The sequence below is a fragment of the Somniosus microcephalus genome, chromosome 6 (assembly GCF_052327205.1).
Source record: "Somniosus microcephalus isolate GS21.2 chromosome 6, FLI_Smic_1.0, whole genome shotgun sequence".
NCBI lineage: Eukaryota > Metazoa > Chordata > Chondrichthyes > Squaliformes > Somniosidae > Somniosus > Somniosus microcephalus.
Window position 1 is genome coordinate 47,665,427 of NC_140992.1, and position 144,179 is coordinate 47,809,605.

Here is a 144,179-nt window from a genome sequence, read left to right on the forward strand (position 1 = left end):
CTGTTTCTGGGGTAGATGCGACCTGTACGTCGGGTTCATCACCAGGTACGTATGGTCGAGGCATGGGGTTGACTTGTTCCTGTGACTCTAGGATCTGGTCAGCATGGCGTCTCACGATGCTCTCCCCAACGTCCACTGTGTACATTAGTGGCCCCTGCCGTGTGCATATCGTTCCTGGCTGCCATTTTTCTGTTCAGTAGTCGCGGGCCAAGACTGGTTGTCCTACATTGAAGCTCCTTGTTGGCTTCTCATGGATGTGCTGGAATTGCTTACTCTCAACATCTCTTCGTATGTTTGGTCTGAGCAAATCCAGGCGAGATCTTAACCTTCGGTTAAAGAACATCATGGCTGGGGCCTGGTTGGTGACTGCATGTGTCGCATTCCGGTAGGTGAACAGGAAATTGTCCACCTTGTGCTGCAGCGGAATGTTGTCATTGTACATAGCCTTTATTGCCTTCTTAAAGGTTTGTACAAACCTCTCAGCCAATCCATTTGTGGCTGGATGATACGGGGCGGATGTGTAATGCCTTACCCCATTCTTTTTCAAGAACCTCCGGAACTCTTCGGAGACAAACTGTGGTCCGTTGTCGGAGCAAATCTGTTCTGGCAAGCCATTCCTGGCAAAAATGGTCCGTAGGACTGCAATAGTTTTCTCCGTGGTGGTGGAGGACATTTTGATGACCTCAGGCCATTTCGAGTGCGCATCCACGGCTATTAAAAACATTGAGTCCATGAATGGACCAGCGAAATCAATATGCACCTGTTGCCATGGAGATGAGGGCCACTCCCATGGGTGTAGAGGGGCCTGTGGTGGTGCATTTTGGACTTTCTGGCATCCTGAGCAGCTCTTGGTCAGGTCCTCGATTTGTTTATCGATTCCCGGCCACCACACATAAGCCCTGGCTAGGCTTTTCATTTTTACCCCTCCCAGATGACCCTCATGAAGCTCATTAAGCACTCTATCCCTTAACTTGGGTGGAATTACCACTCGGGATCCACACATCAAGGTCCCCCGGCACACTGACAGCTGTTCTCTCCTTGTCGAGAATGTTGGCAACAGTGAGTCGCCATGTGCTGGTCATCCCTTCACCGTCAAATCATATACCCGAGACAGTGTCGGGTCATTTCGGGTTTCCTTTTCGATACAAGCGTTAGTTACCGGTAGGTATTCAACTATAGTCGAATGGAATATTTCGACAGGACCCACTGCAGGTGCTTCCTCCGCAGTAGGCAGTGGCAGGCGTGATAGCCCATCAGCATTTCCATGCTGTTTCGTGCCCTTATATTCAATCTCATAGTGGTGCACCCCTAGAAAAAGTGACCATCTTTGTAGTCGTTGCACAGTCATCACCGGAACACCCTTCTTCGGATTAAAAATGGAGACAAGAGGCTGGTGATCAGTCAGCAAGGTGAATTTCTGCCCGTGCAGATAGTGATTGAACTTTTTCACTCCCCACACTAGGCTGAGGGCCTCCCTGTCAATCTGGGCGTAGTTACGCTCGGCTGAGGTTAGTGATCGTGACGCGAAGGCTATTGGCCTCTCTGAGCCGTCCGAGACTTTGTGCGACAGCACCGCTCCAATGCCGTAGGGTGACGCATCACATGCCAACCGAATTGGTAATGCTGGGTTGTAATGGGCCAATACCTCTTTCGATGTGATTAGTGTTTTGCTCTTCTGGAAAGCTCGTCTACATTCGTCACTCCACTTCCATGGCACCCCAGTTTGCAGTAGGGTGTTCAGTGGGTGTAGTATTGTAGACAAATTTGGCAAGAACTTATGGTAGTAGTTTACCAGCCCGAGGAACGACCTCAGTTGTGACACATTTTCCAGTGCTGGAGCCTTGACTACTGCCTCAATCTTCTCTGGGGACTTATGTAACCCCTCTTTATCGATAACGTGGCCACAATACGAGATCTGTTTTCTAAAAAACTCGCATTTGGGGCAGTTAGCTCGGAGCCCATATTCCTGCAATCTAGTGAGCACCTGCTCCAGGTTGGCAAGGTGATCATTGTCATTTTCGCCCGTGACCAGGATGTCGTCCAAATAACACTGGGTCCCTGGGATCCCTTGCAGGACTTGTTCCATTGCCCTCTGCCAAATAGCCGGAGCTGATGCTACCCCGAATACCAGCCGGTTGTATTGGTAGAGACCTTTATGGGTGTTGATTGTGAGGTATTTTTTTGATGCTTCTTCTACCTCCATTTGCAGATACGCCTGGGCCAGATCAATCTTAGTGAAGCGTTTCCCTCCAGATAGCGAGGCGAAAATATCTTCAATCCGCGGAAGTGGATATTGTACGGTGTGAAGGATCGGGTTCACTGTTACCTTAAAGTCCCCACAGATCCGAACCTTCCTTGGTTCCCCAGGCGTGCTGCTCAACGACTTTTTCATCACAGGGACGATAGGTGTAGCCCACTCGCTCCAGTCTACCTTGGACAGTATACCTGAACGTTCCAGACTCTCTAGCTCCGCTTCGACGGCTGGGCGGATCTGGCCTTAAAAAATTTTGGGCTTGCGTTTTCTTCAATTTTAATTGTCACTGTCATGCCTTTTAGTGTTCCGAGTCCTTGCTGGAACACTTCTTTCGCGTCAGTTAGGATCTTTGACAGTCGCCCAGGTGTGACGTCGTCATCCTTTTTGTCAGCCACAGTCAGTGCCTGTATGGAATGCCAATCCAGTTGTATTTTCCGGATCCATTCACGTCCCAGTAATGGTGGTCCTCCATCTTGCAATACATACAGGTGTAGTTTTGGTGTTTCCTTACTGTTATATATAACGGTCACCCTTATTTTTCCTTTGGGGTAGACTTTTTGCCCCGTGTACGTCTTCAAAATAATTTTTGTGTCTCTCAAGGGTATGTGTGAGAATAGCCGCTCGTAGTCCCGTCGGTTTATGACTGTTAGGGCTGATCCTGTGTCCAATTCCATCTTTACCTGGACTCCTGCTATCTTGAGAGTGACCCAAATGGTCCGGTGATCCTCCGTTGTGATCACATTATGTAGTTTCAGACAACTCAGTTCCTTGCTTTCGGAATCGTTATCACTCTTTTGTTCGTCTGAACTATTCTCCGTTATCTTATGTACCTTCTTGTACTTTCCTTTGGTCGGTTTCTTATTGCTGGTTTTCTTTCCCGACCTGCAGACTCGTGCGATGTGTCCTACTTTTCCACACTGTCTGCACACTTTGTCTTTGAACCAGCAATCATTCTGGTCGTGTGTTGTTCTGCCGCAGCGATAGCACTTCTCTGTTCCATATGACATTTCATTTGTGCCATATTCTTGCGGTCTCTGTTGTATCTCTGTAGCGCCCCGTGCTGCTGCTTCATATGATACCGCAATGCTGAAAGCCTTTTCCAGCGTAAGGTCCTTTTCAGATAAAAGCCGTTTCTGGGTTCCTTCACTTTGAAGCCCACACACAAACTTGTCCCTTAAGGTATCTGCCAGTCCCGCTCCAAACTGGCAGTGTTTCGATAGTTTGCGCAGTTCTGTTAAATAATCAGCATTGCTTTCATCCTTATGCTGGTTCCGTTTGTGAAACTTGAATCTTTCTGCTATCAGCAGCGGTGTGGGGTTTAAATGTTCCTTTAGTATCGTTACTATGTCTTCAAAACTCTTTTCCATTGGCTTCGTTGGGGTTAGTAGTTTTCGTAATAGACCATACGTCTTTGCACCCATTAAATTTAACAATACCGACGCTTTCTTGTCATCTGACACCCCATTTGCCTTGCAGTACTCCTCTATTCGTTCGACATATGTAGTCCAATCTTCGACTTCATTGTCAAATGCGGTGGTACTGCCACTCTTCGGCATTTTGGGTGTGGTTTAAAATGGCGTCTCCCGCACTTTCCTTCCTCCCCCGCTTCTGCCGATGCCGCTCCCGGCGGTTCTCGTGGCAATGGCGGCGCCCTGTAGGTTTCGCGCGCTTCTCCTGCGCTGCTGCCAACGCCGCTCTCGGCGGTCCTCGTGGCAATGGCGGCGCCTCGCGGGTTTCTGCGCGTCTCTCCCTCTCTCTGACGCTGCTCGGCCCCTGAACACCGGCTGCACCCTGTGCGCTCTGCCCTCTCTCTCTCTCCCCCGTCAACGCTGCTCGGCCCTTTGCTGTGCCGCTCGGTCGGGCTCCAGCCCGCCACTGTCTGGGAAGGGTCTGCGCACTACCTGTTGCCAACCCGTTTCGCTGGACCACCTCGACTGGAAAGCCAAGCCTGGCTCTCGACAGCCTCCCCCGCAATTCTCGAGTCTCTGCTGGATGACTGGGCGGTTGCCCGTGGTCGACGCCCGAGTCTCTGGCCTTGACCTCCAATCCACTGATCTCCAGGAACGAATCCCCGGGAGGTGATGCAGAGTTGCAGGTAGGTTCGAACCTGCCTCGTCGCCAATGTTGCGTCCGTGTATAATAAGACACGGACTGCGGAGAACAGTACAACAGGTGTTTACTCAACGTGGCTCACACTGCAACTGAGCTGTACAGATTACTACTCAGTGTTATATACAGGTGTGGTCACTGCCGGTACTGCAGTATACATGAGCTGGAGAACATAGTTCCCCCCCTTAAAGGTATATACATTACAGAGCCCTAGTAAAACTGAAGTCAATGGGAATCGGGGAAAACGCTCCACTGGCTGGAGTCATACCTAGCACAAAGGAAGATGGTTGTGGTGATTGATGGTCAATCATCACAGCCCCAGGACATCACTGCAGGAGTTCCTCAGGGCAGTGTCTAGACCCAACCATCTTCAGCTGCTTAATCAATGACCTTCCCTCCAACATAAGGTCAGAAATGGGGATGTTCGTTGATGACTGCACAGTGTTCAGTGCCATTCACAACTCTTCAGATAATGAAGCAGTCCAGGCCCGCATGCAACAAGACCTGGCCGACGTTCAGGCTTGGGCTGATAAGTGGCAGGTAACATTCGCGCCACAGAAGTGCCAGGCAATGACTATCTCCAACAAGCGAGAGTCTAACCACCTCCCCTTGACATTCAACGGCATTACCATCGCCGAATCCCCCACCATTAACATCCTGGGGGGCCACCATTGACCAGAAACTTAACTGGACCAGCCACGTAAATACTGTGGCAACAAGAGCAGGTCAGAGCCTAGGTATTCTGCAGCGAGTGTCTCACCTCCTGACTCCCCAAAGCTTTTCCACCATCTCTCCGCTTGCCTGGATGAGTGCAGCTGCAACAACACTCAAGAAGCTCAACACCATCCAGGACAAAGCAGCCCGTTTGGCACCCCATCCACCATCTTAAACATTCTCTCCCTCCACCACCAGCGTACTGTGGCTGCAGTGTGTACCATCTACAAGATGAATTGCTGCAACTCACCAAGGCTTCTTCGGCAGCACCTCCCAAACCCGCGACCTCTTCCACCTAGAAGGACAAGGGCAGCAGGCGCATGGGAACACCACCACCTCCAAGTTCCCCTCCAAGTCACACCCCATTCTGACTTAGAAGTATATCGTCGATCCTTCATCGTCACTGGGTCAAAATCATGGAACATCCTCCCTAACAGCACTGTGGGAGTACCTTCACTACACAGACTGCAGCGGTTCAAGAAGGTGGCTCACCACCACCTTCTCAAGGGTAACTAGGGATGGGCAATAAATGCTGGCCCCTGCCAGCAACGCCCACGTCCCATAAATGAATTTTAAAAAATCCAATCATGAAGATACCATGTTTGTAGCGTCCTGGTTTACGCAGGCTTTTAGTCTTATGACACTCTTACATCATCTGTTTTTGATCATCAAGCCTTATATCTTGGGTAGTTATGGCAATACAAAAGGAATATGTCTCCATAGGTTGAGATACGGCTGCTGTTTTTATAATTCACTGCGGGTGTTATAACATTCCAGCACAATGGTAACTGCAGTTAGCCTTGGTTCCCAGGCTAGCTGTACTCTATGTCTCATCCTTACTGTTGGCTAATATCCAACTTTCACCCACAGCCTCACTATTCGACTATAGCAATCCTCTTTCTCACCCCAGGCTGTCTGGTTACAGCTTACTCACAGGCTTTTAATTATAAGCAAAAGGGTTACATTTATACATAATTCAGGTTACCATTGTGTACAATTGATGATTACAAACTTCTACATTTAATCCTTACAGACGATTATCGATCTATTACTGATGATTGTAAGATATTATGGCCTAGAAATTGGGTTGTTTGCGCCAGCGGTTAGCGCCTTAAGAGACCGAGAATTGGGGCGTTGCCTAATGTTGGGGCGGGCGCAATGAAGATAGCGACAACTCCCATATTGACTATACATTTAACGCCTGCGCTAGGTGTTTGCGCGCGCCCGCGAGTGCAAGCACATAATGACGTCATTTCATTGTGCAACGCCTTTTAGGGGCGCCTGAGCGGATATTGGGTGGCGCCCGGAGCCTTAACGCCTAGCGCTATTAGTGACAGTTCGAGGGAGCGTTAGCAGGCCCTTCTCGGAGTCGGGGGGCGCTATTTAAAGGGGACAGCTCTAGTATAGAAGCTTCAGCCACTTGGCCTGTTCATTGCGATCGTTGGTGGAGAGATTTGGGGAGCTACTGTGGAGCAGAGTTTTTGGATTTTAGCATTAGAGTAATTGGGACCCTCAAACCTGTCCGGAGCAGTTGGAGCAGTAGACCTAACAGCCTTCTGACCAACTGGCATCGGAATGGGAGATGCTTTGGAGGGCGACGGGCTCCTGGCCGAACACTATGAAGGGGCAGAAAGATGGCGGGAGAGAGGGCCGGGATTGGCCAGAAGGAGGAAGGGCAATGGAGGTTGCCCAATCCGAGGGTATGCTGCGAGGGTCTTTAGGGGTCATACCTTGACATGTCGGAGGAGCAGTGTGTGCGAAGGCTCCGAATCGGGATGGACGTTGTTACTGAGCTGTGCCACCTGCTTACTGAGGATCTGCAGCCGCGTCAACGGTGCATGACCTCTCTGTCGGTGGCCGCTAAACTGACTGTTGGCCTCAATTTTTATGGCAACGGATCCTTTCAGTGAGCCATTGGGGACATCGCGAATATCTCTCAGGCTGCAGTCCATTGCTGCATCCGGCAAGTTACAGCTGCCCTTTATAGGAGAAGGCGTCAATTCATCACCTTCCCTCTGACCCTGGAGAAGCAGGCGGAGGAGGAGGGGCATGCGGACGAGGAGGAGGAGGAGCAGGAGGAGGAAGATGGAAGGGCTCCTGAAAGTGGAAGGGACATCCGTCACTGGCTCATGAGGAGTCGTCTCGAGGCCCCTCTGGCGGAATGATGAGTGTCTTAACTGCTGCGCACTTTGGATGTTTGAAAGCATCTGAAGGCCAGCATCACTGTAATTATTCACGTACACCTTAGCACATTTAAACTTCTCTTTATTGTCACAAAAGTCTTTCCTTACAGCAAAACAACGTCATGTCAACAGAAACCATAACAAACAAAATAACAATAAACTCTTCGGCAAAGCCGCCAAACTGAACAAACTTTTTCCAACAATTCCAACAGGTGAGGGTCTCCTTGAGTTTGGCCAAAGAAACGTCTCAGGACCTCCCTCTACTGCTGGCCCCTTGATGGAGAACGACTTCTCTTTCGCGCTCGGCCCCTTCCCTCCCTGCTGCTCCTACGTAATTGAACCCCAGTGGCGGGGTGAAGGCTGGGGGACGCCTGCTGACTGTCTGGAAGCGCAGAAGCCCCTGATGGACGGCCTGGACGACCTCTGGGCTTGGAGGGTGCGGAGGCTGGCTGCTTGATCTGGCCATGGCTGGAAGCAGTGTGAACTGCAGGTGGTGGCAGCTGGACTGCAGACATTCCAGCGGTGGCATGAGCAATGGTCACCTGCCGAGAGAGGACACCTGCACCATGGTCGGACGACACACTGGCTGTCGGAGGGGACCGGCTCGGCTCCACCACCACAAGCGACTGCTCCACTGATTCCTGGCCTCGTCTGGTACTGGAAGGGCCCGGGATGATCCTAGCTGAGGCAGTGAGAGTTCGCGTTGCCTCAATCTGGGTGTGGATGAGGCCGGCAAGTGACTGCGTGGCAGCAGTGAGGACCTGTGAGCCAGGTGCCAGTGCTTCGGAGAAGCCCTGGACAGTTCTTTCCATTGCTTCAGACAAGGCCGGTGCTGACCGCTCCACTGCCTCGGACAAGCCCTGGACAGACCTTTCCAGGGATTGTCCGAAGCCCTGAACAGTCCTTTCCATAGCGGCCTCGAAGCCCTGGACAGTCCTCTCCATTGTTGGTGCAAAGCCCTGGACAGACCTCTCCATTGTTGTGCCGAAGCCCTCGACAGACCTCTCCATTGTTGCCCCGAAGCCCTGGAGAGTCCTGTCCATTGTTGCCCCGAAGCCCTGGAGAGTCCTGTCCATTGTTGCCCCGAAGCCCTGGAGAGTCCTCTCCATTGTTGCCCCGAAGTCCAACACACTCTTTGCTAGTGAATCTATTGACTGAGGCATCCTCCCCACTGCAGCCATCAGCTCAGTGTGCCTGAGCCGGGCCTGGGTGCTCATTTCAGCCAGGCAACGCACCTCCTCTGCACTCTGTGCAGCAGTCATCACTACCTGCCTTGCCCTCCAGGGAGACGGTGGCCGAACTTGCCTACCCCCCTTGCGTTGCTGCATGCCGCTTGGTCCGGCAACTGCCTGATCATCAGAGCACCCCCCCCCCTCCCCTCCAGGGAACTACTATCCCCAGTCTGTACATGTGTATGCTCCTCTGAGATTGGAGCGGATGGGCTGGCTTCCTCCTGATCCTCAACTCTGGAGGCACTGGCAATGGCAGCTTCAGGGCGTGGATCCCCAGTTGGTGATGCATCATCTGAAAGCAGGGAGGTGGAAGAGTGGCTTTAGCAAAAGGATAGGTTGGCGGAAAGGCATGGCAGATTGCGGCAAGGCTCTGACATGGCTGCACACTGAGGAAGCATGCTGGCGGGGGGACCAAGTGGAAGGAAACAGCTGAAAAAGGAGAGAGCCTTACCCTCGCTGTCGGAAATGGGGTCGGCAGCTGCACTGATAACAGGACCAGACAGACGTCCTCCAAGAATCTGGTGCACTCTCTCCTCGAGATCCGTCAGAGTGACGACTTGTGGAGGTCCGCCACCGGTTCAACGCTGCTCCCTCCGCATCATCGCCAGCTTGGACTGCAGGGGAAAGAAGGGGAAGTTCTGTAACATGATGCCTTGAGAGATCATCTCATGCCCCCCATGGTGCAACAGCCCTTACATGATGCCTTGAGAGATGGTCTCATGCCCCCCATGGTGCAACAGCCCTTACATGATGCCTTGAGAGATCATCTCATGCCCCCCATGGTGCAACAGCCCTTACATGATGACTTGAGAGATGATCTCATGCCCCCCATGGTGCAACAGCCCTTACATGATGCCTTGAGAGATCATCTCATGCCCCCCATGGTGCAACAGCCCTTACATGATGCTTTGAGAGATCATCTCATGCCCCCCATGGTGCAAGGGCCCTTACATGTGGCCTTGAGAGATCATCTCATGCCCCCCATGGTGCATGATGCCTTGAGAGAAATGTCCATGTGTGTGCCCAGAAAGGGCCATGGGTGCTTGCTGACAGATGGCCATTGGGGCATCATGGCAACAGGGTCCTCGAAGTTAGGTGCAGATGGAGGGAATCAGAAGTTTGCATAACCAACACTCACCCTAACGACCCGAGTGTGGTCGTTGAATTTCTTCCTGCACTGAACAGGGGTCCTGGTCGCCAAGCTGTTGGAGTTGACCCTCTGAGAAACCTCCCTCCAAGATCGCCGGTAAGCCTTTTGATTCGGCCTCTTGCCATTGTCAGGATACAGAACATCTCGACGGCGCTCAACTGCAGACACCAAGTGGTCCAGGGCCTCAGTGCTGAAGCGCTCTGCTCTCTGTCTCACCTTCTCCATCCTCACCAAGCTTGTTGTGCCAGAGAGGGGCGAGCGCCGATTCTGAGGCCTACAGGGCGTTGAGTGTAGCAGCTCAGGCTGACTGACCCACCCCTTTAAGAGCCGGCCGGCGCCTGGAAGTCTCGTGGTTTCCGGTAATTGAGATCACCTGCGCTGCGCCCGTCCGCGACGATATTGGGTAGCGCCTGAACCTTTGCGCTTTAGGAGCCCCGTGCAACGTCTGAGTTAGCGCCTCAATCCCCTTTGGGGGCGATGCAACCCAATATCTCGCCAGGCAGCGAGAAGTTTCGTCTGGCTATAAACTTTGCGCAGCGCCAGTTCTAACGCCTCAAGCGGGGCTATACCCAATTTCTAGGCCCAATGGTTATAAGATATCAAAACAAGTATTAAAAAAAAACAACTATTCCATGATAATCTTACAATGCGTTCAAGTCCTGAAGTAGGAGCTTGAACCTACATCCTTCTGATGCAGAGGCAAGAGCACCACCACTGGCCCAAGCTGATACTAGGTTTTAAGTAGGCAGTTCTCTACAATTTTAAATATCTTCTGGAGGGCATCCTTTAATATCTTTTCCATTATCATTGACATTCATTGAAAATTTGTGATTAATTACAGTAACACAGAAGGCACTGGTGTACCTATGTAAATATTCTGTATTGATCAGGCCTTTTTGTTGCATTCTTTTCCTGGCAAACATGGATTTTTTTTTTGCAGGTGGAAATCTATGCTGTCTTCTTTTTCTGTACAGTCATGAGTTTCTAAGAGTGTTTGTGTGTGTGTGGGGGGGGGGGGGGGTAGCAGGGGTGGGGTGGGGGGAGCTCAGGATAAAAAGCTAATATCAGTCATGGTGACCATGAAACTACCGGATTGTTGCAAAGACCCAACTGGTTCGCTAATGTCCTTTGGGGAAGGAAACCTGCCGCCCTTACCTGGTCTGGCCTATATGTGACTCCAGACCCACAGCAATGTGGTTGACTCTTAACTGCCCTCTGAAATAGCCTAGCAAGCCACTCAGTTGTATCAAACCACTACAAAGAAGTATAATAAGAATAAAACCAGACGGATCACGCGGCTTCAACCTCGGCATTGGATTCGGATACGAAAAAGGCACATCCAGCCCAGTTGACCCTGCAACGGTCTCCTCACTAACATCTGGGGACTTGTACCAAAATTGGGAGAGCTGTCCCACAGACTAGTCAAGCAACAGCCTGACCTAGTCATACTCTAAGGGCTGAATTTTGCCAGCGCTCAGAGTGCAGGTTTGGAAGCAGGTCCGCTGTCAAAATAGCAAAGATTGACAACGGGTAGGAAACCCGCTGTCAGCCCGCCTCCACGTGAGTCTCCGAGGTGTCGGGTCTGTCAGCGCAGAACTGACCCAACACCAAGCGGCGGGGGAGACAATTTAGATCATTATCGACCATGGTGCAGCTGTTCAGTTTGTAAGACATATCAAGATATCTTTAGCTTTAAAATGTTTAGAGCCAACTCTATATCCAGTGGCACCTCATTGGAACAACTTCCCTCACCATTGACAGATCGCTTCTGTCATCCCACCTACAGCTGCCAGCTATTGCAGCAACATTGGTGCTCTTGAAAAAATCAGACCTTGGTCCTCTGAATCCCTCCATGATCAGCCCCAACACCAACATCACCAGCAACAACACCAACCTTCTGCACCATCACCTGATGCTGCACAGGACACAGGGCATCAGCACCTAACAACATTGCTGCCCGAGAGGCCAGCGATGGTATCACCATAGCCAGATTTACTTCATTTGATGCTGCACACCCTGGCTGCCACATGATGCGCCAGGTTGATACCATCCCACACCAGCACCATAAAGCATCCTTACAATGTCCAAGCCATTCCTTTCACACTCATCACAATAAGGGGGGGGGGGGGGGGTGTGGAGTTACGTCTCAACATTCACTGGAACACATTAAGAAACTTCTCAAGTTGAGCACAGATCTGCCCAATAAGGTGAATTGTTGAAAATATAGATTTCAATGTTTGACAACACATTAACAGAAGCTTCTCATGGACATTGGCTAAACCTCTCAAGTGCCCACCCTTGTGTGTTGTTAGTTGGTATGTTTGCAGTAGGATGAGGGTGGCTAGTGAGATGGCGAAGTGATCATGTCGATAGAGAGGGATGGGTGGAGGTGCAAGGTAAGTTGATGTGAGTAAAGATGTGCAGGAGTAGGGTAGGGAAGACAGAGTGATGGGAATGTGATAAGTGGCACAGCAAGGTGAGTTTGAGTATGGCTTAGCAGTAACATTTCATGATCTACAGAGTTCATTGAAAGGTTTGCGTCACTGCAGCCTGGTCCTCCTGACAACATCCCTGCTTGTGTCCTCCTGTGCAATGTGCAACCAGACTGTGTTGATCTCCTGGGGAGGCCTCTTCTGCCCATGGGAATGGAAGAGAATCTCCCTGTGTGCTGTGACACCCTCCATAAGCATATGGCAGGAGTCATGCTCGAGCCTGGGTGCAGACGTGCACCTTTGTGCAGTGCTTGTCAGTGTTTGCAGCACCTCAATGCGTCATCAAATTATGTCATCAGACCTGCTTCCTGTTAATTGGCCAGGAACCCCACAGGGCGGGCTTAACAAGGCCAATCTACGGAAAATCATTTTCACAGAGCAGCTGCAGAGGGGAGCGGGACCGGAATCCGCCAATCAGCTCTCCCGCCGCCTGATGCGCTATCAATTACTCATAAAAGACTGAGTTAAGAGAGTAACTAAAGGCTTTTATTAACAAAAGAATGAAGGTCTGCCTCGAGTGGTCGACCGGTCCAGAAATACAAAGGGGCTGGGGAGCAGTCACCTTTATACTAGGACTTGTGGGAGGAGTCAGCCGAGGCATGTCCAGGCATGTACACAGTGGAATACAAACAGTGGTTTACCACATTCACCCCTTGTTTAAAATTGAGTCCGGCGGGGTGAAGTGTATTAAAAGTTAGTGTATTGGAGTCTCTCCGGAGGTCTTGTCTGCCGCTGTGATCGGCGTGGCGACGGCAGGGGTAGTGGAGCTTCCGGCGTCGAGTCCCGCGTAGGCTGTGGCACAGGCGTGTCGTCCTCGTAAATGTCAAGCGGGTCGCTGGGCCCAGGCCTGCCGTCTGCTGGGGCTGGATATCGGATCGTGGGGGGGGGTGGTAGTGAGTAGTGGGTTACTGCGGCCCCCGAGGGTGCACTGGTCATGTCCGGGCAGGGGATGGCGAACGGGAAACGGGAGTACTCATCAATAATATTGAGGAAGTACACATTGCGGTCGGAGGAGGGGAGAGGCCCTTTAAAATCAACGCTCAGGCGCTCGAAGGGGCGAGTGGCTTTTATCAGGTGGGCCCTGTCTGGTCTATAAAAGTGCGGTTTGCACTCAGCGCAGACTTGGCAGTTCCTGGTCATGGTCCTGACCTCCTCAATAGAGTAAGGCAGGTTGCGGGCCTTGATGAAGTGGAAGAACCTGGTGACCCCCGGGTGGCAGAGGTCATTGTGGAGGGCCCGCAGTCTATCGATCTGCGCGCTGGCGCAGGTGCCACGCGATAGCGCATCCGGGGGTTCATTGAGCTTCCCAGGCCGATACAAGATCTCGTAATTGTAGGTGGAAAGTTCGATTCTCCACCTCAAGATCTTGTCATTTTTGATTTTGCCCCTCTGCTTGTTGTTAAACATGAAAGCAACTGAACGTTGGTCAGTGAGCAGGGTAAATCGTTTTCCGGCCAGGTAGTGCCTCCAATGACGCACAGCCTCCACAATCGCCTGGGTCTCCTTCTCAACAGCGGAGTGTCTGGTCTCCGGGCCTTGGAGGGTTCGTGAAAAGAAGGCCACGGGTCTCCCCGCCTGATTGAGGGTAGCGGCCAGGGCAAAGTCGGACGCGTCGCTTTCCACCTGGAAGGGGATGGATTCGTCCACTGCGTGCATGGTGGCTTTGGCAATGTCTTCCTTGATACGGTGGAAGGCTAAGCGGGCCTCTGCCGTCAAGGGAAAAGAGGTGGACTTGATCAGCGGATGGGCCTTGTCCGCATAGTAGGGGACCCACTGGGCATAATAGGAGAAAAACCCTAGGCACCTCTTCAGGGCCTTGAGGCAGTGGGAGTTCCATAAGGGGACGCATCCGGTCGGGGTCGGGGCCGATGACTCCGTGTTCCACAACACAGCCAAGGATGGCGAGGCGGTTTGTGCGGAATATGCACTTCTCCTTGTTATATGTCAGGTTCAGGAGTTGGGCGGTGCGGAGGAATTTTTCGAGGTTTGCGTCATGCTCCTGCAAGTCACGGCCGCAGATGGTCACATTGTCCAGATATGGGAAAGTGGCCTGCAACGCATTTTGATCGACCATCCGGTCCATCTCCCTTTGGAAGACGGAGACCCCGTTGGTGACGCCAAAGGGAACCCTAAGGAAGTGATAGAGGCGGCCGTTTGCCTCGAAGGCAGTATGCTGGCGGTCCTCAGGGCGGATAGGGAGCTGGTGGTACGCTGATTTCAGGTCAATGGTCGAGAAGACGCGGTACTGCGTGATCTGGTTGACCATATCAGCTATGCGGGGGAGTGGGTAGGCGTCCAGCAGGGTGTAGCAATTTATTGTCTGGCTGTAGTCGATGACCAGGCGCTGCTTCTCGCCGGTCTTAACGACCACAACCTGGGCTCGCCAGGGACTGGTGCTGCCCTCAATAATCCCTTCCTTCAGGAGCCGCTCCACTTCGGTTTTAATGAAAACCCTGTCCCCGGCACTGTATCGCCTGCTCTTTGTGGCGATGGGCTTACAGTCGGGGGTGAGGTTAGCAAACAGTGGGGGGGGGGGGTGACTCTGAGTGTGGAGAGGTTGCACCTGGTGCGCGGCGGGCAATTTGGGAGCTGCTGGCTGCGGACTGTGAGTGGGGGTAGGGGTCCACCGTACGCCATCGTAACACTTTTAAGGTGGCACTGAAAATCTAACCCCAGCAGGACGGCAGCGCAGAGGTCGGGCAGGACCAGAAGTTTAAAATGATCGTACACAGTCCCGTCTACTACGAGTGTCACCACGCAGTAGCCGCCGATGTCCGCCGACTGGGACTCGGAGGCCATAGAAATCCGCTGGTGCGCAGGCAGGACTGGGAGAGAGCAACGCCGCACCGTGTCGGGGTGGATGAAGCTCTCCGTGCTCCCAGAGTCAAAAAGGCAGATTGTATCGTGACCATTTACCTTAATGTCCATTGTGGAACTGGCCAGCTGGTGCGGTCTCGCTTGGTCCAGTGTAATGGATGCCAGCGTAGGGGTCGGTGTGTCGCTGCAGGTATCAGATGAGGCGGTGTTGGGGGCCTGCTGCGTTCCGGCTGTCGTCCAAGATGGCGGCGTCCATGATCCCCATGTGGCTGGAGGCGTCCAAAATGGCTGCTGTACCGGTGGTTCGCACATGGCCGGGGAGGCCCAAGATGGCAGCCCGCATGGCCCACACGCGGCGCTGCTGGGGTTCGGGGTGGCTTTGGCCCTGCAGACGCTAGCGTAGTGTCCCTTCTTCCCGCAGCCCGAGCAGATCGCGTTTTTCGCCGGGCAGCGCGCTCTGGGGTGTTTTGCCTGGCCACAGAAGTAGCATTTCTGGCCTTGGGGCACTGCTGTCTGGCCTTGGGACACTGCTGCGGTAGTTGGGCCGTTGCTGGGGTGTGGCTGGGGTGGCACGGCGCTATGAGGCGGTCCTACCGTGTCCCAGGCTGTCATTCCCCGCGGCGTCCACGGTGCAGAGGAGTAGGCATCCATGCCCCGGTAGGCTGCATCCAATGATAGTGCGAGTTCAGAGGCCTTGTTGAGGTCGAGGTCACTCTGCTCCAACAGTCGCTGTCGGGTGTAATTGGATCTGTGGCCCGCTACAAAAGCGTCCCGGATAAGTTCCTCTGTGTACACGGCGGCCTTTACATCCTTACAACCACAGGCCCGGCCAAGCACAGACAGTGCCTGAAGGTATTCCACGGTCAATTCCCCAGGTTGTTGTTTACGACTCCCCAGAAGGTGCCTGGCGTACACTTCGTTCACTGGGCGCGTGTACTGGTCCTTGAGGAGCTTGATAGCGTCCGCGTACGAGGTCGCGTCTTGGATGACCGAGTACACTCGGTGGTTCACTTTGGAGGTCAGGACATCCAGTTTGTCCTCGTCCGATTTGATTGCTGCGGAGGCGGTCAGGAATTTTTCGAAACACTTAAGCCAGTGAGTAAACTTGGTGGATGAGTCCGCCTCCCGATGATCTAAGTCCAGGCATGCTGGTGTGAGGATCTTCTCCATTATAAAAATTTTGTTAATAAAATTGATGCGCTATCAATTACTCATAAAAGACTGAGGCCTAGAAATTCGGTAGGCTTAGCGCCGCATTTGAGGCGCTAGAGGGCCTAGCGCCGGAGTTATGGCCAGTTGAGAAATTCCCTGGGGCCCTAAATCGGCGTAGCACCGGTAGCGCTGCGCCGGCACCGATGACGTCATCGGTGTGCGCAGCGTCCCGGTTGCCGTGGTAACCCGGCCCCAAGCCGAAATTCAGTTGCGCCCGCCTCGCCCGTGGCAGGCGCAACTAAGACTCTGGCAACAGAGTCTTCCCCCAGTGTGCGCCGGCGCATAAAGGTGGAGCGGCGGCCGGCCGCGTTCCCGGCGGCCGCCTGCCCGCACCTCCCTTCCCGGACTCCTGCATTCCCCCCCCGCGGCCCTGATCAGTGTCTGATGCGAGCCCGGCACTTCCCCGAGGTGCCGGGCTCAGATGTCGGGTCAATCCGCCGGACAGTTGTCGGCTGCAGGCAGCTCCTCCTTAACAGGAGGAGGAGGCCTGCAGTTCCCCCGCCTGCCGCACCGCATCGGGTGCCGCAGCGGGGGATTAGCGCCGGGAAACCCAAGTTCACGCTCGTTTTGAGGCGCTAAAGGAGGGTTTTAGCGCCCGCCGCCCCCGAATTTTCGTCGCGCGCTGCCGCATTACCGCTGGCGCAAACTTTCTGGCGCTACAGCCCTGGCAAGACCAGAACCCAATTTCTAGGCCTGAGAGTTAAGAGAGTAACTAAAGGCTTTTATTAACAAAAGAATGAAGGTTTGCCTCGAGTGGTCGACCGGTCCAGAAATACAAAGGGGCTGGGGAGCAGTCACCTTTATACTAGGACTTGTGGGAGCAGTCAGCCGAGGCATGTCCAGGCATGTACACAGTGGAATACAAACAGTGGTTTACCACACCGCCATCCCGCCTCTGCAGGGAAAATCATGCCCATAGAATCACACCTACCAGCCAATATCCCAGACACCTTCATCACCATCCCTGGGTATCTCCTGTTCCACCAGAGGTGGCGGCAAAGTGGTATACTGTTGAGAGGGAGTGGCCCTGGGAGTCTTCAACTTTGACTCCAGACCCCTTAAGTCACATGGCATCAGGTCAAACATGGGCAAGGAAACCTCCTGCTGATTACCACCTACTGCCCTCCCTCAGCCGATGAATTATTACTCCTCCATGTTCAACATCACTTGGAAGAAGCACTGAGGGTAGCAAGGGCACAGAATGTACTCTCAGTGGGGGACTTCAATGTCCACCACCAAGAGTAGCTTGGTAGCACCACTACTGATGAAGCTGACCGACTCCTGAAGGACACAGCTGCGAGAATGGGCTTGCGGCAGGTGGTGAGAACCAACACGAGGGAAAAACCTACTTGACCTCGTCCTTACCAATCTACTTGTCGCAGTTACATCTGTCCGTGACAGTATTGGTAGAAGTGACCACTGAACATTCCTTGTGGAGACAAAATCCTGTCTTCACACTGAAGACACTCTCCATCATGTTGTGTGGCACTACCACTGTACAGAAAGGGATAGATTAAGAACAGATCTAGCAACTCAAAACTGGGCATCCATGAAGCGCTGTGGGCCATCAGCAGTAGCAGAACTGTATTCCACCACAATCTGTAACATTGTTGTGTATGTGCCTTTAAGAGAAGAACTGATTCTATACTGCAGTACCGGCAGTGACCACCCCTGTATATAAAGCCATAGCAGGCTTCTGTATTTCAGTCTTGAATTACTCTCTGTTCAGTAAATACCTGTTTTATTGTTCTCCTGCAGTCTGAGTATTATTGATCCTCGGACACTACACTGGCGACGGGCAGGTTTGAACTCACCTGCAGTACTGCATCACCTCACGGGGATCTTTTCCCTGAAGAGAAGCTTCTTGGAGGTCGAAGTCAGAACGGCGGGCGTTGACCGCGGGCAACCGCCCAGGGATCCATCGGAGAGTTGCAGGGGAGGCTGTGGAGAGCTGGGCCTGGCTCCCCAGTCGAGGTGTTCCAGCAAGTCGTGCTGGTAGCAGGTAGTGCGCTGACCCTTCCGGACTGCGGCAGGCTCGGGCTCGATCGAGCGGCTCTGCAAAGGGGCCGTGCAGCGTCGTCGGGAGGAAGAGAGGGTGGAGCGCACAGGGCACGGTCGGTGCTCAAGAACAGGGCAGCGTGGAGAGGATAGAACGCGGGGAAGGAAAAGTGAGACGCGCCGAAGCCACGGGTCGCTGCCATTACCCTGTAGAACGCTAGGAGCAGCGTGGCAGCAAGGGGAAGAAGGAAAAGCGCGGGAGGCGCCATTTTATTCCATTGGGGAAGAAGAAAAAGCGCGGGAGGCGCCATTTTAAACCACCCAAGATGCCGAAGAGTGGCAGTATCACTGCTTTCGACAACAAGGTAGAAGACTGGACCACGTATGTGGAAAGAATTGAAGTGTACTGCAATGCCAATGAGGTGGCCAATGGAAAGAAGGCGTCGGTATTATTAAATTTGATGGGCGCGAGAACGTACGGCCTATTGCGGAATTTAATTACCCCAGCTAAACCAATGGAGAAAAGTTTTGAAGAGATTGTTAATATCTTACAGGAACACCTAAACCCTACACCGCTGCTGATAGCAGAAAGATTCAAGTTCCATAAAAGAAACCAGCACAAAGATGAGAACAATGCTGACTATCTTAAGGAACTACGCAAGTTATCGAAGCACTGCCAGTTCGGAGCAGGACTGGCAGACACCTTGCGGGATAAGTTTGTCTGCGGGCTCCAGAGTGAAGGAACCCAGAAACGACTACTTTCGGAAAAGGACCTGACGCTAGAACAGGCTTTCAGCATGGCAGTATCCTACGAAGCAGCAGCACGGGGAGCTGCGGAAATACAATAGAAACCACAGGAATACAGCGCTAACGAAATGGCGTATGGAGCAGAAAAGTGCTATCGCTGCGGCAGAACAACCCATGATCAGAAGGACTGCTGGGTTAAGGACAAAGTATGCAGGCAATGTGGGAAAATGGGACACATAGCAAGAGTCTGCAGGTCGGGAAAGAAAACCAACACTACAAGAACTGCTAAGGAAAAGTACAAGAAAGTAAAGAAATTGACAGACAGTAGTTCGGAAAATCAGGAGAGTGATAAGGACTCCGGGAGCAGGAGACTAAGTTGTCTAAAGTTACACAACGTGATCGCAAAGGAGGATCACCGAACCATTTGGGTCACTCTCATGATAGCAGGGTCCCCAGTAAAGATGGAATTGGACACAGGATCAGCTCTAACTGTCATGAATCGACGAGACTATGAGCGGCTATTCTCACACATACCCTTGAAGGACATGTCCATTGTATTGAAGACATACACGGGGCAAAAAGTCTACCCCAGAGGAAAAATAAGGGTGCCAGTTGAATACAACGGCAAGGAAACACAGAAACTGTATCTATATATACTACCAGATGGAGGACCACCATTATTGGGACGTGAATGGATCCGAAAAATACAATTGGATTGGCATTCCATTCAGGCGCTAACTGTGACTGATAAAAATGATGACGTCACACCTGGACGACTGTCAAAAATTCTAACTGACGCGAAAGAGGTGTTCCAACAAGGACTTGGGACTCTAAAAGGAGTAACGGCAACGATAAAAATCGAAGATAACGCAAACCCAAAATTTTTTAAGGCCAAACCCATACCACGAGCAGGTGCACCTGGTAATCAACCCGAAGTACAGATTGCGTCTACCTCAGAAGCAGTGGCATTGGAAGCTGATGAACCAACCAATGGCAATGAGCCAGAATCAACTCCGCTGCAAGAACAGGATACTCGAGAAAGGCGCTATCCAGTCAGGATCAGGAAGCCTCCTCAAAGACTGAACTTATAAATGATTATTTCAGTTGATGTATATAGTACAGAGAAAATTGTAATTGTAATTAGTTGTTAAATGAATGTTATGTACTGTTTATCTAAAAGGGGAGGAATTGTTGTGTATGTGCCTTTAAGAGAAGAACTGATTCTATACTGCAGTACCGGCAGTGACCACCCCTGTATATAAAGCCATAGCAGGCTTCTGTATTTCAGTCTTGAATTACTCTCTGTTCAGTAAATACCTGTTCTATTGTTCTCCTGCAGTCTGAGTATTATTGATCCTCGGACACTACACTCATGGCCCGGCATATCTCTCACTCTACCATTACAATCAAGCCAGGTGACCAACCCTGGTTCAATGAGGTGTAGAAGAGCATGCCAGGGGCAACACCAGGCTTACCTAAAAATGAGGTGGCAACCTGGTGAAGCTACAACACAGGACTACATACATGCTAAACAGCAGAAGCAGCATGCTATAGTCAGAGCTAAGTGATCCCACAACCAACAGATCAGATCAAAGCTCTGCAGTCCTGCCACATCCAGTCGTGAATGGTGGTGGACAATTATACAACTAACAGGAGGAGGAGGCTCCATAAATATCCCCATCCTAAACGATGGCGGAACCCAGCATGTGAGTGCAAAAGATAAAGCTGAAGCATTCGCAACCACCTTCAGCCAGAAGTGCCGAGTAGATGATCCATCTCGGCCTCCTCCTGAAGTCCCCACCATCACAGATGCCAGTCTTCAGCCAATTCGATTCACTCCACGTGATATCAAGAAACAACTGAGCGCATGCCTAAAGCTATGGGCCCCGACAACATCCTGGCAATAGTGCTGAAGACCTGTACTCCAGAATTAGCTGTGCCTCCAGCCAAGCTGTTCCAATACATATACAACACTGCCATCTACCCGACAATGGAAAATTACCCAGGTATCTCCTGTCCACAAAAAGAACAGATTCAATCCGGCCAATTATCACCCCATCAGCCAAATCTTAATCATCAGCAAAGTGATGGAAGGTGTCGTTGACAATGCTATCCAGCGCCACTTACGCATCAATAACTGCTCGCGATGCACAGTTTGGGTTCCACCAGGACCATTCGGCTCCAGATCTCATTACAGCCTTGGTCTAATCATGGACAAACGAGCTGAATTCCAATGGTGAGGTGAGAGTGACAGCCCTTGACATCAAGGCAACATTCGACCGAGTGTGGCACCAAGGAGCTCGGCTAAAACTGAAGTCAATGAGGATCAGGGGGAAAACTCTCCACTGTTTGGAGTTATACCTAGCACAAAGGAAGATGGTTGTGATTGTTGGAGGCCAATCATCTCAGCCCCAGGACATTGCTTCAAAGTTCCTCAGGACAGTGTCCTAGGCCCCATCCATCTTCAGCTGCTTCATCAGTGACCTTCCCTCCATCATAACGTCAAAAATGGAGCTGAAGATGGCACAGTGTTCAGTTCAATTCGCAATTCCTCAGATAATGAAGCAGTCTGTGCCCGCATGCAGCAAGACCTGGACAACATCCAGGCTTGGGCTGATAAGTGGCAAGTAACATTCGTACCACAGAAGTGACAGCCAACAACCATCTCCAACAAAAGTTTAACCGCCTCCCTTTGATATTCAATGGCATTACCATCGTCGAATTCCCCACCATCAACATCCTGGGGATCACCATTGATCAGAAACTTAATTGGACCAACCACATAAACACTATGGCTACAAGAGCAGGTCAGAGGATGGGTATTCTGTGGTGAGTGACTCACCTCCTGCCTTCCCAAAGCCTTTCCACCACCTACAAGGCACAAGTCAGGAGTGTGATGGAATACTCTCCCTTGCCTGGATGAGTGCAGCTCCAACAACACTCAAGAAGCTCAACATCATCCAGGACAAAGCAATCAGCTTGATCGGTACCCCCGTTCACCACCTTAAACATTCACTCCCTCCACCACCGGTGCAATGTGGCTGCAGTGTGTACCATCCACAAGATGCAGTGCAGCACCTCCCAAACCTGCGACCTCTAACACCTAAAAGGACAGACAGCAGGTGCATGGGAACACCACCCCATCCAAGTTCCCCACCAAGTCACACATCATCCTGACTTGGACATATATCGGTGTTCCTTCATCGTCGCTGAGTCAAACTCCCTCCCTAATAGCACTTTGGATCTGCACCACATGGACTGCAGACAAGGCGGCGGCTCATCACCACCTACGCAAGGGCAGCTATGGATGGGCAATCAATGCTGGCCTTGCCAGCGATGTCCACATCCTGAGAATAAATATTTTAAAAACCATGGGACTGGATAAGAGTAAGATGATCTTTGCCTTCATCTAATGTCAAAGGCCCCCAGATCCCTAAATCCAGCCTGGTTAGAAAGTGAGGTGGGTAACCAAGATTCTCAATGTGGTGAGTCTTTGATCTCAGCATTGCAGTCAGGAAAGCCAGAGACCAGAGGTGAAATGGAAAGCAGATCAACCCAGATCGCTGTTACACATATCCAAGTGCCTAATTGCTCTGCATCATTGATAGAATAATGAACTACCTACCATCACATACGTGTGGTTGAGCAAAATAACAAAAATAAGAATTGTGTTAGATGTGGTAGGTGCATCTTGAGTACGTAGTAGGAGTCATTCAATCTTTTTTGCTTAGTTTGAAAATATAGCTTTTTGTTAATCAAAGGAATTAAGGGATATGGGCCAAAGGCGGGTATATGGAGTTAGATCACATATCAGCCATGATTTCATTGAATGGCAGAACAGGCTTGAGAGGCTGAATGGCCTACTCCTGTTCCTATGTAATTTTACTGAGGCATTAATACAGATTCAGTATTTTTGCCAATCAGCCACTAACAACCTGAATCTCTGCAAACACTTGCTGCCATTCAAATGGAACAAGGCATCGCTAATATTTACTGTGTTCTTCAGGTGATTTTTTTGGTAGTTCTGGCTTGGTGCACATGATAATAACGTCAAAGTTTCAACTTTGCATGCCTGAACAACAGGTACATAAAGCTCTGAGGACAGGTTAATTACAGGGAGGCAACCAAATCAGCAGCACCACTGGCTTTACACTAGGAATCATCCCAGTATTTCCTGTGACGCCACTTAAAAAAACATCTACTAAGTAAGGAAGCTAAAAGAAAGAAAAGCAGAGAGAGAAGTAGAGAACATGTGTGTTCGGCACGTAGTTGAAGACAAAGATACAAATATGAGTGAGAAAAAGTGAGCATTAGAGAGAAAGTAAGAAGCTAGAAAGAGGGGACGGAAAACAAAAAGCATAAGAGACAGGAAGAACTAGATTGGAAAGAAGCAAAGACAATTCCAGTTAGACAGGAACTTTCACTGAATGTTTTGACCATAAGCAATGGCAAGGAAAATCAACTTCTTAATTATTTTTTTCAGGCAACACTTCTTCACTGATCTGGTCACTGGATCCAGTTTCCTACTTAAATAATGGTGTTTTAGTTATCAGCAAAGGGCATATGTGGTAGTAACAGGCATCAGCTCAAATTATTAGGCAGAAGACTCCTGCATTTTGAACATCCTCAAATGTACATTTTTAGATGAGTCACCAATTGCAGTTTTCTAAAATGCTAGTGCACGAGGTAGCAATAATCCCTCACAACATCCACATCATTCTTCACATCTTTGCCAATGGTTTTAATTTTATTTCCCTAAAAGTGAATCAATCATGTTCACATGGGTGGCTGCTATTACCAAATGAATAGTGGCATAGTAATTATTTCATCAAACCAGCCAAACCTATGCTATTAGGTGATCTTAGTTTGAAGCTCACACAATAAAAATTCATTGTTCTGGAAAGGCTCACAGGCATGACAGCTAAATGTCAACAAATCAATATTATTACTGTAAACTGCATATCTTGGACTTAGTTTTGTCTGTTTTATTTGTTATGTATAGTGATGCAAACATTGTTGAGCACTCTTACAAATTAAAAGAGTGAACTAATTCACATTCCAGCTGTGTATTTAAGCAGGATACTTTATTTAGATGGAGATCCTGATAAATCAGGTTTAACGCAGTCCTACTTATAATCCAATATTTTTCTGGGATCGCCTCGATGACAAAAATAACCTTTTTTGTTGGTACAGTAACCATTAATTTTTAATTAAAACAAAATATTCATGGCACAAAGGGAATCCTGTCACATCCCAATGGGACTGCAGTCTGAAAATGTGACCACCATTGTTCTTACAGTTCATACAAACATAAAACACCAAAAAGAACAGCCCAAGACTTACCCATGTTGTGGATTATCATTGCTCCCTGATGCTGCAGCAAAAAATATGGTCATATTTATGGTTTTCCAAATGAAATTAGCAGTATTAAAGCAAGTAAAATAAGTTTGTGTGAAGTTAAAAATTAGCCAAATAGTGCATCTGTGAATATAAATTGAGCCCATTGTAATCATAGTGTTGACAAAGTGTGAGGGATAACCCTTTATTGAAAAAGAGAAAGTATCAGAAACAATAATACAATTTACTAGTATGTTTGGAGGACATCAAATCTTTGCAATATACATTGATTAAACATGTTATACAAATTAGAGATATGAAAATGGTATTGCTTCCTTACAATCCCAGAATAGACCACACAATTATTCACACAAAGTACATTTTTGTAACAAGGAAAAAATAGAAAGTCATAGAAAAGGTTCACAGATTAAATCAGAGCAGCAAAAATCAATTAGAATCTATGTTTATCAAAAGCATTTCTAAACTTTGTATAAATTGAGTTTAATGGGCGCTGCTTGTAATGCTGGGAAGCAAACCTGCTTGAGTAAGTAGTGATAGCTTACTCTCTTCAGTAGATACACTTGCTTACACAGCCTGATTTGTTTCCTACAATTGCTGGTAACCACCAGGCAAGAATATTCAAACAACTACACATTGTTCTAGTGGTGTGTAGTCCAGAAAATGACAACTTCTGGGCATTCAGAGTATGGCTGTAGGCCCAGAACAGGTCAAGTTTGGAGGGGGGGGCGGGAAGAAACAAGTAAATGTCTTTGATGCAACTTCACCAGGCTGTGGTTTCAATTCTCTGCTGGAGATCCACCTCACTGAGGACTGGATTCTATTCAGGTTGAAGTGCATCAAGTACTTGTGCGGGAAATCATGGTTCAAAAAAAGGTTTCACACAGTTCTTCTCTTATCCCAAACAGAAACTGTTTGCTGAAAACACTTTCTTGTAGATTGCAGCCCTTTAAAAAGCAACGTGTCATCATCTTTCCCTAATTATCCAACCATGCTGCTTCTTTCAGCAGTAGCCCACATCATTTCAGCTGGCAGAAGCAGATACCATTAAGCAAAAACATCTCAAAATACCTTAATTTCTTGCATTCTTCAGTAGACTCAGGATCTTTAACTGCTGGAAATGTGTCTTCACAATCACCCTGTTTCACATATTTATGGTACAAGATTTGAATTATAAACACAGTGACATTATTTGCCACAATTGCAACCAATAAAAATGGTAGCGCAATTTGTTGACCTTTATAAATACCAGATAACATTATGGCATATTACTTTGCCTCAATGAGTTAGCAATGAATGGTTTTCCATTTCTAAAAAAATTCTGAGCAATTAAAAATAACCAAAATAGATGATTTCAGATGTTTAGTTATACCATTTATAATTTTAGTTACTGAAAGCAGTGAAGACACATTAACCACAGAGGAACATTTAACGTTAATTCCACAACTTAAACTAAAGAAATAATTCCATAAAACAAGTAAAAACCAGCAATTTTAAAATTCCTAAACCAAACAACAGATTGAATACAGTAACATAACCTACAGTAACCAATTTTAAGACTTAGTGAAATTATTACTTAGTGAATTAATTATTAATGCTTTCCCCATCTTTTGACAGCTTGTGGAATTCAATGTTTGTGCAGTGCTTTAGAAAAATACATTTTGAATGAAACCAAATATGTACTTTGAAACTGATACAGAACAGAATTACAGTATCAGTCACTGTACTTTTATTTTGCTTTCAGATAATAAATCAAGGAACATTTTCAAAATGCATTTTTTCCACAAAATAGGTTTCAAAATGAGAAGCACTAAGTCTCTACGAAAGGATGCTGTACTTTTCCAAAAGCATTAAACTACATGGTTTTAATGCAATAATTTTTCAATAAAGGAATGCACAAAAAAAAGTACTAAAGTACAATCTGATTGAACATCACAGCTTGAAATGGGGATCTAATCCTCCACTAGTATTCCAATATGCACATTTCAATCACAAAGCCAGTCTTTGAGGAAGTTGAATGGGGGGAAATCAGCAGAGCTTGGTTCAGCCCAGATGAACACCTTCAACAGGAATGAGAAGTTAAGACAAAGTAAACCAACAAGCAAGCATCTTCTGACCACAACCTGGTCTCTTTCCTCAGATTCGCTGATAGCCCGCAACTCTTCGATGTCGATAAATCAAATACAGAATGATTACAATGATGATCAACGCAAAAAGAGCGACTCCAAAGATGATGGGTACAATAATTTTATAATCCATGAAGCATTCCTCCACTGTAAAAAGAACATGAGTAAAATTCAATTTTGTTATTTTTCAAAATCAAAAACTAATCATTTACAATCAAATATTTACGAGAGATTGTGTGGTCCATCAGGAATTCAGTATTAGAAAGAATGGCTGGGAAATGGAATGAACTAGAGTTCTTAACTACAGAAATAAATAAAGACTTGCATTTATATAGCGCCTTTCACGACCACCAGATGTCCCAAAGTGCTTTATAGCCAATTAAGTACTTTTGGCGTGTAGTCACTGTTGTAATGTAAGAAACGCAGCAGCCGATTTGCACACAGCAAGGTCCCACAAACAGCAATGTGATAATGACCAGATAATCTGTTTTAGTGATGTTGATTGAGGGATAAATAGTGGCTAGGACACCGGGGATAACTCCCCTGCTCTTCTTCGAAATAGTGCCATTGGATCTTTTACATCCACCCAAGAGGCAGACGGGGCCTCAGTTTAACGTCTCATCTGACAGACGGCACCTCCAACAGTGCAGCACTCCCTCAGTACTGCATTGGAGTGTCAGCCCAGATTTTTGTGCTCAAGTCCCAGCAAGCTCAACGTAAGCTCAAGGAACAGCACCTCATCTTTCGATTAGGTACTTTACAGCCTTCCGGACTCAACATCAAGTTCAACAATTTCAGACAATAATCCCTGCCCCCATTTTTCATGCTGTATGATTTTGCCATTCCCATTTGCAACATTTTATCTTTCCTGCCTCTTACATAAGCACAGTATGTTCTTTCAATTCCCGCCTCCCCTCCTAACCCCCCCTCCAATCTCTGCACCTGCTTAATATCTGTTACATCTCCAGCTTTTTCCAGTTCTGATGAAGGGTCCCAGACCTGAAACGTTAACTCTGTTTCTCTCTCCACAGATGCTGCCTGGCCTGCTGAGTATTTCCAGCATTTTCTGTTGTTATTTCAGATTTCCAGCATCCGCAGTATTTAGCTATTGTTCACTGCCCCCTCTCTTCTAGGAATGCCCACCTTGAAGAAGTTCTGCTCTTCTCTCCGACGGGATTTCCGTTTGTCTCTTCAACCTTGTTCATCTTCATTGCTTTCAGTTTCCCTTCTCGTGTTTGATCAGGTATCTGCCAAGACTCGGTTTCACAGCCTCATCTCTTTCCTCAGTAACTGTCTCCGGTTCCGAGTTATTCCACGTGGATTCCAACTGAACTTCCACCCTTCATGTTTCGGATCCACCCAGGATTACAAACATCTCGATATTCATCGTTCCTCGAACTACTGCTCTCGCCACATCTTGAGATCCACGCTCAACGCCATGCGCCGCCACATGAACACTCTCGACCTCTCTCTTCAGCAGCACCGATGCACTCTATCTCAAAGCTGTCCGGGTCAACAGTTCCATTTCATCCTTCGACTCATCCGACGCTTCAACAAAAAACTTTTTTTCTTCCTTTCTGATGTCAAGGATCGCCCTTCTTACGCCCCCATCTCAATGAATTGAGAGCTCAGCACGATGCTGAGCTGTTTTTCCGTCGCCTTCGTCTCCGTGCCCACTTCTTTGGCCAGGAGTCTTCCCCCCGCACAGCAGGACCTTTCTCCCGCTTTCAGAATTCTCGTTCTACTTGGACCCCTCCCTCTGGCCTCTTACCCTCTCTAGATCTTTTCATTGCTAACTGCCGACGTGACATTGGCCGTCTCCATTTCTTTGCTCCCCTCACTCACTCCAACCTACCTCCCTCTGAACTTGCAGCACTCCGTTCTCTCCGATCCAACCCTAACATTATCATTAAATCTGCTGATAAGAGTGGTGCTGTTGTTGTTTGGCGAACTGACCTCTACCATGCGGAAGCTGAACGCCAACTCTCCAACACCTCCTCCTACCTCCGCCTGGACCATGACCCCACTAACAAACATCAAGCCATTGTTTCCAAGACGGTCACTGACCCCATCTTCTCTGGAGATCGTCCTTCCATGGCCGCCAACCTCATAGTCCCCCAACCCTGCACAGCCCGATTCTACCTCCTTCCCAAGATCCACAAACCAGACTGCCCTGGTAGACCCATTGTTTCAGCCTGTTCTTGCCCCACGGAACTTCTCTCTTCCTATCGCAACTCTATTTTTTCTCCCCTTGTCCAGTCTCTTCCCACCTACATTCGCGACTCTTCCGACGCCCTCCGCCACTAACAGTTTCCAGTTTCCTGGCCCCAACCATCTCCTTTTCACTATGGACGTCCAATCCCTCTACACCTCCATCCCCCACCAGGATGGCCTGAGGGCGTTCCGCTTCTTCCTTGAACAGAGGCCCAACCAGTCCCCATCCACCACCACCATCCTCCGCCTGGCTGAACTTGTTCTCACATTGAACAACTTCTCCTCGGACTCCACTCACTTCCTCCAAATGAAAGGTGTTGCTATGGGAACCCACATGGGCCCTAGCTATGCCTGCCTGTTCATGGGATATGTGGAACATTCTTTGTTCCAGTCCTACTCAGGTCCCCTCCCTCACCTCTTTTTCCGGTACATCGATGACTGTATCGGTGCCGTTTCCTGTTCTTGCCCTGAACTAGATAAGTTAATTCACTTTAATTCCAATTTCCACCCTTCCCTCACATGGTCCATCTCTGACTCTTCCCTTCCTTGACTTCTCCGTCTCCATTTCTGGCGATCAGCTTTCGACAAACATCCACTACAAGCCCACTTCCTCCCACCCCGCTTCCTGTAAGGACTCTATTCCATTCTCCCAGTTTCTCCGATTCCGCCGCGTCTGTTCGGACGATGCCACCTTCCATACCAGTGCTTCCAACATGTCTTCCTTTTTCCTCAACCGAGGACTCCCCTCTACTGTGGTTGACACGGCCCTTGACCGTGTCCGTTCCATTTCCCGCACTTCTGCTTTCACCCCTTCCCCTCCCTCCCAGAACCACGACAGGGTTCCCCTTATCCTCACCTTTCACCCCACCAGCCTCCACATTCAACGGATCATCCTCTGCCATTTCCGCCACCTCCAACGTGATCCCACCACCAAACAAATCTTCCCCTCACCTCCCCTTTCAGCATTCCGAAGGGAACCACTCCCTCCGTGACACCCTGGTCCACTCCTCAATCACCCCTAAAGCCTTTCTCCTTTGCCTAGCACCTTACCGTGCAAGCGCAGGAGATGCAACACATGCCCTTTTACCTCCTCCCTTCCCACTGTCCAGGGCCCCAAACACCCCTTCCAGGTGAAACAGCGATTTACTTATACGTCTTGCAATTTAATATACTGCATTTGCTGCTCACGATGTAGTCTCCTCTACATTGGGGAGACCAAACGCAGATTGGGCGACCGCTTTGCGGAACACCTCTGTTCAGTCTGTAAGGGTGACCCTGAGCTTCCGGTCGTCTGTCACTTTAATTCTCCGCTTCACTCCCACTCTGATCTCTCTGTCCTCGGCCTATTACATTGTTCCAATGAAGCTCAACGTAAGCTCGAGGAACAGCAACTCATCTTTCAACTAGGTACTTTACAGCCTTCTGGACTCAACATCCAACAATTTCAGACAATAATCCCCGTCCCCATTTTTCATGCTGTATGATTTTGCCATTCCCATTTACAACATTTTATCTTTCCTGCCTCTTACATAAGCACACTATATTCTTTCAATTCCTTCCTCCCCTCCTAAACCGCCCCCCGCCCCCCACCGTCCCTGCACCTCCCTGTTACATCTCCAGCTTTTTCCAGTTGTGATAAAGGGTCCCAGACCGGAAACGTTAACTCTGTTTCTCTCTCCACGGATGCTGCCTGGCCTGCTGAGTATTTCCAGCATTTTCTGTTGTTATTTCACTTTTAAATAGCTTAGTCTGAATTCTAAGATTATATCTACTTATTTTGGACATTCCCAGAAGAGTCCTTCTCCATCAATTTCCTTCATTATTTCAAACACAGATTACCCTTAATCCTCTCACCCCAGGTAACATAACAGTTTTTCATTAAAATTGTTCCTCAACAGTCACGATGAATCAATGGGCCTGATGGAATTGTCATGTATGATAAAAATTCCATAAAACAAAAATTGTATTTGACTTATTCAGTGTATAACAGTGACCTCTTTGATAGGGGATTCATACTTGTGTGCATGTGAACTTGTGCTTATAACTGGGTACAGTAGTGTAGTTGTTAGATTACTGGACTAGTAATTGGAGGCCTGGATTAATAATCCATAGAAGGAGTTCAAATTCCACCATGGCAGTTTGAGAACTTGAATTCAGTTCTTTTTTTTTTTAAAAGTCGGTACCAGTAAAGGTGACAATGAAGCTCTCGGATTGTCGTATAACCCAACTCGTTAAGTAATGTCCTTTAGAGAAAGAAATGTGCCGTCCATACCCCACCTCGCCTATATGTGACTCCAGTCCCACACCAATGTAGTTGAGACTTAACTATCCTCTGAAGTGGACTAGCTTCAGTTTTGGCCCACCACCAACTTCTCAGGGGTACAAGGGATGGGTAATAAATGCTGGCCTTGTGTGGTAAACCACGTTCACTATCGTATCACTGTTAGTAGTTAGCACTGTTCACCACTGTTCGTTATAACTGTATCACTGACCACTATTGTATCACGGTACGAGGTCGCCTCTTGCCACACTGCTATACCTGGGATGACCACTGCCGACTCCGCCTTGGCTCCACCCACCAGGCCAGGTATAAAGGTGAGCGACTGGCTGGTATTCCTCCTGCTTGGATCGGATCACCCACGAGAGTGGGCTCTGTTATTTAGTCAATAAAAACCTTTAGTCACCTTCGTAACTCTTCGCCTTTTATTGGAGGAATTGATAGGTATATCAATTTTATTGACTAAATTTAATGATGTCCGACAACGAGTCACAACCGGCGGAGGAGCCACCAGCGCAGCTCCCAGGAGCACAGCCACACCAGCCAGCTTGGCTGCGAGCCCTCAGACCGCCGTACCTGGACCTGAACCCACGAGCAGCAAACTCAGCCGCAGACTTTAAACACTGGCTGGTCTGCTTCGAATCATACCTGAGAGAATCCAGCGTCCCTCAGGCATCCAAACTAAGTGTCCTGCAGGCACAACTGAGCCCGAGAGTATACACTCTCATCGAGGACATGACTACCTACGAGACCGCCATCAACCTGCTGAAACAGAAGTACCGGACCCCGGTAAACTACATGTACGCTAGGCACCTCCTAAGATCACGGCCGCAACAGCCAGGAGAATCAGTAGCCGAATTCTCACAGGCGCTATATGCACTCGCCAGGAACTGTGAGTTTAAATCGGTGTCGGCAGCCGAAAATACTGAAGATAATATCCGCGACGCATTCCTGAAAGGCCTACGGTCCGAGTACTCACGGCAAAGACTGCTGGAAGCTAAAGACCTCAGCATGGAAAAAGCTGAAGCCCTCGCTATCTCCCTGGAAGTGGCCCACCAAGATCAGGAAGCATTCACCAGGTACTGCTCGCGACCCTGGGACTCGGGCCCGACCCCTACCACAGCACCCTTCCCAGCGCCGCCCCCGGGACCTACCTCTGCGTCGGCGTCCCGGACCCGACCGGCCCCGCCACCCCCGGCACCGGCCCGGGCATCCGCGATCGGGCCGCCGGCTGTTTTTTTTGTGGCCAGGAGAAGCACCCGAGGTCGCGCTGCCCAGCCAAGAACTCCATATGTAAAACCTGCCTGAAGAAAGGCCACTTCTCCAAGGCCTGCAGGAGCGGATCCTCAGAGGCCAGCAGTGCCGCATGCGAACTATGGGGGCGGCCATCTTCGTTTAGGGCAACTGAGGCCAGCATCCCCACACATGAGTCATGGGGGCGGCCATCTTTGTTTAGGGCAACTGAGGCCAGCATCCCCACACATGAGTCATGGGGGCGGCCATCTTTGATTAAGGCAACCGACCCCAATAGTGCCTCATGGGGCCCTACCTCGTGGGAGACGCCATTTTACTCACCACGCCCGACCGCCTCGCCCGCAGATGACAACGACTCGCTCAGCTACACACTAGCTTCCGTCACCCTGGACCAAGCCCGCCCGCACCATCTGTCCAAGTCAATGATGGACATCAAAGTGAACGGCCACGCCACGACCTGCCTGTTCGACAGCGGAAGCACGGAGAGCTTCATCCACCCAGACACGGTGAGCCACTACTCCCTCTCTGTCCTACCAACGCGCAGCCGAATCTCGATGGCATCGAGGTCCCACGCCACGGACATCAGCGGCTACTGTGTCGTGACCCTGTCGGTTAAGGGCACGGAGTATAAAAACTTTAAACTCCTCGTCCTCCCCCATCTCTGCGCTGCCGTCCTACTAGGGCTGGACTTCCAATCCCACCTCCAAAGCGTAACCCTAGCATACGGTGGACCCCTCCCCCCACTCACAGTCAACAACCAGCAAACGTTAAACCGCCCACCGCGTAACACCTGCAGCCTCTCCACCCTCAAGGTCCCGCCACCCTCTCTGTTTGCTAACCTTACCCCTGACTGCAAACCCGTCGCTACCAAAAGCAGGCGGTATAGCGCCGGGGACAGAGCCTTCATTAGCTCTGAGGTGCGGCGCCTCCTGAAAGAGGGCATTATCGAGGGGAGCAGCAGCCCCTGGCGTGCCCAGGTCGTAGTCGTAAAGACCGGCGATAAAAACCGCCTGGTCATCGACTACAGCCAGACCATAAACAGATATACCCAGCTGGACGCATACCCCCTCCCCCGCATATCTGACATGGTCAATCAGATTGCACAGTATAAAGTATTCTCGACCATCGACCTGAAGTCGGCCTACCACCAACTCCCTATCCACCCTGAGGACCGCCAGTATACCGCCTTCGAGGCGAATGGGCGCCTATACCACTTCCTTAGGGTCCCCTTCGGTGTCACTAATGGGGTCTCGGTCTTCCAAAGGGAGATGGACCAGATGGTTGACCAGAACGAACTGCAGGCTACATTCCCCTACCTAGATAACGTCACTATCTGCGGCCGCGACCGGCAGGAACATGACGCGAATCTGGAGAAATTCCTCCGTACGGCCCAACGGCTGAACCTCACCTACAATAAGGAGAAATGCGTGTTTAACACCACGCGCCTTGCCATCCTCGGCTGCGTAGTGGAGAACGGAATCATCGGCCCCGACCCAGAAAGAATGCGCCCCCTCATGGAGCTACCCCTCCCCCACTGCCCTAAAGCACTTAGGAGAACCCTGGGGCTTTTCGCCTACTATGCCCAATGGGTACCCAATTACGCGGACAAAGCCAGACCCCTCCTGAAAGCCACTTCCTTCCCCCTCACGGAGGAGGCGTGCGCGGCCTTCTCCCTCATTAAGGGAGACATAGCCAAGGCCACGATGCACGCAGTGGACGAGTCCATCCCCTTTCAGGTGGAGAGCGACGCATCCGACTTCGCCTTAGCCGCCACCCTAAACCAGGAGGGGAGGCCAGTGGCCTTCTTCTCAAGGACCCTACAGGGCCCCGAGATCCGACATTCGTCGGTCGAGAAAGAGGCCCAGGCGATCGTGGAGGCAGTACGGCGCTGGAGGCACTACCTGGCAGGCAAACGATTTACCCTCCTCACCGACCAGCGTTCGGTGGCTTTCATGTTTAATAACAAGCTGAAGGGCAAAATCAAGAATGACAAGATTTTGAGATGGAGAATCGAGCTCTCCACCTACGATTATGAGATCTTGTACCGGCCAGGCAAGCTGAACGAATCCCCTGATGCCCTTTCACGAATGACATGCGCCAGCGCGCATATCGATAGGCTTCAGACCCTCCACGACCAGCTCTGCCACCCCGGAGTCACCAGACTCTACCATTTCATTAAGGCCCGCAACCTGACCTACTCCATCGAGGAGGTCAGGACCATGACCAGGAACTGCCAGACCTGTGCGGAGTGCAAACCGCACTTCTATAGGCCGGACCGAGCAAGCCTGATCAAGGCCACCCGCCCCTTCGAGCGCCTGAGCATCGACTTTAAGGGGCCCCTCCCGTCCTCTGACCGTAATGTGTACTTCCTCAACATCGTTGATGAGTACTCCCGTTTCCCCTTTGCCTTCCCCTGCCCCGACATGACCAGTAGCACGGTCATTAAGTGCCTGAATGCCCTCTTCGCCTTGTTCGGGTTCCCGAACTATATACACAGCGACCGGGGCTCCTCCTTCATGAGCGAGGAACTCCGGCAATTCCTCCTAGAGAGAGGTATTGCAGCAAGCAGGACCACCAGCTACAACCCCAGAGGTAACGGTCAGGTGGAAAGAGAGAACGCGACGGTATGGAAGGCCGTCCTCTTAGCCTTAAAGTCTAAGGGCCTCCCAACCTCCCGCTGGCAAGAAGTCCTCCCGACAGCGCTGCACTCCATCCGGTCATTACTTTGCACGGCCACTAACACCACCCCCCATGAACGAATGTTCGTTTTCCCCAGGAAGTCGACTACGGGAACCACTCTACCAACCTGGCTGACCGCCCCGGGGCCGGTCTGGCTGCGGAAACACGTGAGGACCCATAAAACGGACCCCCTGGTCGAGAGGGTGAACCTCCTGCACGCCAACCCCCAGTACGCCTACGTGGCGTACCCAGACGGGCGGGAGGACACTGTCTCCCTACGAGACCTCGCACCCTCAGCCGATCCGGAAACACCGCCACCACCCCCCCCAACCTCAGTCCAGGTAGACGGCATGCCGGAACCCCACGAGCCCTCGCCGACCACGCAAACACCAGCATCAACACCGGATAAGGCACCAGCACCGGATAAGGCAACACCACCGCTGCGGCGATCGGAGAGGCTTACGAAGCCTCCGGACAGACTGACCTACCAGAATTGGTAGTACACTTCACCCCGCCGGACTTAATTCTAAACAAGGGGTGAATGTGGTAAACCACGTTCACTATCGTATCACTGTTAGTAGTTAGCACTGTTCACCACTGTTCGTTATAACTGTATCACTGACCACTATTGTATCACGGTACGAGGTCGCCTCTTGCCACACTGCTATACCTGGGATGACCACTGCCGACTCCGCCTTGGCTCCACCCACCAGGCCAGGTATAAAGGTGAGCGACTGGCTGGTATTCCTCCTGCTTGGATCGGATCACCCACGAGAGTGGGCTCTGTTATTTAGTCAATAAAAACCTTTAGTCACCTTCGTAACTCTTCGCCTTTTATTGGAGGAATTGATAGGTATATCACCTTGCCAGTGATGCTTACATCCAGAGAATAAATAAAAATAATTAAGGCGACAGCACTGCATTCTTAATAAAAATTGTAGCCTGTTACAAGCCAGCACAAAAAAATGAAGAGAGCTCTATAATACTTGCTTGTAGATATCAATGGAAAAAGTCAATACATGTGTGCTATGCTGTGGATACAATAACGTCATTTAGAACATAAGAACATAAGAAATAGGAGCAGGAATAGGCCACTTGGCCCCTCGAGCCAGCTCCGCCATTCCATAAGATCATGGCTGATCTTGGGCTCAAAGCCACTTCCCTGCCCATAACCCTTCACTCCCTTATCTTGCAAAAATCTGTCTATCTCCACCTTAAATGTATTTAATGACCCAGCCTCCACAGCTCTCTGGGGCAGAGAATTCCACAGATTTACGACCCTCAGAGAAGAAATTCCTCCGCATCTCAGTTCTAAAAGGGCGACCCTTTATTCTGAAACTATGCCCCCGAGTTCTAGATTTCCCCACAAGGGGAAACATCCTCTCTACATCTACCTTGTCGAGTCCCCTCGCTTTTTTATTTTTCCTGCCAAAGTGGATAACCTCACACTTTCCCACATTATACTCCATCTGCCAAATGTTTGCCCTGTCACTTAGCCTGTCTATATCCCTTTGCAGATTCTTTGAGTCCTCTGCACAACTTGCTTTCCCACCCATCTTTGTATTATCCGCAAACTTGGCTACATTACACTCGGTCCCTTCATCCAAGTCATTAATGTAGATTGTAAATAGTTGGGGCCCCAGCACCAATCCCTGTGGCACCCCACCAGTTACCGTTTGCCAACCGGAAAATGACCCATTTATCCCGACTCTCTGCTTTCTGTTAGTTAGCCAATTCTCTATCCATGCAAATATATTACCCCCAACTCTGTGAGCTCTTATCTTATGCAGTAACCTTTTATGTGGCACCTTATCGAATGCCTTCTGGAAATCCAAATACACCACATCTACTGGCTCACCTTTGTCCACCCTGCTCGTTACATCCTCAAAGAACTCCTGCAAATTTGTTAAACATGATTGCCCTTCCATAAAACTATGCTGATTCTGCTTGACTGCATTATGATTTTCCAAATGCCCTGCTACTGCTTCCTTAATGAAGGACTCCAGCATTTTCCCAACGACAGAAGTTAGGCTAACTGGTCTATAGTTTCCTGCTTCCCTCCTTTCTTAAATAAGAGTATTACATTTGCAGTTTTCCAATCTGCTGGGACCTCTCCAGAGTCCATGGAATTTTGATATATTGCAGCCAATGCATCTACTATCTCTGCAACCACTTCTTTTAAGACCCTGGGGATGCAGGTCATCTGGGCCAGGGGACTTGTCATCTTTTAGTCCCATTATTTTACCAAGCACTTTTTCCTCAGTGATAGTCTTTAATTCCCCCCTCCCTGTGGCCCCTTGATTATCCATTATTGGGATGTTGTTAGTGTCTTCTACCGTGAAGACAGATACAAAATATTTGTTGAGTCTCTGCCATTTCCTCGTTCCCCATCATTAATTCCCCAGTCTCATCCTCTAAGGGACCAATGTTTACTTTAGCTACTCTCTTCCTTTTTATATACCTGTAGAAGCTCTTAGTTTTCTCTCATAATTCATCTCGCTCTATAATTGTTTTCCCTCTATTAACAGACTGCCCAATAAGGTATTGATCATGGAACAGAAATTAAGGTGAATCCAAACTGGTAAAATAAGGTGTTTTCAGCTCAGTTAAAAACTGACATATTGTAGTCCTTGGACTTTTCTGGCAAAACTTAAGGTAATTGGGATGCAGCTAAAACCTGCTCAGGCTAATGGAATGGAAATCTCTGTTCTGGTTGCATCCTAATTCATTTACAAGTGTACTTTGTGAAATAAAGTAATGTACCATTTTGATATAAAGGCTCATTAACTTTTTATATTAAAATAATCATCCTATAGCTCAGTGATCTTATCCAGCACGTAGCTACGCCATACAAATCAGGACAGACCCAGGTACGAACCCCAGTCAGTCAATGAGGAGTAAGGTGATCTCAGCCACAGCAGTAATATGACTGCTAAAATAAATCTCAATGTTATTGGGTTACGAAGAGGAATAATAATTTGCCCATTGGCTTTGTGAGCCTGTTGCAAAACTGCATGTGTGGATGCCAGGTGGGTTCAGCTGTGAGGCTCCCATCATTGAACAGCCTATCACTCAGCATCAAGCCTCATACCTGAAGAAATGGCTGCTGCACCAACAGCTTCTGGAGGGAGGAGGGGGGAAAAAAACTGTCAAGGAAAAATGTGTTTATATGTTTATGTTTTGGGTGACAAATCTATTTGTACATTTAACTGTGAATTTCAATTATCTTACACCCTATAACTGTTTCTTGATCTACTAAAACCTAATACTTCAAAAGAAATATCAAAACAGATCGACCTGAAAAAAGATGGTTTAGAAAACTTTGGGTTTTTTTTTTTTTGAAAGGGGGGGGGGGGGGGGGAGGAGGAGGAAAGAGAAAGAGAAAAAAATTGATAGGAATTGTATGCTTAAACAAAACTAGTGCTGGCCGTGGTTATTGTCCAACTTTTGCACTTGTCAGATGCACTGTAAGCTCCCTCTACTGTGTCCCAGTAATATACCTCATCTCAAACCTTAGCGGAGCATTCCCTACTGCACCAGTGATATTTCCCAAAATAATTATCCTCATGGCAGCTCAGCAAGATTCCAATTTCGAGTGGAGTTAAATGTTAGACAAACTCATGACTGGCGCTGCTCATTTTATTTAGGTCACGTGTAGTTTTCAAACTTTTCTGTAGAAAAGTCCTGTAACATATTAATGCACTCCCAGGGACCCCAAATCCAAAAAAGCAGCTTACCTGATGGTTGACAGTGCTCTCATGTGAGATTTATTTTCATTTAATTTATATGCAACAGTGCACTAATATATACAAACATCAACATAATTTGAAATCGTCCACTCAACCAGACTATTTGCAACCTTGGTGTCTTATCTGATCCGGCACTGAGCTTCCAATCCCACATCCTACCCCTCACAAAGACTAGCCATTTCCACCTCTAATTTTGCCTGTTTCCACCCATCTGCTGCCGAAACCCTCATCTATGCTTTTATCACCTCCAGACACAATGCTCCCCTTGCTGGCCTCCAATCTTGCACCCTCTAACTTGAGCTCATCCAAAGCTTTGCACAGTCATGTTCACCTTGATACTTGCTGAACTACATTGGCACCCAGTCCATTAATGCCTCGAATTTAAAATTCTCATCCTCCATCGTCTTGCCCCAAACTACCTCTTACCTCCTTCAGCCTTACAACCCTCCGAGAACTCTGCATGCCTCCAACTCTGGCCTCTTGTGCATCCCCCACTTCCTTCGCTCCACCATTGGTGGCTATGCCTTCAGCTGTCTGGGCCCCAAGCTCTGCAGTTCCCTTGTTCAATGTCTCTGCCTCTCCAGCTCTCTCTCTCCAAGACCATCCTGAAATCCTACCCGACACCTTTCCCACTGGGTCTCTGGCTCGCTGTCAATATTTGTACAATTTAAGCTGTTGCATTTATATAGCACCTTTTAACATAACGTTCAAGTTATTGTTGTATGGGGTGAAATCCAAATGAATCTGCAGATCGCAGTTTGAAAACTGAGGGGGCGATTTTGCCAGCCCTGGGGAGGCGGGGCTGCTGGGAAAATGGCAGAATCTGGGACAGGTACCCATCCCGCCTTCAAACCCCGCCGTGCTATCTTCTCAGGAGGCGGGTACCCGACCCCCGCCAGGTCCAGTCTCCTGGAGGCGGGAAGGGGATTACAGCCACTTAACTGCCCGTGAACAGGCAGTTCAGAGGATTATTCCCATTTTTCCCCAAACAGGAGGTGCGGGCTTCCTGACGTCAGGAAACCCCGCTAGGGTCAGCGAGGCGAGCAGTGGGGTCCAAAAGTGCGATGTGGAGATGAGGATGGGTGCAAGTGTGGAGAGGTAAGTATGTGAGGTGAGTGAAAAGTGATTAACTTTGTTTCTTCCGGCAGGCTTCAATCGTTGGGGAAGGCTCCGGCATCGCCACGGCAGAGATGACAGAATAACTGCTGCATTCTCCGATGAAACAGCCAGCTGCTTTCTGCTCAGGAAATAGTTTGGTGAGCCTAGAGTACAAGAACTCACCAAACGGAGAATGTCAGTGTTTGACAGCTTCTCAATGCTGTCAAACTAACAATTCATCTGTCAAAAATTTGAGACAGATGAAACATCATACGCTGCCATTCTATCACCAGTTTTCCCTTAATTGGCCTGCTAAGCCCGCTGGGCAGGCTTAACAAGGTCAATCAAGAGAAAATAGTGTGGGTTGGCCACAAGTCAATGGAGGCGGGACTAAAACCAGAGACACAGCAGTCCTGCCTCCAACACATCCCCATTGGCAAAATCACCCCTTTAGAGTTTATAGCCGGAGAACAAGATTCACCTTGTCTGAATCAGACTCTTAACATGAACAGATAGAAAGCTATCTACTACCCATCTTTAAAATAAATAGTTAATCGAACTGCTTTACTGTTGCACAGGGGATATGACATTCTCGCAGATAACATCCCACAGCACTTTACAGCCAATTATTTTTGAAGTGTGGCTACTGTTGTAATGTAGAAAACACAGCAGCCAATTAGCCCACAGCAAGCTCCCACAAATAGCAATGCAATAATGACCAGAATCTGTTTTTTGGTGATGTTGGTTAAGGGATAAATATTGGCCAAGACACTGGAGAGAATGCCCCTGCTTTTCAAATAGTACCATAGGATCTTTTACGTTCAGCTAAGAGGGTAGACGGGGCCCTGGTTTAACGTTTCATCCGAAAGAAGGCATCTCTGACCGTGCAGCACTCAGGTCAGTTCTGCACTGGAGTGTCAGCCTGGATTTCAGTGCACAAGTCAAGAAGGTGGTGTTCCCTCCCCCCTCCTTGAATAGAGCATTTCACCTTCACTAATCCAGAGAAATTACAAGGGAAGTGGACAGTCAGTACTAATACTTCAAGTTCCTCTGCTCTATTTGTAACAAAAAAAAAATTAAGCTTTAAATTTATATAAGTTGCAATTACTAAACTGCATAGACACAACTGAATTTAAGACAGGTGAAAGATTTCAAAGCTCACATGCTAAAAGAAAATTTCCTTGGGCTATTGAACAGCCCTTAATTGCAGCTTGATTGTTAATTGTTAATTGAGACACTTTCTCACTTGCAGTTAAAAAAACCAAACTAGCATGCTTGATGCAAGAGGATTTTGGCACTTTTTTAAAAATTCATTCCTGGGAGTCACTGGCATTTATTGCCCATCCCTAACTGCTGCAGTCCTCGTGAAGGTATGCCAACAATGCTCATTGTTTTTCATAGCAGTTGGGTACAACTGAGTGAGCATTTAAGAGTCAGAGGACAGACCAGGTAAGGCCGGCACATTTCCTTCCCTAAAGGACATTAGTGAACTAGATGAGTTTTTACAACAATCCGATAGGTTCACAGTCAACAGTACCGATACTAGCTTTTTATTCCAGGTTTAAATTAAATTAAAATTCCCCAGCTGCCGTGGTGGGATTTGAACTCACATCCTGGATCATTAGGTTCAGGCTTCTGGATTACTCGTTCAGTAACAACCACTATGCTACTGTTCAGAGATATACCTGGGCTGGCTGACAGATTTGATTAAGGCTATATAATAGTGGTTTATATCCCAAGACTGGTTAGCCTTAAATCATTCCAGGTTTTGTTATACTAGAAATAAAAATAGAAAATGCTGGAAATACTCAGGTTGCCAGGTAGCATCTGTGAAGAGAGAAACAGAGTCCGTGACCCTTCGTCAGAACCAGAAAAAGCTGGAGATGGAACAGGTTTGTAAAATAAGTGCAGGGATAGGGAAAGGGGACGGGGAGGGGAGGGAAGAACACAAGGGAAGGTCTGATAGGATGGAAGGCGGGAGAGATCGAGACAAAAGGGATGATGGTACAAGGCAAAAGGAGAAGTAATGGGACAAGTTAAGAAACAAGAGATGGCTCGAGATGAAGTGTAAATGGCACCGACAGAAAGACAGCTGCCATGCGAGAGGAAAAAAAAAAATGGAAAAAAGGTAGGGGCAGAGGTTATGGCCTGAAATTGTTGAACTATGTCGAGTCCAGAAGACTGTAAAGTGTCTAATCGAAAGATGAGGTGCTGTTCTGAGCATACGTTGAGCTTCATTGGAACAGTGCAAGAGGCAGAGGACAGCGAGGTCGGAGTGGGAGTGAAAGAGAATTAAAAGTGACAGGCAACTGGAAGCTCGGGGTCACCCTTACAGACTGAACAGAGGTGTTCTGCAAAGCGGTCACCCAATCTGCGTTTGGTCTCCCCAGTGTAGAGGAGACAGCATCGTGAGCAGCGAATACAGTATACTAAATTGCAAGTACAAGTAAAATCGCTGTTTCACCTGGAAGGCATGTTTGGGGCCCTGGACAGTGGGGAGGGAGGAGGTAAAAGGGCATGTGTTGCATCTCCTGCACTTGCACAGGAAGGTGCCGGGTGAAGGGGGAAAAGGCTGTTGGGGGGGGGGGGGGGGTGATCGAGGAGTGGACTAGGGTGTCAGAGGGAGCAGTCCCTTCAGAATGCTGAAAGGAGGCGAGGGGAAGATGTGTTTGGTGGTGGGATCACACTGCAGGCGGTGGAAGATGATCTGTTGAATGTGGAGGCTGGTGGGGTGAAAGGCAAGGACAAGGGGAACCCTATCATGGTTCTGGGAGGAAGGGGTGAGAGCAGAAGTGTGAGAAATAGAACAGATGCAGTCAAGGGCCATGTCAACCACGATTGAGGGGAATCCTCGGTTGAGGAAAAAGGAAGACATGTTGGAAGCACTAGTATGGAAGGTGGTATCGTTAGAGCCGATGCGACAGAGATGGAGAAACTGGAGAATGGGATTGAGTCCTTACAGGAAGCGGGGTGGGAGGAAGTGTAGTCCAGGTAGATGCGGGAGTCAGTGGGCTTGTAGTGAATGTTTGTCAACAGCCTATCCCCAGGAGATGGAGACAGAAGTCGAGGAAGGGAAGGGAAGAGTCGGAGCTGGTCCATGTGAAGGTGAGGGAAGGGTGGAAATTGGAAGCAAGTGAATGAAATTTTCTAGTTCAGGGCGAGAGCAGGAAACAGTCATCAATGCAAGAGGTGAGGGAGGGGACCAGAGTAGGACTGGAACAAAGAATGTTCCACATATCCCACAAAAAGGCAGGCATAGCTAGGACCCATGCGAGTTCTCCCAACACCTTTAATTTGGAGTAAGGTGAGTGGAGTCAAAGGAGAAGTTGTTCAATGTGAGAACAAGTTCAGCCAGGTGGGGCAGGATAGTGTTGGATGGGGGATTTGTTGGGCCTCCCTTCCCACTTTCCAGGGCTCCAAACACTCTTTCCAGGTGACCATAACCTCTGCCCCTACCTTCCCCCCCACCCCCCTCACATGGCATTTACACTTCTAGAGCCACCTTTTGTTTCTTAAACTTGTCTCATTACCATCTCCTTTTGCCTTGCACCATCATCCCTTTTGTCTCAATCTCTCCTGCCTTCCATTATATCACAGACCTTCCCTTTTGTTCTTTCCTCCCCTTCCCTAAAAACCTGTTCCATCTCCAGCTTTTTCCAGTTCTGACAAAGGGTCACTGACCTGAAATGTTAACGGTTTCTCTCTGCAGATGCTGCCTGACCTGAGTATTTCCAGCATTTTCTCTTTTCAGATTTCCAGCATCTGCAGTATTTTGCTTTTGTTATACTAGTTTTTGTATGGATGGTACTATTGATGTTCATTCTAGGCCATCAAGTTTAAAATGGAGAATTAATCTACTGAATGTCTCAATCTTAGCGTAAAAAAAGTCTGCAGTTACCACATTTCAAGTAGTAACTTGTGCATGAAGCACTTGGACATTAGGTGCTATACTTTAGAACCCAATTCTTATGGGAAGTTCCAGATTGGTGACAAGAAAGTGAATTATGTTTAACACCAACTTAAAATTTCACAAAGAAGCAGAACACAAATAGCTGCCTCTACCGAGCAATTGCATAAGGTACACAGCAGGCAAATAAATCGGTAAGTTCACATCTCCCTTTGGCATAAAGGGGAAATATTCAGTAGACTATTAAAAAAGAAAATTGTATGGTCAACTCCCACACACAATTTCATACTTCAAAAGATTTTTGTGGAAGTAGCCTTGAACCATTATTTGTTCCTAGAATACTAATAAAACTTCAAATCACCTCAAAGTTTGAATCTGCTGGGCAAGGTGGTTGCAACAAGATATTTAGCAAAACTGGATAATTTCCAGCACAGCCATTTTCAAATGGGAGATGCACTGGTAAAATCCATTTAGCTCTGATGAATGCTCTGCCGAAGGGAAGGCAAACTGTGGAAGGAGGTCCAAGTTGCATTTAGCCACATGCTTCTGAAGTGCACATCAGGTTTTCTAAATTCAAGAAACTATATTGGAAATTTCTGTCAGTTAATCAATCTAATGCAGGATTTGAAAAGGTTTCACTTTCCATCCATAGATTACATGCATTGGGATGATCCTCCTGGGAACATATCCAACCATGTGATCATGTTACAGGTACAGACGCATTCCACAAGACTGATCACAGCACACAACAGAAAAGGTCTACCAAAATCCAAATCCAGGGATGTTGAGAAGTCAAGAGCAAAGTACATAAAAGTATATATTCTGCAACAAGTCACGTGTCAGCCTTAGATCACTGGTAGCACTCTTGCGAGTCAGAAGGCCATGGGTTCAAGTCCCATTCCAAAAACTTGAGCACACGACCTAGGCCGACACTTCAGTGCAGTACTGAGGGAGTGCTGCATGGTCAGAGGTGTAACAGAGCCCCTGGCTACCTGCTCAGGTGGATGTAAAGATCTCATGGCATTATTCGGCGAGCAGGGACGTTCGTCCACTGTCCTCAATTTATCCCTCAATGAACAAAGATTATTTTCTCATTGCGGTTTGTGGGATCTTGTGCATTTCTCTACATTATTGACTACACTTCAAAAAGTACCTTATTGGCTGTGAAGTACTTTGAGGCATCCCAAGGTCATTAAAGGTGCTATACAAATGCAACTTTTCTATGGGTTAAATTTAAAAAAGGTGTAGGTATTACCTGGGAGTTAATTTCAACAGCAGAGACACTTTATTTTGAAGTTTGAGAAAAGCTATTGTTCTTACCTCACCACCCCTTTAAATATTGGATCCTTTGTTAAATAGCCTATCCTTCCTTTTTACAACCCCAAACTACGCTTGCTGCCTTCTTCAAAAAAAAAAGGGTACAGGAAAGCAATTTACTCCTCCTGCCAATCCTGCTCCAAACAAACAATTACAATATGCTGCATAAGGCAACCTGGCTTCTACAAGTTCTGAGTATTCAGAAAGGGTGTGGGCAGAAAAAAGGGGAAGAATAAAACAAAACACCCTTCTGAAATTGCATAAAAGCACCACAGGATCAAACCAATTTCCTGCTGTTTGGTAATGGCACAATAGTAATATTTATGCAATGCACAAACTAATCATCCTTAGAAAATAAATTTTCCACAAAATAGACAAGTGGTAAAATGCTTTATTTTAAATGCATTTGTGGATTTATGGACAAATGTGCAGAACGAGTTAACAAAAAGAATCTGCATGGAAGCCAGGTTATACATGTGGTTCAACAAAATTTAAAAAAAAAAAATCTAGCTCTTGTTCACCATTGTTAATTATTTCTGCCCACATTTTGAAACAAATTCTCAGCTTTTCTTCCCTAAAAACATCAAAAGGAATATTTTCCCATAACTCTACCAATACTGATGAAACAGACAAACCATTTTTCAATCAATAGAACAGATTACAGAAATACTGCAGACCTCCGAATGCAATTGGCAGAATTTATTCAAGTCTTCATTTCATTGCTATATGTCTGATCTTGCCAAATAAATTCAGCAGTTTGAAATAGCTCGATATCCTTCAGATTTCCGTCTTCTATCAATCGTATACATAATAACCACGGTTAGGATCAATCCTGTCAAAGCGATTCCCACTAACATTGGAACTACTTTATTCTCCGCATCCGCTTCACATTTTCCCTCTACAAGCAGAGTCAGATGTCAGCCAATAAGTTTTAGGAGAAGGAATAAAAAAAGTCAATTTTAGTCAGTTAGTCAGTCATGCACATATTTTGGAAATATTAAAAGGAAGGAAAAGAATTGATGCAAGAATTGCTTGCTCTACCATTGAGAAATACATGAAACAAATTATCCATGCTACAATAGCAAAGTATAAAATTCAGCAATATCTTTGTGCTCTAGGTAGCTCAAAAGCAGAAAATGCCAAAGATTACAAATCAAGTGTAGTGCATGTTCAGGCAAAATCAACATGCAGAACCAAGCACGAATATGGACTGTCAATAGAAGAGTCACCTTTCAAAACAAGTCACCAAGTTTAATCATTTGCAAGTGACAGCTTTTACTCCTACTTTTTCCCCCATCACAATTGAATCAGGGTAAAAAAAAAATGAACATGTAATACTTTGTATTTTACACTTTAAACCCAACATGAAGTAGCCTTAAGTTACAAATATTTTCCTGAAGAACTACATTGGGCTGGATTTTGTGCCAAGTGGCAAACAGATGGTGTGCCAGCCATTCATTAGACTTGCTCTTGCCCTGCCTATAGATGTTTTATGGGCTTTTGCACGTCAAATTGCTGTCAGCCAACATCCAAAAAGCACAGAACCCTGTACAAGGCATCTGGGACCTGTGTGAACAGCACAATCAATCAATGGTGTATCTCCTTAACCAGATTGAAGAACTGTTAATGAGCAGCACAGAAACTGAACCAGGACATGTCAGTTAGAATATTGAATTCAATGTCAAATCAGGTACAGAAAGTGAGAGGGAAAGAAAGATGAGCAAGAGAGAGACAAAGTAGTAAAAAAAAAATCAAATCTCAATCTCCAACAATAATCAAAAGCTGAAGGAATGAGATGCCAAACTTGTGAAAGTCATTTTCAGCACCAGAGAGGTTGTTTGGCTGTAATTGAGACTTAACATTTAAAAGGGGTACTTAGACTGGCATGGACAAGCCCTAACTTTGATGAGTTTAGCCTGCATCTACAGTACGAGGCAATTACAGGAACTACACTGCATTCAATACATTTGAATGGGGTGCCAGATGGCAAGATGCCATTTTCATACAGCTTTGAGGAGCAGGGCATCACAGGACAGCAACTTCCAGATTTCACATTTAAGTGCTCATGTGCGGTTGTCTGACTCTGCTGTCTGATTTACACACATAAATGGGGTGAGGCTAACGGCGTTATTTTAATTTTTTTATTTTTTTTTTAAGAAGCAAAAGAAAAACCCCACAGATTCTATGACTGGGCAGATAGGAATTCAAATACTAAAAACACCCTGTTGAATCACCCCCTTCTCCCTAAAAAAAAGTTAACTTGTTTAGAAGAGGTGGGGGTGGGGAAAGGTAGCAACGGGGTGTTTATGCATTTTGGTATTTGCATTCCTATTTGTCCAGTCATAGGCCTGCAGTTTCCATTAGGTTGAGTGTTTTTTCTCTGCAATTCACCCAGACAAAATGTTTTTTTTTTTTTTTTTTTTTAATAAAAAGGCCAAAGCAATGCAAAGAAGAATCAAGAACAAATTACATCCAGTGCACAGAGTTTGTGATGTTTGCACTAGTTAAAAAAAAAAATCATGCTAGAAGCTAGCCCCATCTACAACCCCAGATCAAATCAATTACCACTGCAAGCTTTCGCTAATGTGCTCGTTCACAGGTCTTTGAGAAGACTCTTGAAGTTCAGCTTTTTTGGCGCAAGGACACGAATAGGCACATAAAAGCTATTGAATATAATTTTTTTAATTTACTAAAAAACTGACTACTGTATACCAATATAACTAGCAAATGGTTCTGTATATAGTTTTAAGTCAGTTATTTAAAATTGGGTCACTCAGGTGGCAGACTAGACACTGATTAGAATGTTTATTTTTTGTGATAAACCCAAAATCAAATTGCACCAAGTTACTACAGGAAACTTTGGTTTATCCGGAGGTTGTATGTCCAGAATACTCGATCTAATGGCAAAAATCAGGAGCCATTTTCTGTAAGTTTTTTTTAGATCTCGTTTCCTCCCCCCCCACCGTCAGCCACTGCAAGGTCTGTAGCTAGAGCAACAGCTTCAGCTACAGACGCTTGCAGCTGCAGCCGACTCTTTAGAAGCTGTTGCTAAGCAACACAGTGTTTGTTGTCAGATACAGAGATGAAAACCTCCGTCTGTTTCAACATTAACTTTGTATGTCCGGCAGTTTTAATAGATCGGCAACGCGCCGGTCCAGTCAGTGCCGGATATCACATTCCTGTACTTGTATATCAAGGAATATTTTTAAAAAAAATTACTTTCTAAAACACTGCCCGATTAACATAAGAACTAGGAGCAGTAGCCCATATGCTCGTCAAGCCTGCTCCACCATTCAATAAGATAATGACCGATCTTCGACCTCAACTACACTTTCCTGCCCGATCCCATATCCCTTTACTCCAGAGTCCGAAAATCTATATCTCAGCCTCAAATATACTCAACGCAGCCTCCACAGCCCTTTGGGGTAGAGAATTCTAAAGATTCACAGCCCTCCGAGTGAGGAAATTCCTCCTCATCTCAGTCTTAAATGGCCAACCCCTTACCCAGAGACTATAACCTAGTTCTAGGCTCTCCAGCCAGGGGAAATAACCTCCGATTGCACTGGTTCATGACAGATTTTACATTAGATGATATGCAAATGAGTTGGAGATAAAAACCCTCAAAACTAGTGCAATTTTGATTTAGGACTATAGGGAACAGATATAGAAACATAGAAGATAGGAACAGGAGTAGGCCATTCGGCCCCTCGAGCCTGCTCCGCCATTCAATGAGATCATGGCTGATCATCCAAATTCCATACCCAGTCCCTGCTTTCCCCATGTCCTTGATCCCTTTAGCCTTAAGAAATATATCCAACTCCTTCTTGAATATATTTAATGAATTGGCTTCCACTGCCTTCTGTGGTAGAGAATGCCACAGGTTCACCACTCGCTGGTGAAGAAATTCCTCATCTGTCCTAAATGGCTTACCCCTTATCCTTAGACTGTGACCCCTGGTTCTGGACTCTGACCATTGGGAACATCCTTCTTGCATCTAGTCTGTCTAGTCCTGTTAGAATTTTATAAGTTTCAATGAGATCCCCCCTCATTCTTCTAAACACCAGCAAGTACAAGCCCAATCAACCCAATCTCTCCTCATACGTCATTCCTGCCATCCCAGGTATCAGCCTGGTGAATCGTCACTGCACTCCCTCCATGGCAAGAACATCCTTCCTCAGATAAGGTGACCAAAACTGCACACAATACTCAAGGTGTGGTCTCACCAAGGCCCTGTACAACTGCAGCAAGACATCCTTGTTCCTGAACTCAAACCCTCGCTACAAAGGCCAACATACCATTTGCCGCCTTAACTGCCTGCTGCACCTGCATGCTTACATTCAGCGACTGGTGCACAAGGACACAGGTCTCATTGCACTTCCCCTTCTCCCAATCTATTGCCGTTCAGATAATAATCTGCCTTCCTGTTTTTGACACCAAAGTGGATAACCTTGCATTTATCCACATTATATTGCATCTACGTTATATTGCATCTGCCATGCTTCTGCCCAATCACCCAACCTGTCCAAATCATACTGGAGTTTCTCGGCACCCTCCTCACAGCGCACACGCCCACCCAACTTTGTTGTCTGCAAACTTGGAGATATTACATCTAGTTCCCTCATCCAGGTCAATATATAGTGAATAGCTGGGGTCCAAGGACCGATCCCTGCAGTACCCCACTAGTCACTGCCTGCCACTTGGAAAAAGCAGTTTATTCCAACTCTTTGCTTTCTGTCTGCCAACCAGTTCTCTATCAAAGTCAATACCTTGCCCCCAATCCCATGTGCTTTAACTTTACACGCTAATCTCTTATGCAGGACCTTATCGAAAGCCTTTTGAAAGTCCAAATACACCACATCCACTGGTTCTCCCTTATCTATTTTACCAGTTACATCCTCAAAAAATTCCAGTAGATTAGTCAAGCACAATTTACCTTTTGTAAATCCATGTTGGCTTTGTCCGATCTGGTCTCTGTTTTTCAAGTGCTCTGCGATTACATCTTTTATAATGGACTCCAGCATTTTCCACACTACCGATGTCAGGCTTACCAGTCTGTAATTCCCAGTTTTCTCTACCACCTTTTTTGAATAGTGGGGTAACATTAGTTACCTGCCAATCCATGGAAACTGTTCGAGTCTATCGAATTTCAGAAGATGACTAGTAATGCATCTACTATTTCTAGGTTAAGTGCCCTAGGATGTAGATTAACAGGCCCAGGGGATTTATCGGCCTTCAATCCCATCAATTTCCCTAACACCATTTCCCTACAAATACTGATTTCTATCAGTTCCTCCCTTTCACGAGACCCTATGTTCCCCGACATCTCTGGGAGGTTATTTGTGTCCTCCTTTGTGAAGACAGAACCAAAGTATGTATTTAATTGGTCAGCCATTTTTGTTCCCCATTATAAATTCCCCTGATTCTGATTGCAAGGGACCTACACTTGACTTCAATTTTTTCTCTTCACAGATCTATAAAAGCTTTGTCAGTTTTTAATGTTCCCTGAAAGCTTACTCATACTCTTTTCCCCCTCTTAATTAATCCCATTGTCCTCCTTTGTTGAATCCTAAGCTGCTCCCAATCCTCAGGTTTACTGCTTTTTCTGGCCAATTTATATGTCCTCTCCTTGGGTCTTATGCTATCGCTAATTTCCCTTGTTAGCCACGGTTGAGTCACCTTGGTTTTATTTTTATGCCAAACTGGGATGAACAAATTCTGTAGTTCAGCCATGCAATCTTTGAATGTTTGCCATTGCCTATCCACCGTCAACCCTTTGAATGACATTCCCCAATCAATCCTACCAAACTCGCGCCTCATACCAACGTAGTTTCCTTTATTTAAATTCAGGACCCTAGTCTGAGTCAACTACTTCACTCTCCATATTAAAATGAAGAATCCTATCATATTATGATCGCTCCGACCCAAGGGGCCTGGCACAGCAAGATTGCTAATTATTTCTCATTACATAATACCCAGTCTAAGATGGCCTGATCTCTAGTTGGTTCCTCGACATATTGGTCCAGGAAACCATCCCATATATATTCCAGGAATTCCTCCTCCACAGTATTGTTACTAATTTGGTTAGCCCAATCTATATGTAGATTAAAGTCACCCATCATAACTGCTGTGCCCTTATTGCACGCGTCTCTAATTTCCCTTTTCATATCAGTTCAAGGATAGCAATAGTGGTCTTTGAGTACCTATCCAATGGAGCTGGAGTGCAACAGCCTTTTCTCAATACTTTCATGTTGACAGACTAAATTTCTGCCGATAATTCAGTGGAGGAAATTGGTGGCAATACAAGTTCAAGATTTGTTCAACACTATTCCCTGCCTAATGAAATTAGAGCAGAGCCTTACCTTTCCCAAACTTTCCACCTGGAATATCAAATGCCTGGAGCAGAGTATCAACAACCAGAATCTGTAATGAATCCCTTGAAAAAGCCACAATCTGCTGGCTTTTGCACTTGTAGGCATGTCCAAGTGTAGTCTTAAACAGCTTCATATTCTTCACAACACCGTGATAGGAAGCACCTGTAAAGCAAAAAAACACTCAGGCCCAAAAACACAATGATGGCATAAACTTGCCCAGCATAGACAGCAATAAATTTGCCATCAGTGGAACTACCACTGCTTAAAGTCCAGGTCTCTTCTTCCATTACAATGTTTGAATAGAACAAAGGTTTAGCTGTGAACAGCAGATTTCTCACCCTAGAAAATTGGCTGCTGCATTAACAGTGAAACTGGCAGAATTCAGGGCAGACTTCACTTGATTATTTACCCAATGTTGAAAAAAAAAGCACACTGTATTTCACAAAATAGAAAATGGTTGACAGTCTACTCATTTTATTTCTTCCCCCTCAAGTTCCAACAGTACTGTGGTAAACCACTGTTAAGCTGTACATGCCTGTGTGGTAAACCACTTAACCCTGTACAAGTCCAGGCATGTCTCAGCCCCAGGCTCCACCCCTAAGCCCAGGTATAAAGGTGACTCACCACCCTTCCCCCCGGGAGCTCTTAGGATGGATTCACTAGCAGAGGCATGCTCTAGTTCTTAGTCAATAAAAGCCTACTTCATATAAGTCCATCTCATAGTCTTTGGTATTGTTGATAGCGCATCAAGTACTAAATATATTTAAGAGGGGAGGGCAGAAGGGAAGTAAAAAGCTCAACAGCATTGGCGATATATGCAATGCTTCAAAAATCTGCAACTGGAAACAGTTAAAAGATTTTAATATTTTGCACTAGTCATACAAGATGGAGCATTTTCTACTTCACCCTGTTTGGGTTGGTGGATGTGACAAGTGGTGTTCGCCAGGGATCTGTACTGGGGCCTCAGCTTTTCACCATATAGATCAATGACTTGGATGAAGGAAGAGAGGGTTCGATATCCAAGTTTGCAGAGGACACTAAGTTAGGAGGAACAGCTAGTTGTGTAGATGGGATGGTAGATAGATTTGTACTAACAAAAATGCAAGCCAACCGAGGCACCTTATACAACAGATTTCACGATAGACAAGAGTTCAGTTCCCAGTTAGCATTACCATGCTTAACTGCAACATTCAAATGCCTGCTCTACTTCAACCTCCCAACCACTATCTCGATGTCAGGCTAAGTTCAAGAAACCTATTCAAGGGAATAAAAGTAATTGACACAGGATGTGTCATATGAAAGTAATCACAATGAAGGATTCACTTTACGTAAAAGGTTATCATACAGCTGGACAAAGTCGTCAATTTATATATAGCTCGGAGTTCATTTTTTGAACTCCATTAAGCAAAGTACTAAAATCCCATTTCAAATATATTGTCAGCTTTTACAATAATGGATTAAATTATAAATTACCCAAGTTATTCATGGAATGCAGAGCAACGCTTATCTCATTGATGTAATACTGGTTTCCATCCTGCAAGTAAAAGATAATTAATTAGTTATTTGAAGGAACACAATAGTTACCTACAAGTTTAAAAAACAGAACTCTGAGCACAAGTCCCTACATGCAGGGGAAAAATGTGATTTAATTAGCTATATAGAACTACACCCCTACTACTGGTCCAGGTCAGTCTGCTTGGTGGGATTAAGTCTCAACTGATATATTTATTAACTATGCAGGCTATTTTAGGCATATGATGTGATTGGAGCACCGAGGCATGCAATGGAAGGGAGCGAGAGGAGATCCTGCATGGTTAGCCATGTTTCAGAAGACCTGGATTAAAACAGCTGGTGCCAAAGTCCAATTTACAGCAAAAGACTTGGCAGTCTAGAAAAATCAAAAAAGGTAACTGACATCACAAGCTGTCCTGTGTATCCCTCAGCTGGAGAGCAGTCAAAGCTGTTGAAGCTATTACCTGGGTGCTTCAGTAATGTTCAGTTCCAAGTGGGAAACGGCTGACAGCACAAATCTGCCTCTATTTCCACATTAATGTCACTCATTTGGTGCAGGAAAGGGAATAAAAGTGACACACTGGTGCAGTAGCATCTCTGGATGGGCCAGAGGCACAATGCCAAAAAAAGGGAGCATTACTTACATCTCACTGTAGATGAAATGCAGAAAGGTGTTGACACAGGCACTGCCTAAAAGGGAAAGTGTTTCACTCCAGCACTAACATTTTCCACTTTGATGATCTCAAAAAAACCTGAAGTTGGCCAGTACAAAACTGACTCCTCAAGGTGGTCTCAACAAGATCAGTGTCAAACTGGTATCAGTCCTGACATACTGCAGTTTTTGCATCAATGCAATTCAGCTTTCATGCCTGCCTGCACGAGAACTCATGATGAAAAATGCAACTTCGCACATGGAAAATACTAGACATTAAAATCATTTCAGCATGTACTGCAACTGAAGGGATCCCATGTAGTGATTTTGTTTGGTAATGAGCAAGGAACTGAGTGCTAGTTCAACCAACAGCAATTCGGAACTAAATTTGCTGGGATTCACCTATTTGAAGAGCAGTAGAGTTGGTCAAGATTTACCGCTCAACCATCACTACTAACAGGTCACCTGGTTATTATCCAATAGCGGTTTGTGGGACCTTGTGGTATGCAAATTGGCTGCCATATTTCCCTACATTACAGTGAGAACACTTCAAAAGTACATTGAAGGGTACTATAGAAATGCAACTTCTAACTGATTTTAACAAATGTAAAAGCAGCTTCAAACAGAACAGGTTAATAACTAACCTATTACCAACATCTTTACTGATGGCAAATAAATCTTCCAGATAACAAATGACTCGTTATCTATTGTTATTTTAGATTGCCAGAAGCATTTTAGAAGCTCCATATTTATTAAACATTTGATTGAGCCATTCAACTGATCAACTCAAGAACAACCCAATAAATGCAGTGTTTACTAACTTGTCCCAATCTACTTGGTTTCAAAACCATTTTATAAAAAAGATAGGAATCACTACTTCAAGGTGTAATATTACCCAAATATAGATGCATCAAACTTTGCTAACATGCTTTTCCCTACATAAATTCATCATAGGCCACAGATACTCCCAGCTCCATCAAATCAACTGAAGCTGTGGTTATCTGTGCCTTCTGGAGTCAGTGAGGTTATGATCTGCTGTGTACTTGAACTCACCTTCCCAAAGGTGAAGTTTACAAATCCTGAATTAAATTTTAAGTTAATCCAGGATGAAACTTTTCCACATTTCCCTGAAGTCACCGTCTCCCCTGGTGGAATATTGAAATACAGATCCTGTGAAGAGGAGCATGGTTAATATATTGATCAGCACCACTTATCATTTCAGATTTCAGCAGCTTTTTACTCTTAAACATTCTACATTGATATTTGAATTTGAACTGATTAAAAATAATGCAGTGGAGCACCATTTTCCAATGGAGCTAGCCATCTTAAAAATTAAGATCCACAATGTGATAGTTAAGAACAGTAAATGTTTATAATTTGTTTGATTAGGAGGCTTTTAAATTCCTCCATGGCCACTGGCTCCATAGCAGGGGTCTGGTGACTACTTCAGTGCAAATCTTCCAGATGTATTTTAGATCAACAGCAAGGAAGATCAGTTTTTCCACTGGGCCTTGATGACTACCTCAGTTTTACATGGTTTATTAAACTTCAACAATGAATTTTAGGAGTGTCATGATGCCACCTCAGATTAATTGCTCATTAGTGATGCAAGGAGTAATTTTTTTGATGCTGTGACATGCACTGCAGCCAACACATCACTGCAGGGAATTTTAACCAATTGCCAATTACAAAATGAATGCTGTAGAGTGGCTTATCAGCTCACTCTCCAAGACCCAAGCTGCAATGCAATAGCAGCCCATCAAAAGATAGACTCATCAGGTTTACACCCCTAGAGCTTAATCAAAATTACAAGATGCATAACTGGATGAAGATTTGCCACCATGTCTGCACTCAATGAATAAGGTAGCAAAACAAGCAGTATGTTCATAATAGGCTGCAAGCTTCATTAGGAAAAACAAAATCACTTCCAAACCCACAACCTCTACCACCTAGAAGGACAAGGGCAGCAGGCGCATGAGAACACCATCACCTCCAGGTTCCCCTCCAAGTCACACCATTTGGACTTGGAAATAGATCGCTGTTCCTGCAGCATCGTTGGGTCAACATCCTGGAACTCCCTCCCCAACAGCAGAGTGAGTACCTTCACCACAGACTGCAGCAGTTCAAGAAGGTGGCTCACCGCCACCTTCTCAAGGGCAATAAAAGCTGGCCTTGCCAGTGATGCCCACATCTCATGAACAAATAGAAAAAAAGGTCTTCTGGCCAAGGAAAGTGCACAGGGTGTGTAGTCAGACTTCTAGCATACATCTTGTAAGAATCTAATGGGTTGTTGTTGCCACATTACTGAAGCAGTCATAAATAAAATGCATTGCTAATCTAAGTTTAGTAAGGCTTATACAAAACCAACACGGTCAGGCTTGAAATTGTACCACCAAGTGCCCATAAATGTTAATACTTAATTGAGGAAATACAAGTCTCACCTCATTTAACATTAGACACACTGGCCCAGAAATTCAGGTCGGGGGCTTCCCGCGGGTGTAAGCCCCCGACCTGCACTTAGCTTGCGTGCCGGCCGTTGTGCTGTGGGCCCCCGTGGGATTCTGATCCTGGGCCTGCTCCAGCTGCCAGCGCGCAGTGCTTGCATATCCCAGGGACGCAGTTAGTTCGATGCGTCCCCTGGGATCACGTGGGCCATGGGGAGCCAATCGGAGCAGGGAATGCTCCATTCATATGCTTGACAGGAAGTGCTGTCAAAAACTTAGAAATACTACGGCCCCAAAACATCACTACATCTTCAAATACATTTTTTTTAATCACATTTTTTAAATAAACTATAAAATTACATGAAATAACTAATAGTAATTTAAATTTTTGAAAAAATATTTATTTTCTAACGGGGCTAAAAATAAACTTATCTTTCTTTAAAGTATTTAAAAATAAACCTGTGGAAAAAATATGTTTTAATTTTAATTAATTCACCACTTACCTTGTAAAAAAGCAGGCCTTACGCCTGCTTTTTAAAATGTGTAACTTCTGGAGACTTACCCTCCCGGGAAAACCTGTAAAAAAAGCTGCAAGTTCGATGCGCAGCCTCTCCCGTGCTCGCGTTCGACCGCTGAACCCCTGCTTTCAGGGGAACGGAAGTGCCGGTTTCCCACGCATGTGCAGTGCATGCAGGAAACCAGCACTTCCATTGGACCTACAGGCAAGTACCCTGTGTGTACTCAACCGTGGAGACCCGAATTTCTGCCCCACTGTTTTAGGAACCTGCAATCAGGGAAGCTTTTTTAAAAAAAATATAAAATGGCACAAGTAGTCATTCAATAGAAACAGAAAACAGCAGGTCTGAGCATATGTATTTTTTAATAATTGCTCAAAAAATTGCAACAAAACACAAATGACTCTTTCCTGTGCACCTGAAAATGTAGTCACAATTTGAAGAGAGCCTCTGAACAAGCACAATTGGAGGATACTTGCATTTCAGTTGTTGAGCGTGGCCTGATTTATGGGCAGATATTTATTTGAGCAGAGGGTTTGATAAGCAGCCGTAAAAGATCAGCGAAGACTTAGGAGTAGTGATACGTGCACAACTCACGACCAGAATCCAGCAATCTTTTAAGCCACAAGTAATCTGGGTGCAAACCAATTACAAGTTTGGGTGCAAATAGAGGACAAAATTCCAGGCCTGGGAAAGGATTGGGCCTAGCTGCAATAGCACCCTATCAACAATGGCCCTGATTTGGCAGTAAAATTAACAGCAAGGCCATCAGCATTCAGTTATTTAAAAAAAAGTAAATCGGACAGCAACTTCTGGCGACTGCACATGCGCAGTTAAACACAGAAATCAGGAAGTTGCTGTCAGAGTTGTCTTGCTCCTCCAGAAGCTTCGCTATATCGGTACCTCGCCAAGAGACTCAGCATTGAAATCTAGGCAACGGCACGAAGTTGAGGTACGTGAGATAGAAACACACTGCACAAGTTAGGGCTTGTCCATTCCAGTCCAAGTGAATTTTTAAACTGCGTGACAAGTCTGAATTACTGCCAAACAACCTCCGACACTAAAAACGGAGTCTCATGCCTTCAGCTATGAAAAAATGTAATCACTTACAAAAAAAAAAAAAAAAAAAATTCCTCTGTCCTTTTCATTTTGTATATTATGTGGCATTGAATCAACTATTCTAACTTACACTTCCTGGTTCAGACGCTGCGTACTTCAGTAAGGATTCTTCAATCTGATTGGCTAAGGAGACACCATTGCTTGCCCTGTTCACAGGTCCCAGATCCCCTGTAGAGAGCGCCACACTTTTTAATTTCTAATTACTGCCCAGTGCAAAAGCCTAGACTTTCTATGGGCAAGTGTAATTAACAGCTAGCGCCACGGACCACAAAATCTGGGCCATTATTTGCTATGTAAATAAAAAAACTCCCTTCCAACTGCTCTGGCAGAGAGAATAGAACTTACGTTTGCCTTTTGTTTGACAATAAGCTGTATTCCAATTGCTGCCTTGATGCAAGTTGTGTTCTTGATAGAAACATTGTAGTGTCCAGTTATTGGCTGTGAAAAATTGGGTGATAAAGTAGGGAGCACAGTTGTCGGTGCATGCATGGTTGTTGTATGATTTGAGATAGTCGTGTTGGCCACATGTGCAGTCATGGTATGATTTGAGATAGTCGTGTTGGTCACATGTGCAGTCATGGTATGATTTGAGATAGTCGTGTTGGTCACATGTGCAGTCATGGTATGATTTGAGATAGTCGTGTTGGTCACATGTGCAGTCGTGGTAGGACGTGTGGTAGTCGTATTGATCACATGTGCAGTTGTAGTAGGACGTGTGGTAGTCGTATTGATCACATGTGCAGTTGTAGTAGGATGTGTGGTAGTCGTGTTAGTCATGGCAATCATTGCAACCAGATTTGGTGCATCTGTTGATACAGCACCTTCTGCTAAAACATCATAACTTGTACACAAGCCTGTAAAAGAAAGAAAGAACAGTTAACCAGGTGCTATAGACCACTTTGAACAAAGTCGTTGTATTTTTAAAAGGATGTTCCCCAATGGCCTAATGGGTAAAGACAGGCTAGTAGTAAGCTCTCAATTGTTATCTAGTAATCCCTGCTAAAATGTTGGGCAAGGACAGAATCAAGGTCAGCTGATAAGGCCCTCTGCAGTCGAGCAGCATGCCGATAGCCATCACTAAGGCTCAAACACACAAAGGCAACTTTGACAATGAATCAGAGGGCTGCTGGCACCGGTAGAATTGAACAGCCTTCAGGAGAGGAAAGGAGTTACCTCTACCCCTTCCCCCTCCCAAACCCCACTTTATAAAATACTCACGGTAAAGTACTACAGATCTGAAAGATGGATTTGTTTTAAAAAAAAAAAGTACTTATTGCATTGACAATTCTTATTTGAACAGTATAGAGCCTAAAGTATTAGTGAAATGTGTTCAACTCCATTAATTGGAAAAGCCAACAGAAATTAGTTTGACAACCAAACAAACATTCAGTTTCAAGCCACTAGCCAGATTGAGATGTTGGGTCCAGTGCTTCAGGAAACAGGTGGATAATAATGTAAATGTGCTTGTTGGAAAATGACAACCAAAGCGTTAAGACTGCTGGATTTTAATAAAGAAACTTCTAGTGGCATGGTGACATTACTGCACTTCCTGAAACCCAAAGCCCTCGATGAGGACAACGCAAAAAGGATTTATTCCTAGACAAAAATTTCATTTTGTTGCAACCAATAGCATGGAACCATTTTCCTACTATGGAGGTCAAGCAAAGGGTTTACATTCTTAAGCTACAGGCTAAGATTGCAAGCTGAAGCTATTAATACAAGGGCTTTATTGAAGCTTCTGCAGTTGTTTTTTTTAAAAAAAAACACAATTGGCTGTTGTCCATTGTCCAGGATTGAAGATTACATTAATGAATTGGTGATTGGGTGAAGCCTTCAAAATCATCCAGATTCAGTACAGCACAGGAGGCCGCCATTTGGCCCATCAAGTCTGCACCGGCTCTTTCGAAGAGCAATCCAGTTAGTCCCACTCCCCCGCTCTTTCCCCATATCCCTGCAATTTTTTCCTAAGTATTTATCCAACTCCCTTTTGAAGGCTACTACTGACTCTGTATCCATCATCCTATCAGGCAGATGGTGGGAAAGAACCATAAAGTTAGCTATGAGTTTGACCTCTGGAGTAAGGAAGAGGTCAAGAATAGTAGGCAAGAAGTTGACAAAGGATTGAAGGAGGGGGAAAAGTATGTAGGACGGCATATTTGGTATGTGCAAGGAGGAAGCACTTTTTATTTTAGAAAGGCGGCAGCTTTAGCAATGGAGGAAATATGGCAACTGTATTTAATATCAGAGATAAAGCAGAGAAGGCGAATCGTTGAAGATTAAAACCAGAGACAAAGACACCTGGTGACAGCTGTTGATTTAGCTATTTAAAAACATTTTCACTGCCTCATTAAAAAGGAAACAAAGGTAGTGATTCAACTACAGGAATACAAAAAGTGAAGGTCAATTTCACAGTGGGCATGCAGTACAAAGGTTGTTTGCAAAGGCTGTGCAAAATGAAGGAAGTCAATTAACAGATTGAAACTGAAGAGTAAATAGGGTTGGATGAGTAGGAGGTCATTGATATAGCGAAGTAACAGTGAGAAAGAACAGACCATTAAAGACTTGTGCAGGTGAGTGGCAGGGAAACAATTTCACTAGCAATAGCAGGTGGAGCAGTCACCATGTTTCTGGATGTCTCTTCTACCCTGGCAGCAATCAACAGTACAAGGAATTTTTGCCAAGAGGCTGTACAGGGAAGTGACAGTGAAAATGTCCCTATCTGGATAGTTAGTTTAGAAAATGGGATGGGGGGGGGGGGAAAGCACTGTTGCACATTTTCAGGTGAACACTAAAAAAAGTGACCAATTCAAAGTAATTATTTGTAAAATGACAAGGCAACTAAAAAAAGTAATGACTTAAAGCAAGTATGGCTATCCTTGCTATACATTTATCTCAAGCTACAAAGTATATTTTTATATTTCAGCAGTAGATACAACAGATCTTGCAGTTTTGATTTAAGATTTATCCACAAAGACAACTCCACAAATAAACTAAAGCCTGCACATCTGCCAAATGCACTTTATGGTTATGTTTGTGTTATGGTTATGTTTATGTTAATGTATTACAAGCCAAATGTATGTTGAATGTTTAAATGTTTTAATCTAAATGTACACTCAGGAGCCACAAGCCTACATTTTGTTGTACTGCACTTGTGCACTAACAATGACAATAAAAGTTGATTTGATTATTGCTTTCCCTCCAGACCCACAACATTCATTTAAACAGGCAAAGAAAAGCACAAACTGAAGAGTTACTTGGGCTCATTTTGTGGCCCAATGGTCAGTTAGGATATCCTTGACTATTTATTGATACAGGTTTCTATAAACCAATGTATCTCTATTAGAAGAAACGAGGTTCCATAGTCTCAATTAAAATCAGGTTATAACAATTAACTACAAACCCCAGAATTAACTTTTGTAGTGAATTAAATTCAAGCATTTACTCAAGTACAGTATAGTCAGGGTGCCATCTTTTGGATAAGACATTAAACAGAGACTCCACCTGCCTAATCAGGTGGATTGAAAGCATCCCACAGCACTAGTTGAAGAGCAGGGGAGTTTCCCCAGCGTCCTTGGAAATATTCCTTCCTCAACCGACACCAACAGATTATTTAGCCATTTACCAATTGTGGGATCTTGCTGTGCACAACTTGGCTAGCACATTTACCAGAACATAACAGTGACTGCTGTTCAAAAGTAATTATTTGCCTATAAAATAGCTGTGGAACGGCCAGAGGACGGAAAAGGCGTTCTCTAAATCCAAGTTCGCTCCCTGCAACGAATTTAAAGTGTTTTTTTTTAAAAAAAGGAGGAAAACCCCAAATGCTGCAATCCAAGATGAAACCCATAATGTTCTTTTGCAGATCCTGAGGGATCTGCTATCCATTGTCAGTATTTTCCGGATTCTACTTCGATTAGGAGGAAACTCCTCGCGAAAACTAGTTAACGCTAACCTCAGGTCCAACTCATCGAGTTATTTGAAAAAGATCCCGAGATACAGACAGCAATCAGCAGATTGCATTTGCTATTTAGTCTAAGCAAGCTCATTTAGTGACCGAATCACCAGCAACTCCAAAGAAATGTTTTTTTTTCTTATAATCTAAAGTATTTGGCACCAAGGAGATTCACCCAGTTTATCGCGAAACCACAACGAAAACTTTCGTTTTTAGAAAGAACTGGAAGTTTAAAAAAGTTCACATCGACTTACCATAAAGAGCCAAAGCAGCAACCAGCACCAAACGCTTCATGGTTACCAACAACTTAGTTCTAGATTTTTAAAAAACATAGAAACCTGCTTTCAGTTTTAAACTACGCACTCTTCCCTACTTGCGCAGCAATAATAAAAGCTTAAGTCACGAGACAGTGGAAGGGTGGGGACAGGTAGGAAGTGAGATCAAAAATTAGGCGGCCAATTCTCACGAGTCACAGCTGCGTAAATGTAACAGAGAGCGGGAAAATAGGACCAGAGGTGATTGAGTGGCTTGCAATTTACCTGAGGTCACAGTCTTAACAGTACCTTTTCTATTTCTATTTTGCCCTCTTTACGAAGTTCCCCACATTATATGGCTAAGAACAATACTTCTGGCATTTGTATTTTTTTTATTCATTCATGGGATGTGGGTGTCACTGACAAGGCCAGCATTTATTGCCCATCCCTAATTGCCCTTCAGACGGTGGCTATGAGCTGCCTTCATGAACCACTGCAGTCCGTGAGGTGAAGGTACTCCCATAGTGCTGTTAGGGAGTTCCGGGATTTTTACACGCAACGTTGAAGGAATGGCGATATATTTCCAAGTCAGGATGGGTGTGTGACTTGGAGAGGAACAGGTGGTGATGTTCCCATGTGCCTGCTGCCCTTGTCCTTCTAGGTGGTAGAGGTCGCGGGTTTGGGAGGTGCTATCGAAGAAGCCTTAGTGAGTTTCTGCAGTGCATCTTGTAGATGGTCCACACTGCAGCCACAGTGCACTGGAGGGAGTGAATGTTTAAGGTGGTAGATGGGGTGCCAGTCAAGCAGTCACACCAATTAGATTAATTAATTCAGATGTAGTCCGTGGCCAGGGTCAGGATGGTGTGACTAGAAGTGGTTAGCACTGTTGCCTCACAGCGCCAGGGACCCGGGTTCGAATCTGGCCTCGGGTGACTGTCTGTGTGGAGTTTGCACATTCTCCCCGTGTTTGCGTGGGTTTCCTCCGGGTGCTCCGGTTTCCTCCCACAGTCCAAAGATGTGTGGGTTAGGATGATTGGCTATGATAAATTGACCCTTAGTGTTAGGGGGATTAAATACGTGGGGTTACGGGGATAGTGTGGGATATGTGTTGGTGTAGGGGTTACGGGGATCGGGTGGGATATGTGTCGGTGCAGGCTCGATGGGCCGAAATGGCCTCTATCTGCACTGTGGGGTTTCTGTGATTCTGTGAAGTGAGGCAGGTACGGGGATCCAGGAGGTCGTGTTGGAGGAGCCGCAGCCCTTGCTCTTGTCCAACAGGTTTGAGGCTCTTACTCCCTGTGAGGATGGGAACAGGGACTGCGGGGAGGATGAGCAACCCAGCCACAGCACCGTGGAGCGGGGGGCCATTCAAGTGGGGGGAGGTAAAAGAAATGTAGTGGTAGGGGATAGTATCGTTAGGGGGATAGATAGAGTTCTTTGCAGCCGAGAGCGAGAGTCCCGAAGGCTGTGTTGCCTGCCCGGTGCCAGGGTTAAGGACATCTCCTCTGGGCTGGAGAGAAACTTGGAGTGGGAGGGGGAGGATCCAGTTGTCATGGTCCATGTTGGTACCAACGACATAGATAGGACAAGGAAGGAGGTTCTGCTGAGGGAGTTTGAGCAGCTAGGGGCCAAATTAAAAAGCAGAACCACAAGGGTAATAATCTCTGGATTACTACCTGAGCCACGTGCAAATTTGGCTAGGGTAAATAAAATTAGAGAGTTAAATGCGTGGCTCAAAGCCTGGTGTGGGAGAAATGGGTTTTGCTTCCTGGGACACTGGCATCAGTACTGGGACAGGAGAGAGCTGTTCCGTTGGGACAGACTTCACTTGGCCAGTGCTGGGACTAGAGTCCCGGCGAATCGAATAACTAGGGCTGTAGAGAGGGCTTTAAACTAATTAGTGGGGGGGTGGTTTTAAGAGAGCGAAAAATAAAAATGACAGTGGAGAAGGCAATAGAGCAAGGTAGCAGTGGGGGAATTAAAAACCAGAGCGTGTCAGGAAGGGACAGAATGCATAATGATAAAGGTAAAGTAGTAAAAGGGGTAAAAGCAGGAATAAATTGTCAGAAAACATATTTGAAAGTTCTTTATCTGAATGCACGCAGCATTCGTAACAAAATTGACGAGTTGACGGTACAAATAACTACACATGGGTATGATCTGGTGGCCATTACGGAAACATGGCTGCAAGATAATCATGACTGGGAACTAAACATACAAGGGTATTTGACAATTAGGAAGGACAGACAGGAAGGAAAGGGAGGTGGGGTTGCTATGTTAATCAAGGATGGAGTCACTGCAATAGTCAGAAATGATATTGGGTCAAAGGATCAGGATAGTGAAATAGTTTGGGTGGAGATAAGGAATAAGAAGGGGAAAAAGTCACTAGTGGGCGTAGTCTATAGGCCTCCTAACAGTTGCAACTCTTGGTCGGAGTATAAATCAGGAAATAGTTGGGGCTTGTAATAAGGGAACAGCTATAATCATGGGGGATTTTAACTTTCATATTGACTGGACTAATCAAATTGGGCATGGCAGCCTTGAGGAAGAGTTCATAGAGTGTATTAGGGACGGGTTCCTTGAGCAGTATGTAACTGAACCAACCAGGGGGCAGGCAATCTTAGATCTGGTCCTGTGTAATGAAACAGGATTAATAAAAAATGTCCTAGTAAAGGATCCCCTTGGAATGAGTGACCATAATATGGTTGAATTCCAAATTCAGTTTGAGGGTGAGAGAGTTGGATCTCAAACCAGCGTACTGAGCTTAAATAAAGGAGACTATGAAGGTATGAGAGTAGAATTGACTAAAGTGGACTGGGAAAACAGATTAAAGTGTAAGACGGTACAAGAGCAGTGGTCTACATTCAAGGAGATATTTCACATCTTTCAAGATAAATATATTCCACTGAGGAAAAAGGGGAGTAAAAGAAAAGACAGCCATCCATGGCTTAGTAAAGTAATAAAGGATCGTATCCGACTGAAAACAAGGGCATATAAAGTAGCCAAATCTAGTGGGAGGATAGAAGATTGGGAAGCATTTAAAAGCCAGCAAACAATAACTAAAAGATTAATTAAGAAAGGGAAGATAGATTATGAAAGTAAACTCGCAAAAAATATAAAAACAGATAGCAAGAGTTTCTACAGCTATATAAAAAGAAAAAGGGTGGCTAAAGTGAACGTTGGTCTCTTAGAGGATGGGACCGGGAAACTAGTGGTGGGGAACATGGAGATGGCAAAGACGCTGAACAAATATTTTGTATCAGTCTTTACAGTAGAGGACACTAAAAATATCCCAACACTGGACAAACAGGGGGCAATGGGGGGGGGAGGAGCTAAAGACGATTAAAATCACTAAGGAGATGGTACTCAGTAAAATAATGGGACTTAAGGCGGATAAATCCCCCGGACCTGATGGCCTACATCCTAGGGTCTTGAGAGAAGTGGCGGTAGGGATTGTGGATGCATTGGTGATTATTTTCCAGAACTCCCTGAACTCAGGAAAGGTCCCGGCAGATTGGAAAACTGCTAATGTAACACCCTTATTTAAGAAGGGAAGTAGACAAAAAGCTGGAAACTATAGACCAGTTAGCCTATGGTCTATAGACCAGTTAGCCTGTGGCTGGCAAAATGTTGGAGTCCATTATTAAGGAAACAGTAACAGAGCATTTGGATAAACATAATTTAATAGGACAGAGTCAGCATGGTTTTATGAAGGGGAAGTCATGTTTGACAAATTTGCTCGAATTCTTTGAGGATGTAACATACAGGGTGGATAAAGGGGAACCAGTGGATGTAGTGTATTTGGACTTCCAAAAGGCATTTGACAAGGTTCCACACAAAAGATTACTGATCAAGATAAGAAATCACGGGATTGGGGGTAATATACTGGCATGGGTGGAAGATTGGCTATCTAACAGAAAACAAAGAGTTGGGATAAATGGTTCATTCTCGGGCTGGCAATCAGTAACTAGTGGTGTTCCACAGGGGTCAGTGCTGGGACCCCAACTCTTTACAATCTATATTAACGATTTGGAGGAAGGGACCGAATGCAACATATCCAAGTTTGCTGACGATACAAAGATGGGAGGGAAATCAGTGAGTGAGGAGGACATAAAAAACCTGCAAAAGGACATAGACAGGCTAAGTGAGTGGGCAGAGATTTGGCAGATGCAATATAATGTTGGAAAGTGTGAGGTTATGCACTTTGGCAGAAAAAATCAAAGAGAAAGTTATTATCTAAATGGAGAGAAACTGCAAAGTGCTACAGTACAAAGGGATCTGGGGGTCCTGGTGCATGAAACACAAAAAGTTAGTATGCAGGTGCAGCAGGTGATCAGGAAGGCCAATGGAATCTTGGCTTTTATTGCAAGGGGGATGGAGTATAAAAACAGGGAAGTCTTGCTGTAGTTATACAGGGTATTGGTGAGGCCACACCTGGAATACTGCGTGCAGTTTTGGTTTCCATATTTAAGAAAAGATATATTTGCTCTCAAGGCGGTTCAGAGAAGGTTCACTCGGTTGATCCCGGAGATGAGGGGGTTGACGTATGAGGAAAGGTTGAGTAGGTTGAGACTCTTCTCATTGGAGTTCAGAAGAATGAGAGGCGATCTTATCGAAACATATAAGATTGTGAGGGGGCTTGATCGGGTGGATGCGGGGAGGATGTTTCCACTGATGGGTGAGACTAGAACTAGGGGGCATAATTTAAGAATAAGGGGCTGCCCTTTCAAAACTGAGATGAGGAGAAACTTCTTCACTTAGAGGGTAGTAAATCTATGGAATTTGCTACCCCAGAGAGCTGTGGAAGCTGCAACATTAAATACATTTAAAATGGAGATAGACAGTTTCCTAGCAGATAAGGGAATTAGGGGTTACGGGGAGAGGGCAGGGAAGTGGACGTGAGTCTAGATTCGGATCAGCCATGATCCTATTGAATGGCGGAGCAGGCCCGAGGGGCCGTATAGCCTGCTCCTGCTCCTACTTCTTATGTTCTTATTGTTGTGTATGTACCTTTAAGAGAATAACTGGTCTCAGACTGCAGTACCGGCAGTGACCACCCCTGTATAAAAGGCGCTAGTGAGCCTCTGTTGTTTTCAGTTTCACTATTGACTTCCATCAGTAAAGACTTGTTTTGGTCAACTCCTGCTGTCCGTGGCTCAATCATTCATGGACTTAATACTGGCGACGAGCAGATACGAACCTACCTACAGTCTGCACCACCTCCTGGGATCCATTCCTACAGCGAAGTGAGCAGAGGTCGAGGCCAGAAAGAAAAGAAAGTAAGAGGCAGTAGAAACGGGCGTCGACCGTGGGCATCCGCCCCTGTGTTTGCGGAGTTGAAGATTGCTGGAGAAGCTGTCGGAAGCGGGGCCTGGTTCCTGTCGACGGTGCTTCAGCTAATCGGGCTGGTGGCAGGTAGTGCACTGATCCTTCCTGGGCTGCGGCGGTCGCGAACTCGAGCGGGTGGTTTGCAATGGGGCCGAGCAGCGTTGTCGGGAAGAAGAGAGAGAGAGGGTGGAGCACACAGGGCGCGGCCGGTGCTACAAAGCTGGGCTGCGTATAGACCCGTGAAGAGGGAGGCATGAGTCCCACAGGGTTGTTCCACGACGGGAAAATAATAAAAAAAGAAATATTAAACGCGCAAGAAACCGCGAGGAGCTTCAGGTTGCAACGGGAACTGCGGAAAGCAGCGCTAACAACAGCGGGGAAGAAGGCAAAGCGCGGGAGGCGCCATTTTAGATTTGCAAGATGCCGGAGACTGGCTGTATCACTGCTTTTGATAATACAATAGAGGACTGGACCACGTATGTGGAAAGAGTCGAGGTATATTTCGAGGCAAACGAAATAGCGGAGGAGAAAAAGGCATCGATATTGCTAAACTTAATGGGCGCTAGAACGTACGGCCTATTGCGGGACCTGATTACTCCAGCCAAACTGAAGGCGAAGAGTTTTAACAAAATTGTTGCTGTCCTACAGGAACACCTAAACCCTGCACCGCTGTTGATAGCAGAAAGATTTAAATTCCACAGGAGAACTCAGCATAAAGATGAGAGCAATGCTGAGTACCTTACGGAACTACGCAAGCTATCAAAGCACTGCCAGTTCGGAGCAGGACTGGCAGATACCCTACAGGACAAATTTGTCTGTGGACTCCTGAGTGAAGGAACACAGAAGAAGTTACTCTCAGAGAAAGAGCTGACGCTAGATAAGGCTTTCAGCATGGCAGTATCGTATGAAGCAGCAGCCAGGGGAGCTGCAGAAATTCAACAAAAACCACAGGAATACGGCACCCACGAAATGACACGGGGATCTGCAAAATGTTATCGCTGCGGCAGAACTAACCATGACCAGAAGGACTGCTGGTCCAAAGACAAAATATGCAGGCAATGCGGGAAGATGGGACACATTGCACGAGTTTGCAGGTTTGGGAAGAAGACCAGTGACAACAAAAAGGCTACTAAGGAACCGTACAAGAAAGTACAAAAGATGACGGACAGTAGTTCCGAAGACCAGATGAGCGATAGTGAATCCGAGAACAGGAGACTAAGCTGTCTCAAACTTCACAATGTAATCGCAAAAGAGGATCACCGAACCATTTGGGTCACCCTCACGATAGCAGGGTCCCAAGTTAAAATGGAATTGGATACAGGATCAGCGCTAACCGTCATGAATCGACGAGACTACGAGCGGCTATTTTCACACATACCCTTGAGAGAGACATCCATCGTCTTGACGACGTATACGGGGCAAAAAGTATACCCCAGAGGAAAAATAAGGGTGCCTGTCGAATACAACGGCAAGAAAATACGGAAATTGTATCTCTACATACTGCCAAATGGTGGACCACCGTTATTGGGACGGGAATGGATCAGGAAGATAAACTTAGATTGGCACTCCATTCATGCAATGACGGTGGACGGTAAAAAAGATGAAGACGTCACTCCTGGACGATTGTCAACAATCTTAGCTAATGCCAAAGAGGTATTTCAACAAGAACTGGGCACGCTTAAAGGCGTAACCGCCTCGATAAAAATAGGAGAGAATGCAGTTCCCAAGTTTTTCAAAGCAAGACCGGTACCATATGCAATTCGCCCAGCCGTCGAGGCAGAGCTGGAGAATCTGGAGAAGGCAGGCGTGTTGTCTAAGGTCGACTGGAGCGAGTGGGCGACACCCATCGTTCCTGTCATGAAGAAAACGTTAAGCAATAAGTCCGGGGAGCCAAGGAAGATTCGCATCTGTGGGGATTTCAAGGTGACGATGAACCCAGTCCTTCACACAGTACAATATCCTCTTCCAAGGATAGAAGACATCTTCGCCTCACTGTCTGGAGGGAAGCGTTTTACAAAAATTGACCTAGCACAAGCATATTTGCAGATGGAGGTTGAAGAGTCCTCTAGGAAGTATCTCACGATAAACACTCACAAAGGTCTTTACCAGTATCATCGATTGGTATTCGGAGTAGCATCGGCTCCAGCAATATGGCAAAGAGCGATGGAACAAGTCCTGCAAGGGATTCCGGGGACTCAGTGTTACTTGGACGACATCCTTGTGACAGGTGAAGATGACAGTGAACACCTTAACAACCTAGAACAGGTGCTCACTAGACTACGGGAACATGGGCTGCGAGCCAACCGCCCCAAGTGCGAATTTTTTAAGAAACAGGTATCGTATTGTGGCCACGTGATTGATGAAGAGGGGTTACATAAGTCCCCTGACAAAATTGAAGCGGTTGTTAAGGCCCCAGCACCTGAAAATGTGTCGCAACTGAGGTCATTCCTCAGATTGGTGAATTACTACCATAAGTTTTTGCCGAATTTGTCCACAATTCTGCACCCACTGAACGCCCTGCTACGAACGGGGGTAGCATGGAAATGGAGCGATGATTGTAAGCGGGCCTTTCAGAAAAGTAAGGACTTAATCACTTCAAGGGAAGTATTGGCTCACTACAACCCAGCACTGCCGATCAGACTGGCGTGTGATGCGTCTCCCTACGGCATTGGGGCGGTACTGTCACATAAATTCCTTGATGGTTTAGAGAGGCCGATAGCTTTTGCGTCACGCTCGTTAACTTCTGCCGAGCGTAACTACGCCCAGATTGACAGAGAGGCCCTCAGCCTAGTGTGGGGGGTGAAGAAGTTCAATCACTACCTGCACGGTCAAAAATTTACTCTACTAACCGATCATCAACCTCTTGTCTCCATTTTCAACCCTCAGAAGGGCGTACCGATAATGACAGCACAACGGCTGCAGAGGTGGTCCCTTTTCCTAGGGGCACACCAATATGACATCGAGTACAAAGGAACTAAACAGCATGGAAATGCTGATGGATTGTCACGCCTACCGTTGCCGACGGTGGAAGAAGAAGACCTTGCAGTGGATCCAATGGAGTTATTCCACTCGACCATAGTCGAATGTCTCCCTGTGACGAATGCAAACATAGAAAAGGAAACACGGAATGACCCGACACTATCACGGGTCTATGATTTAACGGTGAAGGGATGGCCAGCACATGGCGAACCACTGCTGCCAGCATTCTCGCCGAGAAGAGAACAGCTGTCAGTGTGCAGAGGAACCTTGATGTGTGGATCCAGAGTAGTAATTCCACCTAAGTTGATGGATAGAGTGCTCAATGAGCTTCATGAGGGTCATCTGGGTGGGGTAAAAATGAAGAACTTAGCCAGAGCATTTGTGTGGTGGCCGGGAATCGATAGAGAAATCGAAGAGATGACCAAGAGCTGTGCAGGATGCCAGAAGGTCCAAAACGCCCCACCACAAGCTCCTCTGCATCCATGGGAGTGGCCCTCATCTCCATGGCAAAGGGTGCACATTGATTTTGCTGGTCCCTTCATGGACTCGATGTTTTTAATTGCGGTGGATGCACATTCAAAGTGGCCAGAAGTAATAAAAATGTCCTCAACCACCACGGAAAAAACTATCACAGTTTTACGAACCATATTCGCCAGGAATGGGCTGCCTGAACAGATTTGCTCTGACAATGGACCACAGTTTGTGTCTGAAGAGTTCCGGAGGTTCTTAAAGAACAATGGTGTTAAGCATTACACATCTGCCCCATATCATCCAGCCACTAATGGATTGGCCGAGAGGTTTGTCCAAACATTCAAGAAGGCTATCAAGGCAATGTGTAATGAAGATATACCCCTACAACACAAGGTGGACAACTTCTTGTTTGCCTACCGGAATGCGACACATGCGGTTACCAACCAAACTCCAGCCATGATGTTCTTCAATCGAAGACTACGATGCCGCTTGGATTTTGTTAAGCCAAACGTCCGAAGAGATGTGGAGAACAGGCAGTTTCAGAATATGAATGAAAGGCTGACCAGGAGTTTTAAGATAGGTCAACCAGTTTTGGCCCGGGACTACCGCACTGAGAAATGGCAGCCAGGAACGATTTGTACACGACAAGGACCTCTCATGTATACCGTGGACATTGGGGAGAGCATTGTAAGACGCCATGCTGACCAGATTCTAGAGTCACTGGAAAACGTCAACTCCACACCACGATCTGATACACCTGGTAATGAAATCGACATTCCAATTGTCGCAGAACCGGTAATATTGGAAGCAGATGAACCAAACAACAACATTGATCCCGACTCAACATTGCCAGAAGAACCTGATACCCCAAAGAGGCGTTATCCAGACAGAATCAGGAAGCCTCCTCAAAGACTGAACTTATAATTGCTTAACCTTAACCAATGTATCTAGCAACCGTAATTGTGATTGTAATTAGTTATCATTTAGTTGTTAAATGAATGTTATGTACTGTTTATCTAAAAGGGGAGGAATTGTTGTGTATGTACCTTTAAGAGAATAACTGGTCTCAGACTGCAGTACCGGCAGTGACCACCCCTGTATAAAAGGCGCTAGTGAGCCTCTGTTGTTTTGAGTTTCACTATTGACTTCCATCAGTAAAGACTTGTTTTGGTCAACTCCTGCTGTCCATGTCTCAATCATTCACGGACTTAATACTTATGTTCTTATGTCCTGGATGGTGTCGAGCTTCTTAAGTGTTGTTGGAGTTGCACTCATCCAGGCAAGTGACGAGTATTCCATCACACTCCTGACTTGTGCCTTGTAGATAGTGGAACGTCCTTGGGGAGACAGGCGGTGAGATACTTGCCGCAGTATACCCAGCCTCTGACCTGCTCTTGTAGCCACAGTATTTATGTGGCTAGTCCAGTTAAGTTTCTGGTCAATGGTGACCCACCCAGGATGTTGATGGTGGGGGATTCGGCAATGGTAATGCCATTGAATGTCAATGGGCAGTGGTTAGAGGCTCTCTTGTTGGAGATGCTCATTGCCTGGCACTTGAGTGGCCGAATGTTACTTGTGGAAAGTGTTCCAGCCCCCAGAATCTCCCCCCGAAACATCTCCCACCTTAATGAGCCCAAAAAGTGACACCTTAATATGACAAAGAACTAAAAAGATTAATGGCAAAATACTGCAGATGCTGGAAATCTGAAATATAAACAGAAGATGCTAGAAATACTCAGCAGGTTAGGCAGCATCTGTGGAGAGAGAAATAAGATTAAAGATTGATTATAGATTGGGAAACATGGAGAGGGAGACGGTGCTGTAAACTCAATCCAACTAAAGATCAAGCGAGTAGCTTATTTCACATAGGTCATGAATTTGATACAGTTTCTTAGCCTAATACTGTACATTAAATCCTGTTGATAGAAAATACATTCAAGCCCATTTGCAGGTAACTGCTGCTTTCCACTAGTTTTATGTTGACAGCGAATCAGGTGACATATGCCATAAAATACTAATACATCGGCTACTTTCGGAATTTCCTGGTATCTGCTCGTTGATTCGTGTCTTCTGCCCCGGCTTGCCACCACCGCATAAAATTAAGTAACTGTATTTTGTGAACTAAGTTTAATTGCTATTTTTATAATTAGTTTTCAGAATTTGTCAGCAAATTGCCCGATGCAGATGAATAATTAACGAATAAACCATCCTCTGCCACTGCACTGCATAATTCAAATAATTAGTTATTAGACAAATACCAGTCATTAGGCAAATTTGTAGCAAATGTGCTGTGACACAATGGTGTCATATGGATAGGACTACAGGGTGATAATCACCAACATTGTCCTTATCCTTTCCATGTATTCAAAAGCCCTTAATCTACAACATCATCTTAAAATATCAACCCTAGAGTTAAACAATAACAAAGTTAATTCATGAGGGAGCTCATCAGCCTTTGAAATTTGACTGTAAGCACAAAGTAGGGTGGTATAGAAGAGCATAACACTAAACTAATTAAAACCTAACCACTGTCGCTGAAAGAACAAGTGGCCAAGCCACTGTTCTTCTGTACAAAAGACCACATTTGCATTTTTAAAAAAACGCTAAGTGCAGCTACTGTCTTTGTTGGAGTTCAGCTGAATGGAAGAGGGGGAAACTGAACCGACTGCCAAAACTTCACTGACTCATGAGTTCTTCCATCTCCACTACAAAAAACGGAGTCCTTAGATTCAATTTATGTGTCTCGTCAACACCAATTTAATTGCAATAGTTTTGTACCTTTGTTGCCAAACTGAATAAATCACTCATGAAAACAGAAAATGTTGGCAATACACAGCAGGTCAAAAATAAGTCTGTTGGTGTTAGGAAATGAAAGCACCTCAACTGGCGAATGAAAGATTGAGTGACACTATAACGTCAATTTTTGCATGGAGCGTACCCAGGCCAAAGGATGGGTAGGGCGAGATGAGAACTCTGCGCACCTTATGATGTAGGCGGGAGGCCCGATCGATTTTAGTGTTCAGGCCTCACTAGCATGCAAGAAGTGAGCTGCCAGAGCTAATTATGGTGTTTATAGGCAGCTTTTTATTTGGCAGAGTGAGAAATCCTGCAGGGCAGGCACTTATCATGGGCGTGCAGGAACATCATAAAGGGTGGGGCTTGAAAGATTAGGGGCCAGAGGTAAATGGAGCAGCTTATTTCAGCATGAGGGAAATTTAAAGAGTGCACCCAGCAGTGAGGACATCAATTTAAGGAAGCCTTTAGGCTCAAAACTCCCAAAGGAATTAAGAAGATGGGTGTCAGACCTGCTTCCGGTTTTCCTTACTGCAGTTAACAATCCATTTAAGTAGCACTGTAAATGGCCACCTTTGGAACTGTACCACTCAGGGTTTGTGCGCGGGTTGAGGAAGTAGTGGTGGCAGCACAAAAATTGCACTGGGAGTCCTGAAAACGTTCCTCGGAGTCCACATCACGGAAGACCTCTCCTGGTCCCTCAATACCTCCTCTCTGGTGAAGTAGGCCCAGCAGCACCTATATTTCCTAAGGAGGCTGAAGGGATGTAACCTGTCACCCCTGATCCTCTCTAACTTTTACCGCTGCACAATAGAGAGCATCCTGACGAACTGTATCACAGTATGGTATGGCAGCTGTAGCTACTATGACCGGAAAGCCCTGCAGCAGGTAGTCAAAACTGCCCAACGCATTACCGGCACCCGGCTACCGACCATAGAGCACATATACCAGAAACGCTGTTTACGGAGGTCACGGTCCATCATCAAAGACCCTACCCACCCCAGCCACAGTCTGTTCGCCCTCCTGCCATCTGGGAGACGCTACAGATGCATTCGCACCCGTACGACCAGATTTAGGAACAGCTTCTTTCCCAGGGCTGTCATCCTACTGAACTCCACAAATAAACTCTAAAGCCTGCACATCTGCCAATGCACTTTATTATGGTTATGTTTATGTTAATGTATTACAAGCCAAATGTATGTTGAATGTTTAAATGTCTTAATCTAAATCTACACTCTCGGGAGCCGCAAGCCTACATTTCATTGTACTGCACTTGTGCACTAACAATGACAATAAAGTTGATTATGATTATGATTGACATTGGTACTTGGGGCAACATATTTTCCCTGGTCTTGTAAATGTGTGACCACAACTTTCGGTTGCAGTTCATGTATTTTTAGGCAATATTAGTTTACATGTGTGATCCACATTTGAGCTGTGGCTCTAGGTGTGTGCATACATAAGAGCAGAGCAATTTTACAAAATAATGCCCCGAAATTCCGCACTGTTTTTGGCATTTCTGAAATGTTCAACCAGGGAAATTATTTTTTGGGGGCAGAAAACTGGAACAGAATCCATTTACGCTGTTTTGCCAGCCAAAAAACAATGCATCCGAATTTGCAATCGGGATTTGGCGCTTCCCGTGATCCTCCCAAGTCCCTGTGCAGATGATTTTAATGTTTGTAAATAAGGGCCAATCAGCTGGGACTGGCAGATGTAAAGAGCTTTTGATCATGAAGCCTGCTGAATGTTTGAGTGATGATTACTGCTGCTTGTAACAAGTTATTTCAGCATTTGAAGGTGATTGGCAAAAGAACCAGTGGCGATGTGTGGCCACATTATTTTACGCAGGAAGTTGTGATCTGGAATACACTGCCTTAAGGTAAGGTGGAAGCAGATTCAATAGTAACTTTCAAAAGGGAATTGGATAAATACTTACAGGGCTATGGGGAAAGAGTAGGGGAGTGAGACTAATTGGATAGCCCTACAAAGGAGCCAGCACAAGTACAATGGGCCAAATGGTCTCCTTCTGTGCTATATCATGATACTATGATTTAATTTTTGCTTTACAGCATTGAATTTTCTTCTGTATAGTGCCATTGAAAGATTCCATAGGACAGAAGGGACTCTCAGGGTATAGCAGAGATATTAAATGAATACTTTTCATCAGACTTTACTCTTGAAGGCGAAGTTCAACTAACAGCAATCTTCTTCTTATCGTGTCTACACACTGTTCCCTTTGGGGAACAGTATGAAGTAGTGGAAGGATTTCTGGCCACGTTAAATGCTCCTTCCGTGACCGTAACCATTTTCATACCAGCCATTAGGGTGGTTAGTCCTATGGCGGGAGGGTTTTACGGGCTCCCACAACCCATACGAGGTGGGGGGGGCCACCCACACCCACGGACGCAAGTATCCTGCTGGATGTCAACCCAGAATTTAGAGCCGGAGCTCCGACTCTACTTGCCGGGACTGTTTGGAGCGGGGTTTGAAACCCTACACCTTCTGGCCCAGCGGCGGGGTGCTTACCGCTACGCCAAAGGCCCACTCCTAACTGGCGGTGAGCCGCTTACTTGAACCGCTGCAGTCTCTGTAGTGAAGGTACACCCACAGTGCTGTTAGGGAAGAAGTTCCAGGATTTTGACGCAGCGACGATGAAGGATCGGCGATATACTTCTAAGTCGGAATGGTGTGTGACTTGGAGGGGAACTTGGAGGTGGTGGTGTTCCCATGCGCCTGCTGCCCTTGTCCTTCTAGGTGGTAGAGGTCATGGGTTTGGGAGGCGCTGCCGAAGAAGCCTTGGCGAATTGCTGCAGTGCATCTTGTGGATGGTACACACTGCAGCCATGGTACGCCGGTGGTGGAAGGAGTGAATGTTTAAGGTGGTGGATGGGGTGCCAATCAAGCGGGCTGCTTTGTCGTGGATGGTGTCCAGATGAGTGTTGTTGGAGCTGCACTCATCCAGGCAAGTGGAGAATATTCCATCACGCTCCTTACTTGTGTCTTGTAGATGGTGGAAAGGCTTTGGGGAGTCAGGAGGTGAGGCACTCGCCATAGAATACCTAGCCTCTGATCTTCCCTTGTTGCCACAGTATTTAAGTGGCTGGTCCAGTTAGGTTTCTGGTCAATGGTGACCCCCAGTTTGTTGATGGTGTAGGATTCGGCGATAGTAATGCCGTTGAATGTTAAGGGGCGGAGGTTAGAATCTCATTTGTTGGAGATAGACATTACCTGGCACTTGTGTGGTGCGAATGTTACCTGCCACTTATCAGCCCAAGCCTGAATGTGGTCCAGGTCTTGTTGCATGTGGGCATGGACTGCTTCATTATTTGAGGAGGTGTGAATGGCACGGAACACTGTGCAGTCATCAGTGAACATCCCTATTTCTGACCTTATGTTGGAGGGAAGGTCATTGATGAAGCAGCTGAAGATGGTTGGGCCTAGGACACTGCCTTGAGGAACTCCTGCAGCAATGTCCTGGGGCTGTGATGATTGACCTCCAACCACCACAACCATCTTCCTTTGTGCTAGGTATGACTTCAGCCAGTGGAGTGTTTTCCCCCCGATTCCCATTGACTTCAATTTTACGAGGGCTCCTTGATGCCACACTCGGTCAAATGCTGCCTAGATGTCAAGGGCAGTCACTCTCAGCTCACCTCTGGAATTCAGCTCATATTTGGACCAAGGCTGTAATGAGGTCTGGAGCCGAGTTGTCCTGGCGGAACCCAAACTGGGCATCAGTGATCAGGTTATTGGTGAGTAAGTGCCTCTTGATAGCACTGTTGACGACACACTCCATCAATTTGCTGATGATTGAGAGTAGACTGATGGGGCGGTAATTGGCCGGATTGGATTTGTCCTGCTTTTTGTGGACAGGACATACCTGGGCAGTTTACCACGTTGTCAGATAGATGCCAGTGTTGTAGCTGTACCGGAACAGCTTGGCTAGAGGCGCGGCTAGTTCTGGAGCACAAGTCTTCAGCACGACAGCTGGGATGATGTCGGGGTCCATAGCCTTTGCTGTATCCAGTTCGCTCAGCCGTTTCTTGATATCACATGGAGTGAATCGAATTGGCTGAAGACTGGCTTCTGTGATGGTGGGGACCTCAGGAGGAGGCCGATATGAATCATCCACTTGGCACTTCTGGCTGAAGATGGCTGCAAACTCTTTAGCCTTGTCTTTTGAACTCACTTGCTGGGCTCTACCATCATTGAGGATGTGGGTATTCATGGAGTCTCCTCCTCACGTTAGTTGTTTAATGGTCCACCACCATTCACGGCTGGATGTGGCAGGACTGCAGAGCTTCGATCTAATTCGTTAATTGTGGGATCATTTAGCCCTGTCTATAGCATGCTGCTTCTGCTTTTTAGCATGCATGTAGCCCTGTGTTGCAGCTTCCCCAGGTTGGCACCTCATTTTTAGGTACGCCTGGTGCTGCTCCTGGCATACTCTTCTACACTCCTTATTGAATCAGGGTTGATCCCCTGGCTTGATGGTAGTGGTAGAGTGAGGGATATGCTGGGCCATGAGGATACAGATTGTGGTAGAATACAATTCTGCTGCTGCTGATGGCCCACAGCGCCTCATGGATGCCCAGTTTTGAGTTGCTAGATCTGTTCTGAATCTATTCCATTTAGCACCGTGATAGTGCCACACAACACGATGGAGGGTGTCTTCAATGTGAAGACGGGACTTCACCAGCACAATGACTGTGCCATGGTCACTGCTACCAATGTTGTCTTGGACAGACACATCTGCAACAGGTAGATTGGTGAGGACGAGGTCAAGTAGGTTTTTCCCTCGTGTTGGTTCTCTCACCACCTGTCGCAGGCCCAGACTGGCAGCTATGTCCTTCAGGACTTGGCCAGCTCGGTCATTAATGGTGCTACCGAGCCACTCTTGGTGATGGACATTGAGGTCCCCCACCCAGAGTACATTCTGTGCCTTTGCTACTCTCCGTGCTTCTTCCAAGTGGTGTTCAACATGGAGGAGTACTGATTCATCAGCTGAGGGAGGGCGGTAGGTGGTAATCAGCAGGAGGTTTCCTTGCCCATGCTTGACCTGAAGCCATGAGATCATGGGGTCCAGAGTCAATGTTGAGGACTCCCAGGGCCACTCCCTCCCGACTGTATACCACTGTGCTGCCACTCCTGGTGGGTCTGTCCTGCCGGTGGGACAGGATGTACCGAGGGATAGTGATGGAGTTGTTTGGGACATTTGCTGAAAGGTATGTGACATGAATCTTGTCATTCATGTGGAAATGACTTATGAAATGATACTGGGTGGCCTGCTGGTGGCGCTGTCCAAGGAGAGTATAAATACTCGGGCATGGGCCCAGCTTGCTCAGGACATTCTTTAACAGGAACTAGTGAAGGACACAACTAGATCTCCATGTTGAAAAACAGTTGATTAAAGCCTTGTTTAATACTTAGACCAAGTGCCTAGTAGTTTTCTTACGTCAGTATGATTCTGTGGGTATGACTATGTCAGGCTGTTGCTTGACTAGTCTGTGGGATAGATCTACCAATTTTGGCACAAGTCCCCAGATGTTGGGGAGGAGGACTTTGCAGGGTCGACTGGGCTGGGTGTGCTGTTGTCGTGTCCGTAGCTGGTGCTGAGGTTGATGCCGTGTGGTCCGTCCGGTTTTATTCTTATTATTGTTTTTCGTAGCGGTTTGTTACAACTGAGTGTCTTGCTAGGCCATTTCAGAGGGCAGTTAAGAGTCAACCACATTGCTGTAGGCCTGGAGTCACATGTAGGCCAGACCAGGTAAGGAGGGCAGAATTCCTTCCCTAAAGGACATTAGTGAACCAGATGGGTTTGTATGAAAATCTGATAGTTTCATGGTCACCATTACTGATACTAGCTTTTTATTCCAGATTTATTTAATTAACTGAATTTAAATTCCCCAGCTGCTGTGGTGGGATTTGAACTCACGTCTTTGGATCATTTGTCCAGGTCTCTGGATTACTAGTCCAGTAACATAACCACTATGCTACTGTTCCCAAATTGTTAATATTAAAATAGATGGGTATGCTGTCTTAGACAGAAGAACAAAGCTTAGAATAGATCAAGCTGCCAGCCCAGCTTACATCAACCCAAGTGTCCTTAAAGAAATGGGATAGTGCTGTGCGAGCCCTTTGTTCACATCTTTAATAGCTCGCTAGAGTTGGGAACTATACCCTCAAACTGGAAGGATGCTAATATAGTTCCAATTTTTAACAAGAGTGATGAAGCAGAACTGGAGTAACTATAAGTTCATAAGTAATAGGTGATACTCAAAGGTATCATAAGAGATGTCTTATACTACCGCTTAGATAGAGAAAGCATCATCATGAACACTCAACAAAGCTTCTCAAAAAGAAGGTTGAGTCTTACTAATTTGATCAATTTTTTTGAAGAAGTTGGTAAGTTAGTGGATGAGGGCAGTGCTGTAGACATGGTCTACCTGAACGTTCAGAAAGCCTTTGATAAGGTACCTCACAAGAAGTTACTCTACAATATAGAATCCTGTGCAATTAGTGGTAGTATGCTGTGGTGGATTAAGAATTGGCTGATGCCCATAGGCAGAAAGTTGTCAATGGATTTAGATGTGCTTGGAGACCGGGTACCAGTCGTGTCCCACAGGGATTGATGTAGAACCTTTGCTGTTTACTATCTTCATTAATGATCTACATGTAGGTGTTGGGGCAGTGATCCGCAAGTTTGCGGACAATATGAAACTATATGCAGAGTTAGGACATTAGGAGATGCTAAATAACTGCAAGCAGATCTCGATGTGTTAGAGGAATGGGCCTGTGTTTGGGAAATTATGTTCAACTTAGAAAAGAATAATGTTATGCATGAGCTGAAGATCTAATGCTAAATATACATACACCTTACTGGGAACAGAGTTGAAGCCAGATCTGAGTGTTATAGTGGAAATTATTATTATTTATTACTGTTGTTTTATTTATTATTACTGTATTTCTATTAGTATTTTATCATTGTTATGCCATATTTATTCCAATGTCGGGAGGACTCGTAAAAATCAACATTTAATTGTGCAGTACACACGTCTGCTGCATATATGACAAATAAAATTGAATTGAAAAGCAAGTGATGTGGGAGTGAGATAGAGGAGGTTGTGACAGAGGAACACAGCATGATCTACGTCCAGGGACAGGTGTGACCTTCACATTCTTTCGCTCACTAGAATCATCCTCCTTGGCATCATCATCATCATAGTCGATGAGGATGATTTCCCTTCTCTCCCACTCCTCAGCACCAGTCCTGGGCCAATGTCTGGCTCACGGCCAAAGCCATCGAGTCGCTGAAAGTGGCACTGGGCTCTGACTCCACTAGGTGTGTCGAGGAGGCTCAAGCATGTGGGGTGATCCCATGCGAACTGACCCCCATTCGGATGGAATTCCTCATCGGCGCCACGCCCCAAAACCTCCCTCGGGAGCCAGTGCCTCACAACTTGAGCTGTTTGCGGGAAATCCCTTCCATGCCTTTCCATTCAGCATGGAGGGGATTCCTATACGGGCTGCTCTTACACACCTTCCACTTCGTCATTATCGTCTGCCGTCCAGACATGCCTTGGCGCACCATCTTGCCGTCCGGAGGAGGCGGGGTCCTCAATGGGGGGCTCTCGATGCGGGAGTCCTCTCTTTATCTATTGGGGACTTGGCCTGGAGAGTGTTGCACGGGGCAGTCCCGTGCAATAAAGTTTTATGTCGGTTCATGGACTCCCAGGCCACCTGCATTTTCTGCACCTGGAGGAGTCCGTGTTCCACATATACACAGAGTGTGAGAGGTTGCAGCCCCTCTTTTACTATTCAAAGGGGCTGCTCCTCGATTTTTGGTTGCACTTCAGTCCCACGCTCCTGATCTTTGGTCACCCGGTGTGGGGGTGGGGGGGGGAGCGGGCAAGTCAGGGGACCTCCTCGTAGGACTTCTCCTGGGCCTGGCCAAGGTGGCCATCAACAGGTACAGGCAGCGGGTGGTCGAGGGGGTCGTTCGGCCCGACTGCCTGCCTCTCTTCCGCGGCCATGTTCGTGCCCAGGTGGCCCTGGAGATGGAGCAAGCGATGTCCGCCGGCACGCCCGAGGCCTTCCGCCACCGGTGGGCACTGAAGGGCAACATCACCCCTGGGTATAGCACTTTAATTTAATTTGTTAAGTTTCCTTTAAACTTTTTTGTTGTTACAGTTTTTATTGGTTGTGCCCCTTTAAAATGGGGGCACATGCTTGACTTTTAATAAGCAATTGCCTGTAACAAAAAGAGTCAGCACTTGTAACTTGGATGTGGCTCAAACAGGTGGTGTTTCTGCTGCTGCTGCTGCTGCTACAGAGAGAGAGTGTCTCTCTGTCTGAGAGGAAGAGGTATCTCCTGCTCCTAGTACTTTCCACATCATCTGCCTCCCCGTGTTGCTGTGATGGATCTGCAGAAAAGGGGCGGGCGAGCAACAAGTTAAGAATGGGTGAGCATAACCCCATTGAGATTAAGGAGACAGCGATGGGTGTGGAAACTTGTGGCTGTCTGCTGCTTTTCAGTGTTGCAATGTTAAATGTGTAGGTGTGCTCCCGCTAACCTGGTGCTGTCACTGTGTAACCAACGTCACCATCTCCCATGGCTAGAGTAGTGCCTCCCCAACAGCTCCATGGCCTGCTTCTTGTAGGGGGTGCTTTTTAATATTGGGGATATCCCTCTGGCGCCCTGCCATCGCAGACTGTACTCAGGGAAACCAACCCCACAGAACGCCTACAACAAAAAAGGTAAGTTACTTACCTGAATGGGGAGCAGGCTTGCTCCTCCCAAAATCCACATTAAAGGACCCTCCCAATCGTCGCTGCTCCCAGGCCCCACGACCCCGAGATCCTCGACCCACAATCTTCCTCCCCTGGCCCAGACCCTGACCTGCGGCCTGCTGCTGCAACCACCACCACCATCATCCCCCCACAGTCCATAGATTTACCCCCCGAGGCCCACATTCCTCCACTGAGACCAGCAACCCCTTCCCCCCTCTGAAGCCAGCATTCTCTACACAAAGCCATCACCTATCTGTGGGCCGCTGTGGCACTAGCAGTGGCCCGATCTTTGTGCACTCTTCATTGGGCTCCTCCTTCATTCACTCTAATGAGATCCGAGGCCCAATATCCAGGGATCCTCGGACCTCTCCATTCATGTGCAGAGTATGCAACAATGGCTACTCCTGAATTTCATGGCACATGTGTTGCTCCTAGGCCTCTTTAAAGATTTTTGTGTTGTCTTTTGACCTGGAAGCAAGTGTGGTGGAGTGAGTGGCACCATTTCTATGCTAGTTTGTTGGGGAGTGATGGCACAGCTCCAAGAGGGTCTGTTCATATTGGAATTTTATGGGGCAAGATGGAACTTGTCTGTCAGTTGTTGGAAGGGTAAAATCTGGTCTTTTTTGGAAGAAGTTAACTGAGTCTATCTAAGCCTTTATTTAAACTAAATTTAGAATGCTCCCATGGCAAATAGATGGGAAGTTCCCCATTGATCCAAATTGGGGGAAGGGCCAATAGGCCCTTGAAGTTTTCCAGCAAGATGTAGATCTTTTTCTGGGTTATGGTTGCCTTTATTATTGGTTGTTTCTGGGGGCATTTTCTGAGGATCTATAAAGGCCAAGCTATATAGAGGATCATCTGAGAGGCCCCAGTTTGTTTGTCCAGCCAGAGATTTGGAACAGGCTGGGTTCCAGTCTATTATTCCCTGGAGTTAGACTGCTCATTAGTTGTGTTTGAAATTCAAAAGACTGAACACTCCTTCATGCTTGGGAAGTTGCAGGTATCTTCTTGCCTGACCACAGAAACCTGCAGATGCAGTGCCAAGAATAACTACACTGGAATCCTGATTGGTACCATCTGTAACAAGTATGAAAACTGCAGGCGGACATCCATTTCTATTGTGCTTTCCCAGCCTAGGAGTAATATGGATAGGTTGTTCCATTTGTCTAGGTCAGTATGTAAAGCCTGACTAATGCAACCAAAATGTCTTTATCATTATCAGACTCGATAAGCAATACATTCTAAAAAGGGATTTTAACGCCAATGGATTGATTCCAGTCTTATTATTTTTAAGTATGGTGCTGATTTAGTATTCTTCTATGCTCTACTACTTGTGTATATTATTATGTAAGTAAATCTGATCAAGATTTCCAGAATGTGGTGGACATCCCATATGGTCTCCAGTGCACTGTATACTGCAACGAATGAGTAAATGTTAATCTTATGCATATTACAACATAGATGGCACATATAAGGGCTCAGGTTTGGATCATAGGTGTGGCTCGGTCTGCTTATGGAACACACCTTTTTGCCATGAACTCAAGACAAAAGTGCTGAGAAAAGCCTGAACTGTAACACTGTAGTTATACTGAAACTTAGAAATTTGCACAGCAACACTGACTTTTATATTGAATTACAGGTTAACAGTACTAGAAGTATAGCTAAAAACCGAAATAAAAATATGATCAGAAAGCTACTGCACAGTATTTGGCTATTTGACTACAGTCAATGTTAATCACTGTGAACTCACAATTTGTAAATCATACACATTAATGTTAGTGTTTTATGCATGTGTTCTTTGTATTTAGTATTTACTGAGACATTAAGGTCCTTGGAGAAGGTCCATAGAAGGGCCACTCGAATGATACTTAGTTCTGGGGCTCTTAGCTATCAGGACAGCTCAGGGAACTGTCTGCTATTTTCATTGAAAAAGCATAGACTTCAAGGTAATCTGATTGACGTTTTTAGAATGTTGAAGGGAATAGATTCTGTTTGGGGTGGATAGGTTATTTTAATTAGATATAGGGATGGGAGAACTAGGAGGCATCAGCACAAAATACAGAAGCATAAAGTTAGGTTGAATGACAGGAAGTATTTATTTTCACAGAAAGTCTTCAACCTCTGGAATAATTGCCAAATGTGGCAAGTATGGATTCACTGCAGTCCTTCAAAAGGTAGTTGGATGAGTTCCTGAGAATTAAGGACATCTCCAGTTATAGAAGGTAGTTGGAGGGGTAGCGGTACTTATTGATATCAGTTGTTGCAGTCTCCTGGGGGCTGCTTGATTGCCTTTGGTGGTTGGAGAGGAATTACCTTGAGTTTTTTCTTAAGTTGGCCTAAGGCTTTTTTTTTCTGCATCTCCCAGGAGATTGCATGACTGGGGAAGGAAGAAAGAAAGACTTGCATTTATATGGCACCTTTCACAATCTCCTGATGTCCCAAAGTGCTTTACAGCCAATGAAGTACTTTTGTAATGTAATCACTGTTGGAATGCAGAAAGGGAGGGTTGTAGGTGCGTTCAGACTGCACTGTGTGGGTGGGGACAGGCTTGATAGACCAGTTGGTCAATTCATATCCTGTTTTGTATGTTTATTATGTATCTGTGTTTTTGTTTTGGATTTGATTATTTAAACAGGTACTTAGGAATAACTTTTTATTTTAAATTTGTGCTTAATGGCTGATTTTGGAAGTAGGACCGATGAAACAACACAGTGTAAAAGTACTAGACATCTCACTAAATTTGTATGCAGTGTCAGTACTAATTATGTATTTTTGTAATTTTGTAATCCAATTGATTTTTCATTTGTATCTTATTCTTGTCCAGAATCTAAATTCAATTTTAGACTTCTCAAATATTTGTTTTTGTGTTTGCTGTCATTTGGTCTTGTTTTAAACAATTTCACAAGCAAATTAAATAATCAGAATTCATTTTACTGCTAATGTTACAATACTCGGCTCAAAAATGTATACAGATAAGATATTTAACAATGACTTTGTTTTTGGTGCCATTATGGATTAGATTTACAAAATCCAGCTTGTCCCACTTAAAGACTCCAAAGTAAGCCTTGAGCTTTTATCGTGATAAAGGCAAGCAACTCTTTCCACAGCAGGATTCCAGGCTTTTGAATTCTTACATACATATCAGCATGTAACAACATACGTGACAACATATACAGATACTTCAACATACATGTATAACTGATGTGTAAAATGTCTGCAGTACACTTACACCAATTCTATGCTGAAGCTGGATTACAACATGCATTGAATGCACAATTAAGCATAAAAAATAAACACGATTCCTCTTAAAACCATGAGATCCATTTTGAAAAATGATTGGTCCCCAATATATATATATAATAAATTTGTTTGACACAATATATCTTCATTAGTTTTATACATTTACCTCAGACAGACAACACACAAATTGTTGCATAATAACAAAAATGTTAAAATAACAGAGGAATCTGAGCTAACGGAAATCTGAGCTCTGATGGACATTTTGTGCTGAACATTCTAAAATGATACATTGTAATAACAAAAACTTGTACAAATCATAGCTATGATTACATTTGAATTGTTTAACAATACAGGTACCATACAACTAAAATAGATGATGATAAGTGATGCTGAATTTTAATAACATTCATCTCCTGCCAGATATAATCTGTTGTAACAAGTAAAATACCAGAGAAACATCTGCTGCTATTTTACACAATATGGACAAACACTGTTACGCAAATGAGAGTACTTTGGTCAATGCCTGCTGGTTTACCTTGATTTGTTTGGGGATCGAGTGACAATAAGTTAGAATATAACTGCTAGGTATGTAAAATTTCTCTGTTGAGTTTAGGCCTATAACCTGGACATTTATGAAGCCAAAATCCAGTCTAAAAATTGCAGGTTGGTGCACACGCATCCTTGGAGTACATTGGGACACAGACTAATCTCTCATCCCAAAGCTATCTATGCTACTGTGACCCCAGCCACATATAACAGCTGGTCTCCTATCTTACACCATCATGATCAGAAGGTAAATGTGGATTACAGTAAATGGTGGCAGATGCACAGAGCCATTTGTTGCCATGTATGTACATGGCAGTATCTTTTTTTAAAGAGATAGGGTCATCTAACATCAAAATCATAAGACATAGAGTCAATACTCTTATCATTCAGTTCATAGAATCATAGAAATTTACAACACAGGAGGCCGCCATTTGGCCCATCTTGTCTGTGCCGGCTGACAAAGAGCTATCCACCCTAATCCCACTTTCCAGCACTTGGTCCGTAGCCTTGTAGGTTACAGCACTTCAAGTGCATATCCAAATACTTTTTAAATGTGATGAGGGTCTCTGCCTCTACCACCCTTTCAGGCAGGGAGTTCCAGACCCCCACCACCCTCTGGGTGAAAACATTTCTCCTCAAATCGCCTCTAAACCTCCGACCAATTACTTTAAATCTATGCCCCCTGGTTATTAACCCTTCTGCTAAGGGAAATAGGTCCTTCCTATCCACTCTATCTAGCCCCCTCATAACTTTATACATCTCAATTAGGTCTCCCCTCAGCCTCCTCTGTTCCAAAGAAAACAACCCCTGCCTATCCAATCTTTCCTCATCGCTAAAATTCCCCAGCCCAGGCAACATCTTCGTAAATCTCCTCTGCACCCCCTCTAGTTCAATATAAAAGTAGCCTAATATAAACTTTCTCTTTTCTTTTTAGTTTTACTTACTCGCCTCATACTTTCTCTCCCTTCACATTCCACCTGGCTGTGGGATTTGTCAATGCTCCCGTCCCGCCCCCCCCCCCTTTGTTACTCTCTCCAGTAAGAGATTGCTACAGAGGTAGGGCTATCCAGATATCCATAACATGAGCGAATGTGTTGTATCCAAACTATAGAGACCATAGTTTTAATAAAGTATTTCACTTTCCCTACAAGCGTTGGGATAACCATGCCTTCAAAGCATTCTCTGCATTTTAATTAAAATGTTATGAACAGGTACAGAAAATAATCAAAAAGGCTAATGGAATGCTGGCCTTTATATCTGGAGGATTAGAATACAAGGGGGTAGAAGTTATGCTGCAGCTATACAAAGCCCTGGTTAGACCACACCTGGAGTACTGTGAGCAGTTCTGGGCACCACACCTTAGGAAGGATATATTAGCCTTGGAGGGAGTGTAGCGTAGATTTACCAGAATGATACCTGGACTCCAAGGGTTAAATTACAAGCAGAGATTACACAAATTAGGGTTGTATTCCCTTCACTGGAATTTAGAAGGTTAAGGGGTGATCTGACTGAAGTCTTCAAGATATTAAAGAGAACAGATAGGGTAGATAAAGAGAAACTATTTCTGCTGGTTGGGGAGTCTAGGGCTAGGGGGCATAGTCTAAAAATTAGAGCCAGACCTTTCAGGAGTGAAATTAGGAAACACTTCCACACACAAAGGGTGGTAGAAGTTTGGAAAACTCTTCCGCAAATGGCAATTGATGCTAGGTCAATTGTTAATTTTAAATCTGAGATTGATAGATTTTTGTTAACCAAAGGTGTTAAGGGATATGGAGCAAAGGTGGGTATATGGAGTTCGGTCACAGATCAGCCATGATCTCATTGAATGGAAGAACAGGCTCGAGGTGCTAAATGGCCTACTCCTGTTCCTATTTTTCACTGCTATCTTTCACGAGACAGCAAGAGAAAAAAACATCAGAGTGCAAAACTGGAAGTACTGGACAGTTCTTCCAAGCAGGACAAGGGCAATTCTTAACCACTGGGCAATCTGGGATACTTGAGAGATCTTGGGGAGGAAAAACTGGGTATTGCCCATTTTGGGGGCTAATATCGGCCGGGCGCAAAGTTTAGCGCCTTGCGCTAATTATCACCTCCGACTGCAAAATTTGCCTCTATCACCCCTGGAGGTGATTAGAGCGCTAAATCAAGCGTTACACACCTCTCGAGGCGCAAACGTCGGGGAGCGAGGCGCTACCTCAGAACGCTACTGAAGCTCAGGCGATGTCAGTTACCATGGAAGCCAGACAGACTGGAGCTGTCCAGTTCTTAAAGGGGAGGGGCCATCTTGCTGGCCAGCCACACCCTGCTCATTGCAGTCTTGAATCTTGGCCTGGAGAGACCTCTAAAGCAATTGTGTTGGAAGCACTAATGGATAGGCCCAGGGAAAGAGCTCGGCGCTTAGGAACCTCAAGTGGTGCTGAGGGCCAAAACTCCTTAGGACAGCATTAAATCTTTCCAGATGTCCCTCTCCCTCTCAACCTGCATGTACCAAATATTTTGCCGACAAGAAAAGGCAGGAAGCGCCTGCCTTTAAATAGCACTCCCCCAGCCCCTCCTGACTTGAAAATGTTCTCCTCTACCTGCAGGCGCTAAGGCAGGGGCCGCGACTCAATATTCCGTCCGGGGCATTGCACGCTCGACTGACGTCATGATCTGCAGGTGCAGGAGATTGTGGCGGTAGTGTTTAGCGCCACCGCAGAACAACTGGTCAATTTCGCAAGCAGCGCTAAAATCGCCGCGCTTGGGCGCGAAGTTCCTAGCGCCTCGTTAGTGCCCCCCGGAGGCACTAGCGGGAGGCGCTAACCAACCGAATTTTTCCCCTTGTCTTAGATGCTACCGGACATGCAATTGGTTGCCTGGTTATAATAGAGCATAACTAGAAGCCATAAATATAAGATAGCTACCAAGAAATCCAATAGGGAATTCAGAAGAAACTTCTTTACCCAAAGAGTGGTGAGAATGTGGAACTCGCTACCACAGGGAGTGCTTGAAGCGAATAGTAAAGATGCATTTAAGGGGAGGCTAGACAAACATATGAGAGAATGGAATAGAGGGTTATGCTGATAGAGTTAGATGAGGAAAGATGGGAGGAGGCTCGAGTGGAGCATCAACGCCGGCATAGACTGGTTGGGCCAAATGGTTTGTTTCTGTGCTGTATATCCTATGTAATAAGTATTAGGAAAAGTGACTATGATCTGTTAAGTTTGTGGTTCCAGAAATGTTTGGGCCTAGCAATCTTCGCAAGTGGCCGTGACATGTCAGATCAGATCTTTCAATTAATCAGCACTCTTTCTAGGATAAATGAAAGATGCAAAAACTTACTTTGGGGCTACCACATGAATGTAACCTGAAAATAATGTTAAAACCAAGCGAGATGTACAATTCAATTCCAATGTATGAAATACCTGGGCTGTTCATAAATAATTAATCTGATCAGCTTGTATTAATCTGATCAGCTTGTATACAAGAAAGCTTCAGTTTTCATCCCAATTAAATTACAGTATTCAAAATAACAGCAATATTGCAGTCCTCACTGTAGGCAAAAACTCTCTAATAAGGATGTACAGGGTTTCAGTCCATGTCAAGGAGCATTGTTAAGCACTAGTGTAATTGAAATAAAACACAAACTTACAAGCCAGCTTGTATGTAACTATTTTTGAGAGCGTATAACCGGACAAATTGCTATTACATACAATCTTTTGTTAAATATTGCTTTTTAAAATAATTTCAATATAGACGACAAACTTTAATATAATCCAATCATTTGCCAAAACGGGTCTATATATTCAGCATGTTTTCTGGATTATATATTTTCCCTTCTCTCCTTTCTTTTCCTATCCTGCCTTTTTCACTTCATCATATAAATAAAACTCTCTTTTCCCCTCTATAGCTCAGAACTGTAACATGTGCATTTGGGACATGCCGTATGTGAACTGGCTCATTGCACACCAGGGAAAATGGAGTCTTAATTAGATTTTCAATTACCTAGAATATTATAAATTTCTCTCTTCCCTGAGACACAAGTTTTCACCGATGAGGTCAGAGGAGAATCCAATGATTTAACTTTGCAGCGATACTAAAGTTACAGTATAACTAAGAAGTTCGAGCTTGATCTGATTCCAAAGCCCAGTGGTATGAGGACATCGGGTGGAAGTAATCTCATGCCATTTGGGTTTGAGTGCAATTCCAGTGTTTGAAAAGTGGACAGTGGGCCCTTGCACCTGCTGGGCACTTTTTAACTTACCTGAAGTTGATTTAAAGTTTAGAGAATGTAAACATTCCCACCCATGTTCTCAAAACATTTAAATTGCAATGGCCAGGAGTACAACTCTGCACACGTCTGTAATAGCACATATAAAGGGCTCTTCCTGGGTCAGAGAATTCCAGTTGGAGACGGGCAGTATAAACAAGGTACTGCCTGACTGGAACTGATAGTGAAACTACTGGTCACAGACCACGAGCCACGGAAAGATTTGGATATGTTAGTGTTATATTTAAAGCACGCTCACAAAAGTTTAAAATACATCTCACTGCCATCTGCTGGGAGAAAGAGAGAATTGCTAGCCACGATGATGGGGGGAATGGGGAGTGCTATCTCATCCTGGATACTAGCAGCAAACATTCATACATTAGAGGGGCTGGAATGTCCTTTCCTGTTGCATGGAACTAGTTTCAAAGGGGTGGGTAAGGTAGCAGGCTTAATTGGCAGCTCTCCTGGTCAAACTCTCCACAGGGGCAAGGATCAGTAATCACGCCCCCAACTTCTTGTGGGATAGGGAACAAGAGAACAAAGACCTACTTGATGGAGTTCCCTTTGTACGGTCTGCTGAGAGAGAGGCAAATAAGACACAAGCAGGTTACCTTAAGAATAGAGCAGATCAGTCTCAGTGTACGCCTTGGTCTGATTCAATGCTAAGATTGACCAAAAGCAAATATATGTCGCCGACTAACTGGGACAGGGTGATGTGGTTTATTATTTTCCTTATTTATGAGAAAGGAACTATAGTTAAATTGGAGTAAGTGAGATTTGTTACAACTGTTTGTACATTAACTTGTGTCTGTAAAATAAAGCAGCTTAACAATTATATCTGTCCTCATCTCACTAAAATCTTAAACTGTCCATCTATCAAAAAATTGGAGAAATGCATGGAATTGAGGGAACAATTGAGGATTGTGAAAAAATGCAGGAGGCCATAGCCTAGCAGGATGCACAGATAGGTGATAAACATAGTTCAATATAAAAATTAAATACAGTTTGGAAGTAAGAATAGAGAACACTTTTTAAAGGTAAGATTTTAAAATGAAGTAGAAGGGCTGAGAGACTTTGATGTAGAGATACACAGGTCACTGACAGCATAAGCAGATCAGACCATAGTAAAAACAAGCACAATCACTAGTTTTGTATCTAGAGGCGTAGAACACAAAACAAGGATGAGATTTGAACTTGTACAGGGTCTTGGATAGGTTACAGTTCCACAACTGTATTTTGCAGAATTGTTTTCTTCTAATTCTATGGATGCAAAGAAAAAGGTGCAGCATGGATTTACTTGAATATTAGCAGTGATGAGGGGTTACAGTCATGGAGAGAGACTTGAGAAGTTGGAGCTTTTTTCACTCAAAGCGAGAAGGTTAGGGGGTGACCAAATAGAGATTAGGAAGGATTATGATGAGATAAATAGTGATACCATTTTGCTGACCAGTGGAAATAATGCAACAAGAAGACATAAATTCAATATTCACAAAAACAATGAAAGGGGAGGTTAGAAAAAATACCTTTACACAAAGGTTGGCATTTTCTAGCACAAACCATTATTGAAGCAGAGTCCATAAATTATTTTAAAGTGGAATTTAACAGTTGCTTGAAAAAGAGAAACATTAAAAGACATGGGAATGATAGAGAATGAGATTATACTAGATTACTTGGGCAGAAAATCACTGGTGCAGACATGATGGGCCGGGAAGACTGTTTCTGTGATTTTATGATTCAACAGTAGATGAGCTCCGAACTCTGTCACATGCTCAATGGCGCAGTCAGAGATAAACAGGTGGCAGTCAGAGTAATATCACTAGGTATGACCCTTGGACGATCAAATGCTGCATTGGATCATGAAGAAAAGCAGAAGTCACATTGGGCCGAATCCCCTCAGAGCAAAGAACCTGTAATAGGTACTCGGAGGCACAAAAAGTGTCATAAGTGGAATGGTGTCAATATGTAAACTAATAAAGACTTTGTCAAAGGCCTTCTTAATCACAGCGATATGTTCAGCAGCTTGTCTGACAATGTCTCAGCAGAGATATGGCCAACAAAAATGTTTCCCTAAGATGGCGCCTTTAAATAGCACGCGCGGAGCCAACACCCGACTGCAACTCAACAGCTGATGCTGTCCTTATTAGCGCCAGGTGGTATGTGAGGGGGGGTGGCTGAATTTTGCATCTGGGGCGCTAACGGGGCGCTGCGCATGTCGATGACCTCATCTTCGCCGGGCGCGGCCGAGCGGGGCGGTATCTACAGGAGCGGGACGCGAACTCTTAGTGCCTCCGCACAAACCTGGCCCAATTTAGTGTGGGGCATTAATATCGCCACGCCTGGGCAAAAATCCATTTGCGCCCCGTTAGCGCCCCATGGAGGCGCTAACGGCAGATTCAAAGCAGCCGAATTTCGCACCCATAATCTTTTCTGACAAAATAATTGCAGCTACAATAACCTTAGAGATTTCCAGACATCTGTCCATACAAAATTCATCTGAGTATGAGATACCTTTTTTTTTTAAACCATGCTACTCCAGCTCTTAACTGACCACATATAGATAGAAGGATAAAGAACACACCATCTGTGCTTTGGTCCTTCCAACCAAAACATAGACCTCTCTGCTTTCCCTTCTGGTTTAGGAGCAGTGACATTGAGCAAGTAATGATCTGTTTAATCGTTTAACCTGAAGAAAATTGTTACACTTTTATATCCTCCTCAATGAGAACCTAAACTAAAACTGGAAAAGTAGAACTGAAGTGTTCAGAGAAAGAATTTTAAAACACTCAGACTATTTTGTACTCGGCCCTTGGCTTAGAAGCATTGAAATATCAGGCACAATTGCTATCGTCTGACACGGAACTCTCTGGAACCTGTTTTGTGTCTCTACATAATAACTAGCACTGCATTTCAACAATGATTCAATGGATGAAGCGTTTTGTGACATTTTGACATGACAAGGTGTTATATAATTGCAAGTATTAATATTTACTTTTATTAGTTAACAAATGTTAAAATTTAGTTCCAGACTGCCTCACTTCCTAGTTTTCTTGGATTTATGCAGTGAGAACATGTACAGAAGACAATTAAGCTTTCGAACGAATACAAAAGCAAAATACTGCGGATGCTGGAAATCTGAAATAAAAACAAAAAATGCTGAAAACACTCAGCAGGTCAGGCAGCATCTATGGAGAGAGAAACAGAGTTAACGTTTCCGGTTGATGACCTTTCGTCAGATGCTGAGCATTTCCAGCATTTTCTGTTTTTATTGAAGTTTTCGAACTTGTGGTTTCAGGAAGGCCTTGACCGTCACCAGTTGGGAAAGCCAATGACACGTTAACAAGTGGTTTCCATCCCTAGCAACAGGTGCAGTTAAGCAGAGTTAAGGCTGTAGTTTCCTCTGTGGGTAAAGTTTAATGAGAAATAAATGTGTGTAAATAGGTAAGCAAGCCCAGTAATGTGATTTTCTTCCATTATATTCTACACTCAAAAGTCTTGTTGCTAAACTAAAATGCATTTTCAGAAATTGGCCCACTAAACAGAAAAAAAAACTTGAGAAGTATTCGTCCTTGTTAAAGTTTTACTTGGAATGGGATAAATACAGACACTCCAGCCCTAATTTTAATCTAACGCGATAGGCGGTAAACTTGCGGGTTCAGGTCGGCCGCTCGTTTTACTCTCCAATGAAGTGAATGCAGAGTAAAATCGGGCGGGGGTGTAAAACGAACATCCAACATAAACCCGCCTACTTCCTGCCCATAGGTTTGGTTAAAATTATCCCGGGTTTTTTAACATTTTGCAAAGAAAGGGCAAGACGTTAAGATTTAAACAAAGCATTAACAGAAGTGGTGATGCATATAGGGAAGTTAGAAGATGTGGCAATATCCCTCTAATTAACCCAATTTATGTTGGGAAGACCTACTAGCACCCTGACCTAAACCCTTGTGCCAGCAGTCCTGACCTGACTCTCTCTGTCAGTCTTGACTCCGCTCAACTCACAGTAGCAGCTCTCACACCCAAATGACTGAACTTACAACTGACAAGTTCACCACTTTTGGTATGGAGGTGATTAACATATCTATAATATATTAAAATTCTTGCGTCTAGCAAGCATTTCCTGTAAATGTCACACTTACTTCCTGCCACACATTAGCCACCACACTTTTCTACATTCTGTGACTTGCCATGATCAATACCATGGGAGATCTGCTAGTATGGAAAGTAACTTATAAATGTCAGTGTTTTTAAGGTACAGATGAAATGCTGGCAAATAAAATACTCATACACTGAACTGGATAAAATTCATACTGATAAGGCAGCCACAAACTCTTTCATTTCACTCTCTTTTGAGTACTTTATTTATTTTATTCTTATCTTACAACTGCTAACACTTATAACTTAATTTAAGTCTGTGTCCTGCCACTGGAAGTTGGATTGCATTGCATTGGCAGCAATATACCCCATAATGAGTTATGAAATAGTTCCTCCATTATGCCAGGCCAACATTTGTTCATGGGGGTAAAAACCAGCAGAAATAAGCTGTAAAACAATATATTTTGCAGGTTTTAAAAAAGGAAATACCAAGCAAATAGAAAATAACTGGAGGGACCTATACACTGCTTCCTGTATCTGTGGGCAGCAGAAAAGACTGCTATGTATTGCTGTGGCTGATTTGGCTCAAGATGTTTAATTCCTTGTGATTTCACTGCCTCCTATGTCTCACGGGTACTTGTCTGACACTGCAGTGAAGATCTACGGACCAGAGATCAGAAAGTTTGCTAAGAGAAAAAAATATTTTGGAAGAGTGGGTTGTCGTGCTAACATGCTATACAGTGGGATGGTAGGATGCAAGACTGCACTTGCACTTTTCCCATATGCCAGTTCCAGGCTGGATCACTGGGAGATGGTGAGTAGAGAACAGGCCACAGGTAGGCAGGAAAAAAATGACAGGCAAGTCACTTCTGGACTACTCTTGTGCACCTCCTAGTGTCTGGCTTCAGACTATTGACAGAGGCCAGGAAGCAAGACAACTACTTACCTCTTTGCTCAGGAATGCAGCAGAGCTCAGGAATGCAGCAGAGCACCTGGAAAGGGAAATAAATTAGGGGAGATCCCCTCGGGGGGGAATCTAGAACTAGGGGCACAGTTTCAGGATAAGGGGTTGCCCATTTAAAATGGAGATGAGGAGGAATTTCTTCTCTGAGGGTCATGAATCTTTGGAATTCTCTACCCCAGAGAGCTGTGGAGGTGGAGTCATTGAATATATTCAAGGCGGAGATGGACATATATTTGAGCTACAGGGGAGTCAAGGGTTATGGGGAGCGGGCGGGAAAGTGGAGTTGAGGCCAAGATCAGATCAGCCATGATCTTATTGAATGGCAGCGCAGGCTCGAGGGGCCGAATGGCCTACTCCTGCTCCTATTTCTTATGTTCTTATGAAACATTAAAAAAAAAGTTACAATTTTACTATTCAAGGGGCACCGTCTTTATGAAAAAAACATATGGCAATGTTTTCCTTTACAAAACAGAAAGGTGTAAATCATGTCAAAATGCATCACTCCCTTCATACACACATCACATCATTATAAGAAAATTGACAACATTGCTCTTCTCACTCTTCAACCAATCAAAAGTTTAGCAAGCCCATTTTCCTGGAGTGGGTGAATTTTCATAGAAACATAGAAGATAGGAGCAGGAGTAGGCCATTCGGCCCTTCAAGCCTGCTCCGCCATTCAATGAGATCATGGCTGATCAGCCAAATTCAGTACTCTGTCCCTGCCTTCTCCCCATATCCCTTGATCCCTTTAGCCTCAAGAAATATATCCAACTCTTTCTTGAATATAGAGAATTCCACAGGTTCACCACTCTCTGGGTGAAGAAATTCCTCCTCATTTCAGTCCTAAATGGCTTACCCCTTATCCTTAGACTGTGACCCCTGGTTCTGGACTCCCCGGCCATCAGAAACATCCTTCCTGCATCTAGTCTGTCCAGGCCTGACAGAATTTTATAGGTTTCGATGAGATCCCCTCTCAGTCTTCTAAACTCCAGTGAGTATAATTTTGGATGAGAAACCTCCAAGCAATTAACAAAGTAAACTCAAACATTTGCTCCCAGGTGGAGCTCAGAAGTAGGGTTCAGTGTTTAGGAAATGAATAACAACATTAAAGTAAAGAGCAAAATGTTGACACAATTGCTTCTAGTGGCATCAAAACTATTGGTTGGAATAAGCCTCAAGTCCAATGCTTTTCAGAAACCATCACTTGTTTCATATATCTATATTTTTTCACATTTTATTTTTGCTTCATCACAGAAGCTCTTCAGTGTATGCTTCGGACATAGCTCAGACCCTGAATTATTAAGAGAAAATTGCACAGCATGACTATAAACTGCCAGATCCCTCAGGATGAAAGAGAAATGCAGTGTGTTCATTCACAACCCGTGCTGAATCTTTATCTTTGTCACACTATCAAAAAGTTGGGTTTTTTTGGGACTTTTTCAACAAAAGCTAGATTAAAATGTCTACCTTTCTTGGAGGTTAAGAAAACAACTCCCATTTGTGAGAGAACCCTTTTAGATGCTGAATCCTCATTAAACACTGACTGCAGTAGCTGACGCTCTGATCACCACAGACGAGTATTCTCCACATCTACTTCACCGCAACAAGATCATGAAACACTACTTCTTTTGCATGGTTTGTCTAAACTTTATGCTAAAACGATTACTTTCCTGTCTTTTATTCACTAGTAGTCATGAATTAACTGATAACCCCCCCCCCCCATATTTGACCCAATTCTTATCATAGAAAAAAACACTTCTCACACAAATTGATACCTGCCTCTGTTCAAGGTACATAAAACATTTCACATCAATCAGTTGTATACTTTAGAAGGTCCACTATGTCTTTGAAGATTATTGAAACATTCTTTTGCAAGTATAAATATCTTGTGGTCCAAATATCAATAAAATACAATTACAGCATGCAACCTGGACCAACATACAGCTTTCACACAGCACTTTAAACTGAAGTATCAGCAACAGTCTGCAACACCTTTTACCAGCCACATTGGTTTGCCTTTATTTCATGCCAATCTTTATATGTTTTTCCCACAGTAGTTGTCTCAAGGATGCAGCTAGAGGCCACTGCTAATAGAGTAGATGTTGATTAAAAAGAAAACGCAATCATTTTACATGAGTAAAAGATGGCAGTTTTTCCCTGCAGATCAGAAACCATTTCCTGAGAAAATTATCTTTCCAAATGGCATTAGCAATCTCAATCTCAGGGCACCAATAGTGATTGCACAGCCTCTTTTCTTGGCATTTTTGTACATGCTCACATCTTGTCGATGGGCAATTTCCACTGGCAACCGGGGTTTAGATGTCATATACTGACTGGTGGTCAGTTGAATCAGGTTGCTTGTGTGTTTGTGGAAACAGATGGGAATAGAGCTAAAAACATGAAATACTAGTTTGGTTAGTCATGACATGCCAAAAGCTTGAATTCAGTTTTTATTAATGCTGTCTGAACTGTATTTAGTATGGTCTGTTCCATCAAACAATATTGGTAACTGGAGAGTCAAAATGTTAAAATCTGCAAAAAACGGAATTGGACATGTGTTCAAAAACTTGGCCCCTGCTAATGCTCATACTATTATACCATTGAGGAGCATTTGTTATGAACAAAAGAACCCATTGCAAACAAAGAAACTCAATCCTTTATACACAGCTACATAATCCTTCAGCAGTAAGGAGTACTTTCCCACTTCATGTGCCCAGATACTGAAGTGTCCTAAGGACCCTGATTGTTGTAGGCCTGATTGAAGCCTGAAGTTTGAGAGATGATAATAGGGAAGCAACAAGATCAGCTTTCAGTCCTGGTCCCTGAAGTATAGCTTCCCATGTGCACACTCTCCTTGTCTTCACTATCAGCAAGAGCTGCTGTGCACATATCACTGTAAAAATCTGAAATAAGCAATATGTCATTAATAACTTCATTTAAAGTGTTTTATTTGCCAGACACATAGTATAAACTGAAATGAATTAGTAAAATGGAGACAGATTTGAGCACAAAGTTCTTACAGTTCCAGATTTCTTCCCTTTCGTTCTCTTATCCTGAAGGCACTGACTCTTACTGGGGTACAGTTCCACAGTACAGTACAACTGAGCCCAATTATATTCTAACCTAATGTCTGCAGCAAGAGTCATTTTAGAGCAGTCAGATTTACTCCTTCGTAGAATCAGGCTGCTAACACCAGCTGTAGCTCCCTAACTGCTGCTCCAGTAAGGATTTAGCACAGACCAGGGATTCAATCTAGGACTAGGATGAGTTGGCAGCCGATGGTGTGACTCCCAAAGAAATGCCTGACCCATTCCACTCGAGTTATACCCAGGAGCATAACTCACTGGTGGTGCCTTTACTCACTATGCCATTGGAAGAGCAATTGCTAAATTCTTGGTATAGATCCTCCACTTCACTGTAACACTGATGGAAGTGCAATGGAGTAGGATGTGCCCCAAACCCGGAAGATTTTCAGGGTCATTTAAATTAATGTTAGTGGGCTCACCGGCCTCTAGCTGGGAGCCTGCCTTGGAGCAGGCAGAGAATGGCTTGCTGCCACGTAGTATGGCCTTGGGTTTGCACTTTCATAGCTTATGCCATTGATTATGTTGCAATCAATTAGATAGGCTTCCCAGCCCTTTCATTTTTATCCCTCCATGCAACACCCATAGCAACTTTAGAAGACAAGAACACACCAGCATCCCTTACGCTCATGCTGCTAAGGTGCAAATAACAAGAGAAAAAAGCCCTGTGATGTATTAGTCATTTCTGTCTAATTATAATAGGCCCACTCATATTTGGGCAGATGTATTATATGTCTGACATCACTTCTAGGGATGAGTTGGCAGCCGATGGTGTGACTCCCAAAGAAATGCCTGACCCATTCCACTCGAGTTATACCCAGGAGCCCACAAAGCCTGAGCAGAAAATTTTCTTGGAGCTGCTCCCGCACGTGAACGGCTTTCCACCATACATGTGGCGAAGGTCCGATGTTGGAGCGGGAGCACCTCCGAGGAAATTTCCAGCCTACATCTTTGTCTCACTTATATCTGTAATTTTTACCTGTAGAAATCCTGGAATAAATAATTTAATGCACAAGAACAACCATAGCATAATGGAACATTGTTGCTCACAAGGATGTTGTAATTCTTTGTTAAGTATCTAACAATGTAAGGAATATTGTTTCCATACTACAGTTGGTTATGAAGTGAATATTTAAATACTTATTACCCTAAATTTTATTAATCGCATTCTAAAAGCATATTTATCCGATTCAGTACATCACTTTTCAAATTAAGCAAAGAACTCTGGTTCTGACCTGAATTATTATCAATCTGATCAGGTTTAAGTTCTGAACCAACTGGTTGGAGAAGACTGGAAGGAATCCATCCTGTTTTATAAGTTACCACACTTCTCACTTGCCTGAAACACACGAAATGCAGAAACAATTACTGCAATCTATTTGTATATATGCAGACTCTGACTCTGACAGACTTGAAGTAAATTTAATAGTTTTAGTTATGTGGTCACACATTGCGAGAACCACAGGAAATTCTGCCTTCATTTTTTTTGGGAGTATACCTTTGTTTTCATCAAGGACCAGGCATGTTAGCATTAGGTAATGGAACACTTCCATTCGGGCTTTCCGTGTCAAGGTTATGCATTGGAAGGTTACATGCACTATAAAACTCCCTGGGATGTAAAATCCTTGGCCTTTGTAGTGTACGCCAGCCATAACAACAGCAGGAGTGCAATAGAAAGGCTGCAAACTAGGCTGGGACCTGGCTATATTGCAAATGTTAGTCTTAAGATCTTTCTTGAGCCCTATACACAGAGCGGGATCTAGAATAGGAGATATATGTAAAACAATAAAGTAACCTTGTTGCTGTTAAACTCAACGGAAAGTACATTTAATTTTTATTCTTGGCTCCAACTGCATCCGCTTGCTCATTCAGTTATCATCTTGCAGAAGTTTTTTTGTTTGCATTAAGTAGTGCTCAGTTCTCAATTAAGCCGATGGCCCTGAAATTGCGGTCTCCCATACGCTGTACTCTCGGAGAACGCCGTCGTAATCCATTTTAAAGGCCCCGCAACTTCTGGGTTTCCGCATGTGAGAAATCCGGAACTTGCGAGGTATGCCTTGACAGATCATCCGAACTGCATGGAAAATCAGTACTGCTGGTGCAGAGTTGGGCTTTTGCCCACCAACTGCCCAGCAATTGCCCACAAAACTCTTATGGCTGGTAAAAGCAGGCATAGGGCCTGCTTTCATCAGCGTAAGGGTATACATAAGCCTTAAATTAAATACTTAAAAATCAAAAATTATGCACATACTCTTGAGTTTATGCAAATATTGGCCCAGATTAAGATGTTTAAAATGATTTATCAAAAAATTAAATTTTTATTGAGGTCGGTGCAATGAAGGGACTTATGGAAAAAAATTGCAATTCAGTACATTTATAATTATTAGAATTCTGTACATTGTATAATTATTTGGGGATTCCATTGCTTATCATTAGCATTCGTAAATGATTGCAATGGAATCCTCCTTTGTCATTGGAGGACCAGGCCCACATGATCCCAGGGACGCTTCCGAACCACCTGCATCCCTGAGATCCGTGGGCCTTTACACTGCCATACGCCTGGAGGCCTGAGGCCACAACTCTTTGCAGCCTGGGTGCCTGGAGGTAGGTTCGGATTTGTTTCACGGGTCGGAGGCATACTCCGGAGATACGCCTCCGACTGCAATTTCTAGGCAATTGTAGTTTGACAACCATTACAATTAAGTTAATAAAATTGTCACCCAAAGTATGTTTTACAGTTTAACTTATAGCATCAATGTGGGCAATAGAAATATTCTTTAACTTTGTAACTGTCTGATGTTTATAATATTATATCCCTGAATTTGGACGCTCCACAGCTGTCTTTTCTGTTAACTATCTTTGCTTTCCCTCGGATTTTCTATTTGCTTTAACACTGTTTCTCCCACCGTCCTTTTTCACATTCTGAATCAATCTAACTTTGAAGTGACTTGGAAGTTAGACTGACAGGTGCTGGTGATATTGACTATTTTCTATCCTTTCCTTTACTTATGATTGAACTCACCACTGTCCCTCTTCTCCCTCTTGCAGTACCTCAACCACTTCGCCATTCTGCATGACAAGTTCCTCAATGGATTTAGTTTCATAAATGCCTTCTACTCGGAACAGACTTTGAGCCTGAAACGAAGAAATGTGCAAAGTGTAAACAGGCGACAAGAATCCAAACTGCAGAATTGAAGAGTTACAAAAATAAAGATTGCAATTTTGAAAATATTTACACAGGCTATCAGTGCTACAACAGGAAATACAGTTATTTACTTCCTCAAGTCAGGTTTGCTGGACAATTCACAAGCAATAAAATGGTAAGTGCAATGTGGATAGCCTTAAGAATGGAAATAAAACAAGTTATTTGATGGAGTGCCATATCACATGTTTATAGTGTTTTGTGGCTCACAATCAAAAGATTGTTATAAACAATTTGTTTACAAATCATCTATTGTGACATTTCAACTGCAGAAATATGCAAACTATTTTCACATTTGCCATAAAATATTTCCAAAGTTGCAAGGCCATATCAGTCTGACAAGTAGCAATTAACCTTTTGGATCCAGGGCACTTTCAAACTTTAACCTCACTTTAAATCCTAAAATCCCTTTGTGCCTCCAGTTTTTCTCCCCCAGGGCATCACTAAACATCCAAAATTAATCCTTAGCACAGATGTTCTATCCATCCATGATAATCAGTGAATAAAGCAGGTATGGGAAAAATAATGAGTAGGTCAAAGCAATGTCATATGCTCAATAGACATGGAATGAAGTTAAAAAAAAAGTCTGACCTGAAAAAAATTGCAATGAATATTAATGTGACTGACAAGCATTAGCTGTAGAATTTTTCAATTGTAGCTGTTAAGCAGAAATGAACAAATGGTGTTCATATAAGAATCCAATGCAATTTTATAATGCAGATTATTGTGAACTGAGACTGCATTCTATATCAGAACTGTTCAAAAGCACACAGCTAACTAAAGGGATTGGATTCTAAAATATAGAAGTAAAACAAGAGCTGGCAATGCCGTTTTAAGTTGTAACACCTTGAAAGTGCAGTTAGCATGTTAATGCCAACCTACTTTCACTGTACATGATGTCAGAAGCACTTTGCAGCTTGCATACATGCCCTGTTAACAAAGTGCAAAGTTTTTCTCCGTACAAGTATAAAAAGTATTCAATTGCTGTGAGCAAATGTGGACAGATGAAAGGACCAACCAAATTAGGGAGCTTACCGCCTTTGACGTGAAGATCATAGTGAGACACCCAGGAGGCACGGGATTGGCAAAGCAGGAAGAGACATCAAAAGTCAAAGTTAGAACTATAATGCTAACTTGTCACCTAGCAAGCGCCTATCAACACCACAGAGTACAACATGCCACCACAGGGATTGCTGAGGCCATACACTCAGTGTCACATATTTTCTTTCCACAGAGTTGCAAAAAAAGATCAGAAGCTGAGCCCGGACGGTCTCGCCAAGCTCCTGCAGCACCGCACTCTTCAGCAACACCACTTCTAGAAGGCAGCAGCCTGGTAACACAAACCCAGGCTGTAAAATTTCAAAGGTAGACGAAGGAATACAGTATGAGGTGTGGCTCAAAGGAAACAAATGGGTAAATTCAATTTGCAACAGAATACCAAACTGAGCTCTCGGAGGTTTGTAGGGCTGGAGGAGGTTACAGAGATCAGGAGGGGCGAGGCCATGGATGGAAACCAGTGTAGATCAGTGAGCACTTGGGTAATGAGTGAACGTGACTTAGTGCAATTTTGGATACATGCAGCGGAGTTTTGGAAGAATTGAAGTTTACGGAGGATGGAAGCTGGCAGGAGAGCATTGGAATGGTTGAGTCTGGCAGTATAAAAAGCATGGATGATTGTTTCAGCGGCAGATGGGGCTGATGCGGTGGCGGAGACAGGCGACATTATGGAGGTGGAAGTAATGCTGTCTTGGTGATGGAGAGGATGATGGGGTCAGAAGCTCAGCTCAGGGTTAATTAGGATGCCAAGGTTGCGAACAGTTTGGTTCAGTCTCAGATACTTCAGCTTTTTACCCAGTTTCCTGCCAAAGTTACTGCAAAAACCAGGAGAATCCCTGTGAAATTTCAGTGCTCATATATGTTTAATAAAGGCTATACAAACACAATAAAGGCTATTCAAACATCCAATCGGGTCTCAGCTTTACCATTGTCCTCATACAGCACCCCTTCCAAATTACTGAGCAACTTTAATAATAGTTGGTGCCATCCAAGAATATCTTGACTGAAGTCAAAACAATATGACATTTCTTGAAACATCTCACTTAAAAGTGAGGTTGACTGATCAACCTTCTGTTTTCTACTGTGACAGAAATATGCTTACGGTTTTATTAGATATTTCTTCATCCATATCTGAAGAGTTGGAAAGTTCATCCATACTTGAAGGAATAGTTTCAAAATCCTCTGAAGTGTCCAATGATGGGATTGGTTTACATGGCCAACCTGCAATTACAAATAAATATGTCCTGTTAATTAATATCTGTTAACAACAACCTGCATTTATATAGCACCTTTTAATGTAGAAAAAGCATCTCGCTGAGAACTCTGTTTTCCTCCATTTCTGGCCTATTGTGCATTCCCGATTTCCTCTACCTCACCAGTAGTGGTCTTATCTCTTGGACCAAGCTTTTGGTCTCCTGTCCTAATATCAGTACTCTGAGAGTACGCCATCATATTGACTGCAAATTCTGCCCCATTGAGAATTGTAGTGGTTCCCACACTGGCTTCTGTGGACACATTGTTTTTCAGACTGGAGGGATGTTAACAATCATTAACCACGACCTTCTGGTTTCTGTTCTTTAAATAACTTCCTATCCATGCTGCCACATTCCCTTTAATAACTGTGTACCTTAATTTTATCAACAGGCCTTGTATGCAGCACTTTATGAAAATTCATATACACAACATCCACTACACAGTACTCCTTCACTTGTGAATGTTCCATCATTAGAATCCTTTGTTGCTGTTGGAAAATCCTTTAATTTGACCCTGCCAGCATTATCCATGTTCATGTACTCACACCCGCTGTGGGTGCACACTGATACATGAGAATTACTGCCTGTGCTCCTAGAAATTTCAAAGTCTTAGCTGTGTCAGCCATGTCTCAGTTGGTAGCACTCTTGCCTTTGAGTTAGAAGGTTATGGGTTCAAGACTTGAGCACAAAAACCTAGGCTGACACTCCAGGGCAGTACTGAGGGAGTGCTGCACTCAGAGGTATTGGGCTGGATTTTCATTCAGGGGACGTGATGGAGGCGGGACTACAACTTTCGGGGGTGTTGTCCCACTTCCATCGAGATGTGGCCAATCCACGCAATTTTAACTTGATTGACCTTGTTGAGCCCGCCCAGCAGGCTCAGCAGGCCAATTAAGGGCCACCCGGCAACAGGTGACGTCACAGACTGAAATTTCATCTGTCAAGAGGTTTTGACAGATGAAATATCAGCGTTTGAAAGCTCTTTGAAGCTGTCAAACACTGACAGTCTTACTTCTAACATGAGTCCTTCTCCACAGACTCAGTTAGAAATCTCTACTGCACAGAAAGCTGAAGGCTGTCACTTTTGACAGTTCGCAGCCATTCTGCTTTCTGTGCCGGTGAGATGAGGGACTCTCGAGACCTAAAGGAAGGAAGGCAGTAAAGGTAAGTGAAGGTAATTTAAACTTCTTTAAACACCTTCGACACACCAAACACACATACCTTTGCACTCATACACACATCACTCACCTGAACACCGACATCTCGACCCCTCCAAATCCTTCAACCCGACGGCCCGCCTCCTCTAACTTGGCGTGGTTTGGAGCCGTCGGGAATCCCACACTTCAGCATTAAAAATAGGGATTAGGCTAAAAACTGCCTGTTAACTACCTGTTAACAGGCAGTTAATTGGTACTAATCCCTTCCCGCCTCGGGTAGGCGGGTCCCAGCACAGGGCGGGTACCCGCCGCCTTTGAAACTGGCATGGAGGCGGGTTGGGGGCGGGATGGGTTCGTGCCCCCCGAATTCGCAAATTTAACCCCCCGCAAGCCTCCAATCCCGCCTCCACGGCCCAATGAAAATCCTGCCCATTGTCTTTCGGATGAGACCTTAAACCAAGGCCCCGTCTGCTTTATCAGGTGGATGTAAAAGATCCCATGGCACTATATCGAAGAAGAGTTATCCCCCCGGTGTCCTGGCCAGTATTTATCCCTCAATCAACATCACTAAAAACAGATCATTATCACATTGCTGTTTGTGGGAGCGTGCGGTACACAACGCCGCATTTCCTACCTTACAACAGTGACTCCATTTCAAAAATACTTCATTGACTGTAAAGCGCTTTGGGATGTCTGGTGGTCGTGAAAGGCGCTATATAAATGCAAGTCTTTCTTTCTGTGTGAAATATTTGCACGTAAGCGAGAGATGATGCACAGAGAGATTCATGCAACCCCCGTCTTCTGATTACACTTTGAGAAATCAAGGGTAGAGAGACCATAGAGGAAGCAGGGGATTGGGAAGTTAGAGGCTTGGTCCTAAGCTCAGGGTCTGTAGAAAACATTGGTAACTCTTTTGCCATTCTATTTACCACTCACTCAGCAAAACCAAAGTATGCACTGAAGAACAATTTCATATCACTCATTCATTGCAAAGCTATAATGAAAGATTTGTCAGCAAAACACCATTGTGACATGTGTTCTTTTCTTTGTCTAGATATCCCACAAGTCATAGAGTCATAATGGCACAGAAGGAGGCCATTCGGCCCATCCTCATTCCCCCGCTCTATCCCCGTAGCCCTGCAAATTTAATTCCCTCAAATTCCTATCCAGTCTCCCCTTGAAAACATTGAGTGTCTCCGTTTCCACCACTTCCGTTGGCAGCGAGTTCCAGATCCTCACCACTCGCTGTGTAAAAAACAAGAAGAATCGTTGGAGCCAGGGACCCTGAGGAATTCTTGTACCTCATGGCACACACCATTCCTCTAATCCTTCAAAGCACCAGCTCGGGTACATCTACCCCAGAGGATCTGGACAATGAGGATGAGGAAAGTGCACTGGATGATGCATAGTGCATAAATGAGCAGAAGTGGTTGGTGATTACAGAGTATGAGTAGAAACCTGCTGTCCACAGGGTTAACTTGCATCCCTCCTCAACTAATGGGAGCAGGATCCAGACTTCAGAAAATGTGCTTTTTGAAGAAGCAATGTAAGATTACTCCAGTCATTGGATATCTTCCGCAGATGGTGGCTGCAGTGTTTCACTATTGTGCACACTAGTAAAAAGTGCAGTCCACTTTGGAGCATTTAGTAATTTCAGAAACATCTGCAGCGGATTCACCGATGGCCATGTCTTTCAATCCTGCAGCAGCATCCTAGTTCCCAGCTTCCAAAATGCCATGCTCCCAATGATTGGCACTCATTAAACTGCCAGAACACTATCATTATTTAAACTAGGCTGACCTTGGAAACTACAGTGGTGTCATCTTACTTCTTGTCAAACAAGTTCAAATCCAGGAATTTTTGTTTATCTTGTGCTGTTTATTTACCAGCAGATGGCGCAGCCACGCTTCCGAAAAGATTTTCTACAACTGACTGGTATATGTGTAATGCTTAGTTAGATAAATAAAGAAGTTAGATACTGGTCAGTCTCGGTCCTTAAAGCAGAGTGAATGATTTTTTCTGTCCTCTAGTAGGACACTGTAGGAGTCTCTGCACTCCTAACAAAGAATCTATAACTCACTGGAAGTTAACAAACTGAATTTATTGTCTAAGAACTTTACAAAACAAGAAACTACAGGAGAAGCTCAAAACAGGTCTTTTCTCTTTCAATCCACACGAGGACTGGCTGGCCCCGCCCTCTACCTCTAACGTCATGACGTCATCACGTTTCCTGCCGAAGGGGACGCCACGTGATGACGTCATCGCGTCAGATCGCGATGTTGTCGATCTAGCTCTGTTTAACCAGAGCCAACTTGAAAGGTAATAACATTGGTTACAGACAATTATGTAAGTCACTAAGAGTCTCTTAGTGGTTTTGCCACAACACGATGCATTGCATTAGGATTACAGATAGTGAATAGAATTATAAAGCTTATCAGTACCTTGCTACTTTTGCGAAACCATTGTGCATTTATATGAGGGGCTGCTTTCAAAGTAGCATTATATTTGGAAAATTAAATGCCTTTTTTGCATTCCACAAGTAAATGTCATGAAGTAATTTAAACAATTCTCTGGCGTACTTTCATGTTGGTACACTAAAGTTACGTCTGTGAACCAAAGCATTTATCTTATTGCTGTTTGTGGGAGCTTGCTGTGCACAAATTGGCTGCCGCATTTCCTACATTACAACAGTGACTACACTTCAAAAGTACTTCATTAGCTGTAAAGCACTTTAGCATATCCCGAGGTTGTGAAAGGTGCTATAGAAATACAAGTTTTTTTTCTTTCTCTATTTGTTGTCAATGTAAAGAACACTGAAGTTTCTCTTCAGCATTTCTATGCTGCCCACGACCACTATTTGTCAAAGGTATAAAATAGTTTGGTACCTGTCGCAGCAGGAACTCCTTGACCCTTATAAGAGGTCAAACTTTTTGTCAATGCAGATTTGCTGAGTGGATATTTTAGACTCGGGATGAATAAATTGACCAGAAAGGCACATTTCACAGACTAAGTGATGAATTCTACAGTGTAAGAGGTACTGGCTAGGAGGGCAGCAATATTTATGTTAACTCTGGTTTTTCTCTACACAGAGGCTGCCTGAGTGTTTCCAGTATTCTCTGTTTTTATTTCAGATCTCCAGCATCTGCAGTATTTTGCTTTGGTCGTCGTAATATTTAAAAGGCTTAAATAGGTACTGGCACCAGGGCTGCAAAACCTGCTGTTGTAAACCATTCCTTTTACTTTTTTATTTCTTTTTCTCCTATCCACTGATTGAACATGTGACCTGTTTCCTACCACTGTGGGTTTGTCATTTTAGCGACCTTATCCATTTAAGGCAAATGACTATGGGATTTCCTTTGGCACTGTGCTAATTTCTATGTTGCTTGGTGCAAGAAGAGGGCGAAGAAGAGAGAAGCTAGGCAAAGCAGGAGGCAAATGGTACCCATCCACCTATATCCTCACTTCAGAACATACAGACCAAGCCGCTCCAACCTCCAACTGACCCATGAAGAATGCTCGCAGAGGCACCTCTTCACAAGGAAATCTATGAACGAATTATGCCACATGCTAGAATCCAACCTACATTCCAGTCGGTACCACACTGCCAGTGGCTAAAAGGTAACTACTGCCTTGTGTTACAGGTTCATTTCAGGCTGCCTCTGGGGACACCAGCAATATTAGCCAATCAGCTATGCACAATGCAAGTCACTGATCCATTATTTGCTAACGCTGTCTAACACACACACACGAGTCCCGATGGAAACACATCACCAGCATAACAGAGCACTTCCATTGACAGGATAGGCGCACCAACGTCAGTGTTCTCGCTCAGGCCAACATCCCCAGCATCGAAGCTTTGACCACGCTCGATCAGCTCTGATGGACGGGCCACATCGTCTGCATGCCCGATAGGAGACTCCCAAAACAAGCACTCTACTCGGAGCCCTGACACGGCAAGAGAGCCCCAGGTGGGCAGAGGAAAAGCTTCAATGACACCCTCAAAGCCGCCTTGGAAAAAGTGCAAATCCCCACCGACACCTGGGAATCCCTGGCCCAAGACCGCGCAAAGTGGAGGAGAAGCATCCAGGAAGGCGCCGAACACCTCGAGTCTCTTCGCCAGGAGCAAGCGGAAGCCAAGCGCAAACAGCGGAAGGAGCGCACGTCAACCCAAGCACCCCTCCCACCCGCCCCTCCAACCACCGTCTGCCCCACCTGTGACAGAGACTGTAGGTCCCGCATTTGACTCATCAGTCACCTGAGAACTCATTTTTAGTGTGGAAGCAAGTCATCCTCAGTTCCGAGGGACTGCCTAAGAGAAGAGAACAGAGCACTGGACTTCTACAGAGTGGCAGGATTTCCCAAAGTACAAGGAGTCATGGATTGTGTTCATGTGGCTCTTCATTAATCCCATTTGGTTTACAATAGTAGAGGATTTCACTTACTAAATGTCCTACTCATTTATGACCAATAGCACCATATCTTGCACATCATTTTCCTGGAAGCTACCACAATGCCTTCAGCAGTAATGTCAACCTCATCGTCTCATAAATCATGAGACAAACTCTTAAAAATCATGAGATTTGGTAAGACATCATAGGAGAAAAATTCGGTACCTTAGCGCCTCCCATTAGCGCCAGGATATGGCGATAACTGGGCGCTAAAGCATTATCCTTGGGGTGAGGCGAATCCAACACCGCACGCCAAATCCCGTTCCCTCCCCACCGCTCCCCCGCAGCGTCGTCACTAACAGTTATCGCCGGGAGCCTCATCGCCAGGTTGATCATGACGCCAGTGAGTGTGCGATGCTCACTGGCCGCCCAATCTGCGAAATTGATTGTCACCACCTATCTTATCACTTGGAGGAAACAGTGACAGGGAGAGCTGGCGTGAAGCAACAGGAAGCCAGCTCCAGGGACGTTATTTAAAGGGATCATCAGTAATGAGTCGCAGCTGTAGATTAGTGGAGTTTCAGTGCTTTCTTGTCAGTTTCACATAGTGCAACAGTCTCATTCCATAATTTCAAGGTTATTTAGTATCAGGAGTGTTGTGGCAACTAAAAAGTAGCTACATTTATTCTTCAAAAAATCAAACTGCTACACTTGGTTACATTAATGGGGGCTGTATTGGCAGTCGACCTCGCCCTCCTGGATCTATGGCAAAGGAAGCGGAGGCAGTGAGAAAGACTGGAACATGTGGCCAGAAGGAGCAGGGCCATCAGGGCTCTCAACAGGAGGCCTTACCCTCCGAGGGTATTCCGAGAGCACTTCTCCTACCTCCAATCAAGTGAGGAGCAGTGTATTAGAAGGCTTCGCTTCACCAAGGAGGTGGTCACAGAACTCTGCCATCTCCTGCAACCAGATGTCCAGCCTCAGATCAGGGCGACCACGGCGCTCTCAGTGGCAGTCAAGGTCACCGTCGCCCTCAATTTCTTTGCCAGCGGATCCTTCAAATCTGCAACAGGAGACATAGCTAACATCTCGCAGTTCGCCATCCATCACAGCATCGGGGAGGTCACAGAGGCTCCCTACAGTAGAAGGGACTACATTTCCTTCCCTATCACAGCGAAGCAGGACGAGCGTGCATGTGGCTTTGCCAGGATAGTGGGATTTCCCATGGGGCAGGGCACTATTGACTGCACCCACATGGCTTAGTGGGCACCTTGTAACAATCCTGAGATCTTCCGTAACTGTAAAGGCTACCACTTGCTTAATGTGCAGTTGGTGTGCGACCACAGACAGCGAATCCTCAATGTCAATGCCCGCTATCCTGGCAGCAGCCATGATGCCATCATCCTGCACCAGACTGGTGCCAGCACTCTTCCAGTCACTACGTCAAGCTCGCAGCTGGCGGGTCGGAGACGAGGGCTATCCGCTCTCCACCTGGCTCATGACTCCCCTCCGCAACCACAACACTCCTGCCCAGCACTCATATAATGAGAGCCATGCTGCCACCAGGAACATTATCGAGCAGACCATCGGGGTGCTCAAGCAACGGTTCTGCTGCCTTGACCGGCCGGGAGGAGCCCTCCAGTACTTGGCTGAGTGGGTGTCCCATTTCATGGTGATCTGCTGCATGCTCCACAACTCCACATGCCACCAGGGATTGCAGGACAACTGCAGGAGGAGGAACAGGGAGAGGAGGAGGAGGAAGACGAGAAGGAAGAGGAAGACGAAGAGAATGATGAGGAGGAGGAACAGGAGCGAGGGAGGAGGCAGCCACTCAATCGGCCTTCCGGAAGGGTTGTCTGTGATCACCTCATCAGACTGCAGTTCGAATGAATTAAACCCCAGATCCCTGTTGCTCACCACATCGCCATCATTCCATCCCTGAAGTGTTGGCCCAGTGGCTGCAGCAGGGCTGGTGGAAGGCTGCTGAGTGTCCTTGCAGGATGCTTTTGACCTGCTCTGCGCCTGGAAGGCTCGGCTGCAGACTGCATCACCTCAGCATGGGCGGCAGCAGTCTGGGCTGGCTGGATGGCAGGTAGCGACAAGGGCAATGGCGGAGTGGCAATGATGGGAGTAGGAATGCTGTCATCTTGAGAGAGGACAGCAGGTTCCTGTTCCACTGCCTCACTGCCACTTCCCCAGTGCAGCACCTCAGCATCCCTAGCAATCTGTTGGAGCACAGATGCTGGCCTGCTGCAACACTGTGAAAAGCCCGGTCGACGGTGGTAGACCCAGTCACGATGGCAGCAGTCAGAGCTTGCGTGGCATTAAGCTGACACTGCATGAGAGCAGTCTGAGATTGGATGTCACCAAGCATAGACTGCATTACAGCACTAAGATGTTGCTTCCGCCTGTGCTGCAATGGAAGCTGCCAGATCGCCCATCACACACGGCATCAGGTCTAATTCGCCATGGTCTCTCTGGGAGTCTACCATCCTTTGCAGACTAGAAATGATGGGCTCCATGGTGTGCACAGAGCCTTGTGCAATGTTGGAGGTGGACTCCTTCACGCTCCTTATCATTGCCGAGAGGCTCTCGGGCACCCTTGCCATTGCACCTATCATCTCCATGTGCATGCCCATCACACTTCTAAATGCCTCCATATCGAGGTCTTCATCTGAGTCCTGTGTAGCAGAACTCGCGTGCGAACACGTCTTCCGGGGAGCTTGCCCCCGAGCTACTCTATCCCCCTGACCTTGCTGCAGCCCACTCATCCCCGGTGCCTCACCCTGTACAGATCCCACTACTATACTAGCCTCTAAAGAACGTGTAGTGCTAGTATCTGAACTGGTGCCTGCGGGTGAGACATGCAGTGACGCGGTGTGTTCTTCCTCCTCCTCTTCTCCTGCCTCGCTCTCTACGGTGCCCTCAGGGACAGGCTGCTCAGGTGCTTGCTGATTATCTGAAAGCATAAAGGCACAAGAGTCAGATTAAGTTGATGGGAGGGGAGCAGGAAGGGAGAAATGCATGCATACAGCATGATTAGCTGGAAAGTGCGAAACGTTTGTGGGGCGAGGGGGAAGTGGGATGTGAGAAGGAGGAGTAGGGATGAACATATCGTTGTTGTCCCCAAGGGGGTCAACGCCGACAGTGGCCACAGCGCCCACCACCTGGCGTCTAATAACCTGTAGCACTCTATTCTGCAGCACAGACAGTGGTTGGGTGTCGGTTTGTCCCCCGCCTGTGCGCTCCTGCTCCCTCCTGTTGTGAGTGTGCGCTCCTGCTCCCTCCTGTTGTGAGTGTGGAGCAATGTGTTTGGGTGATGTGCCTGCCAAAGTTGAATAGTTGTCACTGTGTGCAAGGTGTGAGATGTGGATGTGAGTGTTGGTAGGTAGAGATTGTTGGTGGGTGAGTGCTGGGGGTGTGATGCTTTGAGCAGTGTGTGACGACTGGTTCAGATGGTGGTATTTAGCATTTGTTGAAGCATTGACTCACCCTGACCACCTGAGTGAGGCTGTTAAATTTCTTCCTGCACTGTGTGTGGGTCCCGGGAACCACAGTGCTGCCCAAGACGTGCTGCGCTACCTCCCTCCACATGGTGCAGCAGAATTGCAGTGAGGGCCTCCTGCCACTTGCCAGGTAGAACACCACCCTCCATCTCTCCACAGCAAACACCAATGCCGCCAATGCTTGATCGCAGAATCTGCGGGCTCTCTCCCTGGGGCGTGGATCTGCCATGAGTACAGCTGCTTCAGTCCTCCGGCTGCTTCTGCTTGACCTGCTGCTGCTTGCTGAGGCAGCTGCACAGCCAGCAATGTTGAGAATGAGGTTCTGCAGCATCAATGAACCTCCCGTTTAAGAACTGAACCTCCCCTTTAAGAACTGGAAAAAGCCTGTGGCAATCATGACTGCACCTGATATTGGTCCACCCTTTGAGTGTAATGTCAATGAGCTTGGGCTTCAAGACTTGATTTAGCGCTCCAATCATTTCTTTGAACAGTGAGAATGAATTTTGCGCGCCTGATGCTAATTCCTGAACTTTTCTAATTATATACCCATTCCTGGGATATAATGGAGGAAAAATTCAGTTGGTTGCGCCTCCCGTTAGCGCCTTAAGAGGACACTAACGGGACGCAAAGTAACTAGTGCTCGGGCGCGGCACTGCCCACGCCTCCCGCAAAATTCAGCGGGAGGTTAGTGGTGGCGCTAACCGGTAGCGCCCTGCGGCGCTGTGCCGCTGGCGATGACGTCATTGGCGTGCACAGCGCCCCGCTCACGATCTTCGGGAGCGCCCCCTGACTTACCGCCGGACGCTATGTCCGACGGGGTCAGGGGGGCGTACCTGCGGCTGGGGAGGCGCAATTTAAAGGCAAGGTGTGGGGTGGCCATTTTTGTTGCTGGCCGCCTGCCAGCACCTGCCTGCGCTCCCGTCCCAGACCTCCTGAAATGCACCCCCCCCCCCCCCGCGGAGTGCTGGCTGCGCTCCAAGAGCCCGGCACTTCTCTTGAGTGCCAGGCTCTTTTGCCTGCACTCCCGATCCCCGGGGGCCCAGCTGGGCCCCAGGTCGCGCTGCACAAGGCCCCTCCCCTTTAAGAAGGGGAGGAAGGTCTGCAATATCGTGGCGCAACGTGCCGCAGCGTGTGGCACATAACGGCGCAATATTGACTCACAGCGCCCCAAGAGGGATGCAGGGCGCTTCCAGTAGCGTCCCGCTTCCCTCTTGGGGCACAACCACTCAATTTCCGGTGTGGGGACGCTAATTTTTCCGGGGCGCTACTTTTAGCGCCCCAGCGAAGTTAGCGCCTCAATTGGGGCGCTACTCAATTTTTAGCCCAATGGATTTCTAACCTCATGAGTTGCTATTTGTTTCAAACATATACCAATATAGTTTGACAGTTTATTTATAACCCTCTTTAGCGGCTTTATTTAATCTCTAACAGGTCACAACTCTTTACAAAAACGATATTATTGCATCTGAAAATGTTTTACAAAAAACTTTTTAAAAAATCCTACCCGTTTTCACCATCCTTCACCTGGTGCCCAACACAACCACAACACAATGCAGTCCCTGCAGCTGCCAACAAAAGGTATTCAGCCCATAAAAGCTCATCCCTCCAGAACCCTAGCCTGTCTATCCAAATTTAATTTGAGCTATAAAATCAGCAGTGGCGGAGAGTACCGGAGATTATTTGCACCATTGTGCCATATTATGGTGCTAACCTTTCAACTGGAGCTATCCTATTCCCATTTCCTTTACCCATATGATTTTGTATTCATTCGTTTTCAAATACTTATCCAATTTCCTTCTAAGTAATGTTGCAGTGCCTATTTCAATAGCCACTTGTGGTAAAGCCCCCTAAAGCCCCCTATGTTGCAACAACCTTGTGTGAAAACATTTCTAACTTTGTCTTTGATACAAATAATTACAACTGTTACCAATTCACCAATCAATCTTTCACTATTTACTCTCTCAAAAGTGTTCATAATTTTGAAAACCCTTTATTAGATTCCTCTTTAACCTGGAGTGAGAAAACCTCTTGTTTGTGGCAAACATCTAAAGAAATATTCCAAATTATCAACGAATATACATTCCATTGAGAAATAAAAACGCCACGGGAGAAGTGCTCCATCTGTGGCTAACTAAAGAAGTTAAGGATAGATTAAAAGAAGAGGCTTATAATGTTGCAAAGATTAGTAGTAAGCCTGAGAATTGGGAGAGCTTTGGAAACCAGCAAAGGATGACCAAAAAATTGATAAAAAGGGAGAAAATAGAGAGTAGGGATAAACATTTTCAGGCTGGCAGGCTGTAACTAGTGGGGTGCCGCAAGGATCAGTGCTTGGGCCTCAGTTATTTACAATCTATATTAATGACTTAGATGAAGGGACCGAGTGTAATGTATCCAAGTTTGCTGATGATACAAAGCTAGGTGGGACAGTAAGCTGTGAGGAGGACACAAAGAGCCTGCAAAGGGATATAGACAGGTTAAGTGAGTGGGCAATAAGATGGCAGATAGAGTATAATGTGGGAAAATGTGAGGTTATTCCTTTTGGTAGGAAGAATAGAAAAACAGAATATTTTTTAAATGTGAGAAAGTATTTAGGTGTCCTCGTACAGGAAAACACAGAGTTAGCATGCAGGTACAGCAAGAATTAGGAAGGCAAATTAGGGAGTCCTCCACATTGACTAAGGACCCCATGAAGTCTCATGGCATCAGGTCAAACATGGGCAGGGAAACCTCCTGCTGATTACCACTTACCGCCCTCGCTCAGCTGATGAATCAATACTCCTCCATGTTGAACACCACTTGGAAGAAGCACCGAGGGCAGCAAGGGTTGGTCACCTGGCACTACCACCCTGCTAAATTGTTTAGATTCAGAACAGATCTAGCAATGTACTCTGGGTAAAGGACTTCAATGTCCACCACCAAGAATGGTTCAATAGCACCAAAACTGACCAAGATGGCCAAGTCCTGAGGATATAGCTGCAAGACTGGGCCTACAGCAGGTGGTGAGAGAAACAACACGAGGGAAAAACCTGCTTGACCTTGTCCTCAACAACCTACCTGTTGCAGATGCATCTGTCCATGACAGCATTGGCAGCAGTGGCCACTGCACAGTCCTTGTGGGGACAAAGTCCCTTCTTCACACTGAGGACACCCTCTATTGTGTTGTGTGGCACTACCACCCTGCTAAATTGTTTAGATTCAGAACAGATCTAGCAGCGCAAAACTGGGCATCCATGAGGCACTGTGGGCCGTCAGCAGCAGCAGAATTGTATTCCACCACAATCTGTAACCTCATGGCCCATTATATCCCTCACTCTACCACCTCCATCAAGCCAGGTGACCAACCCTGGTTCAATGCAGACTGTAGAAGAGTATGCCAGGAACAGCAACAGGTGTACCTAAAAATGAGGTGCCAACCTGGGGAGGCTGCAACACACGCCTACCTGCATGCTAAACACTCCAAGTGATATCAAGAAATGGCTGAGCCCACTGGATACAGCAAAGGCTATGGGGCCCGAAAATATCCTGGCTATTGTGCTGAAGACTTGTGCTCTAGAACTAGCCGCACCTCTAGCCAAGCTGTTCCAGTACAGCTACAACACTGGCATCTACCCGACAATGTGGAAAACTCCCCAGATATGTCCTGTCCACACAAAGCAGGACAAATCCAATCCGGCCAATTACCGCCCCATCAGTCTACTCTCAATCATCAACAAAGTGATGGAAGGTGTCATTGACAGTGCAATCAAGCGGCACTTACTCACCAATAACCTGCTCACCGATGCTCAGTTTGGTTTTCGCCAGGACCACGCGGCTCCAGATCTCATTACAGCCTTGGTCCAAACATGGACAAAAGAGCTAAATTCCAGAGGTGGGGTGAGAGTCACTGCCCTTGACATCAAGGCAGCATTTGACCGATTGTGGCATCAGGGAGCCTTAGTAAAACTGAAGTCAATGGGAATCGGGGGGAAAACTCTCCACTGGCTGGAGTCATACCTAGCACAAAGGAAGATGGTTGTGGGTGTTGGAGGCCAATCATCGCAGCCCCAGGACATCGCTGCAGGAGTTCCTCAGGGCAGTGTCCTCAGCCCAACCATCTTCAGCTGCTTCATCAATGACCTTCCCTCCAACATAAGGTCAGAAGTGGGGATGTACACTGATGATTGCACAGTGTTCAGTTTCATTCGCAACTCCTCAGATAATGAAGCAGTCCATGCCCGCATGCAGCAAGACCAGGGCGACATTCAGTCTTGGGCTGAGAAGTGGCAAGTAACATTTGTGCCACACAAGTGGTGGGCAATGACTATCTCCAACAAGAGAGCGTCTAACCACCGCCCCTTGACATTCAACGGCATGACCATCACTGAATCCCTCAACATCAACATCCTGGGGGTCACCATTGACTAGAAACTTTAATGGTCCAGCCACATAAATACTGTGGCTACAAGAGCAGGTCAGAGGTTGGGTATTCTGCAGCGAGTGTCTCATCTGCTGATTCCCCAAAGCCTTTCCACTATCTACAAGGCACAAGTCAGGAGTGTGATGGAATACTCTCCACTTGCCTGGATGAGTGCAGCTCCAACAACACTCAAGAAGCTCGACACCATCAACGACAAAGCAGCCCACTTGATTGGCACCCCATCCACCACCTTAAACATTCACTCCCTCCACCACCGCGCACCGTGGCTGCAGTGTGTACCATCTACAAGATGCACTGCAGCAACTCACCAATGCTTCTTCAACAGCACCTCCCAAATCCGTGACCTCTACCACGCTGTGTCTCTTGTGCTGCTGAAAGGGCAGCTTGGCCCTTACTGTCTTTTACCACAAGACTGGAAGAGTTGGGTCTCTTCATTCTGGCACCTTAAGGTCTCTGTGACAGCAGTCGAAACATCCATAGCAGAAGCTTAGGGTCTGTCCTATGAGGGTCTGTCCTATGAGGGCTTGTACTGCAGATTGGTTTGGAGCTGCCACCTGCTTCAGAGTGGACTGCAGTATTGCAGACAGCCATATTTTACCACAGATGTGGGCAGTGGACTGATGTGAGTCTTCATCTGCTGCACATTCTGGCAGATTGTCCCTAGTGCTTGCACATATGTTTGATGCACTTCAAGCATCTTTCTTTTAAAAATAAGACACCTGGGATTTGGGTCTCAAAGCTACTCGTCCAGGGTAGATGTCACCTGACCCTCCAGCCAACATTGTTGGAAGCCTTATTTTCCATGCCTAGGTCCCCTTACCCGCATGCTCTGTGCATCACCCTGTGCGCTGCCCCCCCCCCCCCGCCAACCCCAACCCCTCTGGCATGCTGCCTAATACTTTCCAGGTGCATGGGAGGGAGACGGTGAATGATGGCTCGTGACAAAGTGCAGGTAGGACCTGAAACAAAGTGGCCTAGATGCTGCTCATTTCCCTCCTCTGCTGCTTTTGGATTGGCTCATCCAGAAGAGGACATAAAGAGAGACCAGTATGGATTGCTGAGGAGCTGAATTAACATGTGACTTGCAATGGAAGGAGTGACATCATGGTTTCATGATCTATTTTACTGTCACGTTATGTATCGTGCAGCAACATGTGAAGAAAGAGAAGCTGAAATTAATGATTAACCTGCAGGTGGCACCTGCTCATTAACTTCCCTGTCTCCTCCATCCTTTCCAAAGTGTGTTTTTAAAAATAATTATTCTTGGGATGTGGACGTCGCTAGCAAGGCTGGTATTTATTGCCCATCCCTAGTTGCCCTTGAGAAGGTGACGATGGGCCTTCTTATGGAACTGCTACATTCTATGTGGTGAAGATGCTCCCACAATGCTATTAAAATAGGGAGTTTCAGGATTTTGACCCAGCGACGATGATAAGTCAAAGTCAGTATGGTGTGTGACTTGAGGGGAACTTGGAGGTGATGGTGCACCCATGCAGCTGCTGCCCTTGTCCTTCTAGGTAGTAGATGTCACAGGCTTGGGAAGTGCTGCCCATAAAGCCTTGGTGAGTTGCTGTGGTGCATCCCATAGTTAGTACAAACTGCTTCCAATGGTACGCCGGTGGTGAAGGGCGTGGATGTTTAGGCCTCCCAAGTAGATCCAAGGCTTCCTCCTCGAAGAGATTGAGAGGGCAAAGCCTGAGGCCAACCTCTCTCAGTGGTTATAGGCTCTTTTAAGGATAATGCAGACAGTGCAAATGCCCTCTTGTTGCCATGAGTGGTCCCGTTAATTTTCTTTTGGCGCACGGCCCCTTTATAATACTCCGCGTGCGCAGTTTTCCTATTTAAAACCTGCTGAACCGGCTGTGCGGGAGCTGCAGAGCGCTGCGCAGTCGGGTAGCTTAAAGGGAACATTGGTTGCCATTGGATTCAGTTTAAATCAGGTGTAAGCAGGCAGACTGTAATAGGGTGATGAGAGGTGCATGAAACAACTACATACCAGGTAAGACTGCTAGTGAAGTCCTTTCATGGACTGCAGTGAGTGAAGATACAGCTGGAGGTGAAGGCTGGGCATGCAAAGGAAGCAATTGCTCCTGTAGGGCAACAGTTCAATACAGTGAAAGCAAGTAGAAAACATGTTTTGATCAATGGATGTGTGTTATTCTTCTTACCTTGGATGACCTGGTCAAATCATTAAAGTTCTTGCAAAGGTCAGTAGTCATGTGAGGGGTTGTAAGAGTAACATGACCAGGGCCGCTTCCTTCAATTTTGCCTGCACTGTGCCCTTGGACAGTATCTTCACCTTTGAACGTAATAGGGATTCCCTCCTTCTCCAAATTATGAGAGGAAAATGTCTGTAGAGATATCAGAGGATTTTGTGGCTGTGCCCTCCTGCTGAACTTGCACTCATCGGTCGTGGTTGCTCTCTTATTCCTCCCTTCAGAACTCTTCCCACTGGCGCTGCCCTTTAAACTGCTGCAGGCTTTTAAAGCTGCAGCAATTGCTATTTCTTGCATTCTCCCCAACAGTGGTGAGCTCCCAATCAGAAGCTGGTATCCCACCTCCATCATGCTGAATAAACTGACTCTGGGAAAGTCCCTTGGGTCAGCTTAGGTCTCACAGGTGGGTAGATGTCCCATGCTGCCACGTGGCTGACAGCAATGCTGCCAGAGAGGAATGTCCAGCCCAACCTGTGCTGCTTCTTCTTTTGACCTGGCAGCCTGTTGCAATCTCAATGTTATTTTTGTTTGTTTTGCATGAAAACTATCTGATCAGAATGATTTATTAGGTCATTTTTCAAGTAGCACAGCACCTATTTCCTTAATATTTTATGTTTTCCATGCCACATACCTGAAAAAAAGTTTGTGATAAAAGTTGGCCTCTTCACCTACTTTGTAGCAGGTGCACACAAGGAATACTTTGTACTCTTTATCTATACAGTAACTAAATGTCGGACCTGAATTTTCCTCGATTTTCTGCAGCTGCCACCACCGTATCTTCTTTGAAAGTGCAGCAGAAACCGTACATATGAGGTTTCCACCTAACCTTTGACGAAGTTACGATGCAGCACGGGGCAGCACGGTGGCATAGTGGTTAGCACTGTTGTCTCACAGCGCCAGGGACCCGGGTTCGAATCCGGCCTCGGGTGACTGTCTGTGTGGAGTTTGCACATTCTCCCCGTGTTTGCGTGGGTTTTCTCCGGGTGCTCCGGTTTCCTCCCACAGGCCAAAGATGTGCAGGTTAGGTTGATTGGCTATGATAAATTGACCCTTAGTGTTAGGGGGATTAAATACATGGGGTTACGGGGATAGGGTGGGATATGTGTTGGTGCAGGGGTTACGGGGATCAGGTGGGATATGTGTCGGTGCAGGCTCGATGGGCCGAAATGGCCTCTATCTGCACTGTGGGGTTTCTGTGATCTGTGATTCTGTGACCACAACAGCAGAAAGTCCAAGGAAATGAGTATGATCGGATCTTCCTGTGCCTTTCATTTTGCCTACCAGAATTACATGTTACGAGCATTGTGGGTGGAGATCCAGCATCGACAATCTCTGCCCACATTTCTGCTCCATAATGGCCCAAATGGGCATATTTATAAGATGGAAATCAAGGTGATAATATGTTATGAAAAATGATGAAAATGAGAATGACTGTGTATAGATCATAAACTCAAAGGGGGAGAAATTCGGAGGGGCCACAAACAGGGCGCCAAGCTCGCCTGGGCGCCGGAATTAGCGCAGCGATCGGAGCAGTTGCGACCGCCAGAAATTCAGCCTGAACGCCCCAAGAGGGACACGGGGCGAGGCTCGAGGCGCTCCGCGTCCCTCTTAGGCGCTGAAACTGAATATCGCAGCACAACGTGCCACAGCGCCACACACTGCGGCACGGCGCGCTGTGGTACTGCAGGCCTTCCTCCCATTCTTAAGGGGGAGGGGCCTGCACCAGCGCGATCAGTGCCGGCAAAAGAGCCCGGCACCGAGGAGAAGTGCCAGGCTCTCGGAAAACAGCCGGCACTGCCGCGGGGGGAGATCAGGAGGCCAGGGACGTTGGTGCTGGCAGGCGGCCGCTGAAAAAAACGGCTGCCCCGCAACGCCACCTTAATTTGCGCCACTGCCGCCACAGGAAGGCCCCGTGAACCGGGTGCGATTTGTGAACAGCGCTACAGAAGCGGGCGCTACCGAATATCGAGATCGGGGCGCTGCGCACACCGATGGCGTCATCGGTGGCGGCACAGCACAACAGGCTAACGCCGCCATTAGCGCCCCAGCTAAATATCGTGGGAGGCATGGCCAGTGGCGCTAAAGCCACTGAGTGCCCTCTTTAGGCGCTAACTGGTGGCGCAGCCCACCGAATTTCTAGGCCAAAGAGTTAAGAGTTTGTCTAGTGAAAAAAACCTTATATATTGCATAACTGACAATGAAATTACAAAGAATAGTGTCTTGAAATAACTTATAATAACCACCACAAAACCTATGATACACAAAAAAATTGCAGTGTAATCTAAAGTTATATTTGGAAAAAGGATTCTATGTGCAGTAACTGTAGTGGAAAAAATACTTGCCTTGACATTATTTGACATGAATATGAGCATAATAATGTTTAACACATTTGTATGAAATTCCTTCCTTCTCTATTTATTTTAATGTAGAATAATTTAGAATATTATTGACACCACTGTAGTGATGGCTGTCTGAGTGTCTTCTGATGTGGTGAGCGATGCAATTGTACTTTAAATTCTGGATAATCTAGGTTGTTCTGTGAAGAGAATAAAATATGTGGGACCTACATTTCAATATGATAATGCAGTGGAAGTGATGTCATTCAGATGAGGTACGCTGCTTCTTAATTTTTCCCAAATAAATGAGGTACCCAGGGTTTCCAGCCTGTGCCTTTGAATACAAAGTTACTTAAAGGGACAGCCTGCAAGCTTCAAGTTCAAATTTCAAATTCAATTTTGATACTTTAGCTGTTCTTTTTTTGGACAGCTCAGCGTTTTAAAGGGGTTTATTTTCAGGTTTTGATGCAACTATTTATGTTAACAAGCTAATCTGTGTGACAATAGGTGATCCTATGGGAATCTCTCTTTATTTATGCTATTGTATTATTATCCCCGTGCAAATGTGTCATAGAGTTTCTGTTGAATCGAGTGTTGTAAAAAGGAGTCAATGTTTCGAACATGATTTGCAGCTTTTCCCCCCTGAGGATGCAGCAGATGAACACTTACATTGGGTCTACGCATTGTATGAAGGATGCTAGCAGAGTATTAAATCCATACGGAGGTTCTGTGCAGCTGTACGGCAGATGGCTGGGATAGTGGTGTAGTCCATTGGCCTGCTGTGAACCAACATCTGACAAGGTTTTACATCATTGCAATGCATCCTGGAGAAAGTGGCAGCTCCAGGAACATCTTGAAATCTTTGCCCACTCTATGCGGGATCTAGGCAAATCAGTCAATTCAATGTGAAAGCTCTGAATGAAGTACTGCAGGCCTTGGGGGAGCATTTGGAGATGTCCATGTCAACCAGATTGTGAAGTATACAGGGCAGCACTTTGGAAGGTTTAGAGGATATTTGGTTTATTCTCTCCCGGGGATTTAAGCATCTTTCTGCCAGTACCAGTGAAGTAGCTGGTGTGCATGTTGAGGAGGCTGCTTTTCCTCGCACCAGCAGCAGCAGCAGCACAGAGGAGCAATCTGTAGCTCTGTGCAGAAGCCTTCAACTTTGCAAGACCAGGCTGTCACTGAGCCCATAACAAAAAAGTCCGCCTGTTCTGTATCCAACCCTGGACTCGGCACCCTGATTGGAGGGTCACCTCCATCCCAAGAGGCTCACAGTAGATTGGAGCAGCAATCTAAATCTCACACTCCAGGTCCTCAGGTGGAGAAAATAAAAAGTGTGAAAATAAGCAAAGAAAAGGTTGTGCATGGTGAAGAAACGAAGTAATGTTTTTTGTATATAGTTGTAATAAGTCACTGGAGTTACTGATGCAATGGCAGCTTGGTGTTTGATTATCTTGTAGGACAATAGGGAACAGGTACTATGCTGATGTTCAGGTTCATGATTATGATGTGATGACTAGCTATGAACAGCAAGGATTTTACTTAGACTGCAGGGAGTTTGGTGAGAGGAGGCTGCCCTTTGATGGGCTTAGATCTCAAACAAATGTTGGTCTATACATCTGACAACGTGTCTTGAATGAATTTGGCTCTCAGCTCTCTAGCAGCACCAACTACTGGACCTGCTTTATGTCATTCATGGGCCTGGGCTTCGACATCAGCAGTATCATCATCAACCTCTATGGCATCCTCCAGGACATCTACCATCGGTCCTTTCTGGACAGTAAAGTTACGGAACACACAACATGCTACCACAATTTGCAAAATGGTTGACACATACTACAGGGCACTCCTGAACCTATCTAGACACCAGAAACTATCTTTAAGCATCCCAATGTCTTGCTCAATTCTAATTTTTGTTTTACTGGGTGATTCATTGTTGTGCCTCGCTGCGGCACTAGTTGCCCTATGGAGTAGTATCATGAGCTTTGGGAGCACTGGGTATCCCTTGTCACCCAGTGGACAGCCTGCCCTTGTCTCTGCTGTTCATAGAGAGCCGGGACTCCAGACCGGCGGAATATAAAAGCATCATAACAGCTCCCAGCATATGGTGAATTAACATGCAAGAAGCTGCACCTATGGCGCAAATGACTAATATTTAGAGAATTATATCTCTTGTGGTTGATGTAAATATAGCGTTTACATTTGGGACATACAATGCTATATATACACAGGTGCAATTAATAGCTCCCACAGCACTGAGGAATCCGGTGATTCTGAAAAAATTATTGCCCTCTCCGTCATCTGTCTGGGACCACTGTAGAAGTGTATAAATTGTGCTTGTAGTGTATGTACCCGTCTACCTTTAAGAGAATTATTGTATGTAACCGTCCACCTTTAAGAGAACTACTTTAGGTGTTGCACTACTTTGTTGGCTTCTGTATACTGTAATACCGACGGTGACCACACCGGTATATAAGTGCTGTGTCAGGAGTTATTGGGCAGATTCGCCCCGACCTTCGAATAGTAAAGTCCTGTTTTAAGTTACTCTTGGAGTCTGTGTATTAATTAACTAAACAACCCACAGACTTTACAGTGGCGACGAGTCCGATCGTACCCTGCGGCAAATACTTCCGAAGCAGTTAACGAGCGTCGAGAAGAGGCAACCGCCCTCGTCGTTCTGCTGGAAAAAAAACTCGAGGCTGCAGAACTAGAAAGGAGGAAGAATTTAGAGACAAAGACTTCCATCAGCAACAGGCACTGACTGTCCCTTCTGCCACGGTGAGGAGTGAGCCGATCAGCACGAGAAGCAAGGCGGCCACGGTGACTGTGAGTAAGGGAAAGTAAAAAGAATAACCGGAGGATAAGGGCGGTGCACTCGTCCACGGTCGAGGGGGAAAGGAGCCGGACAGAAGTCGGGCCCAGAGGCGCTGAGACTGGGGCAGCGTGGAGCAAGGAAGCCGCGGTACAGACAGGCTGGGGGACGCAACGGCGTCGTGAGACAGCTAGACCACGACCGGCGAAAAAGGCCGGGCAGCGACCGAAGCCACGAAGCGCTGCGACCGGGAACGTAGGCGCGGGAAGAGATAAACTCAGCCGCAGCCGGGGAGGGAAGCACCGGACTGCGAGAGGGCTGGGAGGCGCGATTGGGAGCCGAGCGAGCGGGAGAGGCAGAGCCGACCAAGGGAGACTGAGCGAGAGCCAGTCCAGAGGCTGAAACTGTTCTCCGTCAACGGGGTGTACCCAGCGCCGGTAGAGCCGAGCGAGCGGGAGAGAGACAGAGCCCGAGCAAGGGAACTGAGCGAGAGCCAGCCCAGCGGCTGAAACTGTTTGCCGTCAACGGGGTGTACCCAGCGCCAGTTGCCCTGCCGAGAAAAGGGAAAGCACTGAAGCCGACGCGCAGGCTGTGAACCTGAAAGCCAGCGGCCGTCGCCCGTGGGGGAAAGTGTACCCCTCCCGCCAGGGGAAGAAACGCGGGAAGCCGCCATTAGGCGGGGAAGAAGACAGAAGCGGGAAACCGCCATTGAAGTGGGCGGGGAGAGAAGATAAGCGCGGGAAACCGCCATCTTGGGAAAAAAAAAGAAAATTTAAAGAAATAATTCGTGGTGTTATCAGGAAGAGAGGAAGATGCCTAAGCGTGGTAACATCAACGATTTTAATTCCGAGGTAGAAGACTGGGCCATGTATGTGGAACGCATTGAGATCTATTGTGAGGCCAATAAAATAGAAGAAGATGACAAAGCTATAACCTTGCTAAACTCGATGGGCGCGAAGACATACGAGCTCTTGAAGCATCTACGAGCACCAGCTAAACCGGCGGATCAGACTTTCGATGATATTGTGGCTGTTCTGAAGGATCACTTGAACCCCACACTGTTGATGTTGGCGGAACGATTCAAATTCTATGCGAGAACGCAAAGGAAAGACGAAAGCAACGCAGAATACTTGGTCGAACTGCGTAGGCTAGCAAAACACTGCCAGTTTGGAGGGAATCTGACAGAGGCGTTGCGAGACAAATTTGTGTGCGGAATGTCGAAGGAAGAAACACAAAAACGACTGCTCGAAGAGAACGATCTTACACTTGAGAAGGCTGTCCTTATTGCTGCATCGAACGAAGCCGCAGCGAAAGGAACGGCGGAAATGCAGCTAAAGGCAGCGGCACTCAGGGTGCAGCAAATTACTTCGGGTACAACGAAATGCTATCGTTGTGGGAAGACAACATACGACCAGAACCAATGCTGGTTTAAAAACCAGGAATGTAGGAAATGTGGCAAGCTCGGTCACATAGCTAAGGTATGCCGGTCAGGAAAGAAGACCAACAATAATGAGTCACCACAAAAGAGGTACAGAAAGGTACATGAGGTGACTAGGAAGAGTCCGGAAGAACAGAATTCGGACTCACACTCCAACTGCAAGGAACTGGATAGTCTGAGAATTCACAATGTGAGTAATGAAGCTGACCGACAAGCTATCTGGATCACACTACAGATTGCAAAAGTCCAAGTGAAAATGGAAGTGGACACCGGATCGGCGTTGACGGTCATGAATAAGCATGATTATAAAAAGTTATTCAAGCATATTCCCCTACGGGATACGGAACTAGTATTGAAGACATACACGGGGCACAAAGTATACCCCATCGGAAAGATAGAAGTCAAGGTGAGATACAAGGACAAAGAGCACCAAAGGATGGATCTGTATGTGTTGCCTGAGGGAGGTCCACCACTTCTGGGACGGGAGTGGATCAGGAAAATAAAGATAGACTGGCATTCACTAAACACCATGACGGTAGATTCCGGAAAGGAAGATGTCAAACCTGAACATTAGACGAAGCTAAAGAGGTATTCCAGCAAGGACTGGGAACACTGCGAGGAATTAAAGCAAAGGTTAAGATTGCAGAACATGCAAGCCCAAAATTTTTCAAAGCCAGATCGGTACCTTACGCGATACGACCTGCTGTGGAGGCAGAACTGGAAGAACTTGAACGATCAGGGGTACTGTCAAAAGTGGACTGGAGTGAGTGGGCCACGCCCATTGTTCCCGTCATGAAGTCTTCACCAAGTAACAAGCCAGGGGGACCGGGGAAGGTCCGCATCTGCGGAGACTTCAAGATCACAGTGAATCCGGTGCTTCACACGGTACAATACCCGCTTCCGCGGATTGAAGATATCTTTGCTTCGTTGGCTGGAGGGAAACACTTCACCAAGATAGACCTGGCACAGGCATACTTACAAATGGAAGTCGAGGAAGAGTTGCGTCAGTACCTCACCATCAACACACACAGAGGCTTGTATCGTTATAATAGACTGGTTTTTGGGGTAGCTTCGGCTCCAGCAATTTGGCAGAGGGCCATGGAGCAGGTATTACAAGGAATTCCAAGCACGCAGTGTTACTTAGACGATATCCTGATTACGGGAGAGGACGAGGAAGAACACCTCACAAATTTGAAACTGGTGCTCACTAGGTTGAAGGAATATGGCCTTCGAGTTAATCGCAAGAAATGTGAGTTCTTCCAAAAACGGATCTCGTACTGCGGTCATGTCATTGACCGAGAGGGGCTGCACAAGTCACCTGACAAGATAGAAGCTGTCGTGAAGGCCCCCGCTCCGGAAAACGTATCACAGTTAAGATCATTCTTGGGGTTGATTAATTATTATCACAAGTTTCTGCCGAATCTATCCACGGTGCTGCATCCGCTGAATGCTCTGTTGCGGAAAGAAGTACCATGGAAGTGGAGTGAGGAATGTAAAAAGGCCTTTCGCAGAAGCAAGGCGTTGATTACCTCTGAAGAAGTGTTGGCTCATTTCAACCCAACGTTACCTCTTCGTCTAGCTTGTGATGCTTCCCCCTATGGAATTGGAGCAGTACTTTCACACAAGTTACCAAATGGCTCGGAAAGGCCAGTGGCATTCGCGTCCCGATCATTGACCTCCGCGGAGTGAAATTATGCTCAAATAGATAGGGAGGCCCTCAGCCTTGTGTGGGGCGTAAAGAAATTCAATCATTACCTGCAGGGCAAGAAGTTCACATTACTGACAGACCACCAGCCGTTGGTGTCCATATTCAACCCTAACAAGGCCGTTTCCACCATGACAGCGCAAAGGTTACAGAGGTGGTCCGTGTTACTTGGGGCACACCAATATGACATCGAATACAAAAGGTCCAAACAGCATGGAAATGCTGATGGGTTATCGCGCTTGCCATTGCCGATAGTAGAAGAAGCGACTACAGTGGACCCGGGAGAGCTGTTCCACTCATCCATAGTGGAATGTCTACCAGTAACAAATTCGATGATCGAAAACGAAACCAGAAATGACCCGACTCTCTCACGAGTCTATGATTTAACGGTGGAGGGATGGTCAGCACAGGGCGAACCAACGCTGCCAGCATTTTCGCAGAGAAAAGAACAGCTGTCAGTGTGTCGAGGAACCCTGATGTGTGGATCTAGAGTGGTGATTCCACCCAAACTTCAACAGAAGGTGTTAAAGGAGCTGCACGAGGGACATCTGGGTGGAGTGAAAATGAAGAACCTAGCAAGAGCGTTCGTGTGGTGGCCAGGCATTGATGGGGACATCGAAGAAATCACTAAGAGCGGTCTAGGATGCCAGAAGGTCCAAAACGCGCCACCACAGGCTCCTCTGCATCCATGGGAGTGGCCCTCATCTCCTTGGCAAAGGGTACACATCGACTTTGCTGGTCCATTTATGGACTCAATGTTTCTAATAGCGGTGGGTGCACACTCCAAGTGGCCGGAGGTAATAAAGATGTCCACCACCACCACGGAAAAAACCATCACAGTGTTAAGGACCATGTTTGCTAGGAATGGGCTGCCGGAACAGATCTGTTCTGATAATGGACCGCAATTTGTGTCCGAAGAATTCAAGAAATTCTTAAAGAGCAATGGGGTTAAGCACTACACGTCAGCCCCATACCATCCCGCCTCCAATGGATTGGCTGAAAGGTTTGTCCAGACCTTCAAGAAGGCCATAAAGGCCATGGGTAATGAAGCCATTAACTTACAACATAAGGTGGATAGCTTCTTGTTGGCGTACAGGAATGCAACACATGCGGTCACAAATCAAACTCCCGCCATGATGTTTTTTAATAGACGACTAAGATGCCGGCTGGATTTGCTTAAGCCAAACGTCAGAAGGGACGTAGAGAACCGGCAATTCCAGGGCATGAATGAAAGGCCAACTAGATCTTTTCAGATAGGTCAACAAGTTTTGGCCTGGGACTACCGTACCGAGAAATGGCAGCCTGGAACTATTGGAAAAAGGCTAGGGCCGTTGATGTATACGGTGGACATTGGGGACAGTATAATAAGGCGCCATGTTGACCAGATCATAGGGTCAGCCACAAATGGCCAACCTACTCCACCACCTTACACGGTTAATGTTGAGACAGAGATACCCAAAACACCTACCTCCGATCTGGTAATACTGGAATCAGATGAACCTGACACTGTCCTTCAAGCCGAATCGACCTTGCCAGAAGCACCTGCTACCCCGCCGGGAGTTACGACACCACCGAGGCGTTATCCGGACAGAGTCCGGAAACCTCCAGAGAGACTGAATCTGTGAACTGTCTGGCATAAAGTTGTATATATGTTATAATGTATGTTTAATGGGGAATCAGTATGTTGTAAGCTAAAAAGGGAGGATTGTAGTGTATGTACCCGTCTACCTTTAAGAAAATTATTGTATGTAACCGTCCACCTTTAAGAGAACTACTTTAGGTGTTGCACTACTTTGTTGGCTTCTGTATACTGTAATACCGAAGGTGACCACATATAAGTGCTGTGTCAGGAGTTATTGGGCAGATTCGCCCCGACCTTCGAATAGTAAAGTCCTGTTTTAAGTTACTCTTGGAGTCTGTGTATTAATTAACTAAACAACCCACAGACTTTACAGTGCTGCCCTGACAAACAAGATGATTTGCCTTATACCTGAATGTACAGTGAATTGGCTGATATGGCAAATAATCCCTGTGGCTCCTTGGAATAAGCCTGTAGATTAGAAATTCGAAGCTGTAGTCATTTTCTCTGCCAGACAGAGCTGTCCACATTGTGGACATTGTTTGTATATTTGGCTTCAGTTGTGAACAGAGCACTTTCAGAGTTTCATGACAGAAGCAAAGCTTTCTGAGGCACCACTGATGAGAAAGATCTTGGAATGGGTCAATACATCCTGCTCGATGGTTACCACTGGGGTGGTCTGATTCTTTTCCGGGGGCTACCTGATTAATCTGTTTTTTCTTATGGACTCATAAGCTTGAATTCCCATTGGGAAGCACATTTTGTAGTCTTCAGATACTTTGTCCCTAATTCCTTTTATGTACAAGCTTCTCCAAGAGTAATGGAGAATGTAGATGAAGGCTTCCTGATTAAAACAATACATGAAAACTACAGAAAGCTGCAGTCAATCCCAAGAAATTTCCATAAAATCTCATAAAGCAATGCAACCTACAGCAGCGTCCCATTAGCAATCACTTCCGCCACAATGATCAGGTTCTTGTAACTGCACCTGCTATAATGGTGTACAATCAGAAGGGTGTATGGGAAAGTGGAAGTCATGGAATTTAGGATTGATGATGTCATCCTGTCCTAACCCTGAGTTACTGAGAAGGTGGCCGCTTCTTCACCTGCCAGAATTTCTGACATGGCGCTTTTGGGATAGAATCCCGACAGACCTAGAGTCTGCCCCCAATTCCTGCCTTCACACAGGACTTCCACCTGTCTTCCACCCTCCCCCAAATCAGGAATTTCAGGGTCATGGTCTCAGGCATGTTTTAAGGGCAAAGTAAACACATAGGCCTGGAAATTTGAGTGCCCAACATGTTCCCGCACCTGAATGGATTGGTTAGAGGCGCATGTGATATTGGACCATGGGCCTCATTATTGTCAAGCCAGTGAGTTGTGGACACAGACAGCTCATCAGCAGCGGCCCTCAGTAAATCCTTAAAGGGGACGAGGAAGGACGGAGGGTGCGATAGTGAAGGTGCATAGTGGTCAGAATTGGAGAGAGTGGTCAAGGTCCGGATTGGGGAGGGTGATCGAGGTTGGGATTAGGGAAGTTAGTCGCGATCACGATCAGGGGATGGTTGATGTCGGAATCGGGTGGGGGGGTGGCGGTCTATGTCCGGATCGGGGAGAGTGGTCGAAGAGGTGGCGATCTGAGTGCGGGGAGCGGGGTGGGGGGCACAGTGGCTGGCAGCGGCCCACTCCTGCTTCTCTCGGCTCCACATTCAGGTAAGTATATTTTAAACACTTACCTTGTTGGTTGGGGCCTGCAGCGGTTCCTTTAAGGACCACCCGTTTGGCCACCTGTAGACCTGCTGCTGACTATGTTCAACACAATCCAGTATTGCAGAGGGGGTCTCAAACAGGTGTTAGTCTTATTATTTAAATATTCTAAGGGAGAAAAATTTGGTAATGACCATTTTGGGGCGTTAACATCGCCTGGGTGCAAACTTTAGCGAAATTCAGTTTTAGCGCCCCAAGAGGGAGGTGGAACATTAAATCAAGCACTCCACTTCCTTCTTGGAGCGCTAACCCTAAATATCGGGGCGGAGACTTCAGCAGCGCTGCACACTGGGACGGGCAGCACTGCCGCATTCAAAGGCTCCTTCACTCCCTTAAAGGGAAGGGCCATCTCTACAGGCACTGCAATGGAAAAATTACCTTCATGGATCACCAAGGCTGATGCGATCCAGCGGGCAGGAAACCACGAAAAAAACACCAACAAGAAAGATAATGTTTTTTTTTCACTTAGCTCGGCCACCTCGTCTTTAATCATCGCTCCCCGAAGTGGCTGGCCGCCCGATGCACGTCTCCTGCAGCTGTCGGTGTTTTTGACCGGTGCTGCTGCAGGGGGCGAAAGTCAATTTTGGGTCTGGGGCGATGCGCATTTCGATGACGTCACGATCTTTGGGCGAAGGAGATCGGGGTACAACGCCGAAGTGCCGCCTCAAAACTCCCGCCGAATATACCCATTTATCAACATGCAGCTTATAATGGGTGTGATTGAATAAAAATACATCAATTCGATAAAGTAGATAGAAGGATTTGTGACAGGGATCATCAGCCGAGTATGTTAGGAAAGGCGCACTCAAAGGGAAAGGGACCTGCTGTGAAGTGTACCCTGGTGCACAATGGGAATTCATGGGAAACATTTGAAGCACTGTAAGACTGTGTGTGCAGGAGGTAATTGTACCAGTTAAATATACTGAATACATTGCATTAATATAAGGTAATGCATACCTGGTGCCATCATTTAACTTTTGTGGCATTACAGCCACAAAATAGTGGAGTGGTTAGCATTAATGTATGTCAGAACCTTTTGCCAGGCACCCTGAGGCACCAGTCTCAACATCTGGTGATCATTTGCAGGAAATGTCGCCTCTCTCCTCTGGAGCACTCACAGCATTAATAATGCTCATTTTAACTACTGGCAGAGAATGGGTAGGTGGTAGGCCCAAGTTAGTTAGATATCATATCTGCTGGATGCACCTGTGCCTCAAGGAGCCCATTCGCCACATAATACAAGGTCAGCTCCTTATATCTTAAAACAGCGGGAATGTGCAGAGTTTGCACAAGTGGGATTTTGGACACCAGCCACACATATGGATGCCACCACCTTTACAGAACCTTGTTGAGGGGCAATGGCAAACTGGGGTGCCTGCTGCCCATGGAAGATTGGCATTTTGAGTCCGTGCTTGACGTGACAGTAAGCTGGGTGGCCATTGTGCAAGGTCAGGTTCACTCAACAAAAATGTTGGCGCAATTTTCATTTGCCTACCGCCTCGTTTGCGCTGGAAACTGGGGTAGTGGACAAATGAAAATTTTTACAAAACATGTCCTGCCATTGGCCGTCCGAGGCTTGGCAGACTCGATTTTCAAACAGGCTTCAAGATGGGTGGCCGGTGTTCCTGCCTGAAACAGATGGGAGACTTATTTCACTATTTAGATTGGTGTCCTAGGCCGAAAGTAAGACCTTAATGCAATTTCTGTGTGCCAATGGGTGGGGCATGTGGGGCACATGCGTCTCCCATTGGTCCCTAGGATGAAGCGACCTAAACCGTGGCCCTTAAAGGGACCACTGCAGGCCACTCCAAAAATGGGCCAACAGTTTTTTTCCTTTATTTTTGTGAGGCCAGAAGGAGCGACGGTGTTCCTCCTGGCCCCATAAAAATACTCCAGTCGGTTGCTATCGCTGTGTGGATCCCACCTGGGATTGAACAATCGGTGGATTTGGTGTAGGAGCCAGCCAAATGTCCACACTCACCGACGGGCGAGTTGCCTTGGAGTGCCTGTTCGGCACTCGCAGCTCACTGGCTGCATGTTCATGAAACCTAACCACCAAGATGCTTCAGGCGTCTTGCTGGTGCGATCGAGCGCACCGAACAAATAATTTTTTTTGTTTGGGCCTTCTCTTCAGCATCTGATGTTAACAGGCACTGTGGGAGCTATGCATTGCCGGTCGCATTAGGAGATTCAGAGCGTATCGGGTGCATGGTAGACCTTGCGCTTCTACGCCTGATATTACAGGGAACTGTCACTAGATGTACCAGCATGGTCATCGATTTATTGGTCTTATATGTGTTTGGAATAGGCAATAGGCAACAGAATAGCATAGAATAAACGGGGTGACTGCTGCCAATGACCGGAAGCTGCGCAGAACGCCCTTAAACAAAACACAATAGTTTCTGGAAACATTCCTCCATATCAACATTTTCAGTATTAAGAAAAATAAATGACTAATCAAACAGATCTGCTTTACCTGTCTGGGAAATCGATCTTTTTACATAACTGGTAGTGCTATGACGCTTGCTTGCAATCATGAAAGGATCAGGCAGTGAATCTGCAAGAAGAAGCAGATTATTTTTTATTATTGTAAAGCTAGTGTTTATCATGGGTTACTGTAAAGAACATGAGAATAATGAATAAACTCCAACTTTGGCACAAAGAAGCACGTCCTTTACATAATTTGGGCTCTGTGGTATAAATCCTTCATGTTATACGTGCTAATTTATGACACCTTGTTACTCATAAATAAAACATTTAGAACAATGTGTTAATTTCTTTAAATATTTTATATTTTGCATGGTCCATTCTTTAGTGGTTAACCACTTTTACACAAGAACGAAAGACTGTTTAAGTTTCAAAAACTAGATTCTGATTTTACTACTTAAAAGAGAAATGATAACTTTTATTTCTCAGGTTCCTGTACTAACTGACGTAAGAAAACTACTAGGCACTTGGGCAGAGTATTAAGCAAGGCTTTAATTGACTGTTTCACAACATGGAAGTCTAGTTATCCTTCACTAGTTCCTGTTTACAAAATGTCCCTGAGCAAGCTGGGCCTGTGCCCGAGTATTTATACTCTCCCTGGACAGCGCCACCAGCAGGCCGCCCAGTATATTTCATAAGTCCTTTCTACATGAATGGCATGATTTATGTCACTAATTGTAACCCAAGTTGTTTAATCAAAAGCTGCTTATTGCCAAATATACTCCTGCAAATCAAGAGACCATTGCTATCATGCTATGTTTTAGAAATTAATAATCTCATTTTATAATATTTGATAAATGAAATAAGTTTAAAACTGTTGTTGGATGTCATCATGGGTCAGTGGTTGTGATGACTTTTAATGTCAAAGCTTGTTTATACTTCTGACTGGTCTACAAATCCCTCAATCAGTATAATACAATAATAATAATGAGTAGGTTTTATAAGTTGTCTCTGGATGTACTTTCCATGAAATAAGGGAATTAGCTCAAAGTAGCTCATTAAATCAGTTTTATTGGCACAGTAAAGCTGCTAAAGTGTACAATTTCTGTAGAGGCATATGGAAAAAAGGGGTGACAAAGGAATGGGCTCTTGCACCCATTATAACAAGAATCCTTTTAATATACCAGGGCCTCTCCACATTTGTACAATATAGTGCCAGAGGTAAGAACCTGATCATTTCTTTGGGCTGTGAATAGCAATCCTTCCTGGCATTGATGGGAAATGGTGGTTGCGTAGGAAAAGTGATATCACTATATTAACACATAACGAATATGCTACTGAATAAAACAGTTAGAGGCACAAAAAGAACATGTATTGCTACAAACGTTTGTGTTAATGTAAACACTAAAAGCACATATGGAATTTGGCACTCCAGTCACAACACTTGCAATTTCATAGCATTATTCTGTAGACCATTACTTAAAGAAGTAAATATAGTGGAATCATTCCAGTCATTATACTAATCACCGATCTCTCCACTTGATTACTGTGATCATTTCTCATTCTTTTTATTCGTTCAACGAGAGCATTGTGTGCATATTTTGATAAATATTTCTGGCTTCACTGTTACATTTTCTTTTTATTAACTTCTTTTTCCCTCCCGCCACCTCAGGTCGAGCATGAATCAATCAAGAAGGAAGCATGTTCTCAGCCTTTTGGTGATACAGCTCTTAAGCTCATCACTTGCAAGCGAGCAAGAGCCACCCAAGGTAATTGACCCACCAGATATTTTTATTGACAGAGTGCAGATGAATTTTTTCTGCGACCACCAAGGGTATTTTAGACTAAAAATGAATGCAAAACATTTATCGCTTCTATTTGATTCTTCAAAAAATAAACATGCAAAAGTGTGATGGTTATATTCTTATTTTTGTAAAAGTTCTTCCTCCAGTTCTTTGACTTTAACTGCTGTTGCCATGCTTACTCCTTGAGCTGTGAGGCTCAGACTGGCCACAGTCATCATCAGTGCAGCCCCATGATTATCCAATAGAACAAGGACTTCTGGAGAGTGAGTGCTTCACCCAGTATGTACCAGAAATTGGCACTTGAAGCTCGGATGTAAATATGGGGGCTAGTGGATTGGAGTCCAGTGCTTTACTGCAAGACCTTCTGAATTCAGTTTATCTATCTAACTGTATGATGCATTGTGAGTCAAAACTGTAAATGAGAGACTATAAATGTAGAATGTGTCAAACTATTTCATTTTGTTTTTTGAATTGAACTTACCCACTGATAATGCAATTAAACTAATATTGTCTATTTAATGAGCTTCAAACAGATACAAAACACATTTGGCTGAACTGCCACCTGACACACAGTCACAAACACCTGACACACAATCACAAGCACCTGACACACAGTCACAAACATGCTGCAGGCAACTCTTATGTGGCCATGGCACATAATGAAATGAAGAGCTTCACCCGAAATAAGAACATACAAGCTCTTTTGTTTAGCAAACTACATTGCAGCATGCACTTTCCCACATCAAATGCTGCTGTACCTTCAAACCCCAGTGGAGTTGGGTCACTCTTTATTTCATATCTCTTAGCTTTAACATCTGGGCCAGAAAGTGATCCTGTTGCAGAGGCATGAAAACACATTAAGAACAGCCTAAAATAATAACTCCACAATTCATTCTTTCATTATTTATTCCTTATAAGAAATAAACCAGCATAGATTCAGTTAGTATAAGAAGGAGCATTGTCAGATGTATAACCTAGAACTAAGAAAGATAACTGATTAAAATTCAGTACATTGTGTTTGATGTTTATTCCTTCATGGAGACGTTTTAGCTAAGATATTTATTAGTGGTAGAGTGCTTCTTGTTGTTAATGAATAGCTGAAAAAGCAAACACTTTAATGCCAGCCACATTATCAGAAGCATAACAGCATCTGCTGTAAACAAGAATTCTCTTTTGAATTCATGCAGTGCTATGATCCATACCATCCTTGAGCTGTTGCTGCTTAATAGGTTCACAGTACCCCATCTGGAAACAATATTTTATCCCAGAATTATGAACACCCTCACTGATGAAAGACATAACTGTTTCTTCATATTTTTCATTCCCAATTTTTGTCTGTTTATGTTTATCTCCACTATTCCTTCTCTTAATTGATGCCTAATGCATCAAATCAAATGAATTGCAAATCTCCGTCACAGCTTCTGATGGTACATAGGCCGGGAAATTGGTTTCACGGCAAAAACTGGCACAAAGAGGGCGGCGCGCCTACACCTGCAAAGTTCACCCAATGATGAAGGCCTGGGCCTCGGGCATCATCTACCTGCGGTGTCGGCCCACAGGTAAGTCCTGGAAGGGGTGGGGAGGCGAGTGGGAGGTGGAGTGATCGCAGGCCAGCAGCATTGCTGTGGAGGCAGGAGGAGCACTCCTGCTCATCTTGGCTCCACAGAAAGCTAAGTAAGAAAAAAAATGAAATTACCTGCTCTTTCGTCCGCTCCAGCGGTCTCTTTAAGGACTGCTGGTTAGGTCGCTGTAGACCCAGAAAAAATAAGCTAGTATGTGCCGAATTTAGCGTCAGGATCCTAAAACAGGCGGTAGGCCCCTGATTAGCATATTCAAGGTGCGCCCTTGGCTCTTCTGGAAAGGGATCAGGTGCGGGAGATCATGCTCGGAAACTGGTCTTCCCAACTCCTATTTTTCAGATTGGACATGACAAGGACTGATTTCTCCCCCATTGATTGACTGGAAGGAAGTGCAGAACCAAATGGGAGAGAGTTTGTTTTAATTCTGTTTTTATCTCACTTTTCCTATTTTATTCCCCTCCTTCATGCTGCGTTTTCTGTATATAATCTGCTTTAATTGGAATTCAGAATAATGAACTGTTCCATTTCCAGAAGGATGCATATATGGATACCAAGCCTTATGTTATGGCTGGTCAGTAGCTACAGGGCTAATTCAAATCTCAGTCCCAGTTGACATATATGCTCCTGCTTCCCAGGGATTAGATTTCACCAGTACCAGCTAGAGCATCTTAAGGAGAGAGGCAAAACATAGCCACTGTTCAAGCAAGCTTCCTGGCAGGTCAATCCTTGGATGGTGTCCGTGGAGGTAAGAATGGATAGAATCAATCTCATTTGTTTAGCAGAATCAAGCAACGGTCGTGCATGCATAGAATAGAAATCAAATGCATGACATCAATTGATGCCACAGAAGCCCAACTGTAGATGGTACATGTAAGGCTTTAACCTTTGTGATGATTTGATCACTGTTATATTTCTGGGTGAGTCAAGCCATGCTGGGAATTAATGCCACAGCACTCTTTCTTTAGCATTTTACTGCTGGGCCATGCCCAGAGTTGTACACTGTATTTTGTGTTCTGGTCCTTGCGGTTATATTGTCTATCTAGCAGCTCGATTCAGAAGAATTAAATGTCACACCACATGTCAAACTTTGCAAGTGCACATACCACAAAACCATAAAGCTGTGAGTTGAATGCATATGCTTAGTGTCACAAATTTCAGGTGAATATATCACTGAAATAATAACCTCCAAATTTAGTTATAATTTAAATCTGCATTATGGGTACATTTTGTGAACGTTCACTGTGCCAACATCACGGGATAAAATGAAATATGCTGATACATGCAACTATATCATGGAATAAATAAGAACTCAGCTAGCTATAAAGGAAACCACTGATATAACAACATTTAAGCACAGTTTACACTGAGAATACTAGTATGAATTCAAATTAATAGCTAATTCAGATTTTAGACGCCATATAAAGGTCGTGCTGGGTTAGCTGATCTAAGCCAGGGGAACAGTTGGAGAGCCACAATTAGTTTCAGAGGAGAGTGAAAAACATGCTGACATTCACGGTTTGGGCTCACAGAGGAATGGCCACTTGGGTGAGGTAACAGAAGGCTGCTAGCCCCTGTAGAACCGTGCATGAGCAAGGGTCAGCACTTTCAGGATAGCAGGAGAGAAAAGGGAAGAAAACTTAAGTAAATGCAGAGTGAAGTTTAATTAACAATGCAACCTGAGCCATGCTGGATTAATTCCAAATGAACTCGACATTAATCTGATTTATGCCATGTTAATAAAAATTTTGAATTCTTCTTTTCCTCTGGAAATTGTACCTATAATGTGATATATGCATTCCTAATTTAAATTTATGGAAAATCTACAAAACACAAATGCAGCAATTGTTGTATAAGACCGGGACAATACACACTTTATCAGAGGCTTTTTTGGCTCTTTTCTTTATTATATGTATTTTTCACTTTTTCTCTCCACAGTATGTCACTGTGCACTCTGCTCCAGTCTAAAGGATGGGACATTCTGGGCTGTGGACCTGGATAACATAACTGACAGCGTTTTTTTGTCACCAGCAAATGAGAGGTCAGATTCAGTTGGAGTAAGACACATGGGGGAGGGGAAACTTAAACCCTCAAAATTGGGGCGGGGGCAGGATTTGGGACGGGTGGGAGGTTAAAGTGTTAAGAATCTAAATCCCAACCCGGACACATCTACTTCCAGTTTTAACGGAGGCGGACAAGGGGTGAGCAGCCAACCTGCTCCCAGGTGGTGGGTTGGCATTTTAAATATGATAATGAGGCTGGAAGCCTCGGATTCAACCTACTTTGCAGGTTTAACTGTGGCCGGCCGGGGTTCCCAGGCCTTGGGAACCCCGGCAGCTGCAGTGAGGTGAGGACAGTGTACTGGGGAGAATTCCTTGTGGGCCGGGAGGAACAGAAGTGTTTCTTCCTGGCCCCCCGAGCTCCCCCACAATTAGCCAGCCCCCATACAAACCCCTCCCTCTCCCCCCCGGAGGATCGAACCCCACCTCCCGAGAGTGAAACCCTCCCAGGACCGGACCTCGCCCCCCCCGGGGTCGTGGATCAGACCCCCCTTCCACCCTGGGGTCGGGGCTCACACCTACCTGGGGCTGCGGCCTCTTCTCCAGCATTCCCCACCCGACTGGAAGCCAGCCTGTCAGTGACGTCACACGCAGGCTGTAAAGTTAAATCTCCACAGCGTGCAGAGAAACCCGAACATCTGGGTTTCCTGTGTGCTACCACCCCCCCCGACCCCCGCTCCCCACACATTAAAATTCCCCCCATGATAGCTATTTCCCGCAACACAGAACATTTCACTGCTAACTGCTGCTCATTCACTGTCTCAGCTAACAAACAATGAAACACCCAATTGTATCAGTTGGATTTGAATGGCAGGAACTAGAATATGATCCTCAAACTTCTGGCCTGCTCAAGGGGATATCTTACCAATTGTGGTATGGATTTATTAAGACAGCTTCATCCTATGTAAATAGGATTATAAGTCAGAATCTAGCAAGAGAGTTTGGAGTTTTCTTCTGTGATGTATACAGGGCTTTAGAAGTGTTATTATAATCTAATTTAGCCAAAAACTGGGAATAGAGCAGAATGGAATGGTAATTATAATGTACCTTTACCTCGTGAAGAACTGAGAGAGGAAGCTAAGGAAATGCGGCGAATTACAGTTGGCTCCTTAGACTGTGATTCTGGGAATACAGAAAATCAATGCATGCTAGGATTAGAAAAGAGACTGGTTAGTATACTAGGAAGAGCAGCAGGAAAATAATGGTCAAGCCTTGGTCAGGTACAGTATATAAAACCAGAATGCTCTGCTTCTACTGCTTTCTACAGTTGACCTACAAAATGCATGTTTTTCTTCAAAATACTTAAATTTTCTCCAGTTTTATACCATTATTTTTTAAACCCATAATTTATGACTTTTTTCCTACCACTTGAGGTCTACTTCCTGCAGATACAAACAGGTGTTGTATTCTTCAATATTTTGCATTAACTGAGGAGAATTCGGTTGAACTGTATTTACACAGCAAAGTAATGAATAATATTGTAATTTCTGTTTGCTAGCATTAGACTCTCCACATCACCTACACTGAATGGTCAGAAATGTTTTTCATCAAATAAAGAAAACAATAGATTGAACTATTAAAAATATGAGGGCATGCATTATGTAGAAAATACACAAGAGAGAGCAATAGAATAAACTGGGTTTTCCACTGTTCTCCATTGTACATTCTGCTTATATGGTATGGGTGAAGATAATGAGATCATTATGCTCATAAGTATGTTTTTATGCATATCTAGTTCCTTTCTATTTAGTTTTAATAAAAAGTAATTTAAATATCATGCAAGCTGTTTCTCACTTCTCTCCAGAGACAACTGAAAGCAATATTAAAACTCAATATTAAAAAAACTAAAATATCTATCTTAAATTTTTACTGTGCAAAAATAAAAATAATTTTTATTCGCTACAGTAGACAATATAACACCTGAATACAGTAGAGCTGTAGTTGCACAGACTTCAAGAGGAACGAATAGCTTTTCTTTTCATATGGGTAGCTGATACTGAATTTGAAAAGATAATTAAAGTGGAAGTGAGGTGACACAGCACTTTGGTGACTCAACTCATTTTACCAAATCAAACAGATTTTGTGTCTGATTCATCACACAGTAAATTCCCAGTCTCGATCATATGATCATCATAAAGCATGCTTCCCCACAGGAAAGAAAGGAAAACTGAAGAATGGGTCATCTTGGACCACTCTCATGGACATCTCTTGCAGTTAGTTAGTATGTAGCACTGGCACAAGGCAGATGAAATGCCTGTTTCTCAGCTGGTGAGGAGGTGTGAAATGGGAGAACAAAGGTGGTGAAGGGGAAAAAAGAAAAATATATAAAAAGTTTCCATTTTCTTGTATCTACATGAATCCAATAACTGCATTTGTGGTACCACTGTGATACATTTGTAAAACAATTTGGAATTGGGGCCAACAACATAATTCCTGGCCTGGGTTGTTTTCAGAAAATTAATTAGGCATAAATGAGTGTGAGGATTTTGCAGGGGGCGGAGTGGGGGCGCAGTGTGGGGGCGTAAAGTGGGGTTAGCAGCTCAAGATGTTATCGTATGATACAATAACTTTGATATCACAAAATAACATCTTTTAAGGTTAACCAAGTTCAATGACAATTTACCATTTGTTTTTCTCTCTTTATTAGCTTTAAACTACAAAATTAGAAATAATGATTTCAGAACTCTTTACAAATACAACAGCAATCAATTTCTATGGAAAAGGTCATACCTACAAAAAACGCTTGAATTATTAATATGCTTCTGTGACTTTTATGTTTGTTCAGAGATTGACTAAGCTGAACATTTCATTCCCAACACTCTAGTCAAAAAGATTCTGTAAGTGTGCAAGAATGACACTTTGTATACCAGATCTCTGGGAGGAAGTTTCTTTCTATTAATTGATTTCCTTTAGAGGTTCTGATGTCAGTCCTTTGTACAATTTCAATATCAATTAAAAGGGACAAAAAGATCCAATAGCAGACTTAGACACATACTGATTTGTAGACTTATTCATTTGCCTTGCCTGCATCTTTTGACTTGTTTTAAATATACTTATCTTATATAAATCTACTTAGCAGTGTAACTACATAAACATAACATTCATTAACCATTAGTCTCAGTTCATTGTTAATTGTTGTCATATGGTAGCACTCACTTAAACAGCAACAACAACAACTTGTATTTATATAGCACCTTTAACATAGTAAAACGTCAGAAGGCGCTCCACAGGAGTGTTATAAAACAAAGTTTGACACTGAGCCACATAAGGAGAAATTAGGGCAGATGATCAAAGGCTTGGCCAAAGAGGTAGGTTTTAATGAGCGTCTTAAAGGAGGAAAGAGCGGTAGAGAGGCGGAGAGGTTTATGGAGGGAATTCCAGAGCTTAGAGGCTTGGCAGCTGAAGGCACGGCCACCAATGGTGGAGCGACTGAAATCGGGGATGCTCAAGGGGGCAGAATTAGAGGAACGCAGATACCTCGGAGGGTTCTGGCGTTGTAGGAGATTACAGAGATAGGGAGGGGTGAGGCAATGGAGGGATTTGATAACAAGGATGATCATTTTTAAATCAAGCCGCTGCTTAACTGGGAGCCAATGTAGGTCAGCGAGCACAGGGATGATGGGTGAATGGGACTTGATGCGAGTTAGGACAACGGCAGCAGAGTTTTGGATGAACTCAAGTTTATGGAAGATTGAATGTGGGAGGCCGGCCAGGAGTGCGTTGGAATAGTCAAGTCTAGAGGTAACAAAGGCATGGATGAGGGTTTCAGCAGCAGATGAGCTGAGGCAGGGACGGAGTAGGGTGATGTTTCGGAGGTGGAAATAGGCGGTCTTAGTGATGGTGTGGATATGTGGTCAGAAGCTATCTCAGGGTCAAATATAACACCATGGTTTGCCAGCAGTCTGGTTCAGCCTCAGACAGTTGCCAAGGAGAGGGATGGAGTCAATGGCTAGCGAACAGAGTTTCTGGCGGGGTCCAAAGACAATGGCTTTGGTTTTCCTAATATTTAGTTGGAGGAAATTTCTGCTCATCCAGTACTGGGCATCAGACAAGCAGTCTGACAATTTAGATACAGTTGAGGGGTTGAAAGATGTGGTTGTGAGGTAGAGCTGGGTGTCGTCGGCATACTTGTGGAAACTGACGCTGTATTTTCGGATGATGTTGCCGAGGGGCGGCATGTAGATGAGAAATAGGAGGATAGATCCTGCAGCAAGTCAATTAGCAAATGGTTAGGGGAAAATGTATTTTCAAAAAGCATAAAATTATGCTATATATTTAGACAGTACAATAGAACAACATAGAAGATGATTAAAAATATTTAGGCAGACACAACAAAAACAGATGTACGGAACAAATCTCCATAGCACTGACATTACCATAAGATCGATATTTAAGAACATATAAAAAAACATTGAATAAGAAAAGGTCATCTGACCCTTCACAGGTCATGTAGAATCTGGTTTACCAAGGACTCTACCTAATTTATTTAATCTCATGAGGCAAAATTCTACATTGGTGTCCCCAAAGGTAAATCAAGTGAAGTTCCAGAATATATCTAACCTTACAGCGTGCAATATACATGCTCAATTGATTTCCCTCCTTTGCATGACTTTTCCATGGTCCCAGGAACAAAAACAATAATGTGCATTTATATAGCACCATTACTGTAACAAAGTATGCCAGCATACGATAGGAAGGGGGAGATCAGGAAGGGTGACCGAGTGCTTGGTCAAAACAATGACTTTTAAAAACCCTTTTGAAGGCAGAGCATGAGATGGGGAGAGAGATGGAGATGTGACTATATTTAGGGAGGAGGTTCCAGGGAGTAGATGTCAGGCTCTATCATCTATGGTGGGGCGGAGGGAGCTGGCGATGTGCAAGAGGCTAGAGTCCGAGGAATGTTGTGTTTGGGAGGGACTATAGAGTTGGAGGAGTTTGCAGAGAGAGGGTGGACTGAGGTCTTGGCAGGATTTATAGATGGGGATGATGATTTTAAATTTATGTTTGAGAATAGTGAACCAGTTCAGATCAGTGAGCACGGAGGTGGGAGGTTGATGGCTGAGTGGGACAGTGCAGGACAGGATACAAGTGGCAGAATCTTGGACAAGTTGCTGTTTATGGAGGGTGAAGGATGAGAGGCTAGAAAGGAGAGTGTTAGAATATTCATGTCTAGAGGTGTCAAAGGCATATTTAAGGATTTCAGCAGTGAAGGGTTCTCAATTTGTTATCGCCTCCC

General features: G+C 45.5%; 2 protein-coding genes and 2 long non-coding RNA genes across 5 annotated transcripts; 1 reads left to right on the forward strand and 3 right to left on the reverse strand.

The window, feature by feature from the left end:
* Positions 1-24,423: 24,423 nt before the first annotated feature.
* lamp3 (lysosome associated membrane protein 3) lies at positions 24,424-61,886 on the reverse strand. Of its 2 annotated transcripts, none has more exons than XM_085990148.1 (6): positions 61,705-61,886; positions 57,844-58,352; positions 54,474-54,590; positions 52,730-52,790; positions 51,245-51,418; positions 24,424-26,536 (listed from the first exon to the last, which is right to left on the reverse strand). In XM_085990148.1, exons 1-6 carry the CDS (start codon positions 61,742-61,744, stop codon positions 26,400-26,402), a joined length of 1,038 nt encoding a protein of 345 aa, XP_085846274.1. In that variant the 5' UTR covers positions 61,745-61,886; the 3' UTR covers positions 24,424-26,399. The 2 variants fall into 2 exon arrangements, with proteins under 2 accessions (XP_085846274.1, XP_085846273.1); XM_085990147.1 differs by lacking the exon at positions 24,424-26,536 and adding an exon at positions 45,259-45,783 and having other exon boundaries at positions 61,705-61,878.
* Positions 61,887-81,541: 19,655 nt separating this feature from the next.
* LOC147115681 (uncharacterized) lies at positions 81,542-102,953 on the forward strand. The gene is made up of 3 exons (XR_015078665.1): positions 81,542-81,740; positions 101,288-101,559; positions 102,676-102,953. It is a non-coding gene; the product is annotated as an uncharacterized LOC147115681 (long non-coding RNA).
* LOC147115682 (uncharacterized) lies at positions 84,979-101,344 on the reverse strand. The gene is made up of 3 exons (XR_015078664.1): positions 101,262-101,344; positions 99,475-99,578; positions 84,979-98,059 (listed from the first exon to the last, which is right to left on the reverse strand). It is a non-coding gene; the product is annotated as an uncharacterized LOC147115682 (long non-coding RNA).
* A 249-nt stretch (positions 102,954-103,202) lies between the features above and the next one.
* Positions 103,203-136,964, reverse strand: LOC147115683 (uncharacterized). Its single transcript, XM_085990150.1, has 3 exons — positions 136,065-136,964; positions 133,551-133,631; positions 103,203-103,718 (listed from the first exon to the last, which is right to left on the reverse strand). The coding sequence occupies exons 1-3, from the start codon at positions 136,162-136,164 to the stop codon at positions 103,576-103,578; spliced, it is 324 nt and encodes a 107-aa protein (XP_085846276.1). The 5' UTR covers positions 136,165-136,964; the 3' UTR covers positions 103,203-103,575.
* Between the last annotated feature and the right edge of the window lie 7,215 nt (positions 136,965-144,179).

Coding starts and splice junctions, on each gene's coding strand:
- lamp3 (XM_085990147.1), bottom strand. CDS start 61,744: ATGAAGCGTTTGGTGCTGGTTGCTGCTTTGGCTCTTTATG. Junction 54,591..57,843: donor TTGTCAAACAAAAGGCAAAC/GTAAGTTCTATT, acceptor TCCTCTTCACAG/GATCTGTATTTCAATATTCC. Junction 45,784..51,244: donor AGGTGGAAAGTTTGGGAAAG/GTAAGGCTCTGC, acceptor CTCTGCTTGTAG/AGGGAAAATGTGAAGCGGAT.
- LOC147115683 (XM_085990150.1), bottom strand. CDS start 136,164: ATGTGTTTTCATGCCTCTGCAACAGGATCACTTTCTGGCCCAGATGTT. Junction 133,632..136,064: donor AACTCCACTGGGGTTTGAAG/GTACAGCAGCAT, acceptor TTCTTCTTGCAG/ATTCACTGCCTGATCCTTTC. Junction 103,719..133,550: donor AAGATCGATTTCCCAGACAG/GTAAAGCAGATC, acceptor TTGTAATTGCAG/GTTGGCCATGTAAACCAATC.